Source organism: Homalodisca vitripennis, chromosome 7 (genome assembly GCF_021130785.1).
Source record: "Homalodisca vitripennis isolate AUS2020 chromosome 7, UT_GWSS_2.1, whole genome shotgun sequence".
NCBI classification, from domain to species: Eukaryota; Metazoa; Arthropoda; class Insecta; order Hemiptera; family Cicadellidae; genus Homalodisca; species Homalodisca vitripennis.
In genome coordinates this window covers 10,559,088-10,703,266 of record NC_060213.1, presented here as the reverse complement: position 1 = coordinate 10,703,266, position 144,179 = coordinate 10,559,088, and positions in this window count along the sequence as shown.

Below are 144,179 nucleotides of genomic sequence, written 5' to 3'. Positions count from 1 at the left end.
TAGTATGTACAATCGGGCTGAAGCCCTCTTCTTATCATTAGCCAAGGTTTAGTCACACTTTACAGAAGTGAAGCTTTAGATCATGACGGGTGCTGCTCTAGGAGACTTGAGCTTTCTCTTCTAATCACCTTGTCTTAACAGTACTGAGGAACCCTATGTGCTGATTCCTAAAAATATATCCCTTGGATTTTTATTTAGATTAACTCTGAGTCAGTATAAATCAGTATTTAAAATTGATTAAGGCAGAACAAGTTGAAAAATAGAACCTTTAAATTTTTTTTCTGTCGCTAAAGGATTTATTATGCTAATCGTGCAAATGTTAGATGGGTAAATTTGAAATATATCCGTCGTAAAAATTTTAAAATTGCATAACAGTATAAATAATTACCGATTATAGTATTCATTTACAAAATGACTAGCACATATTTGGATCGTAATAACTCTTCTTGAAACCATTGGTAGTCTTGTAGGTGCAGTGGATAGTATGTTAAATTAAGATTATATTTTTTAACCTTATTTTGGAGTCAATTAAAAAATTAACTACATGTACAATCGAGGAATATTTTTAAGTCCTCTGAATTATTTGTAAATCAGTCTTTTCGTCCCTATACGCATGATTTGATTGGAGCATAAAATAAATGATTATAAAAATTACAGCACATAATTCCAATGTATGTTATTTAATTAATACATGAATGAATCACTAGTCTAATAAAATTGTATCTTAAAAGATTCCTGGGAGTGAGGAAGTTTATATTTTATTTTATTATTACCTAAAATACGGATGTTTATAAAAATATTATTGTATAGAAAACGAGAAGAAAGTAAAATAATAATTTTAATCTCTAATATTATTATCGATAAGTCATAATTTAATTTTAAAGAATGAGAATGAATAAAACATAAAAATATTGTGGATAAACACTAGATATATAAGGAACCACTTGGCTGTCCACTAGGATACATATACCCTATAGCTTTTTTAAAACATTTTATGACAAACTATACAGAATATTTTTGTTAATTAATATGTTTGAACATTTTTTTATATCGAAAACGACCTATTGTGCAAAACTTTAACTAAAATATATTATCATATCCAAAAATTTATCTTATTAGTATATAAAATATAATTTTTATTAAATATTTTTACGAATATACCACATAGAACATATGTTTACAATATTTTATATTGCTATCATATACCTTTTTCCATATTTTTCTTTTTTTTTTTTTTTTTGTGTTACCTAAAGGAAACTATGCGCCAACTGGCCATAATTTACGACCTTTCTGTCGAGAGTAGTAACAGTTGCGGATGAACATCGACAAAAAAAACATCAACCTGTCTTGAAAAGGAATCTTAGGTTTTTAAGAAATATAATGACTGTCTGCTATGATAGTCGTAAACCGTTTATTGTATTTAAATTGTGTAAAAAGGGAACATAGTCACGTAAGGGAACAATGTAACAATCGTTCAAAAATAATATAAATTTTTACTATTTTATAATTTTTTCTCTATCTATTCTAGAATCTCTATCACAACGATTTTTAGGTACAAGTTATATAAAAAAAACCCACGAACATTCTTTACATAGTAACACTTTATTTAATTGAAATGTGACAAAAGCCTTACTTAATAGGTATTCTTTTTAATGCCTCTTTGTAACCGATACACCTAAAAGCGATAAAAGTCAAAGTTGAGACTGGTGTCGAGGTGGTCGGAGAAGTATCTTTTATCAAAGGTTATGAGCTCCTTTATTTACATATATACCATTAGGATCATGCATCAAGTAGATTTAGTATCACAACCTTTTGATACTCAAAACAAGGTAAGTAATAAAACCACTAAATACAACATATTTTCTTATTCAACATTTTTGTAACGTGAAAATTTTTACCAAACGGAGAGAGTAAGATTTTTAAAAATCTCATATCATTAATAAAATGTTAAAAAAATTAAAAGATTTACCCTCTTTGGCTATGAGTAAGGGAACACAAAAGAGTATATTTTAAAATCTTAGGTTTTTAGGAAATATAATAATGTCTGCTATGATAGTCGTAAACCGTTATTGTATTTAAATTGTGTAAAAAAGGAACATAGTGACGTAAGAAAGCAATGTAACAATCGTTTGAAAATAATATAAATTTTTACTATTTTAAAGTTTTTTCGCATGTTGAAACTAGGTAAACGAGAACCATTACTTAATATGAGACTCTAATGTTGATACAATTATATCAAAATAACCAGGATATTATACAAGTATAGATAGCCGAAATTGGACGGTAGCAAATTCAGTTTATTATTTAGTAAAATGTTAAAGTTCAGTGTAATAATACACCATTTGTTTAAAATATCAGCATATTATATTCGGAAAACAACGAATAATTTTCATAAAACACTTAGTCTGTTATCTTTTTAAAAGGCTGCGCTAGTAGTTCAATGTACAGCATAACTTCATGAACACAATTACTAATATTATTTCCACTCTTTACAATAACACGTTCAAATTTATACTCCCCTTCAAAACTAAAAACACAACATTTTAATACTTCTTACTTTCGGTATGGGTACCAGATTCAGATTTCTAGAGTTAATATTTAAGATAAATTAGCCTCCCCAACAGAATAAACTATTAAAATTCTCTGTATATGTCTGATTATGTTAAAATGTTAGATAAAGTAATGTGTTATAACACACATTCTTGATTTAAATCACGTTGAAGTAATTTACTAATTACAATAACTAAATAGATATAATATAACCAGCTAAAGCATACACTACACACTTTTATTTTACAGTAGACAATACAACGTAAGCCAGGTACCATACCAGTAAAGGTTTTTACTGTAAAGATGCTAACTAATATTATATATAATATATATAGCTCATAGCTATATATAAACTGATCAGGTAATTACTATATTACAAAAAGTAAAAAATAGAAATCATTTCTCAAATAGAAATTTGGAAAGAAAATTTAAAAGTAAACCCTTATTTATGGTAGATTATACTTGAGCAGAGACATGTAACAAATATATACTCTACACTTTATGTAATACATAATATTCACACTTTTAGAAATACTGTGTCATACACCTGAAATGTTTCATGTGTTTACAAATACATGACAATTTCTGTAAATATTTCTCTCGTCAATAAAAATTTTTATAAAGAACACGTTTCGCGTCGTAAGATAGCTTAGTGCTTAATTTAGTTCATTTGGTGGAATGCCTTCAACAATATTGGCGGAGTAAGGTGAGCTGACAAGACGACAGATGGAAAGTCTTTTTCGCGCTGAGCATCGGAATAAGTGAGAACAAATGATTGATGTCTTGGCAGCTAAAATCTTGATAACTGATGATGCGGATTTCTTGTTCCCATTCCTTTATATATATTCCAGGGAGCATAAAGTTTTAAAAAGTGGATTATTTTAAATCTACTAAGGATAATTATAACTATGGGTAACTTTACACATATACAATGTAGTCGTAGACTACCTAATAGTGTAGTCATAACCTGTTCTAATTTATCTTTTAATTGAGCGCTGCTACTTAATGTTCATATTAATATATGAAAATTTCGTGTAAAATAATTTAGGACTTTAATATTCCTAAAATTCAGGAATGACATAACAAACTTATTATAAGTTTATTTTCTTATACGAGTAAATGAGTGATTAGGTCAATATGATTAGAAGATAATTAAATTACGAAACAATTATCGTTTATCTATTGCTGGATAAACGGTACGTATATAATAGGCATTCTCATTTTCCCTTAACCTGTAAGCCTCTTAATTAAGAACACTGAAATAATATAAAAGGGTTGCATGCCCACATACGTTTAAAAATTTCATAGGGCTCTATCATATTTGATCGTAAATAATTTAGACTAAGAAGGCTATCTCATTTAATTTATAACTAGCTTGTGAAGGTTAGTTTAGTAATAAATTGGTACTGAAAAGAACTTTGAAGAGAGTTTATATTTACTCATTTACAATATGGAATAAAGCAAGTAAATAGTAATCATATAATGGCGGCTATTTTATGGGCCAAAATATTGTAAATTTTATTACGTTTATAGAAATATTGAGATTATTAAAATAACGAATCTGCTAGTGAGACGTACTAAAGAAATTCTTAATAGAACGTCTTTCAAAACTTCTAAAAAGAGGTAATTTTGTAGGCGTGATATAAATATAAACTATAAACTAGAGTAGTTTAAAATATACTTACATAAAACAATCAAAGTATTTTATGCATTACATAAAATAATAGCTAAGAGCTTGGAAGCCACAGCATAAAATTACTATATCGTTTATCAAAGAAAATTAGTTAAACTTCAAAAACTTCATGAATTCGCATTTCAGTATGTTTACCAGCTGCCAGAAAGCCGAACTCTAGAAGTTTATTCAGATATTTTGCCATTGTTGTCTTCCGTTTAAAATGTAGCTTTTATAAACTAGGTTACCCATTATCAACGTCTTTGCTATCAAAAATATTAAGTGTAAATTTTTAGTAGTCGCATTTTTACCACGAAGCAAAAGAATCTGTATCACAACGATTTTTAGGTACAAGTTATATAAAAAACCCACGAACATTCTTTACATAGTAACACTTTATTTAATTGAAATGTGACAAAAGCCTTACTTAATAGGTATTCTTTGTAATGCCTCTTTGTAACCGATACACCTAAAAGCGATAAAAGTCAAAGTTGAGACTGGTGTCGAGGTGGTCGGAGAAGTATCTTTTATCAAAGGTTATGAGCTCCTTTATTTACATATAATACCATTAGGATCATGCATCAAGTAGATTTAGTATCACAAACCTTTTGATGCTGAAAACAAGGTAAGTAATAAAACCACTAAATACAACATATTTTCTTATTCAACATTTTTGTAACGTGACAATTTTTACCAAACGGAGAGAGTAAGATTTAAAAATATCATATCATTAATAAAATGTTAAAAACATTAAAGGTTTACCCTCTTTGGCTATGAGTAAGGGAACACAAAAGAATATATTTTAAAATATAATAAAATAACCAATTTATTTGTACGGTATTTGTTGAATCATTGGGTGATCTTTAATACACTAACACAATACTTACCATTGTAATTTTCTAGTAACATTTTTAAAGGAAAAAAACAGCAATTTTTAAGATACATAACATCTATAACTATAAGATAATCACTTAATCTTTTTGTTACTATTTAATTAAAAAATCAAGTGAACATTAGCGTTTGCATGAGTACATGTTTTATTTATATTGAACGTAAGTGTAACTTTATTATTTGTAAAATAAAGTATTTACAAACTATAATGTATCAACTCCACATTTAAAGCGTTCCGTAAATATATGAAACTTTTTAATCATATCAATCAAACTCTGATTCAGTATATCAGAAAACAAAATATGTTGGGAGAAATAAATGGGTTATTGTTTCATGAATAATGAACTATTAATGTGCTCCACCAGTAATTTGCTAGGATGAATTTTCATGATTTTCATCTTTACCAGTCATATAAAATCAGATTTTTGTACCAGCTAGAATATAAGTGGCATTGTTTCAATTAAAAAGACAGTTTCCTGTTTTCACGGAAATTTAAGGTTTTAATTCATACTGTAGAGTATATAAATTCATACTTTGACGACGGGGAGGGCGGAATATAGATTTTTATGCTAATTTCAATTATTAAAACTACTTTTCTTTAACGAAAAATGTTAGAAGTGCGACAAAATTAGGTGTGGAAGGAATCTGGGGGTATTGTTGGACACATTTATAATACCTACGTAAGGTGATCTTAAATCAAGCAACAGGTTTGTTTGCCATTGGACTTTAAATCTTAGCTAGTTTCTTCTAAGAGGGTCCCCTTAATTTTGACGTCGGAGGTTCATGAACACCGTTACGCTTCTGAATAAGGTGGTATGTGAGAACTTTTCTAGTTATCTATGTTTCTGGTTGATGTATGCTTAATGTATAAATAAAGTATTAGATTTTCTATTCGATATATCCGGTAAATTTGTATTAGGTTTTATTTATTTGGTTTTGTTACTTATAAAATGTATGTTTCACTATACATAATAATCGTCAATACTACAATTACGTATAGTTCGTACTTTTTATATCATATTTATTGCAGTAAACAATAATTTTTACTTTAAGTTATATAATTTAACAATGCTACAATAAACTCCTAACGTATGGATTGTCCAAGAAGTTTCAGAACACTAAATGTATAGCTTTACAGTTCTGGTTACTTAGGGCAAGAGGATGAGGTAATCCCTCTTTACACTTGTTTTCATTATAAATATGGTTACAGGCTATTCTTTGAGAAGCTGTTCCCTCATGGTGGGGGGAGGGGGATAATTAAGTTCATCAGATAATATTTTTTTCCATACTGCAATATCAAAGGTCTTTTAAGAAGTGTCCAATAACAAAAATCTACTTCAAGCAGGCTAGTATTTGAAAGACTTGCAGATTCAAATTGCCACGTTTCTCAGGGAATTATAATATGCACATATACAGAGTAGTTAAGGAGGATGGACGTTCCAAAGAACATAATTCCAGGAACAAATGTTTCCGGAGGTAATTTTGAAAATTACCTCCAGAGGATAGATGCTTCAAATAAAATTAAACTTACAGATGAGGAAATTCCATAACACTAGACTATTCTACACGCCGGTAGCACTATTCGTGTTAGTAGTCCTAGACATTAAAAGATCCTTTATTGTTAGAAACCTCCAGAAGCCAAAAGTCAATAAAAAGCCTCTGTAAGACCCAAAAGCTACATAGAGATGATAGTTAAACTATCTATCTATACTGTTCGTGCAAATCATATATTTAAACGCCAGACAGTATTTTATGCTTCCAAACTTGACTTGACTTTGACTTTCAAAGGGGTCAAGCACCTACTTTGTAGAGAATCAAATCTTTAGTGTGGGAAGCTCGTAAAGTCTTTACTGAAGTAATATAGTTTATTATCAGCAATTGTAATGAGTAATTGCATTAAACAACTCTTTTCTGAATAAATGCCTTATGAGGGTTCACTTTGTACAATTTTAAAATAAAAAATAATTAATAAAAAATAAATTTTTATTGTTATTTAGTATTTAAATTATGCAATAACTTTTGTAATTTATCTTCCGGTTTGTAATGTATGGTATTCGTAAACATAAAGGAACTTTATTAAAATAAAAGCATAAAACTTGAGTTGGTCTTCAACGATATTATGCTATTCAAAATAATCTAACCTTTTTAATATCAGTGGGAACCCTCTGTGTGGTCGGTTATTGGTTTTATTCAATATCGAAGGATATATTGGAATGTTAAAGTGACAGGGGTACATCTGACCCTCAGTCTACGTTTCTCTTACTGGAATTGTTCTTGAGAAGCAATGTCGTTTTTATTCAAGCATGCACAGGCAGCTCCAAGTTCTCTGAATAATTTAAGTGCAAATAGTCCCTGTTGAATTATTGTTCGTATAACTGTTTCAAAAGCTCTACTATTATTCAAGTCATCATGATATACGTGAAATAGATGTATAAGAGCGTGTAAGATGAAAGCATCTAAAATCAACAACTAGAACTCCAAAGGGGATTAAGATTCTCGATTATTCCTCTTCTTTTTAAGTGATAATTATTTATTGAATTACGGTGCGCTTACACGATTGACTACACAAACATTAAAACTAGTGAAGAGTACTGATAGAAATTTACAACAACGTTAAATGCACTATACAACTCGTCAGTCCATAACACTATAACGATACATAAATACAGTGCCTCTTTGACTTGACGAAAGTGCTAATACTGTATGTTTAGAACACATACTTCTCTACAAGAAACGTTTGGTTTAAATCCTCCATATTTAAAAAAAATCTAGTAATGAAGTATGATGGAAGATGGCGTACGAATTATATTATGGTAGAATTATCCATAAGAGTTATCAATGCATTAAAAGGAAAATAATGGCTGCATATAGAATTGCAATGCTGTAGGTTTAAGACCTACATAGACCTCACAAGATGCTATAGATGCCGGAGTTCGCTCACATTGCAAAGCGCTGTAATAGAACCATGAGTAATAAGTAAAGTAAAGAGTAAGTAAAAGAGTACCAATGATGCACTGTAGAGGGTACAACGATTATCTTAACCGCATCAAACAACGTGCTGGTGCTTGGATGGGTGACCGCTGAGCGATCCTGTCCTTGCAAGCAGCCCTCCTGCCCGGCTGTTTGTGGTGGTTCAGAAGTCACCTTTTAGCCGTTGGCCCCCAGGTTGGATTTGAGAGTGCTTCTTCGCTTTAACTTCGCCTAGTAAAATAAGGCATTAACTTGCGTTAATTGCAAGAGATAAGGTAGTTATGACTAGCGTATAATCGCTGAATGAGGGAAATGGCTGGTCTTCAAAAGAGCTGTGTGGAGGAAAAATAAATCAATAGATAATGAATCGAGGTAAAATGAATGGAACAGCCGAAATAATGAAAAAGATTAACAACATGACAATACATTTTAAAAGTACTAATGATCCAAAGCACTAAGTGTGCTGTGAAATAATTGCAAATAAAAGATGGCCAGCTATAAAAAATCCCGGGGATATGAATGGAAGAATAGCCTCATTACATTAGAGATAGTTTACACGCAATTGCAATTCAAAATGGATTACATACAAGTTAATCAGACGATTATTAAAATTATAGGGTAGATGAAATAGTAATTAAAATAATAATGAAATAATAAGAATTACAAAAAATATTTCACTGCATTAGACATGAAAGAACCTAATAATTAACATTCATAAGTTTAAAAACTAGAACTGCCTTTATTAAGTTCAGATCATGAAAACTTAATTAACTTATTAAGTTTCGGCAGAAATATAGAAAGTATATAGGAAATTACACAATCGATTGTTTCAAAACGTTATCATGTTGAGAATAAAAACAATATATGCTCTAATAAATATTATTACGTTTCAAATTTGGGTGAAAATATACTAAAAACATCATATTACTTCAAATATATAGCGTCAATATACAAAGTAACACGATGAAACAGTTTTCTTTTTAAACCTAATAAAACGTAGAAAGATGTAATAAGTTGTATGCAGACTGGTAGTGACGGTTCGGCCCAGAAACAAGACATAAAAATATTAACAAAATGTTTGCCCCTTTTACCCGTATAAAAATGGCGTCTTTTTAAAGTTTTAAAGTAAAAGAAAATTGTATAGTTATTATAAAATACATAAGATACCAACAATTTATTAATGTTTTACTAATTCCAACGGTATTTATTTTTAAGAAATCTTCAACGCATAAACAAGTAAGATAAGTAATTTTGAAGTATGCTATACTTTATACAAGTTTTACAAGATACCAACTATTTTGAAATTTTTATGATAATTTTTCAACCTTTTCCAACGTAATCTGTCAACACGTAATAAAGCACAGCCATTTTAAAGATACCATTTTACAGGTCAGGAACAGGAAATATCTCATACATCTCAACTGGGGAAATATTTTGTTTTATAAATATTTAGTAAATAAATTTTAAATTGCCTTTGTAGAAAATTATAAATTTCTATTCCCTCCATTGTTTCAATAGTAAAGAAGATAAAAACCTTTTTTTAAATTCTTTAATAAATTCCTATATAAAAATAAAACAAATTTTCAAAACTATCCTTAACAAAGAATTATCCAAAAACTAAAATAATAAAGTGCGATTAGCTTTATTTGTATTGAAGACTGTTGACTTTTATCTGATGTTTCATTTCCACGTCCCTGCTATATACCAACTATACCTTAACCACTATTTTTTCCGGAGCGATAATAACTTGACCATTGTTCATTAGTTTTATTTCATGTATAAACCCATAAATTATGACAACTATGAAAACGACAAAAGGGTTAGCATAAATATTCCACGTTGTCCCATTGTTCATTTAGTCCATAGGTACTTTTTGTCAGATTGTTTCCTCAGGGTTGGGAAAATTTGTCTCCATAACTTGCTTTAAAAATATTTACAACATAATTTTTTCCGTAGGCTTATAAACGTATTTTCATAATTTGTTTGCTATTACATTTCAAAGACTTTATTTGAAGTCCTGAGTCATTAATATGCGCGCTAAAATTAATATTTATGAGTTTAATGGAGTGGCTCTATTTATTCATCCATTGTGTAATTCCTTTATTTAAAGCTAATTTCATAGTAGTAAATTAAGATACAACATTATTAGGTCCGTTTACTACGGGTCGATATTATAAGTTAAACCAAGTAAAAAATACAGCCTTTTATGGTTTTACTGTATTCTTACCTTCAGTCTAAGAAACCTACTGCATTTCTTTTGGTTATGTGAACTTCATTTATTTTTATAACGTGACCATATTATTTTACATTCCCTTTACGTAGCAAATATTCCATCTAACTCTTAAGTATAAGTTCTCCCTGACTAATCCTGTATGTAGTAAATTTTCATTAATAGGTATTTTTTTATAAGTCAATAAATATGGTAATTAATTATTCTCCTATATTAAATTAGGTAGTTAGCCCATCACCAATTGAGTACTTATTACATGAAATTGGAATGAATTTATTTAATAGAAAAATATAGGTTTACGTAGTACATACCTTCTGCTGTGTGTAGTGAATATTATTTCGATAAAAGAAAGAATTATAATACATGGTAATCGTATTTCTAAATATCTCCAATAGGTAAGCCAGTGTAAAAACCGTCCTGCCAAATGATTCTAGGCGGTGTTCATACCCCAGATATTAACTCACGGTCTTAATGTAGAAGAAAGAAAGGTTTTAGGAATTGAAGTTTCTATCAATTTATACAGATGACCTCCGAGATAACAAAAACTCGTTTATAACAAAATCAGGACGTTTTAAGACATTTATATTCATGTTTCTAAGTTTATTGAACTGATATTATAATGTACATGACATTGCAGCTATTTCAAATCAGTGTTGCTAATGATTTTCCTTCACGTCGTAACGGGATGAGTGAGCATGTACAGTTTGGGTGTTTTCTATAAATATTTTGTGCAAAAACTGCGATCATATAATTTTTAATGATCAGTATTATGTGTGATGAAGTCTAAAGTATTATCATCCGTTAAGTTTAGTGTTTCAATGTTCAATGTCCATAGCGAAACTCAGATATACAGAATCATATCTTGTATACCTTTTAATATTTCCAAATTACTATACAAGCTTACCATCCTAAGAGCGTAGAAGAGAAAAGCTAAGATCCGTTGTTCTGCAAAGAAAGCCGCAAGAAACATTACATGACTGATGAGTTTTTAATAATTAGCAATCGTAAAAGGGTGGATTGGTACTACTATGAAAAATGCATGTACAATAAAACCTCTGCTTTTTAATAGGGAATAATTAAGCAATACATGCAAAAAGTTTTTCACGATATTTTAAATTGCAGGAATATTGTAAATACAGTTGTTTCTCCTATTACTATATAGAATATTAAAAAATAACAGTTTGCTAACAAGTTAAGGGGAGTCGGATGACCCCCTGGGTCAAAATTTTCAATTTTTATTTTTTTGCTAAATTTAGTTTTAATATATTCCTATTTATTTTAAAACAAATTTCATGCAAATCCGTTGAGTCAAACTCAATTTACATCACTTTTTATAAAGCAATACATGGAGATTTTTACGGTGGTTTTTCTCGCAACAAGCTGTCATTGTCATGCATTTATGACATTTATGGACATTTATGATCATGATTCACATTTTCATTTACCTGATACTGTAATGTCTGAAATAAAACCTATTTTCAAAGATTTAGCGTCTCCAGAACTTCTGAAGAAATGTTTGCATGGAGGCACTCAAAATCCGAGCGAGTCGCTCAATAATATGATCTGGTCTCGCATTCCCAAAAGGACATTTGTGATGAGGAATACACTCGAGTTTGGTGTGTATGAAGCCTTGGCTTGTTTTAATTTGGGAAACATAGCCAGATGTAAAGTCTTAACAAATCTAGGCATTGTTCTGGGAGTGAACTGTGTTAGTGCCCTTAAAAAACTGGACGAAGCAAGAATCGCAAAGGCTCAGAAAGCTATAGAAGAATTAGAGAGAAAGTGTAGACAAAGCTCTACATTAGCAAAAAGGCGTTTGGAAGATGAGTATGAGGCAGAGGAAGATCCAGAAAATCCAGCATATGGGGCTGGAATGCACTGAGGTAGGTTTATGTTTTGCATTTGACTAGGCTTTAACTTTAAATGCGATTTCCCGAAAGTTTAGATTATTTCCCCCACTTATGTACCTTTTTCTCAGGAACCACTAAAGATATCTTTAAAATTGTTTTTTCACTTGATGGGAAAATTAAGGAGCACACTTTGACCCGGGCTTTAAACCAAATTTCTCATAAAAAATTTTTTATTACAGCTTTTTTACAAAAAATCTGTACTTTTTTGACAGTAATCCTAACCATACTAATTTTTTGAATAACTTAAAAACCCCGGGTCAAAATCTTAATAAAAGTTTAATAAAAGTAACTACAAAACAATCATGTTGATATCTTATATAGTTTTTGAGAAAAAGGTACACAAACTTGATCAAATTAAAAATTGGCAGCATAGGGCCATCCGACTCCACTTTAAAGTGAGAAAATAAAAAACTTAAATTTACATAGTAACCACTTGTTCTGTTGGAAAAAGCAGTGTAAATAAAGGTAGCACTAATACCTCAAGAACACGCTCATTTCCGGTCACCTCTCGACCGACCTAATAAAACTGACGAGAATTGTTATATATTCTCAGGCACAACTTTCCCTAACCCTACATCCTACAATCCTACATGCTGAAAAAACTCTTAAAGCGTTTGCACAATTTAGAGATATGATTAGTCTTTAATATATCTGAAATCAGACCGTAACCTAATGAGTTTGTAACTAGGATAAGATATATTTCTATAGAATGGCTACCTGTTTCAAAACTAATTGTAATATGTACTGTTATAAAAGTTCTTGAAGTTTTTAGTTTGAAAAGATAAATTTACCTTAATGCGTATTTGGCAGCATAATAAGTAAGGAAATTTCAGCCAGAAATGACAGGAACTGTTGGCATCCACCAATTACTTACAGCCCGTGGCTAACTTGTAATAAAGCAAATCCTAACAGAGGGCAGACATTCTACCCTAAAGGTAATTGCGGGGAGTAAACCACAGGCCCCCACACACAGGAAGTAGATAATTATGTTTCAAAGCTATTTGTGTGTTTGCTGTTCAATATGTAAAGTTAATGTGGTTAGAAAAGCTTACACTAAGTTTTCAGACTTACTATGGTAATAATATGTATACTGTACCTTATGCAAGAAATCAAAAATACATTTAAAACTTTTTTCTTATATTGCAAAAATATGGATAATCCATAATTATTTATATTTTCGGTAGTTTAATTCTTCACTCTACAGGATCGTAGTATAGAAGTGTCAATATCTATAAAATTATAAAAACCAATTAAAATGATATATTTTCCAAAAGAGATACTAGTGAGTAGCTTTATTACCTTTTCTTTTTTAAAGTTTATTTTTGAAACTTAATAACGTTTTATAAACCAAGTACTTATTCCCTGAAGCAGTTATTAGAAAGCGTTCCGAGAACAACGATTGAGAACTGAGCTCGATTTAGCATAAAGGTGTTCTTTAACTCATTAACAACAATTTAAACGCGTTTTCCTCTTTCCCCATTTATACTGACATAATAATTATGGTATGATTTATACCTATTTTAATAATTAGAGGTGAGGTTATTTTTGAAAATACAATCGTATTATTTTTGGGTTTATATATAATTTATAGAGAGAAATTGTTGAGAACTAGTGTTAAAATAAGAAATATATTCTAAACATATATACGTGAATCATCTAGATCTCTTAAGACTAGAAGAAACATAATGTTAATACAGCCTCTTATGTGATTGCAAGTGATATATGCTGATGATCTATGGAAGGATGACGTTCTGGTCTGATAAAAATATAACTGTAAAATGTAAACCTTTAGCTTGGCTTTTGTATTATATTCCTTTGTAATTACAAGGGAATATAATAGAAATGATTGTCTATGCTACACAAATAATATTCCTACTACACCTCAAAAGGTGCGTGTGTGCCATGCTTATTATTTATATTAGGTGCCAATATATATATATATATATATATATATATATATTTATATATATATATATATATTTATATATATATATATATATATATATATATATATATATATATATATATATATATATATATATATATATATATATTTATATATATATATATGTATAAAACATCTTTATGAAATTATTTTATCGTGTCGGGAAATATTTATTTTCTTTCTCCTAATATATATATATATTTTTTGGCGCTTAATATACATATTAAACGTAGCAGACACGCACCTTTTCAGATGTCGTAGGGAATAATGTTTTTGTAGCAAGAAAATAAATATTTCCCTACACGTTAATAAAATAATTTCATAAAGATGTTTAGTATATTTCAATTACCTAAAGTTTAAATACCTATAACAAGACATAATACTCTCATTTAGGTATGAATGTGGTAGAAATTACAGTCAATGTGGTCTATCCAGCACGATACCCATAATAGTACCAAATAATCTAAATATTTCAAATTTATATTTTATTTAATATTTACAGTTTTGTGTTATTTTTGTGTAACACATGTAAATATCAGCGGTAATAGCAACGCTTAATACATGTCAGCACATTTAATGATGCCAATTCCCAAACCTATCTGATGTCATTAGGTTCATCATTACAAGGCTTAAGGTTAACTTAAATCTTATATTGTATTTTCCACAGGTAAGTCAGTCTGGTGCAGCAAAGTTTAAAGTATGGACAGGCCTGAATTAAAAATGTTGCAATGTTCCATTGATACTTCTACAGTAGGAGCCATTATGTAATTAATTTAAGAAAATATCAAAATTTAATAAATTATAATTCTTAAAAATTACATAAAGCTGTGCGTAAAATGACAATAAAGTCATTAATTTTTTAATATTGAGTGTTCTATGGGGCACAAACATTTGAACGGATTAATAGGTAAATCGAGTTGCGTAAGCTTTTGAGTAGGGAACACCTTTGAATCAAGATCTCTTGAACATAAATAGTAGGCATTATATCTCAGTCATAACACCTTTGAAGATCTGGAGGTGCTTACTTTGTGTGTCTATTATAATAAATACATTTACTAATTTATTATTAAAACTTAAAATGCTTACAAATATTATGTATTGTCTAAAAAGTTATAAGCACCCTTGCATAAACAATGTTTATACATTTTGTTTTGTATTTATGTCGTACAATAGATACTATAATTTTACTTTGAAAACTTCATGTAGTCGTATTTCACTTAAGTTACCAACTGTCAAAAGGTTACCTCTTAAATTGTTACTCAGATATTTGGTTTTGTAGTGTTGTACTTTAAACATAGTTTTGATTCATTAGGTTTGCTTCTATATATCTCTAAACTATCTCAAATATAAAGAATAAATTAAAAGTAGTTTAATAATGTTTTAAATAACCATTCTGTTCAAGCTAATCACAATTTATTTAAAGGAAATAAAACACAAGGGCATTGATTAAAGGTGGTTCTCTTAAAGCCCCTTTGTAACCGATACTCCTGATGACGATAAAAGGCAAAATTAAGACTCGTGTCGAGGTGGCTAGATGTATCTTTTATCAAATGTTAAAAGCTCTTTTGTTTAGATATAATACCATTAAGGTCATGTACCAAGTAGTTTCAGTATCAGGCAGATGTTGTTGAAGACAAGTAAACTTAGTTTATAAATACATCCAAAACAACCTAGGCGTTACAATTTAGGGTATAAGAATTATTATCAAGCGTAAGATTTTCATGTCAATATTTATATTATTACTTAAATCCCATGAAATTTATATAGTTTACCCAATTTGACTATGAGAATGGAACACAAATGATTATTAGGAATGTTCATATAATATACGAGAATTAGTTAAATATGATATACAGCACTGTAATATTTTGGATCCTGATTATATTGAGGCATGTAGATTGCAGTTTTGGTAAATAGAAACTTTTAATTTTTTATTAAATTTTAAGGTTTTCATCAATATTGAGAACAAATTTGACAATGCCATATTGTGATAAATATTCAACGAAGTCAAAAAAATAAAATTAAAAAAATAAATTAGTGTAAAAAATAATTATAAAAATAGTGAGTTTAATTACTAAGATAGTAATTGTCCTTACTAAATTATATGAGTAAACGTATGATTTAAATACAAATAGATTTATCTGTGACACTCAGAAGATTTGTTTAAAATGTATGCTTCTTTCTCCTTATAATTACTTGTTATTTAATTGTCTTTCATTTCCATGGCAATTATTCAAAGAAGAGTTATTGCATATTTTTATAAGAATATTGTCAAATTTAAAATTATTATTGTTACGAATTAAAAAACTTTATAGGGAAATATTACATAAATAATCTTTTATTTTTAATACTAGAATAACTTTCTTTAAACTCGAAATACGGTGGCAAAGCGTTTTAACTAAATATATTGAAAATTATAAAATATAAATATCAATAATCCTAAAAATAATTCATCCACCAGATTACATCACCTATTGACTAAGTTTATATAGGATGATAAGGTAACCTCAATGAATTCCAAATTTTGTATTTTTCTTCTACATTTGGATTTAATTTTTAGATGCAGGATAAATAAATTCTTTTATTAAATTAACACAATTAAGTTAATAGAAATAATTTAAAGTCAGCGTATCAACTTCCTTTTAACTAATTAATTAAATACAGTTTTTAAAAATGTTATAAAATTAAAGGTTCTTGATTTTGCGTAGGAATTATATTAGATATTTTATTATTTTATATTTTAATATGCAAATAATAATATAAATAAATATTTAAAATATTAATGTATTAAAAACTTAATCAAAATTAAATTAGTAACGATATCTAATTTTGTATTGAGAATAATATTATTGTTATTCTGTAATAATGGGTTATATATGCAATATATGAGTCTAAGTAATCTTCTTGTAAGAGTATATTTAGACAAGTTTCAATGAAATCGGACAGTAATTTCCCAAATAATTTTTCCGTATAGACTTAAAATAACTAAACCTATATAAAACAACACAATGTTTATGTTTCTTTCTAGGGGTAAAGCATGTAAGGTAAAAATATTATGTTACGTTATACGTTAAGAACGTTAACGATACAGCTAGTTACAAAATTATACATATTATATTTACCTAATATATTTATTGTAATTTAAATAGTATAAAATATGAATTTTATGACAACAAAAGCTAATGTTATTTAACTTGTTTGTCATTATTACAAACAATTTCAAGTTTTACGTTTTACAGTTTAAGTTTTTAAATTAAAAGTATCATATTGGTGCTAAACAAATTTTAAATACATATAGACAAAAAATAAGGTTTATTAGACATTTTCTTTTACACATCCGTATATTAAGAATAATTTTAATTATATTTTATTAAACATTCTCAGAATAATATATTACTTTACTGTACAAGTTAACTTCATAATTTTAAACAGTTTTAATACTGCTATAAAAGGGGATCTGAGGGCTCTCTTCAGATACTGAGGGAAACTTTTCTAATAGCGCAGCGGTTTGACCTTAACTTCAGCTACAAGTTTGTTTGCCACTGAACTTAAAATCTTGGTTAACTTCCCATGAGATGGTCGTTACTTGACTCTAATGATTTACAAAACTCTTGGTGCTAGAATGAGGTACGTATGATATGTAAATGTTTTAGAAAGTCTTTGTAGATGAGTTTTGCTCTGTTATAATATATTATAAAATTATTGGATGTTACGTACATTAATGTCCGTTCATTATTATTGTGATAGTTTTCCGTTTTTTATAAGTAATTAAATTTAATTGTATGTATTTAAATTTAAGTATTTTAAGTATTGGCAATGAACTAGTATACACATAATAGGGTTTATAGAAATCTGTATTGCATAAAATCAGTATTAATTTTTCATAAAAGTTCAACAAAACTAGTGGTATCTTTGAATTCCAAAATCTTCTGATATATTTTAGTTAGATGGCGGCTCTTTGAATATACATAGCTAACCTCAGAATTACACATTAATATATCGTATTCTTTATACAATTATAATTACAGTTGTAGCCTACCATTGTAATGAATTAAAACTTAAATGTTGCGGATCTTCTCTGTTAGAAATATTGAAAGGATATTATGGTTTATCCCAGAGATATCCCACATTTGCCTGGGCTGGTGTGACGTACGGTAATGCTCTTGAATTTTTGAATTTCGCAACTTGCATAACAACCTGTTCAGTTACAACCCCCAGGGTGATTTTCTATTCTATGGTGTCCGAGGAATTTTCGGGTATGTTCGCCCCTATTCTTTGTCTTGTTTTCTTACTTTTTCCATGATTCAATTACATCGTAATCTTACGAAGAGTATAACTTTCATTCGTCGAAACGTCGAGTTAAAAATTTCGTAATATATAACTATGCAAATTTCCTAAACCCTATTATCCTTATCTGCAACAAGTTCATCGATCGATTTTAAAAAGGTGTACGATATTTAAAAAACTTTAAGTGTCTCAATAATTGTATCTGACTCGATAAACTGCTGAATTTTTTTCTGATTCTCAATGACAACATCGTAGCAATGTAGCTACATCCTAGAAACATCTCAAAACCACCCACTCTTGAAATCTGATTAATGTATAAGATATAATCTGTATACAAAGTATCATCAAGTGTATAAATATTTTGTGTAAGATATATTTGTACCCGTTTAACTCTACTTTAGTATGTATTATTTTAAAAGTTACTGTAGATTTTGTTGTAAATATCAAAGACTATCTTTATAACAATCAAGCAACATAACGAGTAAGGAAAAGTTTTGCCAGAATTGACAGGAACTGTTGGCATCCACCAATTACTTGAAGCCTGGGGCTAAGTTGTAATAAAGCAACCTTAACGGAGGCCCAGATTCTACCCTGAGGGTAAGTGTGATGGAGTAAACCCTAACCATAGCTGCCCACTCTCAGGAAGTACATATTTGTGTTTTATGAGTTTATTGTTCCATAATTAAAGTATATCGGGTTAGGAAAGCCCATATAGAGTTTTCTGTTTTATTTTAATAAAACCGATAGCTAATTTATTGCATTAACTATATTCGTAAGAACATTCCTTCAAACACACACACACGTTCTATCTTGCTTAAAGGTATTCAAGAAATCTAAAAATTAAAATATTTGTATATTAAAAAGAATTACTTGTAGTAGACATAAAAACTAAAAATTACACTTTTTACGAAAGTGTCGTTGATAAGAGACTATAAATTACCATTTCTTATTAAAATATTCGAGCAAATTTAAACCTTGTAAGAGAAAACTTAAAACTTTATTTATATATAAATAACAAAAACAGATTCTCACTTATACGTTTAAAAATATAAACATACAGACTCCAAAGTTTCTACTTTTATGAAACACTAACTAAGTAAATGATCTTTATAAGCTGTATAAATTACATAAGTATGTAATTAAGTAATGTAAAAACATGCGTGTACAATAATTGATCAGTCGTTGGTCCGAAGTAATATTAAGTATTGCCACTGTTGCCTGAAGTAGTAACAGACATTTCTCAGATTTGTTATACGAGATGGTGCTAATGATATCCCAGTCCTAGATAAAGCTAGTTAGAGAATACGTACGTATTATCACTCTAAAGATATAGCAATCCTAAAAAAATTACTATCCGTCATTATGTACAATTAAAGTTACCTATACTGTCGCTATTTGTGTTTTTACCGTATTGTAATAAAGGAAGGTTTATAACTTATAATTATCAATACTATTATGAAACCCATATCGAATTTATGTATTTTCAAAATCAGTTAATGGTGAGTAATTATCTTCTTCCTCTTACTTAAGTTTATTTTTAAAACTTAGTTAAAATGTGTAAGCCAGTTTCTTCTCCTCGGAAGCCATTATTATAAAGCGTTCTGTGAACAATATTCTAGAACTGAACAATCTTTAGCGGAGGGTGTTCGTTAACTCATTAACAAATATTCACATGCGTTTTCCTATTTCCCCAGCTCCACTGACATAACAATTTTCGTCCGATTAATACATATTTTAACTACAGGACAAATTAGGTGTAATAGTATTAGTTTTTTGCGTTGTTTTAAAGAGAAAGAAGGTTTTTTAATCTACCGTGAGAGTAAGGACTATAATCAAAATATAAAATATAACTTACGCTCATGTTAACTCTAGAAAAACCTCTTTTTTACGTACTCTTCTGGTATTAGAGAAGGGGATACTTAGTTTAATTGTATTATTTTATAATGAAATTTTTCATCATGAAAAACGATTTAATTGTATATTATAAATTATAGATTTACTAATACGCCGGTAAAAATTACTCACAATCCAGGACGTTGATTACCTATGGTATGATGCCACCCAACTCTATTAAGAAACAACTATTAAAATTTGGGTTGTTGGTTTAGATTTTGCAACGTCTTTGTTATTACTTTCTATGTTACTCAAATAATATTCCCTATTAGAAGCAAAACCTTTCCGTGCGCGGCCACGGATAGTATATATGTTTTAAATGCCAATATTTGTTAATGTGCTAATGTTTCCTTAATGGTTCAACAATTTACGTAAATGTTGTTATTTATTTGTATCTCGTACTGTGCCATAAAACCTATAATATCACTTTTTGTTGTGAATTGTTATTATTGGCTGGAAACGAGTCAAACTAATCGATTATTGCAACTAATGAAACCCATTAAACTAGAATTTTTTACACTAAGAACATGAATTTGATCATATGTTGTTACAAGTATTAGTTACTCCAACATTCATAAAAATGTTTATGGTTTTATAATTTAATTACATAATGTCTCACAAAAACAATTAAATTTATTATTACAGTTATGATAAAGTCAAAGTATAATTTGAATCCACATCAACAAGAGTTATAGTCTTTGACTATGTTTTCAAACTCCTGCAGGAAAGTTTCGGACGTGGAATCAGATATGAACTTTCAACTTTACCTCAGAGGGTGATTATTTACAAGTGATTTATTTGACGCACTAAATGTCTTTTTAAAATGTCTGATATTCCTATAAATTATTTTAAACATGTAAATGTCTTTATATATATATATATATATATATATATATATATATATATATATATATATATATAACTTTTAGTAATGTTAAAAAGGCATAGTGATAATTTTTGATGCTATATTTTAGTTCACTTTATGAAAGTCGTTTGTTTGTAGTACTCTACATATAAAGTTATACACTGTGAAAATTAACGTGTATAAGAATTGTGATATACATACATATATATATATATATATATATATATATATACAGTTATATATATATATATATATATATATATATATATATATATATATAATATATTATAATAGACAGTTTATACCTTACAGGAACAGAATTAAAGCCACTTTGCAAAACATTTCAGTTAACTCACACTATTTCAGTTACAAATTGACAATTAATTTACAAAAGTAATTATTATAATGCAATTAATTTAACATAAATAAACATAAAAATAAATTTTATTTATTGACCAAACAAATGAATCTCCTTATTTTGGCATATAATATATGTTTTATATAATGAATGATTGTTTATCATTTTACCACTTATTTTTACGGTAATTATTTGAAATTATGATTATGAAATATAGCTGTGGCCCAATGCTGCTCAAGTACACTTCAGCGTACTTCCTGGTAACCCTCCATGAAGTAAGGGTGCAGTGATGTTGATCTGACGTTGAGTTCGGTTCCGAGAGATAAACCACGACCCTATTATCGCTTTCAGTAGAGGTTCTAGCTACGATTATCAACCCTAATTTAAGGACAATATAGCAATTTTATAATAATAAAATATTAATATTTATTTGCTAAAATATATCGCCGAATTTTAAATGCATATCTGGAATGCAGTTTTACACTCAAACGGTAAGAATGTGCATTAAATATACACACAATAAATACAGTGATAAGTTTTATACCCGTACCAGGTAAATACACATAATTATGTAATGTTTATGCCACAGGTGTTATTAAAATATTTAATGACATATTACAAACAATAACATAATAATTACACAGGGTGTTTATGAACTCTCCCTCTACAAAGCCATATTTTACAGGTATTGTTTTAAATCATGTAAATTATCAATAAACTGTTAAAATGAAGAGCAGTTGAAAGTTTACATACAAATTGAGTGAAACATACTACGTGACAACTAAAGTGGCGTACCCTTATATTATATAATTTAAAACAATTACAACTATGCCATTTATAATGCTGTAACACTAAATATTTAAAATCTATACGACTTTAATGGTATATATTAAAATCATAACCATTTCCATTCACATAAATGCAAAGTTATTGTGTACAATAATAAAAAAGTACAATGGAAATAGTCCTTATGGTAAAAAAACCATGACTTATTTTTAAACCTTACGTAGGAAGTGTTTCCGTATTATGCAGAAATAAATAAATGAAGTAATAAATGCAGGTCAGGTAAACTTATACAGTTAGTTAGTCCTTTCGCAACCCTTATCTGCACGTATTAGAACCTGGTAAAATACGTGAACGGTTTGCAAATACCTTCAGGCCAGAGATTGTTTCCAGCATCCACTATATTATATACAAACTACGAAACATCATTTGAACATCAGAGTTGCTAATGATGTGATAAAAATCTATAACTCCTTTAAGTAAGGAACATGTTACTATGCAACTGTCAAAATGTCCTGTGATTGTACACAATTTATAAAAAAATTATTATACTGCAAATTTCTCATGTCCATCATAGTGATGCATAATAACTTTGTCAAAGTGTTTGTTATTTCTCAGACTGTTGTGCAATCAGTGAACTCGATGTTGCTTATATAGAGTTGAAGCAACATGGAAACTTTCAAGTCTATTAGTCTGTTGTGTGTCAAAATATTGTTGTGACACACAGACAAAAAGACGGAAATACAAGGATTATATAACTTAAAATCAATGTTTATGAAAAATAGATATGTGTCTTGGACAAAGAAGACTGTTTTATACACAAAATGAATATAGATAAAGAACATTCAATTAAATTTCAATGTAACACTAAAATAGAGTTTCATAAACCTAGTAATACTAAATTTCTTGTATGAAGAATATTAATTGATTTTGCTTTATTTTTCTTATACATTACGAATCAAGAACCTGACATTCCAGTGGAAAATCAAACATATTTAAATTATTAGAAATCATAAAATAAAAAAATAATAATTACGTTATATTACGTGTATTAGTTAAAAATATTTTTTACATTCTATTACACCCTTCGATATTCAAAGCTGATAACTCAGGGTAATTACTCGAGAATTAATAGAGATAAGCTTGATATATGTTGTATATTTGTATTATATGGCTAGATATAACTAGAAAAATATGAAATGTAAAACTTATGTGTTGAATAAAAACTTATTTTAAACAAACCGACAATATAGAGATCTTTGATGGTCCATGCTCATCCATGAGACTTTTCTCAGTGTCATGAACTGTCACCCACAGGCTCTTTCTTTTGTTTTCCGGCAAAAGTTTAAATTATGCTTGTATGTCTGTTTACAGGAAAACTCAAGAACAATCTAATTATTATCTCTTTTTAGAACGAATAGAAATAAAAACATAAAAATTATTAAAAGTTAAGAATCACTGGCTTTTCTAGTTTACAAATATCACACGAAACATTTGTCCAAGCGAGTTATTTTCTCAAATGTAAATTTTGTAATTAAGTCACGTTAATTGTAAGATTCTATAACACAAACTAATAACTTTGAAGTGAACCTCAGCACCAATTCCAGTTTGCTGAGGTGGCGGTCTGAAGGTGTTTGCATAAATTAACCTCCAAACTTGATAACCAAATTGGATTCCGTTTGAATTTCACAGAGCCTATTTGAGACTTCATAATAACATGATATTATAATTTAGACTTCTTTACTTCACGAGAGTAATATATGTATCTTAAAATATACATATATTATATTATGCCTTTTTGAAAGCAAGAATTAATTGCAAAGCCAAATAATGTTAATGCTAAAATATTAGTTGTGTATTGGTCTTATTTTTATTCGCCGACACGGGAATTAAAAAAAAAACATTATAAAATATAATGGTTTTAAAATTACAATAAATGTATTTTATTATACATGTTTTTATGCTTCGGTATAATAATGAGTAAACAATATTTTTTCCCTTATATTGACGTGCAATAACAGACACTACGATCTTATTAGAAATACTTGGTCAAGCGTTATTCAGTAATTTTATAGCATTTTTATAATGCATTCCTAATCTCTATTTTGTAGGTAATATTATGAATGCTGTAATGCATTTCAACTATATCTAAATAACAATAGTAAACATGTTATAACGTAACTGTTGTTACGTTTAAAAGGAAGATTAGTTATATCTTATATTATAATACCGAAGAATATTGCCAAATATATTTATGAATATCTAGAGGACCATTAATATTTTTATACTTATTACTAATATGTTGTAATGTCTTATCGTGCTGTACTTTTATCCGAAACTTACCCAGACTTTTCATATTCCAACAATAGTTACAAATGGTTTTAAATAAATAAATTTCATAATAATTATTAACTATTTCAAACTGTTACATACATAAATGATCGTCTTTCTAAATTAATATATACATATTATAATTTATATAAAATCACACAATATATAAATTGCTCCTGAAGCCCCTGTGAACAAGATATAGGTGTGTAGGGTTTGCTGTGTGCACAACTGTTGGGTATGTTTGTACCATTTGGCATGGCAGTCACACTGCACCATCTATTGTTTGAGGGTTATATGGTTTCATCAACAAACATTAAGCATATCAGGATAATCCTAATGTTGAATAACCCGTTACATAAACACAAACTAATATATACAACCCTATCATGGTGGTGTGTACAGAGAACAACTGTTGGGGTTTGATACAACCTCTTGGCATAGCACCAAACACTGTAGTTGCTATTGTGTGATGGTTATATGTTTTTTCGCCGCTTAACAATAATATACTACTAGGATACTGCTAATAGTTAGTGTATCTAACTTATCTATTTACTTTTTTATATTGTGAGAATTCAGGAATCATGCACATTTAGTAATAAATGCTAATGCTGGTAGGAAAGAACCACAATCAGATCCAGTTTTTTTATATTAAATTTGATATTTTTACCGTTTTATGTCGTGCAATATACAGTTTTTTTTATGTAGAACATTTTTCAACTCTATCATTGAAACACATTCTTCACTATCCATTAGATCCTTTAAACGTGTTTGGACTACTACCCTGCATAATTTTACTATTTCCATTCTTCTTGCTCTCTTTAATCCAATAATATTGTAGTACTACAAATTATAATAAACTTTGACATCTAAATATTGCGATATCAAAACTTACACACACAAATACACACACACACACACATACAAACACACACACACACACACAAACACAAACACACACACACATCATATCATATATGTCACATATATATGTCATATGACATCCTTGCATTCTCAAGGTAAAGCAAGTGTAACCTTAGACTTAATTACTGCATATACAAGCATTGACTTTAAAAAAGTTACATTTTAGGTATAAAAATATTGGTGAAAACTTATAGTAAACATGATGTCTCTTGCAAATAATTTAGATATTTTGAATAATAAACACTGTTATTAACATTTTAAAATTACTATTCGCACTCTTTTGTACCTAAATACATAACGAAAGAGAGCAAACACGTAAGGCACTTCTTAATGTGTTTATTTGAATTACTAGCGTTTCTCATATACCCACTCATACGATGAAGATAATACCCGTGGGTCTCCTGTATCTGATACTGTTCTGGAATTATATACTTACCTTCATTTCCCACAGGAGCTTCTCATAAAACTGTGGTGTTTGTTTTCTTTGTCAATTACTCATGAGGGGGTTCACTATTTTTTACGCTGCTGAAATGTGAAATTATCTCGATGAATTAAGCTTAACACTAGTAGTAAATTGTATTCTATATTTAATATTAACGCTTCAGTAATTACATGAAGTAATAACCAGAAATAACATAATTTAACTTCTGGTTTAAACCCATTAACTCTGTACGCAGGTTTCTCTTAGACAATAGATATTCCTGAGATAAACGATAATTACTTAAAGGAAAGTATCTCAATCCCCAGATCTATTTTACAATAAACTGGCTTAAGTTCAGCAGGAATATTTCAAAGCCCCGTGTGTGGATATTAAATCTAATATTTTTTATCAGTATGTAATGTTTAACTAATTTTCTATGCATCATTCCATAATATTGATTGAATAGCTTCGACAATTCTTATGATGTAACATGATGAGTTCTGTTATAGTTTCATATCTAGAATGCGTATATTTACGCTAAATAATAGTTCCAAATTATGAAAAAGTTTTATTAACAGTCATAGAGAAATATATTTTACGTGATGATAACAAAATCACTCGAACTGCAATGTTATAAAGTACTAGCAGTTACCCGCCGTTTCCTACACGATTTCGTACGTTCGCACCTGTATAAGCACTTCTGGTTCGAGTGAATTGTATTTTCGACGCAAATGTTTTGTTCGCCACGACCAAAAAATATGTTTTAAATTGCATGTTTTTAGCTGGTCTAATTTTACTCCGGTCTTAGTATAGTTTGTTCGATAGTTGATTTTGCCTTTTTTATGATAAGGAATGAATATACATACACAGCTATGAGGAACCTAATTCTGTCAAAAGACAACTTAGTTATGTTCTATAATAGCCTTTGAATGTATATATGGTAAATGTTAGACTACATTGTATTTATATCTGCACTGCTAGTAGTTTCCCGCTTTTTTCCACGCAATTGAGTAGACTTTGCTCATGTATGATCATTGCTGGTTCAAGTGAACTATATTTCCGACACCTATCTTGAGTTTGCCTTTGTACCAAGATCAACAATTATAAAATTGCGTATCCATGGCCATTGAAGTGCACTTATGTATTTTTGTTCTATAGATGATTTTGTTTACTGATTAAGAAAATACATATCATTAATCAAAGAATTCTATTAGTGACATTTTACAAGGTAGATTAGTACTTATCTAATCGCTTAAATAAAAAACTGTAAAATTACATAATTTTACTCACTATAAATGTAATGTTAGACGCTCCAGGGCATTGCTAAACGACCTTCTCTATGCACTTATCTCACCTAGACTTACCGTCCTCAAACCCTACCAACAACACACATCTTCTTTATTGCTCATTTACCTATTATCGACTTGACTCCATTAACAACCCTTCAACAAACGTACCATTCGTACTATTAAAATGTCCATATAAAAGTTTTTACAATCATTTTGGTAGTTTACACGTAAAAAGGAAACAGACACAGGTACTTTCTCATTTATAATATTACCAGGATATACGATTGTTTATGCCATAAAACTGGCAAATATATTCCGGCTTCGAGAACAACCGACTCCCTTTCTTTGTTTGTTTTTTGTTACTCGTAAGTAAAAACTATTAATATCACATCCTTTCCAATGACTCCTATGTAAATGATTCTATATCATCGGTGCAGTTGATCGATATACTACAAACACTTTGTGCCGAATACAAACACGTTAATCATTTATATATATAAAAATACTTCATTTCCAAATAGTAAGAACATAAAATAAACTGTTCTCTTCACAGAGAGAATCTGAAGCGTAAATTATTGCATTTTAATTTAGTAGGATTTATTTAGATAAAGAAATAAAAAAGTATGTTCACTTAACCAAAATAAGGTAATGTTAAATCTTTCTAATATACAGCTTTTACCTTGAAAAGACGGTCACGAGAGAAATAAAGTCTTGCAAAAAATCACCCTCTAAGTTAGAGTTGAAGTTGATATCTGATTCCACGTCTTAAACTTCCGTGCGGAAGTTTGAAAACACACGAACTCGGAAACTTTAGGTCTGCTTAATGGTATGAATGTAAAGGCCTAAACTAGAATATTGCTTTTTGCTATAGTGTTTTTGTTTACTAGCCTCAATACTGCGATGTATTATTAACAATCAACTAAGTAATTAATAACCCTGGATCTTGTTATTGACTTTCTTTTAACGCGGTGGTATTTTACCTCAAAATTTAAACCTATGTATACGGTTTATTACTGCAGAAAACTGAAGTAAATTGTAATTTATTTCAATACATGTCAAGGAATATGTATATATAGTTGGATGTTTTTTTTCAATTCCATAATTTACGGACGTTTTCAGTATTAAAAATGAAAAATATAGAAAGGTTAACAAAACTAATTCTACAGTAAAGCGGCATGAAAAAAAAGAAAAAATGTTATATACACAAAACATCCTACATAATGTTTAATACTAAAGAAATAATTATACTTTAGAAAACTATTTTATTAACTTTTTTGAAAAAGTACAATAGTTTTTAAATCAAATCGTATACTAATATAACAACTAAAAAAACTATAGTATCATACTTGTATTGGAAAACATCCATTATTATTTACCACTTTATTGGAAATTTTACGAGGAAAAGTTTGATGTCATGACATTATCAAAACTTTAATAAAATAAAAAATATAAAAATAATAGTGTCTAATTTAACATTACAGAAATGTCACTAACCGTTTTTGCAGCGTATGTGTTTCTTCTGACAAGGGAGTAATACACGGAGGTTTAAATATAACGCTCTTCTTAACGCACTGCCGTTGCCAGCCTTTTTATCTTAAATAACATACCGCATCAAAAGTGTAAGAAAAATCCCGTTTTATGATTTCTGTCGACGTGAGTGACCAGAAACGGCAAACCAAAGTTATTTGTTGGAATTTTATAGATTCGCAGGAATCTTATAATACATTAGGATTCAATAAAAACATATCATTAAAATGTAAAACACCAAATTAATCTCATATACACTATATCAAATATGATTTATATGGTACTATTAAATCCTTACGTAACACGTTTCACCGAGTTGCATACAAAATCTATACGTCATAAAATGTATGTAACACATTTCTCAGCGACTCTGTGCTTGTAAATTTAATATAATGTAATACAAATATCAATACATAATCCGAAATCTTTAAATTAAAATTATATTTAAGCACATTTACGTCCAGAAGTAGAGACATAAATACAATTCAGGAGTACGGCACACCTTTTGTCAAGTTAAAGGTGCATGCAGCATTATATACTTAACTCATTTAATTCTAAAGGTGTATTGCGACAGAATTACATGCATAACATCCGATCATACTGAAAAGAAAGTTTTACAGATATAAGCAAAATTCAATGTAAAGGTATTCAACTACAATGAAAACATCATTGCATATGTATTAGTGAAGTTTCATGCAAAGTTCAAAGTGTACAGAGAAGATCTTTCTTAAAATATCTTGCAAAATGATAGCCTATATTCACGCTCCGTTCAGTAAGTTAGGTGTTATAGCAAATGTTCGAACAAAGTAGCTAGCGTTAAGTTAGCGAATATACTACAACTTAAGACTGCAGTAAGTCAAATATTGTCACCGAATTTTAACATTGACTCCAGTATATTTAACTTTGTTCACTCTGGGAATAAGAGTTTCACTTGTTAAAATATCATATGACTGTACATAGTTTCTTTAAGAACACAATTACTTAGCTATTTTCTTGTTAAAATCATGATTACCCATTTAAGGTACGTATTAATATAAAATTGTTATTATCTGTGATGTAAAATGTAAATATATATTAATGTATTTTATAACTAATAAAATAAATTCTAAAAATGTCATAAATGTTTATTTTATTTATGTGTTTTCTATATTGTTGCCCACTAAAACTTTTGAAGCGGATGAATGATTGCCTAGCAAAGTAGTCATTCACAAACTATAATCTGATTTGCACAAACAATTTTACAACTAATGTTTGTATTATTACTGTTTTAATATTGCCTACAAATGCTTTGTAATATTTATGGTTCCAATATTCATTACAGTTATTATGTTAGGCGACCAGGTCACAGATAAGTTTAGTACGAGATCTGTGCGTATTTACCATGGTTGCTTACTCAAAAATGTGTTTAAATAGGTAGAACACATATAAAACGCAACAAAATATTTACACATATAAAACATATATAAAATTATTTAGATTTCCCAGCGACATAAAATCTTCCTGAATGGCTCTGTGGTGATAAGTTTTCGGTAATAAACATCTGATTTACAACTAAATATCACGATTTTATTACACTAACTTTTTGACAGGTTGACAGTGACAGTACGGGTTCACAGCACTTTAATCAGGATTAGATACATATAGACGCTTTTAAATTGTAGTAAAAACTGTAAAAAGAAAAAACAAAAAGGCCATGTATTGACAAAGGTGGAAACTGTAAAATAATTTATTTTAATAACAATACTGGTCCTGTTCAAACTTCATTGAAATATATAGGAACTTCAATACTTGTATTCAGCTAATGTTGTTTCCATTGAAGAAGTTACATCGCAATTTTATTTATAAGGTTTATAAACATGTATTTTAGCGACATTTGGTTTCCCAAATCCTCTAAAAACGTGTTAGGGAGATGATATAAATTGTCACCCAAGCTGTGTGTACTGCATATACAATGTTCAGACTAAAATATACAGCTGTAACATGGCTGGCGGTGTGTAGTCTGAACCACTGTTGAGGTAGGTTTACACCGCTTGGCATGGCACCAACACTGCACCTGCTGTTGTGTGATGGTTATATACTCGTAACGTAGCATACTTTATGTAGTCTGCTTTTAATGTTTTTTTATCATGTTTCAAATATAAAATACGTATTTAATTGTTAATAAACGATATATTTTTCCACAATATAAGACATATTGAAATATAATTTCCAAACTAACTTAAAATTTCCTTATAAAATGACTTCCGTATTCGCTTATTGTTCAAAAACATTTACATTATCATTGAGTGTGATATGATATATTTAACATAACACTAAAATAATATTAAACTAACACTACATGCATGGGGTATAAAGTTTCACACATTTTTTTGAATAATACGTAAAATGATGTACATACTAATAAACATTTTACTTTTTACCCATAATATGCACTATGTAAACATAACAAATGTTTGACTCATATGACTTTTTTACATAATTTTAATGAAACTCTAGAACTCTTCAGAGGACAATGCCTATAGATTCCAGGAGATAAATATGTGGCAGCATCTGATTCACTCTGCATTAATATGAAGAAGAACTGATGCATACGAAATGCTTATAGAATAATAAGTATATATTTATTTTTAAACTATCATTTACGGGCGGCATCGCACGTAAATTTGTAGGTTTCGCAACTGCATTAGTACTTCTGGTCCGAGTTCATTACTTTTAGACGACAATGTAGAGTTAGCTTTCTCTCCTCGACTATGGAAATATATTTAAAAGTGTATATTTATGGCTGTTATATTTGTTGTTTTACTTTGGTCTTGGTATATTTTGTTTCATAGCTGATTTTTCATTATTTCTGATAAGGAAAATAGAAATACATGCACAACTCTAGGAAGCCTAACTCTGTCAAAAGACAACTTAGATGGGTTCAATAAGAGTCTGGGTATTGTAAAGACTACATTGTATTTTAAATCTGCACTGGTAAAAGTATTCCGCTGTTTTGCACGCAATGTAGTGGGCACTGTACGTGCATGACCACTGCTGGTTTGAGTGAGTTACATTTCCGATTCCAATTTTGAGTTAGCCCTTTTACAACTATCAGAAGTTTCGTAAAAAGTGCAATATTTATAGCCATTAGGATTCAATTTAGCCTTAGTATTTTTAATCCCATAAATTATTTAGCCTCATTTCTCTACCAAAACATTTACAGGGTGTATAAGTCGTGTAATAAATAATGATACGCCTAATTATATTTCAAACGTGTTGAGATAATGAAGTAAACCTTTCATCAAACCTATTGTGTTGGAATTTTTGGAAGGTAAAATTATTTCACTCCCATTTTAAGGCGGGTAAAATGGGGGTGACTTTAAATTTTAAAATTTTAATCCTCAACTTGTGAAATCAAGGTTGTTGGTACCTTATTCCGTTTGAATATATCCAGGAATATCAAGACTTAATTTACGCCCTTAGATGTAAGGGGTTGTTTTTCCATAAGGATTGCCGTAGACATATTTTGTTAATTTCATTGTTTTTCTTCCGAATGTACCTTTCAAGTGACGTGTCACAAGATATGGGTTGCAATTTGAAAAATTAAATTCATCCCTGTCACCACCCTATCAAAAGGGGGAAAATACTTTTATCCTTTACAAAGTAAAAACATTATTTGAATAATAATGGTGGATATTGTACATTGATTTATAAATCCGTTTGAAATATATCCAGAAACATTAGGATTTAATTCACACTTTGTATGTCATAAATAAGACAACTCTACTCCTGTCAAAACTAAGATTGGTATTTTATAACAAATTTAAATTGACCAAGGTTTGATAGTATACCTTAGTTAGATAGTAAACCGCAAGGTTTAGATAGTACCTGGTCTTTTGTATCTAATTCATAATGTTCGATTATAATAAACAGTTCAGAACATTAACAAAGATACTATTTTCTTCTTTATTTCTTCATAAATAGAAACAAATTTTCATTATTTTAGAATTTGAATCGGTAGCTTAGTACAAACGCACAGTTTAGAAAACTTCCATCTAGCATAGTCCTTCCCGACTACTTCAGAGATATTCCTACAGAATGTATTCACTATAAATGTAAACGGATTGAAAACAATAAAACATTTTAATACAGAAAAGTTTATTAAATTTAACATATTTCACATATCTAGAGAATAAGACGGGTTTTTTGAACAATAAGTACCAGCGTGTAGTAGACTTGAATTGTTTTTGAAATAAGAATATGCCTATATTCATTCCAGGAAATGTAAGAATGCCCATGTCAAATTTCAGTACAGTGAATTGGAAACAAAGAAACAATGGCATATCAGCATATATAATATAACTAGCTGTTTCCCGCGGCCTTGCACGCTTTTCGTAAGCGTTGCCTGTATATGGACACTTTTGGTTCAAGAGAATTATATTTCCAACACCGATGTAGAGATTACCTTGTTGCCACAAACAAGAAAATCTGTCCAAAAGTGTACGTTTATAGTCATTGTACATTTAACATGTACTTTATTATAAAGTGGTCTAACAATCAAGCTTTAAGTTCAACCAGAACTTTATTGTACAGACAAATATACATAAAAACTTAGCGCCTTCAAATATTGTTTGGCTATTTAATATACGTAACTGTCAAGTAATTGCAGTTTATAATGCGCAGGTGCATTTAAAACTTTCATCTTTTTCAGCGCCGCCTCGTGACGAGTTACATTAATAGGTACAGCATATAAACTTTCTGCGTGAAGAAATACATATAAATACAAATTTTCATAATGATCGGTCAAGTAGTTTACGATTCTATAAAGGACATACACACAAACAATCATTGATATATATATATATATACTAGCGGGCCCGGCGCGCTTTGCTGCGCATTTCAATAATTTTTTGCAAAAGTTGCCCGCGGCTTCGCACGCAATTTCCCGTTGAAAACAGTACACTATATTCACTTATTCTTTTTCTATCACATTCTAAACATTGCTGAGATAATTGATAGTCGTTCCATCGTGAGCCTCTTGGGCGTATTATGAAGGTATGTACCATATTCCTGCCTCTATCTAGCTGTTACCCACGGCTTCGCACGCAAATCTTAAGAACCGAAGTCCTTATATTACTTAGTAAATTTTTTTTTTTTACTATAATAAATTTTAGATTAAATTAGTTATATCTCCGATGCCACGATTGAGCTTGCTTTGTTGTCTCGATCGAGAGAATATGTACACACGGAGTTTTGAGAACCATACTTCTGTCAAAAAAAAACAACTAAGGTTGATTTTATAACATTCTTTATATTTGTAGCCAACGTAAGATAGTAATTATGATATCTGCATTACTCTTCTGATCAAGCATGAGCATGGTTTATATTAAATAAATATTGCAGTTAAAGGTGAATTTTTACGTCAAATTTGAATTGTATTATCTGGATAGTAAAGTCTATGTTTAACAGTGATTGCAAAAACAGTTTAAACAAAATTTGTCGTTTCTCTTAAGCTTACTCTATGCTTTAAAACTATAAGTGTAATATATGTTTACAAAGAACAGCTGATTAAAAATTTGAAAAGACGTTAACATATGTTTGCTGCAATGCATTTCTTATGGGTATTTCTGTAACCAGTGGGGCGGAATCCTGAATCGGGAAAGGGATGGGCATAGCTTATAAACCTTCTCCGTGGAAAAATACATATACGTACAAATTTTCATCATGATCGGTCCAATAGTTCACGATTCCATAAAGGACAAACATACAAACATTCATTTTTATATATATATATATATATATATATATATATATATATATATATATATATAGATTATGATTAAGTATGAGGAAATTATTATAATAATAACAAAAAAATTGCTAAAGTTCATCTTGTAACATATGTTACACAGATGTTCGATATCTCACAGTTGAGTGCCTGAGGGGAATAAACACCCAGTGGTGTACATGGAGAAATTGCCTCACACATTGTATATATACAAGTCTCTGGGTGTCATGTAGTCAAATACCTCAGCTATTGTTTTACACTGAGGCTGTTGGTGTCCTATACAGTGAAGGAAGTTAAAACGTGCATTAAAGATTACTATTATGATTTATATTCGATATGTAAGTTGAATTAATATATAATTAACTAAATTTATAATACCTCAATCTACATTATTTTCTTCAGACTTTATATTCGTAAATAAAACTTTTGATCATCATGTTCCTATCAAAAATCACCAGCTTCAAGTTTAAACCGTTGCACAATTATGGTTAGTCATGTGACCCAATAAACCTTTTCGAAGATAATCGTGCTAACATTGACTAATAAATTATGTACTTTCTAGTGATTAAAACTGTGTATTATCTAAAGCACTCACTATCTGTCCTACTCCAAAATTTTATCAAATTAATGTAGTTATGGAAACCTTAAATATTAGGATTAAATATTATTTTTAAAATCATGAATCTGAACCTTCAAATTTATTAGGATGCTTGAAAAAACTCAAAGAATAAAGTGAATGGAAGCGTTCATCTTTATAATATGATCAAACAGGTTGAACAAATTAACAATGTTAACTACTCAAATTTGTCAAGTTCATCTTTTTTGAGATTCGTTAAGAAATAAGACTAATTTAACAAAACATGAAGTAAAATTTATTAAATCATTTAAAACAATAACAATATTACTGTATTGCCTGCAGATATGGGTAAAAAAGTAATTATTCAAAACATAATAATTGATCATTGCAATTGAGTAAAGAGGCAACTGGCTGATGACGAAATTTAACAATTACTGCAAACAGATCCAAATATCTTAACAAAACCATAAAAACATTATTGAAACAACGAGGAGAAGCGGAAGATTTATCACAGAGAACAATAAGCAAACTAACATAACATTTCTCTAGAACTTAAATAAAATAAAAACAAAATATTCAACAAAAAGAACATTCATAAACAAGTCAGCCCACCACTAGGACTCCTAATTTTTGCTAGTTATAGGAACCCTACTGAGAGAATATCACGTTACATTGATGACAATCGGCAGATTTCGTGAAGCTACCACCATCTTATGTTAAAAATACTAATGATTTCATTGTTAAACTCTCCGAAATTACCCAACCTTATCAAAAAGTTTAATCGTAGTCACAAATGATGTCACATCATTGTATACCAACATCCCACATGATAAAGCCACTAACACAAATAAACATTTCCTTGATACGAGATCTGCACATTCGGAGACGTCTACGTAATTCCTTTTAACACTTATAGAGTTTATACTGATACTGAACTCTTTTAAAGATAAATATTTTTGAACGTTATTTGATTAAGATTTCTTAAATTAGTAATTTAAAATGCATCAATAATGAGGCATTACATGTCAACGAAAATATTAATAGATATAATTTGAGTAGGATTGAAACTGCTCATCAACTTATCTTAAAATCAAAATTTTCTATAAGTTTAGACCTTTTTTAATTTAAAAAATATTTTAATTTTTACTCTTTGTAATTTATGATGATACATCAACTGTGAGGTATTTGTTCCCTTTATGTTATTTAATTGTAGCTATTTATTCTTGTTTCTGTGTTCTATTTAGATTATTAATTATTTTTTTGTAAATATTTATACAATGTTAAGTCTGAAGAAGTACGCTGGGGTTTTCGATCTTGATGGTGCCCAAAACACAACTCTTTATAAAAGTACTATGTTTTGATTTAACACAGTTTTCTTTGTGTATATGTTATTTCTAAACTTCTTTACGCTCCTCACCCTACCCTTAACTAGCAGGTGTTGAAACTTGTGAGTAGACCGTAGATTCTCCACACGACACACCCCTAGCGTAAACTTGTCCAACTTTGGTTCTGTTGACTTTGGTCTGATTGTTTGGTTAAACTGATGAACATCAATCTCAAAGTCAAGCTCTGCTTCCCACTGGTCTTTCCGTCCGGAACTTGTTGTTTGCTGTTGAACTACAGTATTAATGTTGTGGTTGTCATTATTGCATTTCAACATCACTGGTTATAGTTGAGATTGATAATGATGTATGGCAAATGCATCATTAAAGATATAGAATATAAATTATTTTCACAATTTTGAATACGAATATATAAATTATAATTTCCAGATATGAAATCAACTAATGTTTTTCTGAGCCATATTTTCATTGTATATTCTCTAAATAAAAATATATTAAATTCCCTACCATTATTAATTATGCAATATAGTAGTTAACAATGGTAGGAGTAATTGATTAAAACCCGTTTAAAAAAATGTTTTTTACCTTGGCTTCTGAAAGTAGAATTTAAGCATAATGAAAGAACCGCTCAGTTGTATGTCAATTTTACTTAGGTATTGTCAGTCTTATCAAATTTTTAGTATAAATTTATTTAGACTCTTGAATTATTAATTATTGGTATTTAACAATGAGAGGGCTGAAAGGTTTTCATCGCCTATCATCACTATTGTATTTGATGATGGAGGCCTCTAAAAGAAAATATCGATCTGTTAAATGTTAAGTATCATATTACAAAAACATTTATACTCGTATTAAAAACATTCCTATTAGTATATTTTATTACTTTGTGAAAGTAAATTTATTAAATTAGAGCTCAGGCAAGCATATTGAAGGCTGTAGTTATGCTTCTGTAATAGACTTAAATACTTTATTTAAGTCACTTCATGTTACGGTTAAAGGGTTCGAACTTTTTGTTTAAATTAGTTCATAAAACAAGTTGTATTATACCAAATGTGTAATATAATATTTAAGAATAAAAATGTATTTACACAAAATACTTATCGTTATTATGTTATAGTTGGAATTTTCTGTCATTTAAAATTAAATGTTCTGTGTAAATTATTTACTGAAACATTATACTGTCTAATGTTTCAAACGTTATTGGTTATAAATTATAGTTAATACCTTTGTGGCAAATTTGGAAAAGATACGATAAAATCTGCATATCTTTGGAAATTAGAATAAAGGATACTCTTAACAGCGTTACTTTGTGTTGTGCGTGATAATGTTACGGCTTATTCCATTATTACAGCGAGTTAATTCACCGATACTGTTTTCATAGAAGTCAATTTATATGCTTAATAAATATTTACATTGTCTTTTCTATCTTATTAGTTTCATTTACTAAATTATATTTTCTTTCAATATTCCTTCTTATATATGAAGCTTCGTAGTATTAACAAATATTCATTAAACCATTTATGATTATATAATAAATTTATTCAAAGTATCACTCAAATTAGCGGAGTATATTTTTATATTAGTACGAGAAATTCTACAAACTTTATAGGAAAGTAAGTGGGTCTGTCTTCTGTCATTATTTAATAACATATAAAATACTTTACATCAAATTTAACTTATTTCAAGCTTAATTTGATTTATTTCAGATTTATAGTAACAAGTGCAAATAATATTAAGAACATACTTTATTGTAACGTAACAGTTAGGTAATTGCATTATTTTAGAAATAATAAGACAGTTAAATACTGTTAGTATTATTAGTACGTTAAAAGATGCATTTGAGACATGAAAAACTATTTAATTGTAGAAAAGTACAATTTAAGTTATATTATTATTACGTCTTTCTGTTGCGCATTGAATAAATGTTTTCTTCTTAAAATGAAAGCAAATGGATTATTCACGGCCGTTAACTCTGAAGCCGTTTGGAAGGGCGCTGCATTACTGTAACTCTAAATCACGGTTGCACAAACGACTGTTCTTTTGTTGGAACTGTTACAGGCGCTGATCGTTGTCGTGAATCCTGTAGCCGAAACCACTCAAGAGTTAAGTTATTGCAATAAATTATCCTTTGAGTGGTTTTCATTTCAGGTATAAACTAAGCAAATTATTGTCAAAGATGTCACAGTATATGTAAGGAACATATCTGACGTAGCCTGAAATGAATATGGGGTTGAAATAATTTGTGTTTTTATAAAATATATTACGAATTGTATCGCTAAATTTAGCTACATTCCAGTGTTTTGAGTTACTAAAATTCCGCAGTTGATACAATAATAGTCGTATGAGTACACATGGAAAATTAGCTCTTAATTTAAAAAAAGTAAGTGACACTTTATGATATCAGCAATAATGACACAAAGTTACTCAACTGCCAGAGAGAGAGAGAGAGAGTATAAGATAGTTTTATTTTATTGCGTTAAAAGGAATACAATTTATAGAGCTCAGAAGACTATTTACAGTATGGACAATGATGGTACAAAGTTACACAACTCTCAGAGAGAGTGTGTAACGCAAGTCAACTGCTTTGAATCACTTGAACACCAAAGTGCTTGGATGACAAATTACAGGGTTTAGAATGTATCTAGCAGTACACAAGTCTCAGAGACAGTGTGTAACGCAAGTCAACTGCTTTGAATCACTTGAACACCAAAGTGCTTGGTGACAAATTACAGGGTTTAGAATGGTATCTAGCAGTACACAAGTCTCAGAGAGAGAGTGTGTAACGCAAGTCAACTGCTTTGAATCACTTGAACACCAAAGTGCTTGGTGACAAATTACAGGGGACTAGCAGTAACAAGTCTCAGAGAGAGTGTGTAACGCAAGTCAACTGCTTTGAAATCACTTGAACACCAAAGTGCTTGGATGACAAATTACAGGGTTTAGAAATAGTATCTAGCAGTACACAAGTCTCAGAGAGAGGGTGTAACGCAAGTCAACTGCTTTGAATCACTTGAACACCAAAGTGCTTGGATGACAAATTACAGGGTTTAGAATGGTGGCTAGCAGTACACAAGTCTCAGAGAGAGTTGTGTAACGCAAGTCAACTGCTTTGAATCACTTGAACACCAAAGTGCTTGGTGACAAATTACAGGGGGACTAGCGGTACACAAGTCTCAGAGAGAGTGTGTAACGCAAGTCAATTGCTTTGAATCACTTGAAACACCAAAGTGCTTGGATGACAAATTACAGGGTTAGAATGGTATCTAGCAGTACACAAGTCTCAGAGACAGTGTGTAACGCAAGTCAACTGCTTTGAATCACTTGAACACCAAAGTGCTTGGTGACAAATTACAGGGTTTAGAATGGTATCTAGCAGTACACAAGTCTCAGGAGAGAGTGTGTAACGCAAGTCAACTGCTTTGAATCACTTGAACACCAAAGTGCTTGGTGACAAATTACGGGGGACTAGCAGTAACAAGTCTCAGAGAGAGTGTGTAACGCAAGTCAACTGCTTTGAATCACTTGAACACCAAAGTGCTTGGATGACAAATTACAGGGGTTAGAATAGTATCTAGCAGTACACAAGTCTCAGAGAGAGTGTGTAACGCAAGTCAACTGCTTTGAATCACTTGAACACCAAAAGTGCTTGGATGACCAATTACAGGGTTTAGAATGGTGGCTAGCAGTACACAAGTCTCAGAGAGAGTGTGTAACGCAAGTCAACTGCTTTGAATCACTTGAACACCAAAGTGCTTGGTGACAAATTACAGGGGGACTAGCGGTACACAAGTCTCAGAGAGAGTGTGTAACGCAAGTCAATTGCTTTGAATCACTTGAACACCAAAGTGCTTGGTGACAAAATTACAGGGGGACTAGCAGTACACAAGTCTCAGAGAGAGTGTGTAACGCAAAGTCAACTGCTTTAAAATCACTTGAACACCAAAGTGCTTGGATGACAAATTACAGGGGGACTAGCAGTACACATGTCCTCAGAGAGAGTGTGTAACGCAAGTCAACTGCTTTAGAATCACTTGAACACCAAAGTGCTTGGATGACAAATTACAGGGGGACTAGCAGTACACAAGTCTCAGAGAGAGTGTGTAACGCAAGTCAACTGCTTTAAATCACTTGAACACCAAAGTGCTTGGATGACAAATTACAGGGGACCTAGCAGTACAAAAGTCTCAGAGAGAGTGTGTAACGCACGTCAACTTGCTTTAAATCACTTGAACACCAAAGTGCTTGGATGACAAATTACAGGGTTTAGAATGGTGGCTAGCAGTACACAAGTCTCAGAGAGAGTGTGTAACGCAAGTCAACTGCTTTGAATCACTTGAACACCAAAGGGCTTGGTGACAAATTACAGGGTTTAGAATGGTGGCTAGCAGTACACAAGTCTCAGAGAGAGTGTGTAACGCAAGTCAATTGCTTTGAATCACTTGAACACCAAAGTGCTTGGATGACAAATTACAGGGTTAGAATGGTGGCTAGCAGTACACAAGTCTCAGAGAGAGTGTGTAACGCAAGTCAATTGCTTTGAATCACTTGAACACCAAAGTGCTTGGATGACAAATTACAGGGTTTAGAATGGTGGCTATCAGTACACAAGTCTCAGAGAGAGTGTGTAACGCAAGTCAATTGCTTTGAATCACTTGAACACCAAAGTGCTTGGATGACCAAATTACAGGGTTTAGAATGGTGGCTAGCAGTACACAAGTCTCAGAGAGAGTGTGTAACGCAAGTCAACTGCTTTGAATCACTTGAACACCAAAGTGCTTGGATGACAAATTTAAACAGGGTTTAGAATGGTATCTAGCAGTACACAAGTCTCAGAGAGAGCTGTGTAACGCAAGTCAATTGCTGTTGAATCACTTGAACACCAAAGTTGCTTGGATGACAAATTACAGGGTTTAGAATGGAGGCTAGCAGTACACAAGTCTCAGAGAGAGTGTGTAACGCAAGTCCAACTGCTTTGAATCACTTGAACACCAAAGAATTCTTGGATGACAAATTACAGGGTTTAGAATGGTATCTAGCAGTACACAAGTCCTCAGAGAGAGTGTGTAACGCAAGTCAATTGCTTTTGAATCACTTGAACACCAAAGTGCTTGGATGATAAATTACAAGGGTTTAGAATGGAGCTTAAGCAGTACTCCAGACTCTCAGAGAGAGTGTGTAACGCCAAGTCAACTGCTTTAAATCACTAGAACACCAAAGTGGCTTGGTGACAAATTACAGGGTTTAGAATGGTATCTAGCAGGACACAAGTCTCAGAGAGAGTGGTGTAACGCAAGTCAATCTTGCTTTGAATCACTTGAACACCAAAGTGCTTGGATGACAAATTACAGGTTTAGAATGGTGGCTAGCAGTACACAAGTCTCAGAGAGAGTGTGTAACGCAAAGTCAACTGCTTTAAATCACTTGAACACCTAAAGTGCTTGGTGACAAATTACAGGGGGACTAGCAGTACACAAGTCTCAGAGAGAGTGTGTAACGCAAGTCAACTGCTTTTAAATCACTTGAACACTCAAAGTGCTTGGATGACAAATTACAGGGGGACTAGCAGTAAACAAGTCTCCGAGAGTGAGTGTGTAACGCAAGTCAACTGCTTTGAATCACTTGAACACCAAAGTGCTTGGATGACAAATTACAGGGTTTAGAATGGTATCTAGCAGGTACACAAGTTCTCTCATGAGAGAGTGTGTAAACGCAAGTACAATTGAAGCTTTTGAATCACTTGAACACCAAAGTTCTTGGATGACAAATTACAGGGTTTAGAAATGGTAGGCTACAGTACACAAGTTTCAGAGAGAGTGTAGTAACGCAAGTCAACTGCTTTGAATCACTTGAACACCAAATGCTTGGATGACAAATTACAGGGTTTAGAATGGTATCTAGCAGTACACAAGTCTCAGAGAGAGTGTGTAACGCAAGTCAATTGCTTTGAATCACTTGAACACCAAAGTGCTTGGATGACAAATTACAGGGTTTAGAATGGTTGGCTAGCATTACACAAGGTCTCAGAGAGAGTGTGTAACGCAAGTCCAACTGCTTTAAAATCACTTGAACACATATGTGCTTGTGACAAAATTACAGGGGGACTCACAGCAGTACAACAAGTTCTCAGAGAGAGTGTGTAACGCAGCGTCAACTGCTTTAAATCACTTGAAACACCAAAGTGCTTGGATGACAAATTACAGGGGGACTAGCAGTACACAAGTCTCAGATAGGAGAGTGTATACGCAAGTCAACTGAGCTTTAAATCACTTGAACACCAAAGTGCTTTGGGATGACAAAGTTAAACAGGTTTAGAATGGTGGTGCTAGCATACACAAGTCCTCAGAGAGAGTGTGTAACGCAAGTCAACTGCTTTGAATCACTTGAACACCAAAGTGCTTGGTGACAAATTACAGGGGGACTAGCAGTACACAAGTCTCAGACAGTGTGAAATTAAAATTACTACCCATGGATCACATATAAAATCGTTGTGCTGCTGAGACTAGTTTTTAATAAAGATACCACAGTATCTTCTACAAACAAACCGTTGTATGAAACTATTAAATTTGGGTACTGTTTAAAACGTATTTGGAATAATTTAAATAAGTGTCTTTTTCCATAAGTATTGTTATGTAAACACACAATATTTTTCATATTATTTATCAATAGTTTTTATAATTTCAGTTTTTCTCAGTATGTATACCGTGATATTAAACTAATTATCTACCCATGGATACTAGAGGATATTTTAGCATTTTAATTGTACAATTTATAAAGCTTAAAACCATTGTTTTATAATGATCCATTGTTTACAAGTCCAGAAGAGAGTGTGTAACGCAAGTCAACTGCTTTGAATCACTTGAACACCAAAGTGCTCTAGGATGACAAATTACAGGGTTTAGAATGGTATCTAGCAGTACACAATCTCAGAGACAGTGTGATAACGCCAAGCTCAACTGCTTTTGGAATCACTTGAACACCAAAGTGCTTGGTGACAAATTACAGGGTTAGAAATGGGTATCTAGCAGTACTACACAAGTCTCACAAGAGAGAGTGTGTAACGCAATGTCAACTTGCTTTGAATCACTTGAACACCAAAGTGCTTGGTGACAAATTACAGGGGGGAAACAAAAACCCCCCGTTTTAGCCCCCAGTAACAAGTCTCAGAGAGAGTGTGTAGACGCAAGTCAACTGCTTTGAATCACTTGAACACCAAAGTGCTTGGGATGACAAATTATACAGGGGTTGAATAGTAATGCTAGCTCCGTACACAAGTCTCAGAGCGAGTGTGTAAAGCAAGTTTCTACTGCTTTGAATCACTTTGAACACCAAAGTGCTTGGATGAGACAATTACAGGGTTTGAATGGTGGCTAGCAGTACACAATGTCCAGAGAGAGTGTGTAACGCAAGTTCAACTGCTTTGAATCACTGAACACCAAAAGTGCTTGGTGACAAATACAGGGGGACTAGCGGTACACAAGTCTCAGAGAGAGTGTGTAACGCAAGTCAATTGCTTTTGTGAATCACTTGAACGACCAAAGTGCTTGGTGACAAATTACAGGTGACTAGCAATTACACAAGTCTCAGAGAGAGTGTGTAACGCAAGTCAACTGCTTTAAATCACTTGAACACCAAAGTGCTTGATGAACAAATTACAGGGGGACTAGCAGTACACATGTCTCAGCGAGAGTGTGTAACGCAAGTCAACTGCTTAGAATCACTTGAACACCAAAGTGGCTTGGATGACAAATTACAGTGGGGACTAGCAGTACACAAGTCTCAGAGAGAGTGTGTAAACGCAAGTCAACTGCTTGAAATCACTTGAACACCAAAGTATGCTTGGATGACAAAAATTACAGGGGACCTAAGCAGTACAAAAAGTCTCAGAGTGAGTGTGTAAAACGCAACGTCAACTGCTTTAAATCACTTGAACACCAAAGTGCATGGATGACAAATTAGCAGGGTTTAGAATGGTGGCTAGCAGTACACAAGTCTCAGAGAGAGTGTGTAACGCAAGTCAACTGCTTTGAATCACTTGAACACCAAAGTGCTTGGATGACAAATTACAGGGTTTAGAATGGTGGCTAGCAGTACACAAGTCTCAGAGAGAGTGTGTAACGCAAGTCAATTGCTTTGAATCACTTGAACACCAAAGTGCTTGGATGACAAATTACAGGGTTTAGAATGGTGGCTAGCAGTACACAAGTCTCAGAGAGAGTGTGTAACGCAAGTCAATTGCTTTGAATCACTTGAACACCAAAGTGCTTGGATGACAAATTACAGGGTTTAGAATGGTATCTAGCAGTACACAAGTCTCAGAGAGAGTGTGTAACGCAAGTCAATTGCTTTGAATCACTTGAAACACCAAAGTGCTTGGATGACAAATTACAGGGTTTAGAATGGTGGCTAGCAGTACACAAGTCTCAGAGAGAGTGTGTAACGCAAGTCAACTGCTTTGAATCACTTGAACACCAAAGTGCTTGGATGACAAATTACAGGGTTTAGAATGGTATCTAGCAGTACACAAGTCTCAGAGAGAGTGTGTAACGCAAGTCAATTGCTTTGAATCACTTGAACACCAAAGTGCTTGGATGACAAATTACAGGGTTTAGAATGGAGGCTAGCAGTACACAAGTCTCAGAGAGAGTGTGTAACGCAAGTCAACTGCTTTGAATCACTTGAACACCAAAGTGCTTGGATGACAAATTACAGGGTTTAGAATGGTATCTAGCAGTACACAAGTCTCAGAGAGAGTGTGTAACGCAAGTCAATTGCTTTGAATCACTTGAACACCAAAGTGCTTGGATGATAAATTACAGGGTTTAGAATGGTGGCTAGCAGTACACCAGTCTCAGAGAGAGTGTGTAACGCAAGTCAACTGCTTTAAATCACTTGAACACCAAAGTGCTTGGTGACAAATTACAGGGTTTAGAATGGTATCTAGCAGGACACAAGTCTCAGAGAGAGTGTGTAACGCAAGTCAATTGCTTTGAATCACTTGAACACCAAAGTGCTTGGATGACAAATTACAGGGTTTAGAATGGTGGCTAGCAGTACACAAGTCTCAGAGAGAGTGTGTAACGCAAGTCAACTGCTTTAAATCACTTGAACACCAAAGTGCTTGGTGACAAATTACAGGGGGACTAGCAGTACACAAGTCTCAGAGAGAGTGTGTAACGCAAGTCAACTGCTTTAAATCACTTGAACACCAAAGTGCTTGGATGACAAATTACAGGGGGACTAGCAGTAAACAAGTCTCAGAGAGAGTGTGTAACGCAAGTCAACTGCTTTGAATCACTTGAACACCAAAGTGCTTGTATGACAAATTACAGGGTTTAGAATGGTATCTAGCAGTACACAAGTCTCAGAGAGAGTGTGTAACGCAAGTCAATTGCTTTGAATCACTTGAACACCAAAGTGCTTGGATGACAAATTACAGGGTTTAGAATGGTGGCTAGCAGTACACAAGTTTCAGAGAGAGTGTGTAACGCAAGTCAACTGCTTTGAATCACTTGAACACCAAAGTGCTTGGATGACAAATTACAGGGTTTAGAATGGTATCTAGCAGTACACAAGTCTCAGAGAGAGTGTGTAACGCAAGTCAATTGCTTTGAATCACTTGAACACCAAAGTGCTTGGATGACAAATTACAGGGTTTAGAATGGTGGCTAGCAGTACACAAGTCTCAGAGAGAGTGTGTAACGCAAGTCAACTGCTTTAAATCACTTGAACACCAAAGTGCTTGGTGACAAATTACAGGGGGACTAGCAGTACACAAGTCTCAGAGAGAGTGTGTAACGCAAGTCAACTGCTTTAAATCACTTGAACACCAAAGTGCTTGGATGACAAATTACAGGGGGACTAGCAGTACACAAGTCTCAGAGAGAGTGTATAACGCAAGTCAACTGCTTTAAATCACTTGAACACCAAAGTGCTTGGATGACAAATTACAGGGTTTAGAATGGTGGCTAGCAGTACACAAGTCTCAGAGAGAGTGTGTAACGCAAGTCAACTGCTTTGAATCACTTGAACACCAAAGTGCTTGGTGACAAATTACAGGGGGACTAGCAGTACACAAGTCTCAGACAGTGTGAATTAAAATTACTACCCATGGATCACATATAATATCGTTGTGCTCTGAGACTAGTGTTTAATAAAGATACCACAGTATCTTCTACAAACAAACCGTTGTATGAAACTTTAAAATTTGGGTACTGTTTAAAACGTATTTGGAATAATTTAAATAAGTGTCTTTTTCCATAAGTATTGTTATGTAAACACAATATTTTTCATATTATTTATCAATAGTTTTTATAATTTCAGTTTTTCTCAGTATGTATAGTGATATTAAACTAATTATCTACCCATGGATACTAGAGGGATATTTTAGCATTTTAATTGTACATTTATAAAGCTTAAAACCATTGTTTATAATGATCCTGACCTGACCCATCAGCAGTTGAGTTAAATAAAAAAATCTACAAAAAAATTAGTATTTTCAGGATTTAAAGTGAAAAGAAAATAAACTCTTCTTTAACACTCGACTTTGTTAATATTAGAGCGTAACATTCTGGAATACTAAGTCTATTAATCGACGATTTAAAAGAAAATATTTATTGGAGTTTACTAAGGTACCCTTATACTCAGATTGAATAAAATATATTCACGTGTAGAAATTAGGTAAATGAAATAGTTAATATAAAGATATATATATATATATATATTTATTTATTCAATTTATATGAATGTAAATGGCCGAATTTAAGTTCTATGATTCAATGTTTATTTAAATTATATAGAAATTTCCCAACTTTCGGACTGCAAATATGAACAAGAATTAAATAAAACTTGATTCATATTCTGCATTTTAAAAAGCCCGATTTACAATTTCATACATAATATTAATTTTAAGGTGGTTCAGTAAACACTGTCAACCAACATGGCTAGGGTAGTGGAAGTATACTTACTAGTACTACCTCCAAAAAAGTCCAAGTATTAGAAAGAAATTCTTCAGAATGTGACAACTAAAAAAAAATAGTATTTTAGTACCCCACAACAAAAGAGAGCCTTTTTGAAATAGTAGTCTCGGAATTTAAATCATCTCATGAATGATAAAAATTTGTAGGTATATTTTAGTTTTTGAGGAAAACCCCAAAATCTTTGCATGTAATACAGCGAAACCTGATTATTAAAAGTGGTATGGATTATTAGAATTACAGCTACCTTATTTAACTAATTTAACTATCGAGTTTCCCTCTCATCTGAAATTTGTACAGCACTCAGTGACTCAACTCCTATGGATAGACATGCACCTCATCGAAAATACTCTTCTAAATTTAGGAATGCATTCCAATCCCACACAAAAAGTCTAAAAGTGACTCTCAATGTATATATTGTAATAGTTCGCCCACGCAAAGGCTCAGCCAAATTCTGTCCAAAGTTATAATTTCTGCTATCGCAATCAATGAACACGAAGCTGCCTAAGGAAAAACAACGTTATAATCATTATGCCACTTTTTGTTCTTGATACAAAAAAAAGACAGACGGGCACCCAGGTAGACGATAATTTTTGCCAGACACACACTCTCTCTCTCTCTCTGTATAAATATTAAATATAACTGATGTTACGTTACAACATAAATATAAATAAATTCATATTTAATTTGCATATCGTCAATAAAACGCATTTCGTACTTATTTATGTTTGTCGTTTCAATATCAGCTTAAAGATTCCATTAAATATTTTAATCAGAAGCGAATAGATATAACTTAGACTGGATTAATAGAGTTCGGCTTAACTTATACGCATTCATTCTATCCATCAGCTGATTATGTGTAACCCAGTTTAACCGATATGTTACTGCAATATCACTGTATCTAAATACATTTATAGTGGCATTTGCTTATATTTTACTATGCCTAGTAAAATCTGAGAAATTTAAAGGTATTTACAATGTTGGTAAGTTTTCTTTGACATTCCCTACTAAATGAAGTATAATTAAAAAACAATGCATTTAGCTTTTAGCTTTTTAGTAATATGGAACCACGCATTTGTAATACTACCGAATATAGCTAACAAACAAATGGCATACAATAGTGAGAGACCAACCATTGATAGTTCACCATTTGCTTATGTCCCTTCACTACCTCTCCCATTATACAATGGACAAAGACGTCGAACATGATGTACGATATCACGTCTGGGTCTATTTTGACGCTTCATTGATGTGGAAGGAAGATGAATAGGCTTTCTTGGAACTTGTCCTATACTACACCTAGTTTCTTGAAAACTACTATTTTTTATTCTATAACGCCAGAACTCAGATGCAAAAGTAAAGTTAAAACTGTAGTTCGTAGATGTAGTTTAAAAAAAAATTAAAAAAAGATATAAAGAATAATTAACACAAGTTTATTATCTGCATAATTAATGTAGATTATTATTGATTTATAATAAATGCTCATATTTGTACTTTTTATACCTTTAGTAGAAAAACTGTCAAATGTATTCTTAATGCACAGTTCATATAATATAATTTAATATGAAATGGAATATCTGAAGTATGCATATCACCTAAAAGAAAAAAAACATTGCTTCGTTAAATAGAAGTCTCTAGTATTTATATGACATTTGGTTATGATATTAATGTTTATAATACCAGCATCCTTCACATTACAAAATGCCTTTCATCATTCCGCTCAGTTGAAAAAATCGTGTATATTGAATGTACATGAGTGGTGACTGCATTCCATGCGTCCTCACTCTGCAGCATCAGCTCCACAATGGTGTCTGCTGAAACATCGTCAACTGTGGTGGCGAGCGTTCGCCTGGCCTCGGTGAAGCGCCCGCAAGCGAAGAAAGTGTGATGAACATAATCATCTTCCTCCGGGCAGTAAGCACACCGAGGCGACCTGACTTTTTCCATCCTGTAGAGGTACTTCCTAAAGTAACCGTGCGAATTTGAACATTGTTTTTATTATAAATCAACAAATATTAGTCGTTCATATTTGGGTTGGAAATTTAGTGCTCTCAATAAAAAATCAGAAACATTATACAAACTATGATTAGATTAGTGCAAAACACTACCCAACACATTTTTAACAATTCTAAATAATATTCTGGCACAAATCATGGAATTATTAGTACATAAGTGTATTGCAAGAACAAAAATGATGAAATTTTTCTAAGTGCAGGAAATCACACTGGCACATATATTAGACGCTGCACTAAGCGGAAATTGATATGGACCTTAACACTTTATTCATGTTGAATCAACCCTACCCACCATATAAAAATTATTTGCCAAAATTGATATTATAAATATAAAATTGAATAATTATTATTACGTTTGGTATTTCGTATTATTATTAATTAAGATAGGAGTACACTAGCCTACAATTCGTATAATAAACTTATTAAACTAATAAGATATATTGTAAACATACATAGAGGAATAAAAACAGACCTAATTTTTACAACCTCTGCAAAAACAGAATAGTAATGTTTCTAACATCTTTGTACGTAAATGATTTATTGATACTCAGCCAAATTCCGTAATGGGCACTATAATCATCTAACTGAATCTTGACGGATTTCAATAGTAGAAATTGATTATCAGTCAAAATTAGTATATATTAATAATTATTATTATGTGTGACATAATTACTCCTTAATTGAATGTATTACCATTCCTGTTTTTTGTATACCTTTGGACAAATTTCAAACAGAGTAAGCTAGGGGTTACATCTTGCACGTACCTTATATTTAAAAATGCCACATTTTCATAAACTGTTAAATATTTTGAAGCATGAAGGCTTGTTGAGCTTTGTACACTTTTTTATTACTTTTTCGAGATTTAAATCCTTAAAAATTTTTTATGACAAATACTAAAGATTGAAGACAAATATATGACATGTATAACACTTTTACATGACTTTTATATACTTTACTTTTATATAACTTTTTCGTTCGCGTTACCAATAAATTATGTAGAAGCCTGTTAATAGCAAATTATTTTTGAATATTATGTAAGTAAGAATTATTATTTTGAGATGTGGTTTGGTGGTGCTGTTGAATTGTTTTTATCCTTCTAATAGTAATATGATGGTTAAGCGGTGCCTAAACTATAAAGAGATGGGTGGGTATGTGTGTGTGTGTGTGTGTGTGTGTGTGTGTGTGTGTGTGTGTGTGTGTGTGTGTTGTGTGTGTGTGTGTGTGTGCATATGTATGCGTACCATGTATGTATGTATGCATATATATATATATATATATATATATATATATATATATATATATATATATATATATATATATATATATATCAAATTTTTACAATAATGTATTTTGTACAATCAAGCCAGACTTTTGTAAACGTTAATTTAAAACTATACTACACAAATATAAATTAAGAAAAGACTGATTTATGAACTCTTCCCCTTACACAGACCTATAGTCTATATGGGGAATTATTCATTGGGATTATGGAAGTGTATTGTATATGTTATTGATTTGTGTATATGAATAAAAATATTTTGATTTGATTAGATTTGTCACGGAAACAAATACAAAATCAGTTTTTGACGATATCTAAAAATGCAAAACGACCTGCTAGTGATATTCATCGAAGAACGATATTACATGTCGTCGTTATTTACATTTTGCAACAGTGTCATATTTAAATCTTACGCTTTATTTGTAAACATTGTATGTAAGAAGTAGAGTATAGCTGTAGGGCTGAGAGAATCCAATATCGAGAGGTATAGAATACAGACAGGCAGCTTACGGGAGCTTATAGCTGATATCATACGTATCTCAGACTCTAGCTCTCTCAGGGTTTACTTGCAAAGGTTTTTCTTAACGTGGTGAAATATTTTTCTCCTTCCAAATTAGCAGCAAGTAAAAGGAACATTACGATTCATTCATTATTCAAAATATATTAATATTAAAAGTGAATGAGTTATTTATTAAATCTTTCTTCCCTAATTAACAAGGTGCTCAAAATTACGTTATAATAAGGGTGGTATTTCCTTTCATTGCGAATAAATGGCTTTGATTTTGTACTGTAAGAAACCCTGTGACACAACGAGACTTGTATCTGTACGCTGTATGAGGCAATATCTCCATACAAATCTGAGAAATTATACACCTCACGTACCTATCTGACGGATATTGATATTCTGTTTAATATTACGTTAGTTTTTAAACTTGTAAAAATCAACTTTATTACTTTACACTCACTTAATATTGTTTGCTATATAATTTAAATGATGACGCTTATGGACGAGAACTTTAATTATCTATGCCTGTTATATTATATGCATGTATACTTCTTATTAAATTCATATATACTTCCTGCTAACGTTCTGTAAAACTATTGATAATTACCGTATTTATTTTTTTGTATTCTTATTTAAAGGAATTTTTTTGTACTTCTTACAACGGTAACGTTTTTATTATATTCTGAAACACTTTTCTTTTGTTTTCGTTGTAGGTATTGTATGTCATAATTATATTGATCTATTCATTTGATGGATCTTAATACAATATTTTCATTTCATGATTATACTTCATGTTAATTGGCATGCGTTTTAAGTAAATTTTCCTTTGCTACTCAAAATTGCTTTTATTTTCATACGAGAATCCTCTGAACAAGCTTCACTTCAAAGAATTTTACTTTTATTGTCTCTTTTAATGTAGAATAGTGTTATGGTAAACATAACTTGTAAAATATTCTTTGTTAGATTTAATATGACTTACAAATTGTAATTTATCTTTATAATATGCAGTTGCATATTCCGTAATTTACAACATAGAAAAACTTATTCATATTTCATATTTTTAACAAAAGAGATTTTTGATATGCATGAAATTGTGTGAAATTCTCAAATGTACCATATTGTTTTATAAATCGATATTAATAGCAGATTATTTATTTATACGCTTACTCATGGGTACGTTATGGATAAAGATTATATTGTACATTATTTATGTTAATTACAACTGTAATTAAAGGTTTTATTACATTATTCAATTACAGATTAAAGTTTTACACATATTTAAAACTATATAAGCTGTGTGGATTAAAAGTATTTTACGTTAAACTCACTTGTAGTAATGTATTAAATTAAGTAGCTTATTATACTTTAACAGTAATAATATTAAATCTTATAGTATAAAATACTATTAAAATAATGTTATATCTGATATGTCGCTACATATTTAAGTATGTCATGATAGGAGTTTGTATTTGTATGATTTATAAAAGTCCAAATGGTAAGCTCCTGTAAGCTGCTTTCTCGAGAAACGTTGGTCCTTTGACTCCATAATTCATAAATAAGGAAATAATAATAAATAATTTAGTATCTTTGCATGAACCTTAATTAATTGTAATGCTTTTTACACTAAACACCTTTGCTGCTTTGATCAAATAAAACAATCGTGTATTTAAAAAATTTTTAAACGATTTAGCAGTCATAATTAATAGCTTTTTATAACTATATTTTCTTTTATAACTAGGTGAAAAGTACATTGTCCGTAGGATATAATAACATACTTAAATAATATTTTATTATTAACTTGATACTATGGAGAATGCAGTATTGTCAAACATGTTTTATAACAAGATATTTTATTTCGTTTAAAAAAACTGACTTTCTTCGAAAGTTAAAATTTCAAGTTGAATTTCAGCTTCAAAATGTTATATACTGTTTAGAATTGATACAAATATATCCCCTGTATTATTGGGATTTACAAAAAGACTCTTTATTATTAGACTTCAATTAATTATGTAGTCAAGCAAGATGGACTTTCAAAACCAATTTATCATAGACGACAACACTAATATTACAGATTAAAGAGATGAAAAGAGGGGTTGTATACTATAATATTCATTGTATTGCTATGACTTATTTTGTGATATATCCAAGTATATAAAAAGTATGTTGGCGTTTACCCCTGTGTTTGTATTTCTTTTAGTCAATTATGTAAAGACTAAGGGATCGATGAAATTGAATTTTTTCATTACATCTTTAGGGTCCGTGGTTAACTTGTAGGGCTATTTATGATGGATAACCTGCAGGATATTTATTTAATAATTAATTTTAGTACAATTGTATTAATTTTAGCAATAAAACATACAGTAAGCTTAAAAGAAACTGCTTCTTATTTTGAATTTCTCTAAGTAAAAAAAGTAAAGCAAAGAGTAAAAAATAGCAAGATATGATACTTAACAATTTTGACAAAACTATCTTTTTAACTGTGCGTTTTGCATTACGGTAATGAAGGTATCAAATTAAAGTTACAAACTAACTTTAAAGAAAGCTACACGACCTGTTTAGCTGTTTGAAATGTGTGCATGTCAAAGAATAGAAGAAGGTATAGAAACTCTATTGTTACTGTAATGCACGTTTCATTAGGTTTAAGCTCCTATAATCTACTTATCTCTACATCTTCATTGAGAACCATGTTGTGGTACATTGATATCCAATACCTTATTGCTTGTAACATTCTTAAATAGGTTTCTTACATTAACTTCTATTACTTTAATTTGAAAAAGTTACTACACCAAGAGACGTATATTTATTATTCTACTGTTTTAGTTACATTGCTCGTTTCTAGAATTGTTTTCTTAAAACTTAATGCATTTTAGGTTTACAAACACGTTTTATAGATAAATACTGCAACATCTACAGATTCCTAATAATTGGAAAAATATAGATGACCGTACAAAGCAAACCTTCTGCGATAACATATTCCAAAAAGAATCACTTTGCCACAGATTTTATATGCAGTTATGAATATAACAATAAAATAATTCGTTTATATTATACCTTGTGCTATATTTTTATGTATTGGGCTTAAATATTTCACCAAGTCAGGTTTTTACCGCTATCTGTATTTTGTTATACACATTTTGTGTGGATGTAAATATGTGATTAAAATCATCTGGTAGCCATTTCAGAGTTTGCTCATATACTCCTTTGGGCCTGGAAGACATTATATGTTTTATTGAAATTGTTGGTGCAATCATTCTTAGTTCAATGTTACATCTTTACACCGTTCGTGGTTATAAACAAAAAATTAACATAAAAATTACAAAAAATTACACTTTTGTGTTTTAGTCGTTGTCACTACTATAAATATTCCATAGCACAGGCATGATTTAGCGCTCGTGGGTTGGACCCCCTAGTGTTTAGACTCATTTTAATCAAACAATGTTAATAATTTTGTAGATTACAGTAAAATAGGTGGAAATTTCGTTCAGAGTCGCATTGAACAACTGAATGGTTTTTATTTTACAAAATTGCTATACAATTTAATTGTGTTCATTATTTATTATTTATCTTTAAATCATGCTCAATCACTTTTGAATTGAATACAACCATATATTAAATACTTTCAGGCATTTAAAATTACAGATAAATTGTAACTGAATCATAAATGTATATGTGAGCAACTCAAAATTATTAATGCTAGCAACACCTTATGAACCATACCGCAGTTCTTGTAACTTTAACATTTCTACGCAAAATTTCACAAAACTTTACAACACAAATGTATACTAGTCATAATAACATAATCCTCTTCTTATGAATATCCAATCCGATTAAGCAACATGTTTCGACCATATTTAATAAAATTATACAGAATTTATATGACCTTACCATCAGTGTATACTATGTTTGCTATACTGGCTCCTCATGTGTTTGCTATTGATATTTCAATGGCACAAATGCAAACAGTGCGGTGGTGAATAAATAGTGAGGTACATTGCACAAATTATCAGTTCAGGCACAAATACACAATGGTCCTGATATAATATTGATGTGCGTTTACGTAGATATGCTTGGTTCTGAATAGTTGATTACAAAGCACGATTTATGTATCAAAGTCAAGGTGCACATTTATTGATATAGTATTTATTCTGATTGAACTTGGAGTAAAAATATTGAGTATGACAATATTGTTAGAAGAATGAACTTGATTATAATTTTTCTTTATTTTATATTTATTTTTGATAGGCCTATAAAAAATATATTTAAAATATTGGATTGATTATGAAGGGTTATATTGAATTAAAATTCATTTAAATATCAACACATGGATTTCGTAGATGCCTACGATTTCTGCGTAAAATGTGCACTACATTTCCAAACCTTTCAGCATAAACTAATTATTACTAATTTTTAATTACCTTTTATTGTCTTTAAATTAAATGCCCAAAGAAAGGATAACATTTTACTATGAATCATTTTGCATACGTTCCTTATAAGATTGATATGGATACATTTTATTGCTGTACATTAAAAAAACTGTTATATACATTATAAATAAGTTGCAATTATTAATATGTTATTAAAGTTAAATATGAAAATACTATTCACTATCGTAAAGAAAGCTATTATCTCGTACAAGCTGACGATTTTTTTTTTTTTTTTTTTTTTTTTTTTTTTTTTTTTTTAAGCCTTATTCTGTCCGTTACGTGTTATAATGGGTCAAACGTAAGAAGTTGAACGTTTCAAAGGAGTTTTTGTGTTTATGTAACGAGACCCAACTCAAAGTTACCTGCTGTTGCTCAAAGTTATTAGGAAGTGGAACTCTGGTCCTACAGGTTATATTTCGAACCGAGTTTACTAATTTGGATTGAGGTATTTCAACGAACTGCTCATGTTCGTTCTTAAGTACCTTAAATAATGGTTGATATTCTCAATGAATACATTTATTATATCACTTTATATGAAACTATCCAAAAATAGCTACCTCAACACTCTAGATCACACCTCACGGAAATAAAAACTTTAGCAGTTGTAGCATTTTTAAAGCTACATTAGTTCATTTTTTTATTAAAACTTAAGTTAAATGAAATTTTTGGGAAAGAATATTGGGATTTAGTTTTAATTAGATTGTGAAAAGTTAGGATAAATACGAATATGTAATCCTTTGGCAAGGCTAGTGCTGGTAACTTTAAATTATTAGGATAGTGGCTTCCCTGCCTTGAATTGATCAGAGCTTGTCTTGTGTACTGCGGTTACGTCAGATCTGAGAGGGCTATTGTTCTCAAGTTGGATACGGCTGGGCCAATGAGAGAGAGCGCCGCGGATGTCTATTAGAAGGGGGTGGAACGGGACTATAAAGGCTGCCAGCTCATAATTTTCGCCCTTCTTTTGGTAATTATCGTAAATTTAGTTGATGACAGTGCGCGCCGTGTTTCTAAATTTTTTTTTCCGCGAGGGATTTTGAGGTAAGCACCAAATTTATTGTACGTTATATTGAAATAGTCTTCCAGATCTGATATTAATATAATTTTTATTGTCTTTTTTTATAGGAAAAAGTAAAATTTATGGAAACTTCAGAGCAATCTGCATCAATGATTCTTGATAAACAATAAAGCGCAATAGAATCAAACAAGTTACATTTGGATTCAAACTTGCAAGAAAAGTGAATTAAAAGTGAACTTTGTTAATAATTTTGATTGAATTTTGGAAATTTTGTAATTTTATTAATATTTAATTTCAAATGTTTTATTGTGAATATTATTAATTGGAAATTTATTGAACTTCAATAATTGTTTGAGAGAGTTGTATCTTAATAGCAAAGTCTTTAAATTTAAGGTACAACTAGTAGATGAGAAGTTATATTATTTATTTTTGAATATTTTTCTTTTTAATTAATTATTCGCCTGTTGTATTTGATTTTTATTTGAAAAACTATATTATTTTATTTCAAAAGAGAGCTCTGTTTATTAGTGTGGTATATTTGACTAAATTTTTTTTATTTCTTGCCAAAGGACCTTTTTAATATTACTAAACGGTTTGCGAATTCTTTTTTGGAAAATTATGAAATTCTGAAGCATACAATTACTTAATTTGACATTTTAAATAAATCCATAATTTTTTTTATTAGAGCTGTGAATTTTATTTTAGACAAACAAAATAAATGTTAATTGTTAAAAAAATTAGGAATACATTTTACTGAATATTCACTCGGAACTTACTAATCACAATTATTTTATATAGTCTTGGATGTCTGATTGATAATTTTATTCAGAATATTCCGGAATATTAATATCTACAATCCAAGTCGTTATAACGGTGTAAAGCAATCAATAGATTATAGTGCTAATGTTTTATTGGGTGGTGTGTAGAGAGAGTGTAAAAGAGATTAATTTTTTGTTTCAAAATTTAAATAATATTCATTCAGAATGCCTGTTTAGTTTGTCTGATAAACGTAGGTTCAATGATAAATATGACTGTTGCAGAAAATGATGTATGTCTTATGTATAAAGTGATTTATCGTGTTGGATTATTTCGGTATTTAATTTGATTTACTATTATTTAAAACAGCATAGTTGATTTTTCATGAATATATTTTACACATAAAACAAAAACAAATATAATGAAATATCAAAATTTGCGACAGAACTTAACCCGAGCCACCGTGCAAACCGACGTACCGTTGGATAAAGTTGTCTTTAAAATGTTAATATCAATATCAATAAAGATATTTCTTGATAAAAAACCCAAGTACCTAAATTCAAGTACATTCTGACTTTTTATCAAGAGTTATTGCACAAACTGACAGATAATTTTAAGTTAAGAGCTGTCATTCAGATTCTTAATGAATACATTAACGATTTGATAAGTTGTAAAACGAACTAATCTGACGATCTAAATTAGAGATTTTATTGGCAATAGCCTAATTTCTTTTCTACTGTATGGCCAATAGCGATAAAGTAAAAAAAGAAATTGAATAAGTATTCTAGGTGTATATATCGGCTAATCTACACGGAACAGATGCGGTGGAAAGTAATGTAATCTGCTACATCTGTACTACCTGAACTAGGGAGAATAACTTTATTATACAGGGTGACAATTAAGTCTGGAACCTCTTTTTTAATTTTTGAACCACAATAGAAAGAAATACCAAAGTTCACACGTGCTTACTGGTGATATTATCGCACACATCTGCCCAATTACCGACCAGATAATATCTTTGGGGGACGGTCCACAAGGAGTCAGACAAAATTATTAAATAACAGCATAGGTCGAGTTTGGTATAAAATTAAAGGTCTTACTTAGCAGAGTACAAAGCCGCAAACCGGGCTTCAAAAGGTGGATTCATTTAGTAGTTATATCTATTTGAATTTTAAAACAATTGAACAATGTAAATTATTAAGTATTACAAGTAAACACCAATTTTTAAGTACCTGTGATCAACGTAAGTGTTCAAGTGTTCAAAACGTTCCACTCCCATCGTCTGGCAATGTCCTAGGCGGTTGTAAAATCCACACACTGCATTTTAAAGGTAGTCACGAGGAATATGTTAAGCTTATTGGACTATGAGATTTCTTAGGTGCGCCAAATCTGGAGGCTTAGTACGATAAACTTTATCTTTGAGGTATCCCCAAAGAAAAAAAATCCAGCGGAGATAAATCAGAGGAACGAACAGGCCACTCTACTGCACCACGTCTTCCAATCCATCTGTGAAGGAATATTGTATCCACGTATTCTCTAACAAGGAGAGCAAAGTGTGGTGGGGCGCCATCTTGTTGGAAATTCTTTGAAATTGTCGACCAAGAGCAGATTGTAGTGCAGGAATTATCTCATTTTGGGAGCATTGCTAGATACGAGTCACCATTTAAATTACCATTGATAAATAATGGGCCCATAATTTGATTTCCTATAATACCTGCCCAAACGTTAAGTTTCTGTGGATGCTGTATGACTCAATCTGCCACTTTCACATTCTAACAGTAGTTATGTTATTGGTAATAATTATTGATTCCTGGCTTCGATTACTACATTGTCAGATGATGGGAAGGGAACATTTTGAACACTTAATTTGATCACAGGTACTTAAAAATTGGTGTTTACTTGTAATACTTAATAATTTACATTGTTCAATTGTTTTAAAATTCAAATAGCTATAACTACTAAATGAATCCACCTTTTGAAGCCCGGTTTGCGGCTTTGTACTCTGCTAAGTAAGACCTTTAATTTTGTAACCAAACTCGACCTATGCTGCTATTTAAGAATTTTGTCTGACTCCTTGTGGACCGTCCCCCAAAGGGATTATCTGGTCGGTAATTGGGCAGATGTGTGCGTTACTATCACCAGTAAGCACGTGTGAACTTTGGTATTTCTTTCTATCGTGGTTCAAAAATTAAAAAGGAGGGTTCCAGACTTAATTGTCACCCTGTATATTCTGATCTCGTTCAACATTAGATTTCAATATTCTGCTACGTGTATCCTAGTACTGGAAACCATTTACTGCATTTCGGTATGCCATGTTTCTTAGAATATTTTAGTGCTTTTCAAATAATTACATTACATCATTTACGATAAACGAACCATTATAAACTGGAAATTAATAAATAATAATATTAAACTATAATCTATACACGAAAAATTTCACATCCTCTGGTAGAATTAAAAAATATAGATAAACAATTTATAGCAAGTTTTTCAGATCGATAAAATTCGATGTGCTTTATTTCTCAAAAGGAAGGCGTTACTCAAAACACTCCCAGTCATTATTCTCAGACATTAAATTTCTAAATATTATTTACAGTACTGTTGAATGTCATTCCCTATCAATTACTGTACTGTCTTAAAATATTTACGCTATTTGAGAAATAAAACTATGGCTGGTAAATAAAACGAGGTGACAACCAATCATACTTAATTACGTAATTAAAAATACGTGGCTTGTATTCTACATATAAAAATATATAGAATTGTTAGAGTTATCTACTGAGTGTAAAACATTTAGAGGGTAAAGCTTACAGTCAAGATGAAGGAATTAGGAGGAGATATCTTCTGTCGCCCATGTTCTCCAATATGTTTATAAAAGAATTAGAGAAAATATCCCTGGCTTCAAGCCGAGGAACAGGTGGAGATACATGGATGAAAATTTCGTCTTCTTCCCTCCTGGAGACACTGAGTTTAACGAGTTTTTGTCCCACATAAACCGAATTTTTCAATACATTCGCTTTAATATGGATGTATACATCCAAACAACCTCCGATTTAAGGACGTGTGTGTCGTAAGAGATAGCAACGTCTCATAAAATATACTCAGGCTAAATTAAAAAAGACCATCTAAAAAGTCTCAAAGAAATAGTAGCATATTTAAACATTGACTGACAGAGCAAAACGCTTGTGCTGAGAAACAAATACCCCCAGTTTGTCATAAATAATTAAAGAAGCGTAGAACGTACCAAATTGAAAATATTTCATCCAAATTCCCAGGGACTTGAAAATAATACATACATTTTTCTGGCTGTCATTGACTCAAATGCTCCTGATGTGATTTTAAGATCATCATATGAAACAGTCTGAATGGATGCATTAATATTGATTGGGTTTCGTGGATTGTTTTCCTTCTGCCGAAGTCGACTTGAATAAGGTGGTGTTTGAATATCGTTGTAAAATACACATTAAAATATGAAGCAATCAATATTCTTTACTCCTATTTGGAGGGGAAATATGAGCTGGTGACTGAAAAAGTCCATAATTCTTATAGAGTGTTTCTTATTATCGCTGCGCATAACACCATCCCTTATTCTGCCTAATTTTTTATGATCATCTGTCAGACTTCTTTGGTAAAAGTCACATTCGAAGGCAAAGCCTTTTAAAAAAGAACCTCATCTTGAAATCCATCTTTTTCAACTCTGTAAATGCAGCATAAAAGTAAGCGACTTAATAAAGTCGTTACAGTCCAAAAAATCCTGTGATGGATAATCTGTCATTTAATATATTAAAATTTGGTTCATAAATTCTGGCCAAATATTTCGTCAATATTATCAACTCCTATTTTAAGGCTGGAGTGTGCCCGGTATCTTTAAACTTTCTATTGTAAGTCAAATACACAAATAAGGGAATTAGGAGGTGATTGACAACTATATACCAATATCAATTACATCTTATTTCTCTATGATATCTGAGAAAGCATTTCTAAAAAGAATGTCCTGCTTTGGCAGGTTAGGCTTTTTGAAACAAGTCTAGTTTCGATGAAATATTATCCCTCATAACCTTGCTTGTAATAGACTTGAACCAAAATAAATCTGAAACAGGAGTCTTCTATAATCTAAGGAAGTCTTTTGACATGGTCAAACATGATCTGATTACTCAAAGGCTTGCCATCTCAAATATTCCCCAAGACACTATCGTGGGCCCAATTTTGTTTAAATATATAATTATTAATAGTGAATGCGATCTTTATTCGCTATGGTAATTTGTGACTCTTTGCAAATGATACCTCGCTTCTTTATCACACCAGGTATGAAAGGTTTTAGAAATCTCTATTAGATTAAAGAAAATCATAAATTACGTTTAAATATAATTAGGGTTTGTTTTTAATTTCTTTAAAGGTCTGTTTTATTGACCTCTTTATTGAATCATTATACAGTAGGGTAATATATTTAAAAACGTTGTGAAATAATTTAAAATAATTTAAAAAACTTTTCTAATAGTTTTATTTTATTTCGTTTATGATGAATTATACTTTACTCGTAAGTCTAGCTTGGTAATTAACAATTAATAGATTATTAAACAGGCATGAATAAGCTGCTTTTTCCTCAAAAAACACATGATCTTTATCCACGCAGAGCTGGTTAAATTAGGCGATTGAATACTCCGGTTTTTCTTTCCTTAAATTTTGATTAGAATTTACTTTTGTATGTTCGGTTTGAATATTAATTTTTCTACATGGAATGCCACTTACTCGACAAACAGTGATTAAATCGTATTCTTCATTCATGACTGTGAGAAAATGTGTTTATTCTTAAGGTATTCCATGTACTTCTCAAGGTGAAACAGTATTCTGTTTCTGTTTAAATAAGGAACCCCTCAAAACATACTGGAAGCCTAGCAAAGTGATCTTTCCTTGATCTTGACTCATTGAATTATTATTTTGTTATAAATTGTGTTCTGACACATTAATTAATAATGTCGCCTTTATTTTAATTTCTTTTCCATTATTTAGTATAAATAATAATTGGAATAAAAATACGTTTATAAAACTAAAATGATTTCGTTTCTTATAATGTATTAGTTTTGTAATTTCGCTCTATAATATATATTGGGATAAATATTTTAAATATATATGAAACTTTGAAAATGAATGTTATGAAAGTACTTTTTGGATGGATTTAATAATGATATCTTTCTTTAGTTTTTGTAAAGAATGTTTTCTTATCAAAATGAAAAGTATTCAAGGGCGTTAAATCTGAAGCGGTTTGAAAGGGCGCTGCATTACTGTTACCCTAAATCACGGTTAATCTAACGACTGTTCTTTTGTTGGAACTGCTACAGTCACTGATCGTTGACGTGATTTGTGCAATCACTTATCTTTTGTGTGGTTTTATATTACGTGAGTACCATGCAAATCACCTTGGATATAGTCAGAGATTTATGAGTGTGTATTTAGATAGTAATTTAGTTTATTATGTACCTACAGTTTTCATAGCCTGCAATATTTAAAGTTTTAAATTATGTGCGTTTTATAAAACTTTCAAGGACAAATTTATAAATAGGGACGTACATTATTACTCGTTAATAATATGATGTATCCATCTGGGAAATCACCCAAATCCTGTATTTCATTAACCTAATTTCTACACTTGGAGGAAATGCAAGTATTACCAAACAGCCCCTATTCTACATCCCCACCGGTCGGTTGATATGTTTATTTAATGCATATAAGTATAAGGGATCAAATCCATTAGATTCCTTATCTTCCTCGATCTAATCTAAAATAACTCATCAATAATAATTGTGGTTTATAAAACAATATAATTACAGCACAAGCAATATTGTGAGTTGTAAAAAGTTTCTGTTAGACAGACTAATTGCAAAATACTATTTCCATTTCATAAATAAAGACAAAACAAGTACAAAAATACTTGTTTGCACATTGAAAATTACACCTTAAAATTTACGACTTGTATAACTCCTTGTATATCACCAAAACCAAAGTAAGTCACTCATGTTCCACGTTTACATACCAGTCCGTCCATAAATTGTAAAAACAATTATAAAGCATAGCATCTTCATATTGGAATAATCAACTATCCCTTAGAGAATTTTAAGCTCACTTTGCTGTCACCGTAGATAATATTAAAACACTTATGGTCTTTAGTGAACATTGAATCAGCACTCTGCAATCATTACCCATATGTAATTTCTCTGTGCAAAAGCATTTCTGATAGAAGAATTTAAGGGCACTCTAAGTCGCAGAAAATTTTAGAAATATTTTCAGAATTCTCCAATTTAGAGCGATATTCAACACTAAATATGGAAAAGTTGTTTATTATGTCTATGACCTCAGCTAAAAAAATAGTTTTGGAGGCAAATCATTATACAGTACATAGAAGAGTCAAATGTTCTATTTTTTGTTAAATATTTTGGTACATAACCAGAACCCTCATGATTTATTTTAAATCTATTTTAAAACCGTTAGCTGATCCAGATATACTACAGAAATGGTAAAAATAAAAGTCATAGAATCCAATTGAAATTTTGAATAATTTCCTATCTTCGAAAAATAACATTTATTGTACTCAACAACACTAGAATTTTGCATATCCGAATGTGTGCCCTCATGTTATGATAGATATATTTCCAAAATTAAAGTAATGATATGATTATGTATATATGTACAAAAATATATATAGAAACAAAATATAAAATCTAAATATTTAATATTTCGACATCATAAAACATATTTTAAATTAACATAGGTTTAAAAACATACATTACAAATCATTTCAAGATAAGTAAAAAAATATTGGTTAATTTTGTACACTTGGATTTTATTCGTGTTGACTCCACAAACTGCATTAGTAATATATATATATATATATATATATATATATATATATATATATATAATAGAGTAAATGTTATATTCAAAAATATATGACGAATTTTCGCGTACATACATTAAAATTTAATCTTATTTTTATGTTATGTATATCAGCTTAAGGATAGTATACAATCGCTTAAGAACGTATAGACAATAGTCATGTTACTAGAGTTTATACTATCAGCATTTATCTTTACAAAGGGTTGATTATGACTAAACTAAATAACAGTTTATATAAATACACATTTCTATACATGAAATAGTAAAGTTATGATTCACTTTGTTACTATTTTGTTAAGGGCATTATTATATGATTGAAGTTTTGTTATTTACCAGAAATGGTAAATATCGGACACTAAACAATCTGATAAATTTAGAAACAATTTAGATTCGATGGACTATTTACTCGATATACTAAAATTAACTATGATAAAAAACAATGCGTTTAGATTTTAAGTTGTTAGTAAATATATTCTTCTAAGTGTTCAATAACACGGTTAACAATTATTCGGGACATACAATAGATAGAGACTCACCATTGATAGTTTACCATTTGCACATGTCCCTTGACTACCTCTCCCATTATCCAAAGAACAATGACGTCACACGTGATGTACGGTATCACTCCTAGGTCTGTTGTGACACTTGATTGATTTCCCAAGAGATACAATGGACTCTATTGGAAATAAAATGTAAACGTTGACAGCTACATGTAGTTCAATTAACACTTCTTGATTTTCGGCAATATAATATTGATTCATCACTAGCGTAAAAATTGAGAACTTCAAGTTTTAATATAATACATTAAAACAAATAAGGAGTACGCCAGATCACGTATTGTGTGAAGATTTCATTTAAATTGCTAAGTTTATAGAACATGTCGTTCTCAAGATTTATTTCCGATAGACTAAATATACGTTTTCCAGAAACTAGAAAGACACGAGAGAAATTTTTCCAGCCTCCTATGTGATTTATTCATTAAAGTGCATGCAAATATTAATGATAGACATGTTACAACATCTAACTCAGGGGCATGAAAAATCGGAGGATTCAAAAACAGTTCTTTCAAACATCGATTTCTGTTCTAAGCACCCCGTTTTATTAATTTTAAAACAAGGGTGAATAGCGCACAAAACTTTTCACAAGGTTTTAAATTTAAGTATATTTTTACAAATTTAACAAAATTAGGAAGTAATAAAGGAACTGAATAGTAACTATAGAAAAGAACATTCAATAAGAAAAAATATGTAAGAAATAAAGTCATGAAACAATACGAAGTTTCTGTAGTAACCAAACATCAATCTGCGCATTTAAAGTCTACCGAATAACTCTTGTATTTGACTAATTATCTACTAACTTGGCAATGTCTTTATCTATGAAAAAGGCGGAAACATAATTCTCTCCCTCAGTAAATTTTGACAATAACCATTTTAAACTGGAGGAAGGTAATAAAAATTTCAATATTAATTGTCGAAAATACCATAGTACTGTTTTCTTGGGCATAGTTTCTGGACTTATGAATTTTTAAGGTTGTGATATTAAAATGCTTTTATTGCACCCTTTAGGGTGTAATCATATATGCAGAAAGGTTAAAAGTAGTATATCCAAATCAACTGTTCATTTATTCACTTAGATCCGTTCATCATACTTCTGTCCTGAAGACTGAGAATGCCATGATCTCCTGTATAATGAATATTTAATAGCACACTCTAGAAGTGGCAAGTTTATTGTTCTTTAGTATCACTTTCTCTTATTTTTATCCTACCTTCCTCTTTGCTCGTTACCTTTTGGTAACGAGAATCACTGTATGTTATTAGGTTATATACCAAAGAGAAAAATTTCATCGTTAAATGTTTTTATATTTTACCAGGAAATATATATAAAAAACAAATTAAACTGTTTAATTTAAAATTATTTCAAATGCGCCTTTTTGTTATGGAACAAGATAGACACCTCTAGTTTTCACCATTTGTCTTCTTTTAACAAGATTTTTCTAATGAGGTATCGCGTGATGGGGTGTGTCATATGAAATTGTGGGGTTACCCCCCATATCCCCCATTTTTTAAAAAGGGACAAAGTCCCAAAGATCATTAAAAAGCACATTTTTGTGTGTATAGTGAGCTGAGTTTGGTATTTGTAGAGAATGCAGTTCCAGCGATATATAGCCGTTTCCACACTTTTACCCATCCAGGTACATTATTAATATGCCATTTTCAAGCAAACTAGTATTAATAGGTTCATCAGAAAACACCAAATTCGCCATAATAAAGTCCCTAACCACAATAATATTTCCAAATTATGTTTTAGCTTGCTGATGTTATATACTTTTTAGAGCTATTACCAAAACTTTTGTGTGTGTTTTAAGACTTCAAAATAATACTCCCTTTGAAAATAGTCGATATTGCTATTTTGTCAAGCAACAAGAGCTTTTAAAACCAATTCACTGTAGGGATCAATGCAAGAGCACAGCCACACATACATTATACGCTCTGATTTATCGCACAATTATGAATATTAGGTACCATAACATAAAACCTTTTTTAATACAAGACATAGTTAGAAGTGTTTCACAATGGAGAATATTCGCAAAGTCATCAACGTATGTATCCGAAAGTAATTTTAAAACTTTTAATAATTATATTGAATTCATAATTTTATACCAAAATATTATTTAATTTTTAATAATAAATATTATAATTAAGAACATAAAATGTGAACATAAAAAGTACAAGCCGTGGTTAGAAAAATTTAAAATTACATCCAGTTTTCACAAAAAGTTAAAGATTTAAGGACTTTTATATTAATTTGGATATTAACTTTTAGTTTAAATTGGGCATTATAGACAGAGAGTTAAGTAAAGCCAAGCCAAACTACTACTGTAACGATGTGCTTACTGACTAGTTTCTCCTTACATACACGATTAGTGTGATTACTACACTGATGAGGGGGGGATTTATAGCCCTCAAGCTATACCACAGTCGTGTGCTATGTCTGCTCAGTACATTACAGGATCATTAGAATTTAACGTTCAGTGGTGACACATTAACACTTAGATGAGTGGGGATATTGTCTTCGCAAGTTATTAATTCAGAGTTTATTTAGTGGTATCATGAAAATTAAAAAGTTTAATTTGTAGTTTATTATTAGTTTTTAATAGCTATTTTGTCAATTAATAACACATAAAGAAGCAGCCTATAGTTTCTTACATTGAATACTGGTAGTGCGGCTTTACCGAAGCGTTCATTTAAGATATTTACAATACAGAATGTTTGCCAAGTAGGAATGTTGACAGTGTGATGTCATTATTAATTATGTCAGTCTTGGAAAACGATCTAATTAACTTTATGAAAAATATGTAGTATTATTCAACTCATGTTTTGCCAGGGAGCTATATTTTAATTAAGGTACGTATGAAGCGTGTTTGTGACTTTTCTACTCACAGAACCATCAATCGTTATTTCACACAAGCTTTTAAAAATAATGAACTCAAGAAATATTTTTTCAAAACTGGGACACGAACCATACACAAACGAGCTTTTAAAAAGATTTACCCACTTGGTATCAGAATTAAGTAAGTGTTAAAGATTAACTGAAAGTTTTCAAGTATAATACAAAAGGAAAGAATATTGTACTAGCTTTCCATTGAAGCTGGTGTCTGTAACCTCTTAATAGTTATGATCATATCTTGTAAGAAGAAAAAAAACATTCTAATAAATAGTTATAATAAGTTTTAAAATATGACGATGCACTAGCATATATCATATTAAATTCTCAAATACGTACCTATAAAAATACGTCTATATTTAAACAAAAGTGCTGAAAGTATTTAATTATTTAAACACCAAACAATTATGTTATAATTATTTCTAACTTCTTATTCTAATTGAATAATCTCCTTACCTAGAACCTTAATGGATTTAGCAAACTAGGTTTTTAAACTAGGCATTTTAGCAAGACTAGGCAGTCCTTATTACAAATGTCCTCATCAAATATTTGTTGTAATCATTTATTTGCAACAGGAGTACTCTAACTTTGTACTCCTGTTGTGACTAGAGAAACTTTATTATGAATTATTACATTTACATAAATATATATTTCCATAGACTTATCGACAAAATACAGTGAAATATGTGCTTATAGAAATGTTGTTATAGTGTACGTACATTCTTATTTTTAATTATACTATATGTTATTCCTACGTTCTACTCTTTCAAATAAAATGAAAAATCGAAAAGATTTATCTTTATAATTAATAGTAGTTTAAATTACTTTTATAAATGATATGTAAATCCGAAAACGTCCGGAAGTTATAAATACATATATTTCAAACTTTCAACCTACATGAACAATTGAAAAGATTTATCTTCCCAATTAATAGTAGTTTACATACTTTTATAAATGAAATGTAAATCCGAAAACGTTTGGACGTTATAAATAAATATATTTAAAACTTTCAAACAAAATGAACAATTGAAAAGATTTATCTTTCTAATTAATAGTAGTTTACATACTTTTATAAATGATATGTAAATCTGAAAACGTCCTGACGTTATAAAGAAATATAGGATGCTTGTAAAGGGATAACAAAGCGTACTAATATCACATTGTTACGACGTTGTGTCAAATTGATACCTGATATCATATTACTTGTAACGTTTGTACGTAATTTTCATATAATATCTTACTTCACTTAATTTTTTAAATTAGTTTACTATATTAAAAAATTACTTTAAATAATCTGCATCAAAATTATTATATAGCTTAAATAACATTTCAAGTGTTGTGGGTTTACTTTTAAAACTCAGTTTAATGTAGGTTTGCATAATCTTTATCTATAAAATAATAACAATAAGCAACAGTTTGAAATACGTCATTGTTTTACGAAACCATTTTAGTCATCTGTCCACTAACATTACAAATAATACTATAAATATTAATACAACAGTTTTCTACTAACGGACCTTATCAAGAAATTTAAAACAAATTGCGCTATTTTCCGTACTTCTTAAAGCAAAGTTTTGGAGCAAAGTACGAAGGAACCATAAGTCTAAAGGAATTTCACCATGTCAGTAATGGATAGCCTAATTATCAATTAATTTTTAACATATTTGACATAGAAATTCTTTTATAGACAATTTGGCAAAGGATTCTAGTATAGTGCTATTTTTAAAGGGATGGAGAACAGGATCCAAATGTGTTTTTTACTAAATAATCTACATGACCATTGAAGGTATGAGTTGAAATAAAAAATGTTATGGTTGCTTAGAAGGAAAGTTAAAGACAATGTATGATCTTCTTGAAATATAAAAGAAACAAAGCCGTATTCTCAAATCCATGTTATACAAAGCAATGCTGTACGTTGTTTGAGATCCATAAACGTTAAGCAAATATTAAAAACATCCTTATACAAAAAACTAACTCCAAAACATACATGCAGTCCCGTTTCAACTAAGAGTTGGTACGGTTAATATTAGGAATGCATACAGATTCTTGGATTATGAACTAGAAATAGCTAAAATATTGTGAAAGACCATTATTTTCAAGATAAGGAGTCCGAAAAGAGTCAGTTCGTTGCAGATACACCAAAGCAGCTTGAGCAAACAACGTCCGGACATTTGTAAAGATCGAAATGCGAGTGACCATCAGACACATAAATAAATATTAAACTAACATCTGGTAACTATACAAAGGCAGACTTAAAAAATGGACTTTTGCTCTATTTATTTAGTTGTCTGTTCCTGATACAACGAGTAACTATATGTCTAGAGTATAATTTAAGTGAATATAACAAAATTAATATATGCGAGAGATTTTCGTTTTATATGTTTAACCTTGTCTATTCTCACCCATTTCAATCTTCCTCAAAGCCTGCACAAGTGGACATGTATCCTTCTTCCTTAGGAATTATTTTATTTATATAAAAACAATGATAAACGCTTAATAAAACTTACCCCTAGGCTCCTGTATAGCTCAAAACTATTTCTTATTTTTAAAATCACACATATCTAATTTTAACTGCAGTATTTTTTCTTTTTTGGTACCTTCTACTCATACACGGACACGAATTAACTTTAAATCTTTTGTTCGTATTTATACAAATTGAACTTAATAACCACTGTGAAAAATGTTTCAAATGATATACTGCCTAGTTGCACAGTATTAGTCCGTCATTTCATGGATTACTTCAAAAGCAGACTTAATGATAAAATAACTGTAACGATTAGCTTCCTTTTATCATACATTTAAGAGGATTTCCACTATAATTTTTAATAAAACATACCGAAATTAGTATATAGTTTTAGTAGAGTTTATTTCGATTTATTTCCATATAATTCTAGGGAAACATTTAATTCCATTGTGCAGATTTTCCTTTCAATAAGCTATGTGATATTACCACCATAACAGCGTATGCTACGTTTGCTATGATGATCCCTCATGTGTTTGCTCTTTACACTTCTATGGCACTGGTGTAAATAGCTCGATGGTGAATAAATAGCAAGGTACATTACACACATTATCAGCTCAAACATAAATACACAACGGTACTGGTATAATATTATTTGTTCCTTTTCGTTGAAATTTTCTCTATTGGCAACAAGAGATACAATAAGAATTGTTCAGTTACATTTAAAAAGTTTCCTATTTACTTATTATTATTTCATTTCGGAATAAATGTAAGATTACTGTACCAACAAAGTTCTGTAAATTAACTGTCACATATATAGCATGAGAAGTATATATTAGAGGTATGTATTACCCAATTACAACTTGTTATTGAAAAGGATCGTCTACATGCGCCTATGTAAACAATAATCGCAATTTATCACAAGAGCAAAATAATAGCATAATAGTGTATAATATTGGGATACAAAATAAGCTGTATGAAGATATATATATATATATATATATATATATATATATATATATATAGTCAAAACTGTGCAATAAATGGAATAATGTTAGTATAGTATAATCGGCGCCCCTTAGACAATAATTTTAGATTCCCGTTATCTTCTAAAAATATAAGTTACAGGATGACTACGACTTTAGCTAGTTTCGGAGAAATCAATCTTAATCAACGTTATCTATTATACAGTAATTATTAGTAGTGCTAGTTGTTGTCATGTATTATCACGTATCAAAGTGATAATTATTTTTTACGTAATATAGCACCTAAAGTAGTTAATATTATGAATAATATTAGTTAAGTTATTTTGTATAATTTTTTTGTAAATTTGTTTACGATGGAAGGTTTGAAAGGATGAGAGAACTTTGAACGTATTCCATAGTTATATGTTACAATAGGTATAACAAAACGTTTCGAGGATTGGAATGTATCCTTTTTGTCTGGTGTGGGGGGGGAGTAACAATGCAAAAATAAAGAACAGAAATGAGGAAATAAAAGGATTGAAACATACCCAAAAATTGATTGGAGTCCAGTCCAGGCGTCGCACTACACAAATGCAAGTACCATACACAGGTCACGAATACGAGAAAAATAATCACACATCACACCAGCACAGAGTGAAGTGGGATACTAACAAGAATGTTGATGTCGGCACTACTATCCTCATTTGACAGAAGAAACTTTAGAAGGGTAGAGATTCCAATCCTCGTAACGTTGTGTTATCCCTTTTGTAACATATAACGATGGCATTGTGTATTTGTTTTTGTTGGCCCTATTGAAATAAATTTAATATATTTTAACTATATGTGTAAGGCACTGAGTTATTTTTTATGAAATTTCCAGGTCTACAGTATATGTGCGAAATATATCTCCAAGCTTCACACCTTTCAGCATTAACGGATCATTAAGGAAAAATTATTCCTTCTTAAAATGCAATTATAGGAAGATCCTTTTGTCCGTCATTAAGAAAAATATAGCTAGCAATGTTTTAGGGACGTTAAACATGCTACAACGGGTCCTATCAGCCCAAGAAAGAACACTATTGATTTTTGGAGTAAAAAGGTAGTATGAAGGTCTGCCCTACAGTGTTGCAATATGTACTATGATCATGTAGTTACGCAATGTAAGGTGCTTCGACACGTCCTTTTTCGTTCTATTAACAGTTTAATTAAAATTCCTACTATATCTTTTGTTTAAATATATTAAACTGTAATAGTTAGAAGCAATTCGGTTATTGCCAGGGGCTTTATCTGCATTGTATTATTACTTAAAAAATAAATTTCATGATACAAATAAATGCAAAGTGGATAATGAAAGAATATAAGCTACCCGTGACCAGATGTTGTAAACATGTATTTCATGTACAGGACTCGTGTTCTTGATTTCAGAGGGTGTTTATGAGATGATGTATGGTCTTTCTGATTTGATGTTTGAGTAAATAATTTCCAATTTTAATATACTTGTAACTACCCTTGAAAATTTTCGTATAAATTAAAATCTATTAAGTTTTAAATAGTTAACTTATTTTAAACATACCACGAAATGTGTCGTAAAAGGGAAAGGATGAACATGAAAGAAGTTGAAAAGTTGTAAGCGGGGTTTTTGTGTTGAGAGGTGAATAAGAAACGACACCCCCTGCTAAAAGTTAAATGTTGCTGTTGGTTATACGGGTTTTATGCCACAATCAACTGCTCTTAATACAAGATTTCCAATTGAGTTCCAAGGACAGTAGTGTCAGGCTTTTTGTAACGATTAGATCAAATTGGTTGTCCGGTTCTGTGAATTGTTATTGCTATTAGTAAACTCGTAACATCACTTTTTTCGAACTTTCTGAAAAAAAAAAACTATGTCAATCTTCAGATGAAGCAAACGGTAATAAGCGGTAGCAAAATCCTGAGTGCATTGCGAAGTAAGTAATGGTGTACCAAGATTGTGAGACATAATAAGCTTTATAAAAAGAACATATAGATATGTTGTCCAAATTGTCCAGTAGTTGGAGTAATGTATAATATATGTTATAAGGTGACTAAAAATTTTTCTAATTTAGCAGAAATAAATTTTAATCTACGTTATCTATAATGATTATTACTAGTGTTAATTGTTTTCCTATATAATCATGTATCATCAACATAATTATTTTTATGTAATGTAGCACCTAAAGTAGTTATTAATGTCTTAAATGGATACAATTAAAACACCTAAAACTTAATTGTAATTGCTGAATTATTGCAATTCATTTTAAATCAGAACCGAAATAATTAACAATATGCTATAAGAGCGTCAGGTATAATAGAAAAGGAATTGGTTTAGTATTCCAGTAGTGTATATCGTTTATCTACTCGGAACAGATGTGAAGGTAGGTAATCTCCAACAGCTGTACTTCCAGAACTATCGAGAACAACATTAGTTCATATTCTGTTCTCGTTCAACATCGGTTTTCAATATGCTTCCACGTAGATAAAGCATGGGAAACCATTTACTAGGTTTTAGTATTGTTTTATAAGCCAAAAGAGATGATCAAGTAAATATACTATCGCATATTTGAGTATAGATATGCCCAGAAAATTATAATGAAATGCATTATTGCGTATTTATACTCTATGTAGGGATTTGACTGACAAGTATTCTCTGTAGTTCATTATTGAATAACAGTTGCTAAAAGGGCCGTTAATGCTTTACCAGGTGTCTAAATTGTCTAAAAATGGCATATCTTAGCTTACCAGTCATATCATAGACAACTTAGGAAGTAACATTCGATGCTGTAATCATGTAATCAGAGGCTGGAAGTCGTATAAATAAATCCTGCAAATATCTAGATCCGGCGGTCAACAATGATTATGAGATACCACCGGCCATGGATATGAAATACTCTTAAAAACCTTTGTCGTAAATAAACGCTATAAAAAACGCGAATTTTTTTACAGGACTAAAATAGTTCCTAATCTTATAATTACAGCTCAGTTAGCCTACACAACACTCTTAATCGTGATCCTAAGTTCCCTAAGTAATTGAATGCCAGAAGCTGTACCGTATTTTAAAATTCTACCAAACTCCATCACTCACCATAAGGTACGTCCAACACATACTGCATCACATTATGAACATGTCCTCACCAATCAGAGTCTGAATGGCCAATCCAATAACACATTTTGTGATAATTCACCAATTTCAGGCTACGTGGAAAACCCAATTACAACGTTATTTCATGATTGGCCAATAAAAGCCTAGATGGCCAGTCTTATAACACTTTGTGTCAAAGATGACCCTCTAGGAGTAAAATACTGTCAAGTTTACAAATAATAATAGGCTTTTATTCAGTTGCCCTCAATCATTACAAAAATTTTATATTAGCACACTGAAATACTGAAATAATAATAATATTAATAAATATTTTATTCCAAAAGACATTTTTACAGTAAATGTATCAGAATTGTCAAATTTAGAGAGCTAAAATTTTCCATACACTACCACAAAATTCTCTTTCATACATACATTGTTTGCCGTCACACTCTCTAACTCATTCGAATTGTCCATCTCTAGTCCCTAGTCAGTCTGCCAATCAAAGGTAAGTTGTGTGTCTGTTGATTTATTAGATGACTATTATAAGGTAACGAAATAAACACTTTATGAATCAACTTTAGCAACAAAATTAGATGTTTTTGTTTAAGCGGTTTGATAAAAGACTTTTTTAAGTTTTTTTGTCATTGATATACTCGCTAAAGAGTAAATAGCTTATCAGCTAACTATTTTTATTTATATATGTTTTATATTACATTCAGAATAAACATATTTGTTATGAATCACTCTACAGTTATAATTTGGGTTTCGTATACAAAGAATATATTATTATAATAATTAATGTAATATAAAAATGCTAATAATAATAAGAGCACGAATTTCAAAATTACAGTTAAATTGCAATGGTACAAGAGCTACCTGAAGTCAGACATAAATCTTACATTACCATCTCATTCTCCTTAAGACTGATTTATGCACTAGGGGTGTTATTCTGGCTTTGTGGTCTCATTTCTCATTGGTTTTTCATTTTGGTATATATTTATCCTATCTTGTATTCGCATGTATAAGTAGAGTTGCTTCTATTCCTCATTATGTAAAATTTCAATTATTCAATTTGATTGAGTAACAACTATAAAGGTTAATCTGGATAAACTTGTTAAAGTTCTCTTTTAATGAAGCTTTTTACATTCAACTCAAGAAATTCATAAGAACTACGAATGAATCACTAAAATTCTTGTATTTCGAGGAGCAAAGGAACAAATTCAAGATCTATTATAAGGTTTAATTTTAATATAATTTGTTAAAAGTAAAGAGTTCCTACTCTAACCTTTCGTACCAATCAATACAAATATTATTTTTAAATCTAACATTGATGATGTAATTCTATTTATATATTAACGTTTTAATTAAACTAAAATCTTGCGGTCTAAGTTATATTAATTCTGTTCATAAATGACATACTATTCATGTTTGCAAAATATACTAATCATTCTAGATACCTGTTGCTAATTTTTAGATTTCAATCTAATAAGCAAGGTACTAGATCATTTTTAATTAACTTGCAAAAAAGCTCTTGCTTTATGGTAAAGACATAAGCGTTTTAATTGTTTGTGAGAGTTAAAAGTATATAATTACCTTGCTAGTAACTATTAGTAAAATAATTTGTAGTGCAGCAACGACGCAAAATAATATTTATAATAATTCAAACACAATAAAAATTTAAGGCAAAAACAACTTACTTAAACTTAAAATAATTAATATATATCTAGATTTAAACATTTATCATCTGATTATTACTTTCAAAACCTTTAACCTAACCACATTTAAGTCAATTTATAAGATATAAATTTAAATTCTATAGTTCATAAAGGTACAATAAAATGTTTTGGAAACTAATAATCTGAACATTTTACCTAGGTACCAGTAATACATATGATGCTTATATGTTCTTTTATGAACAACGATTTTTATTATATGTAGGCCCTCGTCCATGAGCATATTTCTAAAGTTATTTATATTATTTCCTAATACAGTTATTGTGATTCAAATGAAAATATCAAAATACTGTTATAGAAAAATAATATTTACATTCCCGCTGGAAATAAATTAGTTCAAAAAATATGTAATTAAAATTAAAATGAAATTTTATTATATTTATTACCTTTATATTTACACGATAAAATGATTTTCCAGTGATTATCTCATTTATTTTCTAAATAATAACCTAGAAAGATATTCTAGATAAGCTATAAATATCAATTATATTTAAATTATACAAGGTCATAAATATTACCCAACAAATTACTTCACCGATTCATTATTAAACCATTATAAACCACTAATAAACTAAATATTCATCCCTACGCTTCAACCACATTTCGTAATGAAGCAATTATGTTTTAATTTATTATAGCTTTTTTCAATATAACTACATTTGTACGTTTTAAAAGACCTCATTCTAACACAAGCCGGAAGGTGGTGAAAGTTGAGGTTGGACCGTAGATTCTCACCACGAAACACCCCAAGCGTCGACTCGCCCAACTTTGGTTCTGTTGACGTTAGTCTGATTGTTTGGTTAAACTGCTGAACATCAATCTCAAAGTCAAGCTCTGTTTCCCACAGGCCTTCCGTCCGGAACTTGTTGTTTGCTGTTTAAATATCTTCCTGATAACATAGTCTTCAACATTGACGTTTCAACTTCTGCTATTATATTTAAGTTAGATGCTAATGTACTTTATATTTCTGCGTTAAAGATGTGAAATATAACGTCGAGTACAAATAGATTAGTTATAATTACCAGATACTAAATCGAATACTTCTTTAATGAGCAATGTGTGTCTTATGTATTCTCCAAAGGAAATTTACTAGGTGTTCTAGCATTAATAATTATGCAAGTTCATAGTTTATAATGGAAGAACTAATTGACTACAATCCTTCCTTATTTTCATGACCTTGGCTTCTAAAATTTGAATTTAAATCTATTGTAAGAATCGATTACTTGCGTGTAAAATTTAAGGCCTTGATAGACAAACATATCCGTTTAGTAAACTTATCATTATAATGTATTTAGTTAAGCTTTCATAAATATAATTTAGATTCTTAAATAGTTTTCATATTGCAAGGAATACAAGCTACGAGCCTTATCAATACAATATCAAAAATACATTAAAATTTAAGTAGATAACGTACATCTGGAGATTACGCTAAACCCAAATCAAGATTTAAACGATACAAAAATTCCATTAGATGATATACGCGATGATTAAATAAATAAATTTTAAGTTACCATATGTTTTATACGTTCTTTGAAGTGTGTTGGTGACGATGAAATAATATTGAATGTAATATGATTCTGTGGACATGAATCTGTGATGCGATGGATCGGTAACATTATGTTTTAGATGAAAAATCAAGCAGAGCATTTCACACGCTTATTCAAGATTGCTGTTTACTCTTCAGTGTTATATACAGGTAGTAGTCATTTATGGTTTGTTTTATTTACTGGATGCCACGGTCTGTATAGAAGCACAAAAGTGGATTATTTCGCAAGTTTTCTTTGATTTAGTATTTAATATTTGTCACAAACATTTTAAACCATGAACTATTAATGTAAGAAAAATAATTTAAGTTTAAGATGTTACACAGCATTGTTAACAGAGTTTAAATATTTTTGGAAATATTTTTTTTTTGTTTCCACTGTGCATTCCTTGGGTTATTTGATTTTTAGAAATTATACTGCACATTTAAAAAACTGTGCTTGATAAAAATTAAGTATAAAACCCTTTACAATCATAAGTTAGTTACTTTGCATTGTAATTTAATTGAAGAATAATTGTGGTAGACTAACATCATTTAATAATATATTACTTTATGTTATAATTATTAAATTAACAACTAATCAAAACTTTTAACATGTAAAAATTGTATTTACATTTACAAAGTTATCCGGTGTTTCTTCTTTTATTTGTTTCTTTTATTTTGTTCTGTGTATGTTTTACAAGTGTACTTGACAAAGTTGTAATACAACGAAATATTGTACATTAAACAATTTCATTTTTCTTATGAAACTGCTCTAAGAGATTATATATATATATATATATATATATATATATATATATATATATATATATATATATATATATGTGTGTGTGTGTGTGTGTGTGTGTGTGTGTGTGTGTGTGTTTTACAAATAGTTTAAAATATTGTAGTCATAGCATAGCATTGGCTTATGGAGCCAATACTTTTAGTATTTAGTTTTATAAATTATTGTAAATTCCTCGTCTAGGATCTACATTAATGATTACAATTGTTAAGGTATAAGGCTACAAAAATGAAAAAATTAATTAATAATTCAAATTATTAGGGTAATATGCACCTTTATGTGCATACACATTCAGAGCTTTGATCAATAGTTTCACATCAGAATAATATTTGCAATGCGTTAATTAGTTTAAATTCGTTACTTTTATCTGTATTAAAAAAAATATAATAATTTAGTGTTTACAATATCCATAATATAACTGATCAATCACTGTTTATTTAATATTTTAAAAACTAAGAAGAAAAGCATGTTTATACTTCTCTGGTGACCTTTACAAAAATGTTTGTTGTAAAAAAACCGAAGATGTCAATAAATTTATGAATTATAAAACAATGCTGGATAAAATTTCCTAAATTTTTGTTAATCGAAACTCATCCTCTGACTTCAAATTATGAATGAAAGAAAGCTTAATTGGTCTAGCCATTCTCAATATTAGAATTTAGCAACACATTTACGCACTTATTATTATTTTTAAGTTAGAATACGTGTAAAGATCTATGAATATCGAAAACTGAATTTTATAAATGTACGAATCGAGTGATTTTTACTGATTATGACTTTCATTTCCAGATATAAGGGAATTTCTTTTGACGAAAATAAAATAAATTGACTCTTCAAAGCCATTAGCTGGAAAGCCTTTTTGAAATAGCTCTGCATTACATTAAACCTAAATCTTGGGTATTGTAACGACTGTTAATATGTTAGAACTGTTACAGTCGCTAATCTGTGACGTTATTTTTGCTATCACTCATCTTTTGTGTACTAGTAAGCTGCGTGGGTGCCACTTAAATTACGTTAATTAAAGTGAAAGGAGTTAAAATGGATGTCACTAAAACTTTATGTTTCTTTTGATGTTGCAGTACCTCGCAATGTACAACAGTTAAAGTGAGGTTAAAAAAAGAATTTTCCGAAAAATGAATAAATAGGTGCTTACGATATTTCTTTAATAATACCATGAGGCCAAGTACCCACTCAATTCCAGTACTTCAATCAGCTAGCTGATAGACATTAAGGAAGAGCAAATAATACCCGACCTCCATAGCTCCGCAGCTCTATTGGTCAGTTTATTTAACCTATAAAACCTTTGAAGGTAATTATTTAAACATTATTCACTATATTCCGGAAATCCCCACAAATGATTACTAACTAATTAGGAATTCCGCTCTCTTATTCTAACAAATCATACCTCAAACTAAATACAAACTAAATAAGACAATGATAAACGTACCTTATCTAGTTTGTTGCGTGGTGTTCAGGAAAACTGTTTTTAGAAATCCCACATATTTAAAAACAAATATATTAATTTGTATAATATTTTTTACAAACATACACAATTTGACCTTAGTATTTATGGCAAGTACGGCTTTGCTGCTAGAGTTTATTTGTAACTGGCACACAAACAATATTTAAATCAGCTTCTCTGTAACAGAAAACCTTATGCAACATATAAATCGGGTGGAAATACGTCATCGTGTTTTGGTTTCCCATCCCTTATATAGAATCTAGCTTATTTATACGCTGTCTGAGATATTTTAAAAAACACACGTATTTTTATTCTGTTTGAAAACAACCTCAGCACTCTTCTATTATACTTGTAAGTTAAGTTTTTCGTGGGAAAATTTCCGAAACAGGAGCTTTTTAATTATATTTAGAAACTACCTTAATATAATTTTTGATGCTATGTTCCACCATTAGAGATATTTTATTTTGAGCGCTACATGGTAACGAAACTTACAACAATTTTTTCAGTCATTCATTACTTTGTCTTAAATATAGAAGGTCACGGACGACACTTGTTTTAAAACAATTACAACAATTATATTGTAATGTAGTGAAAATACTAATGTAGAGTAATGTTATTACTTGTATGAACATTTACTAAAAATTTGGTATCTTATTTCTTTTCTATATACTTTAAATTAAAATTCGATCAAAATTATAGTACTAATGTAAGTCATTATAAATTTTCTTACCAATTACTAATAAAAAAAACACTTTGAATCACAACAATATTAATAAGTCACCCATTGTACCTATTACGAAAACATGTATAACATTATAACAGTATTATATTTTCAGAAAAGAAAAAAAGTTTGTATAAAGTGTCAACATCAGCTATAACTTGTCTCGAGAGCTCAATGTTCTTATTTGTCCTTCAAACCTATCAAGTTAGTGCAAGACAGAGAGAGAGTTACACAGTCTCTCTGATAGTTTTATGCCACCGCTCTGGCATCGTAAACAATCTAAATTATCTTACAAACACATTGGTATTAGTTGGGACTCAAAGCTGGGAACATTGTTAACCACGCTCTTTAACACTTGTGGAACTTGGACACATTATTTAACACTGGAAATTGTCTTCCAAGCACAATGGTGTTAGTATTGATTCAAAGCGTGCAACCTACCTACACTCGCTTTTTGATACTTGTGGAACTTTGGGCTCTAATTTTCAACACTGCAAATGTTTTTCTAAGCACATTAGTGTTAGTTGGGACTCAAAGCATTCAACTTACTTACACACGCTTTTTTACACTTGGGGAACTTTGGGCTCTATTTTCAACACTGCAAATGTTTTTCTAATCACATTAGTGTTATTTGGGACTAAAAACAGTCAACGTTGTTACACACACTCTCTGAAACTTTTTTAAAGCTATCCCCCAATTTCCAACACTGTGAATTTTCTTCCAAGCACATTGTTGACTTGTAACTCAAAGCAGTCAACGTTGTTACACACGTTCTCTGAAAGTCTTCTACTTGATCCCCCAATTGCCAACACTGTGAATTTTCTTCCGATAATATTGGTGACTTGTAACTCAAAGCAGTCAACGTTGTTACACACGCTCTCTGAAACATTTTAAAGCTATCCCCAAATTTCCAACACTGTGAATTTTCTTCCACTAACATTGGTGACTTGTAACTCAAAGCAGTCAACGTTGTTACACACGCTCTCTGAAAGTCTTCTAACTTGATCCCCCTATTGCCAACACTGTGAATTTTCTTCCAATAACATTGGTGACTTGTAACTCAAAGCAGTCAACGTTGTTACACACGCTCTCTGAAAGTCTTCTAACTTGATCCCCCAATTGCCAACACTGTGAATTTTCTTCCCCTAACATTGGTGACTTGTAACTCAAAGCAGTCAACGTTGTTACACACGCTCACTGAAAGTCTTCTAACTTGATCCCCCTATTGCCAACACTGTGAATTTTCTTCCAATAACATTGGTGACTTGTAACTCAAAGCAGTCAACGTTGTTACACACGCTCTCTGAAAGTCTTCTAACTTGATCCCCCTATTGCCAACACTGTGAATTTTCTTCCACTAACATTGGTGACTTGTAACTCAAAGCAGCCAACGTTGTTACACACGCTCTCTGAAAGTCTTCTAACTTGATCCCCCTATTGCCAAAACACTGTGAATTTTCTTCCAATAACAATGGTGACATGTAACTCAAAGCAGTCAACGTTGTTACACAAGCTCTCTGAAAGTCTTCTAACTTGATCCCCCTATTGCCAACACTGTGAATTATCTTCCAATAACATTGGTGACTTGTAACTCAAAGCAGTCAACGTTGTTACACACGCTCTCTGAAAGTCTTTTACTTGATCATTGCCAACACTGTGAATTTTCTTCCACTAACATTGGTGACTTGTAACTCCACTCACTGTGAATTTTCTTCCAATAACATTGGTGACTTGTAACTCAAAGCAGTCAACGTTGTTACACACGCTCTCTGAAAGTTTTCTAAAGCTTGATCCCCCAATTGCCAACACTGTGAATTTTCTTCCAATAACATTGGTGACTTGTAACTCAAAGCAGTCAACGTTGTTACACACGCTCTCTGAAAGTCTTCTAACTTGATCCCCCAATTGCCAACACTGTGAATTTTCTTCCAATAACATTGGTGACTTGTAACTCAAAGCAGTCAACGTTGTTACACACGTTCTCTGAAAGTCTTCTAACTTGATCCCCCAATTGCCAACACTGTGAATTTTCTTCCAATAACATTGGTGACTTGTAACTCAAAGCAGTCAACGTTGTTACACACGCTCTCTGAAAGTCTTCTAACTTGATCCCCCAATTGCCAACACTGTGAATTTTCTTCCAATAACATTGGTGACTTGTAACTCAAAGCAGTCAACGTTGTTACACACGCTCTCTGAAAGTCTTCTAACTTGATCCCCCAATTGCCAACACTGTGAATTTTCTTCCACTAACATTGGTGACTTGTAACTCAAAGCAGTCAACGTTGTTACACACGTTCTCTGAAAGTCTTCTAACTTGATCCCCCAATTGCCAACACTGTGAATTTTCTTCCGATAACATTGGTGACTTGTAACTCAAAGCAGTCAACGTTGTTACACACGTTCTCTGAAAGTCTTCTAACTTGATCCCCCAATTGCCAACACTGTGAATTTTCTTCCACTAACATTGGTGACTTGTAACTCAAAGCAGTCAACGTTGTTACACACGCTCTCTGAAAGTCTTCTAACTTGATCCCCCTATTGCCAACACTGTGAATTTTCTTCCAATAACATTGGTGACTTGTAACTCAAAGCAGTCAACGTTGTTACACACGTTCTCTGAAAGTCTTCTAACTTGATCCCCCAATTGCCAACACTGTGAATTTTCTTCCACTAACATTGGTGACTTGTAACTCAAAGCAGTCAACGTTGTTACACACGTTCTCTGAAAGTCTTCTAACTTGATCCCCCAATTGCCAAACACTGTGAATTTTTCTTCCAATAACATTGGTGACTTGTAACTCAAAGCATTCAACGTTGTTACACACGCTCTCTGAAAGTCTTCTAACTTGATCCCCCAATTGCCAAACACTGTGAATTTTCTTCCAATAACATTGGTGACTTGTAACTCAAAGCAGTCAACGTTGTTACACACGTTCTCTGAAAGTCTTCTAACTTGATCCCCCATATTGCCAACACTGTGAATTTTCTTCCACTAACATTGGTGACTTGTAACTCAAAGCAGTCAACGTTGTTACACACGCTCTCTGAAAGTCTTCTAAAGCTTGATCCCCCAATTGCCAACACTGTGAATTTTCTTCCAATAACATTGGTGACTTGTAACTCAAAGCAGTCAACGTTGTTACACACGTTCTCTGAAAGTCTTCTCTTGATCCCCCTATTGCCAACACTGTGAATTTTCTTCCACTAACATTGGTGACTTGTAACTCAAAGCAGTCAACGTTGTTACACACGCTCTCTGAAAGTCTTCTAACTTGATCCCCCAATTGCCAACACTGTGAATTTTCTTCCAATAACATTGGTGACTTGTAACTCAAAGCAGTCAACGTTGTTACACACGTTCTCTGAAAGTCTTCTAACTTGATCCCCCAATTGCCAACACTGTGAATTTTCTTCTACTAACATTGGTGACTTGTAACTCAAAGCAGTCAACGTTGTTACACACGCTCTCTGAAAGTCTTCTAACTTGATCCCCCTATTGCCAACACTGTGAATTTTCTTCCAATAACATTGGTGACTTGTAACTCAAAGCAGTCAACGTTGTTACACACGTTCTCTGAAAGTCTTCTAACTTGATCCCCCTATTGCCAACACTGTGAATTTTCTTCCAATAACATTGGTGACTTGTAACTCAAAGCAGTCAACGTTGTTACACACGTTCTCTGAAAGTCTTCTAACTTGATCCCCCTATTGCCAACACTGTGAATTTTCTTCCAATAACATTGGTGACTTGTAACTCAAAGCAGTCAACGTTGTTACACACGTTCTCTGAAAGTCTTCTAACTTGATCCCCCAATTGCCAACACTGTGAATTTTCTTCCACTAACATTGGTGACTTGTAACTCAAAGCAGTCAACGTTGTTACACACGTTCTCTGAAAGTCTTCTAACTTGATCCCCCAATTGCCAACACTGTGAATTTTCTTCCAACTAACATTGGTGACTTGTAACTCAAAGCATTCAACGTTGTTACACACGCTCTCTGAAAGTCTTCTAACTTGATACCCCTATTGCCAACACTGTGAATTTTCTTCCAATAACATTGGTGACTTGTAACTCAAAGCAGTCAACGTTGTTACACACGTTCTCTGAAAGTCTTCTAACTTGATCCCCCTATTGCCAACACTGTGAATCTTCTTCCACTAACATTGGTGACTTGTAACTCAAAGCAGTCATCGTTGTTCAACACGCTCTCTGAAAGTTTTCTAAAGCTATCCCCCAATCTCCAACACTGTGAATTTTCTTCCAATAACATTGGTGACTTGTAACTCAAAGCATTCAACGTTGTTACACACGTTCTCTGAAAGTCTTCTAACTTGATCCCCCAATTGCCAACACTGTGAATTTTCTTCCGATAATATTGGTGACTTGTAACTCAAAGCAGTCAACGTTGTTACACACGCTCTCTGAAAGTCTTCTAACTTGATCCCCCAATTGCCAACACTGTGAATTTTCTTCCAATAACATTGGTGACTTGTAACTCAAAGCAGTCAACGTTGTTACACACGCTCTCTGAAAGTCTTCTAACTTGATCCCCCTATTGCCAACACTGTGAATTTTCTTCCAATAACATTGGTGACTTGTAACTCAAAGCAGTCAACGTTGTTACACACGCTCTCTGAAAGTCTTCTAACTTGATCCCCCTATTGCCAACACTGTGAATTTTCTTCCAATAACATTGGTGACTTGTAACTCAAAGCAGTCAACGTTGTTACACACGCTCTCTGAAAGTCTTCTAACTTGATCCCCCTATTGCCAACACTGTGAATTTTCTTCCAATAACATTGGTGACTTGTAACTCAAAGCATTCAACGATGTTACACACGTTCTCTGAAAGTCTTCTAACTTGATCCCCCAATTGCCAACACTGTGAATTTTCTTCCACTAACATTGGTGACTTGTAACTCAAAGCAGTCAACGTTGTTACACACGTTCTCTGAAAGTCTTCTAACTTGATCCCCCAATTGCCAACACTGTGAATTTTCTTCTACTAACATTGGTGACTTGTAACTCAAAGCATTCAACGTTGTTACACACGCTCTCTGAAAGTCTTCTAACTTGATACCCCTATTGATAACACTGTGAATTTTCTTCCAATAACATTGGTGACTTGTAACTCAAAGCAGTCAACGTTGTTACACACGTTCTCTGAAAGTCTTCTAACTTGATCCCCCTATTGCCAACACTGTGAATCTTCTTCCACTAACATTGGTGACTTGTAACTCAAAGCAGTCATCGTTGTTCAACACTCTCTCTGAAAGTTTTCTAAAGCTATCCCCCAATCTCCAACACTGTGAATTTTCTTCCAATAACATTGGTGACTAGTAACTCAAAGCATTCAACGTTGTTACACACGTTCTCTGAAAGTCTTCTAACTTGATCCCCCAATTGCCAACACTGTGAATTTTCTTCCGATAATATTGGTGACTTGTAACTCAAAGCAGACAACGTTGTTACACACGCTCTCTGAAAGTCTTCTAACTTGATCCCCCAATTGCCAACACTGTGAATTTTCTTCCGATAATATTGGTGACTTGTAACTCAAAGCAGTCAACGTTGTTACACACGCTCTCTGAAAGTCTTCTAACTTGATCCCCCTATTGCCAACACTGTGAATTTTCTTCCAATAACATTGGTGACTTGTAACTCAAAGCAGTCAACGTTGTTACACACGTTCTCTGAAAGTCTTCTAACTTGATCCCCCTATTGCCAACACTGTGAATTTTCTTCCACTAACATTGGTGACTTGTAACTCAAAGCAGTCAACGTTGTTACACACGCTCTCTGAAAGTCTTCTAACTTGATCCCCCTATTGACAACACTGTGAATTTTCTTCCAATAACATTGGTGACATGTAACTCAAAGCAGTCAACGTTGTTACACACGCTCTCTGAAAGTCTTCTAACTTGATCCCCCCATTGCCAACACTGTGAATTTTCTTCCAATAACATTGGTGATTTGTAACTCAAAGCAGTCAACGTTGTTACACAAGCTCTCTGAAAGTCTTCTAACTTGATCCCCCTATTGCCAACACTGTGAATTATCTTCCAATAACATTGGTGACTTGTAACTCAAAGCAGTCAACGTTGTTACACACGCTCTCTGAAAGTCTTTTAACTTGATCCCCCTATTGCCAACACTGTGAATTTTCTTCCACTAACATTGGTGACTTGTAACTCAAAGCAGTCATCGTTGTTCAACACGCTCTCTGAAAGTTTTCTAAAGCTATCCCCCAATCTCCAACACTGTGAATTTTCTTCCAAAAACATTGGTGACTTGTAACTCAAAGCATTCAACGTTGTTACACACGTTCTCTGAAAGCCTTCTAACTTGATCCCCCAATTGCCAACACTGTGAATTTTCTTCCGATAATATTGGTGACTTGTAACTCAAAGCAGTCAACGTTTTTACACACGCTCTCTGAATGTCTTCTAACTTGATCCCCCAATTGCCAACACTGTGAATTTTCTTCCAATAACATTGGTGACTTGTAACTCAAAGCAGTCAACGTTGTTACACACGCTCTCTGAAACTTTTTAAAGCTATCCCCCTATTTCCAACACTGTGAATTTTCTTCCACTAACATTGGTGACTTGTAATTCAAAGCAGTCAACGTTGTTACACACGCTCTCTGAAAGTCTTCTAACTTGATCCCCCAATTGCCAACACTGTGAATTTTCTTCCAATAACATTAGTGACATGTAACTCAAAGCAGTCAACGTTGTTACACACGCTCTCTGAAAGTCTTCTAACTTGATCCCCCAATTGCCAACACTGTGAATTTTCTTCTACTAACATTGGTGACTTGTAACTCAAAGCATTCAACGTTGTTACACACGCTCTCTGAAAGTCTTCTAACTTGATCCCCCTATTGCCAACACTGTGAATTTTCTTCCAATAACATTGGTGACTTGTAACTCAAAGCAGTCAACGTTGTTACACACGTTCTCTGAAAGTCTTCTAACTTGATCCCCCTATTGCCAACACTGTGAATTTTCTTCCACTAACATTGGTGACTTGTAACTCAAAGCAGTCAACGTTGTTACACACGTTCTCTGAAAGTCTTCTAACTTGATCCCCCAATTGCCAACACTGTGAATTTTCTTCCAATAACATTGGTGACTTGTAACTCAAAGCAGTCAACGTTGTTACACACGTTCTCTGAAAGTCTTCTAACTTGATCCCCCTATTGCCAACACTGTGAATTTTCTTCTACTAACATTGGTGACTTGTAACTCAAAGCAGTCAACGTTGTTACACACGCTCTCTGAAAGTCTTCTAACTTGATCCCCCTATTGCCAACACTGTGAATTTTCTTCCAATAACATTGGTGACTTGTAACTCAAAGCAGTCAACGTTGTTACACACGCTCTCTGAAAGTCTTCTAACTTGATCCCCCAATTGCCAACACTGTGAATTTTCTTCCAATAACATTGGTGACTTGTAACTCAAAGCAGTCAACGTTGTTACACACGCTCTCTGAAAGTCTTCTAACTTGATCCCCCAATTGCCAACACTGTGAATTTTCTTCCACTAACATTGGTGACTTGTAACTCAAAGCAGTCAACGTTGTTACACACGCTCTCTGAAAGTCTTCTAACTTGATCCCCCTATTGCCAACACTGTGAATTTTCTTCCAATAACATTGGTGACTTGTAACTCAAAGCAGTCAACGTTGTTACACACGTTCTCTGAAAGTCTTCTAACTTGATCCCCCTATTGCCAACACTGTGAATTTTCTTCCACTAACATTGGTGACTTGTAACTCAAAGCAGTCAACGTTGTTACACACGTTCTCTGAAAGTCTTCTAACTTGATCCCCCTATTGCTAACACTGTGAATTTTCTTCCAATAACATTGGTGACTTGTAACTCAAAGCATTCAACGTTGTTACACACGTTCTCTGAAAGTCTTCTAACTTGATCCCCCAATTGCCAACACTGTGAATTTTCTTCCACTAACATTGGTGACTTGTAACTCAAAGCAGTCAACGTTGTTACACACGTTCTCTGAAAGTCTTCTAACTTGATCCCCCAATTGCCAACACTGTGAATTTTCTTCTACTAACATTGGTGACTTGTAACTCAAAGCATTCAACGTTGTTACACACGCTCTCTGAAAGTCTTCTAACTTGATACCCCTATTGCCAACACTGTGAATTTTCTTCCAATAACATTGGTGACTTGTAACTCAAAGCAGTCAACGTTGTTACACACGTTCTCTGAAAGTCTTCTAACTTGATCCCCCTATTGCCAACACTGTGAATCTTCTTCCACTAACATTGGTGACTTGTAACTCAAAGCAGTCATCGTTGTTCAACACGCTCTCTGAAAGTTTTCTAAAGCTATCCCCCAATCTCCAACACTGTGAATTTTCTTCCAATAACATTGGTGACTTGTAACTCAAAGCATTCAACGTTGTTACACACGTTCTCTGAAAGTCTTCTAACTTGATCCCCCAATTGCCAACACTGTGAATTTTCTTCCGATAATATTGGTGACTTGTAACTCAAAGCAGTCAACGTTGTTACACACGCTCTCTGAAACTTTTTAAAGCTTGATCCCCCAATTGCCAACACTGTGAATTTTCTTCCACTAACATTGGTGACTTGTAACTCAAAGCAGTCAACGTTGTTACACACGCTCTCTGAAAGTCTTCTAACTTGATCCCCCAATTGCCAACACTGTGAATTTTCTTCCAATAACATTGGTGACTTGTAACTCAAAGCAGTCAACGTTGTTACACACGCTCTCTGAAAGTCTTCTAACTTGATCCCCCAATTGCCAACACTGTGAATTTTCTTCCAATAACATTGGTGACTTGTAACTCAAAGCAGTCAACGTTGTTACACACGCTCTCTGAAACTTTTTAAAGCTTGATCCCCCAATTTCCAACACTGTGAATTTTCTTCCACTAACATTGGTGACTTGTAACTCAAAGCAGTCAACGTTGTTACACACGCTCTCTGAAAGTCTTCTAACTTGATCCCCCAATTGCCAACACTGTGAATTTTCTTCCAATAACATTGGTGACTTGTAACTCAAAGCAGTCAACGTTGTTACACACGCTCTCTGAAAGTCTTCTAACTTGATCCCCCAATTGCCAACACTGTGAATTTTCTTCCACTAACATTGGTGACTTGTAACTCAAAGCAGTCAACGTTGTTACACACGCTCTCTGAAAGTCTTCTAACTTGATCCCCCTATTGCCAACACTGTGAATTTTCTTCCACTAACATTGGTGACTTGTAACTCAAAGCAGTCAACGTTGTTACACACGCTCTCTGAAAGTCTTCTAACTTGATCCCCCTATTGCCAACACTGTGAATTTTCTTCCACTAACATTGGTGACTTGTAACTCAAAGCAGTCAACGTTGTTACACACGCTCTCTGAAAGTTTTCTAACTTGATCCCCCAATTGCCAACACTGTGAATTTTCTTCCAATAACATTGGTGACTTGTAACTCAAAGCAGTCAACGTTGTTACACACGCTCTCTGAAAGTCTTCTAACTTGATCCCCCTATTGCCAACACTGTGAATTTTCTTCCAATAACATTGGTGACTTGTAACTCAAAGCAGTCAACGTTGTTACACACGTTCTCTGAAAGTCTTCTAACTTGATCCCCCTATTGCCAACACTGTGAATTTTCTTCCAATAACATTGGTGACTTGTAACTCAAAGCAGTCAACGTTGTTACACACGTTCTCTGAAAGTCTTCTAACTTGATCCCCCTATTGCTAACACTGTGAATTTTCTTCTAATAACATTGGTGACTTGTAACTCAAAGCATTCAACGTTGTTACACACGTTCTCTGAAAGTCTTCTAACTTGATCCCCCAATTGCCAACACTGTGAATTTGCTTCCACTAACATTGGTGACTTGTAACTCAAAGCAGTCAACGTTGTTACACACGTTCTCTGAAAGTCTTCTAACTTGATCTCCCAATTGCCAACACTGTGAATTTTCTTCTACTAACATTGGTGACTTGTAACTCAAAGCATTCAACGTTGTTACACACGCTCTCTGAAAGTCTTCTAACTTGATACCCCTATTGCCAACACTGTGAATTTTCTTCCAATAACATTGGTGACTTGTAACTCAAAGCAGTCAACGTTGTTACACACGTTCTCTGAAAGTCTTCTAACTTGATCCCCCTATTGCCAACACTGTGAATCTTCTTCCACTAACATTGGTGACTTGTAACTCAAAGCAGTCATCGTTGTTCAACACGCTCTCTGAAAGTTTTCTAAAGCTATCCCCCAATCTCCAACACTGTGAATTTTCTTCCAATAACATTGGTGACTTGTAACTCAAAGCATTCAACGTTGTTACACACGTTCTCTGAAAGTCTTCTAACTTGATCCCCCAATTGCCAACACTGTGAATTTTCTTCCGATAATATTGGTGACTTGTAACTGAAAGCAGTCAACGTTGTTACACACGCCCTCTGAAACTTTTTAAAGCTATCCCCTAATTTCCAACACTGTGAATTTTCTTCCACTAACATTGGTGACTTGTAACTCAAAGCAGTCAACGTTGTTACACACGCTCTCTGAAAGTCTTCTAACTTGATCCCCCAATTGCCAACACTGTGAATTTTCTTCCAATAACATTGGTGACTTGTAACTCAAAGCAGTCAACGTTTTTACACACGCTCTCTGAAAGTCTTCTAACTTGAGCCCCCAATTGCCAACACTGTGAATATTCTTCCAATAACATTGGTGACTTGTAACTCAAAGCAGTCAACGTTGTTACACACGCTCTCTGAAACTTTTTAAAGCTATCCCCCAATTTCCAACACTGTGAATTTTCTTCCACTAACATTGGAGACTTGTAACTCAAAGCAGTCAACGTTGTTACACACGCTCTCTGAAAGTCTTCTAACTTGATCCCCCAATTGCCAACACTGAGTTTTTTTTCCAATAACATTGGTGACATGTAACTCAAAGCAGTCAACATTGTTACACACGCTCTCTGAAAGACTTCTAACTTGATCCCCCAATTGCCAACACTGTGAATTTTTTTCCACTAACATTGGTAACTTGTAACTCAAAGCATTAAACTTTTTTACACACGCTCTCTGAAAGTCTTCTAACTTGATCCCCCAATTGCCAACACTGTGAATTTTCTTCCAATAACATTAATGACTTGTAACTCAAAGCAGTCAACGTTGTTACACACGTTCTCTTAAAGTCTTCTGACTTGATCCCCCTATTGCCAACACTGTGAATTTTTTTCTACTAACATTGGTGACTTGTAACTCAAAGCAGTCAACGTTGTTACACACGCTCTCTGAAAGTCTTCTAACTTGATCCCCCAATTGCCAACACTGTGAATTTTCTTCCAATAACATTGGTGACTTGTAACAAAAAGCAGTCAACGTTGTTACACACGCTCTCTGAAAGTCTTCTAACTTGATTCCCCTATTGCCAACACTGTGAATTTTCTTCCACTAACATTGGTGACTTGTAACTCAAAGCAGTCAACGTTGTTACACACGCTCTCTCAAAGTCTTCTAACTTGATCCCCCTATTGCCAACACTGTGAATTTTCTTCCACTAACATTGGTGACTTGTAACTCAAAGCAGTCAACGTTGTTACACACGCTCTCTGAAAGTCTTCTAACTTGATCCCCCTATTGCCAACACTGTGAATTTTCTTCCAATAACATTGGTGACTTGTAACTCAAAGCAGTCAACGTTGTTACACACGCTCTCTGAAAGTCTTCTAACTTGATCCCCCTATTGCCAACACTGTGAATTTTCTTCCAATAACATTGGTGACTTGTAACTCAAAGCAGTCAACGTTGTTACACACGCTCTCTGAAAGTCTTCTAACTTGATCCCCCAATTGCCAACACTGTGAATTTTCTTCCAATAACATTGGTGACTTGTAACTAAAAGCAGTCAACGTTGTTACACACGCTCTCTGAAAGTCTTCTAACTTGATCCCCCTATTTCCAACACTGTGAATTATCTTCCAATAACATTGGTGACTTGTAACTTAAAGCAGTCAACGTTGTTACACACGCTCTCTGAAAGTCTTCTAACTTGATCCCCCTATTGCCAACACTGTGAATTTTCTTCCAATAACATTGGTGACTTGTAACTCAAAGCAGTCAACGTTGTTACACACGCTCTCTGAAAGTCTTCTAACTTGATCCCCCTATTGCCAACACTGTGAATTTTCTTCCAATAACATTGGTGACTTGTAACTCAAAGCAGTCAACGTTGTTACACACGCTCTCTGAAAATTTTTAAAGCTATCCCCCAATTCCAAACACTGTGAATTTTCTTCCAAAAACATTGGTGACTTTTAACACAAAGCAGTCATCGTTGTTCAACACGCTCTCTGAAAGTTTTCTAAAGCTATCCCCCAATCTCCAACACTGTGAATTTTCTTCCAAGCACATTTGTGACTTGTACCTCAAAGCAGTCATCGTAACAACGCTATCTAACAGTTACGTAACTTTGTGTCACTATTTCAGACATCGTAAACTGCATATAGTAATCTAGGAACCAAGAACATATTCTTAATTTATGCACTGAGGCTTTGAAGGTTAGTAGCCAGTTTCCCATGATATTGAAATGACTACGTTTATGGTAAGGTATGTATGGTTTGCGGGGGAAAACCTTTGGTTTTATACGTCATAATACGTCAAGGGACGTATCATCACGCATGATCCTCCTCTGTAGTCGATAGGGGCGTGACTATCGCAGCCTTTTTGGTGTCTGCGTTTCTCCTTTCATTGGCTATTCAGGCATGCTAGTGAAAGGTTACTGCCTCTCCTTGTTATTATTTAGATTTATAGGTAGTAAATGTATGTTTATTTATTTTTTTCAACCAATATAATTCTAAAAGAAAATTGTTGTTTTTTTTTGTGTGCCTATTAACTGAAGTCGAAGGATTCTTCAGAAATTGTAATCCGTAGAGTTAATTTTAATAGCGTACATGTTTTAACTAAAGAAAATTACCAATATTCTTACTTTATAATAAAAATACAAGTGAAGTAATGTTGTTATGTATATTGGGATTTACAACATTAAATATATTTTTAATTTTAAGAAATTTTTTATCGCAGTAGGTAATACATTTTAATTTAATTTTATAAACTTTAGGGCAACAGTATGATAAAATTTTATATTTTATACTCATATTATTACTTATTTTTTTTTTTTTAGAAAAATATTATATTTGTAAGATACAGGGTTACGGAGTAAGTACACTATATTTTTCGGAAAAAACCCAAATATTCTAAATCACGAATTAATCGAAATGTTATGGTGGTATGTGTGAATAACTACTGTTAATGGTTTGTATAATTGAACATTACACCATAAATGTATTGAAACGTGTTAAACAATATTTTTTGCAATAGTGAAATTTTAATTTTCTCAGTTTTTTAATTCCTGCAGATATGTTAAATTGCCTTTTATATATAACGAAGTGAATCTACATACCAAATGAAATTTTCAATAAACTAGATATCTATAAGGAAATGTATACAAAGTATATTCGTGTTCTATTTTTAAAGGTGATCGTAAATATATCATATAGGTTGAGGTGACCTGATATAATGTGTTGTTAATGTAACATATAGTTATTAATTTCTGTGTTCAGAAATACTTAAAAGTGATTGATGTCGGCAATAAATTGTATTTTATCGGCCAGACAAAGCCGAGTAAGTGAATACGATTAAACGTAAAAGAAATCCCCCCTTGCTGTTTTATCGTTATTACCATATGTAAAACGAAAATTACAAGCATTGTTTATTTTAAATACAAAAATAATAATCGGCCAACGGTCTCCATATTTCTCAAGACATTTTGGCACATTAAACTATTATATTTTATTACCAACACCTGTGGTTTCATATCAGTGTTTGAATAAAAAAAATGTTGACGCTAAGAAACGGTGCTGTATACATCATTGAATAATTAGAACAATCGCCTACATGTATTATTGTGTCACATGCTAAAATATTATTTTGGAAGTCTGATTTTGTACACTAATTTATTTAATATGAAGACTTTCCCTTACGATCGTGATTACCCGTAGAACCAATGTAAAATGTTCACAAACTTTCAGAAAAAGACGAAGAACTGACACGCACCATATTTGAACTTAGTTTTCCTCATATAAATGCTTTTTTATGAAGATTTTGCAAAAATACAAGTATACTATGTCAGATCATTTTCGAGATATCGTGCTAATGTAATATACTGAACGTAGTGATATTTTTCCAACCCCCTTATGATAAGCTTTGCAAAATCTTAACCGGTAAACCCAAATTTACGTAGGCGTTTACCAAATAAATTAAAATTACAAATTTAAATATTAAATACACTATATATGATAAAGGTAGAAAATAACTCCTTAAAATAACCTATTAGCCGCTATAGGAGGAAGCTATCTTTACGAGAATTTTTTTTTTCTATCATAAAAAAAATAAACATGATAAGTGATACATCTTTGTATTTTCATATCAAAATCAGGTGTTGGATTAGTTTACAAGTTTGATATTTGCGCACTATAATACTAAAGTTGTATGGCTAAGGATTATCAAAATCACTATTATAAGGTAGCTAAAACAATCACTTCACTATCCAACTTAAGTAATAAAATCGTGTATGATGAATTTTCCAGTAGATGAGAAATATATTTCAACTCTAATGTTGTTAAGTTATTAGTGGAGACGCTGTATAATATGTTTGCAGCATTCTTGAATTTTTCACTTACATTTTCACAGTATAAACTTTTAACTTTTTAAATTGACTTAAGATTACTGGAAAATCATTATAATAGAGTGTGACTCAAAATATGTAAAATGTGTGAAGTTAAAATGCCCATGTAATTCATGTAACAGCTAACAGTAGACTCTAAACATAATAAAACTGCATTCTTGAAGCTCTTTTCTTATTGGAAATTATATAATAATTTAAACATATGTCCAATAATATAAGTTATATTAAATTATTGGACAGTTTGTTTAAATTAATATATTAAAACTGTTATAACGAAAATACGCGTATAATTGTAACGACAAATTTAAATTAACCGAATAAATAGTACATTTATACATAGCAATTTAAACAACAACTAATCTAGGACAAACAAAAATGAGAAAAATATGATAACATTTAAAAAAAATACCTTAATAAGATCCAACAACTCAATCAAACTTATGTCTCCTACCATAGGCTATAACCAACACTGCATTGGCGAATATGCTTCATTTCTATGCACTTATAATTTGTTTTAAAATAATGTAAGAGATTTCAAGCGTTATTAAATTATTATAATATTGGAATACCAGTAATGCTATGTACATAGTTATAAAGAACTAATAAAGGAAATATTATAATTATCCCCTAGGAAACCGAACATTTTTCTTCCAATTAAATTATATTAAAATGATTCTCAAGTAATTTGTAGTCGTCTGTCACTAAGACTAATTTATGTACTGGGGGCGTTATCGTTGGCTTTGTCGTATAATTTCTCATCGGCCTTGCATTAGTAAATCAATTCATCACGTCTACTATTTATATGTATGCTTAGAATGATTTTTTGTGTTGTTTAAACAAATATAATTGAAATGGGTTCATTTACTTCATTTAAAAATTATACAATTAAATCTGGATCAAAACGTGAAGGCTTTAACATAGTGTTTTACGCTCTACTGAACAAAATGCATTTTATAACCTATAACACTGCCTTGAATTTTACTTCATGTATTGATTAGTTTTGTAGATATATCATGAAATTTCATGTTTTATCAGACCACATACATTTTTATAGTACATGACAGAAACCCGTTAGAAATACACAACACTCACTTGTTCGCAACGAACTCCTTGTTCAATTCAACATGGAGCTAGTCTGGTCTCTTCACATTAACCCAGTTTATTCTAGATAGATTAGGTTGTAGATTAATGTAGATCTAGATTTGCTTTTCCAAATGACCAGAAAGTATGAACAACTCTTCTCAATTAATTTTAAAAATGACAATTTCATATAAATCTTTTTCAGAATATTGAAACTCTAGTCCAATAAATCACATTATTATACAAAAAATTTACCATCAAGATGAAATTGATTGAAGATTTTTAATCTGCTTACCTTGAGATTTATAATTGAAAGGACCAATCTATGAAACGCAAGACCAATAACTATAGATGGTTTAGCAAACTATATCACTTGGAGTGTCTTACTTAGGAAAGTTACGTAACAAGTTTAATCTGAGATTCAAAAGCAGTTTAAAGTCAACGATAAAGTTTGTCAACACTTAATATAACTTCTTAGTTAATGATTGATACTGTAACTCCAGTTTCAACACTTGAATGAATTAATTGCAGAGGACGATTTACTGACATTCACAATAATGTAAGCACTAGATATTCTTTCCCAATTATCCTAGTTTTCTTAAACCAGTTTAAATACTTTATCATTGTAAGTAATGTAACATTAGCTTTAATGTACTATAATCTCACTTTTGCTATGTTAAAAATTATCAATCGTAATCTATATCATATCTGACAATATGAGAGTGTTGTGAATTCTACTGATTTAAATTACTAAGGTTCGACTGTTTTTAGTTTTAACCGTACGATTATAGGTTACACATTATAATTACAACAAGGATTACTAAGGATTGAAGTGGCTTTGACACATTATTTAGTTATAGTAACCAATTACGATTCTTTATATTTAGTTATATTAGGAATTTAATTGTGTTTTTTTACTATCAGAACACCCGACGTCGATTTTAAAAACTATAATTGGGACCTATCACTTCCTTTGCATTGTCATCTGTATTCCACAATTTAAGTGTAGACTTCCATAAACAAATGCCACAACAGATCAACTGTATAAGATTTAAAATAAAAGTCTGAAACGAAAATAAAATATCCTGGAATAGAGTAATTTGATATAAGAGTCATAATATCTGTTATAGGTAGTGTATGATTAATTTAGGTTTATGAAATGTTCTAAATATTGTCCACTACAAAACAGTTTAATGTAATTGTAACACATTTATGATGAGATTATCCAATGTACAATTTAAGTTAAATTATATTTTATTTATAGGTGTTTTATAGTAGCAATAAGTTTTATGGAATTAAATATGTATTTTTAACATTTTAATGTCCCTCGTATCTTCATATTACAAATCAATGTACATACCAAGGTAATTATAGGGTTGCAAAATTTTATCATTTTACAATACTAACGTTATTATGGGCTCATAAATTTTAGTTTCTTTCGAGATAAATTTAAATTACTGAGAAATTGAAATATTTCTTTTTAATACAAGAACTTATAAAGTATGAAAGCCTTTAATTTGTTTTATTTAAACACTAGCCTACTTGCTTACTAAAGCTAGAAACCCTGATTAGATCGCACATAAGCATATATGTTTCAATAAAGATATTACAATGTTTCATCTTTTAACCTCTCAGCACTATATATTCGTGAAAGGGTATGCGATGGAACAAGAATATACCAATAATGACTAATTGTTCACTACTATGTATCCTTGAAGTGTTTCAACTCATCAGGGAACTACATACTGATTAAGTAAATGCCAATTTACTACACCCTCAGTTAAAAACTAGTCACTATGAATTAATTATACCAAGCAACATTTTCATGCAACATATTTTTACAAATTTTAGTCATATTGTAATATAAATACTACAGTGTGACTGGTATTTTTGAAAGAGGTGAAGTAATTGGTTCAGTTCATCTTGATTCAGTTTCATAAACAATTTTATTTTGTATGTAAAACAAATAAAATTCTTAAGGTCACTAAAAAACATAAAATAATATCCGGATTTACTAGTTGACTGACTGCAAGTGCTTAACTGTATAGTTACAACTGTGTTAAGAATTGGTCACAAAATTTAACTTTCACACGTACTAAACAAAGAGTTCACTCTATTCGTGATTTGGACACGAAAACGTTAAATGCATAGCAGGATTTATAAAACTCAACTACAAATTAATCGACACAAAAAGTAATACAACGATATTATTTATAAACTATTTATATGAAATAATTATAGCGAACAAAATTTAAATACAAACTATGTTTAAAAAATACATATTGATTTTGTAAAAGAAGCAGTATCCAATATTTGGGAAAAGTATTATTTCGGAAATTAGCTCGGAAATAACCAATATACTAGTCTACCAGGAGATAATTTGTGTAAGTGTGCAGTACTCAATAGTATGCAGGTCTATTAGCTCGGAAGTAACCAATATACTAGTCTACCAGGAGATAATTTGTGTAATTGTGCAGTACTCAATAGTATGCAGGTCTATCAGCTCGGAAATAACCAATATACTAGTCTACCAGAGGATAATTTGTGTAAGTGTGCAGTACTCAATAGTTTGCAGGTCTATTAGCTTGGAAATAACCAATATACTAGTCTACCAGGGGATAATTTGTGTAAGTGTGCAGTATTCAATAGTTTCCAGGTCTATTAGCTTGGAAATAACTAATATACTAGTCTACCAGGGTATAATTTGTGTAAGTGTGCAGTACTCAATAGTTTGCAGGTCTATTAGCTTGGTAATAACCAATATACTAGTCTACCAGGAGATAATTTGTGGAAGTGTGCAGTACTCAATAGTTTGCAGGACTATTAGCTCGGAAATAACCAATATAATAGTCTACCAGGAGATAATTTGTGTAAGTGTGCAGTACTCAATAGTTTGCAGGTCTGTTAGCTTGGAAATAACCAATATACTAGTCTACCAGGAGATAATTTGTGTAAGTGTGCAGTACTCAATAGTTTGCAGGTATATTAGCTCGGAAATAACCAATATACTAGTATAACAGGAGATAATTTGTGTAAGTGTGCAGTACTCAATAATTTGCAGGACTTTTAGCTCGGAAATAACCAATATACTAGTCTACCAGGAGACAATTTCAGTAATTGCAGTACTCAATAATTTGCAGGACTTTTAGCTCGGAAATAACATATATATCAGACTATTACGATATAATTTGACTACATGTCTACTATCAGGGTAATATTCACAACATCATATACACTAGCTTCGTTTCTTCATTATTAAGGAACGATAGTGACCAATAAATTATTAGAACTACTAAACATGCTTCTTTAAAAGATGACAGGATAACATGCACATTTTGGAATAGATATGATACTTAAAAGATTCCAATGCTTTTTTTAACTACCAAAAGTTAATTTCTACTCGATTAGGTCTAGAAAAATTATACTTATTTTCTGGTAAAGAATTTATGGCTCTAGTACTACTGGACTGTAAATTAAGAACATGATATAATCATAACTATGTATCACCTGATGATCTTTCTGTTCAAATAACAATGAGAAACAATAATAACTTACAAAAAACACGTGTGATTAGTTATATGTACAATATAAAGTAAAACAATAGTATATTAATTATATAAAAAAGGTGGTATTATTTTACAACATTTATTTACTGGTTTCCTTGGTACATGTAAGTGTTTGATATTTGGCAATCTCTAAACCAATATCGAAGGACGAACACACACATATCTTGAAAGAAATTTATTTATTTATTGGAATTGAAAAATAAGGGCTTGTTCTAAACTATATTTTTTCTGTGACTACCTTTTAAATTTATCCAATGTATGGAACCTAGCTGAAATGAATGGTGAATAATTATAAGGTGTATCAAGTTATCCAAGCTCAGAGAAAAATACGTAGTCATGGGCGAGTTTGAAAGCCTCTTCGCTTGACGAATCCGGCTTTTATAACTTATATAAAATTCATGTTAGAAACAGAGAGGGCTGAGTGGATGTTTAAAGTGTTTCGAAATGCTTTCGTTTTGACGGATATTTAACATTTGTAATAGTGCAGTATGTGAACAACAAGAGGTTACGCTGAGATTAAATGATAAAAATGATTTATAAAAGTAATTTCAATATTGATAGATGGAATGACAGACTATCATACGGAGAAGAAATTTGTACGCCTCCTGTCAAAAAAACGTGTCAGCCCACTGAGTGAACACAGTAAAAGTCTACAAACGTACCATTTGAACCATACTTGAGATAAATCATCGCATGATATATTTAAATTTTCCTCGTTAAATTGGGTTTCATATCAGTTTTTGGGTAACACGTCATCATAATTGAGTTGGGGTAGTTTGGCTAACTGTTTGATTACGGTAGATGTTAAAATCTCTTATGAGAGTGCTGAATTAATTTTTTAATTTATTTATTCAGCCATTTTCTTGTTTCCATCGTTACTCATAATACAAATGAAAAATATTCGTTAAGGCCCATCCATATTCAATCTGAGTTGCCGCAGTAACTCAGTAGCAGTGGGTTATATTGGCAGTGAGATTTCGAGTTAACGTGCAGACATTTCGTCCGAACAAACGGAAGTTAAATTTGTACAGCCCCTCAATTTATAGGCTATACTTATGTATATTGGGATTTTTATATAAAAATTCACATAGAAGGAGTTTTTTACGATAAGTTCCCAACCTTGTTTATCTTGCAAACATGTCATATAGTGTTGATAATCTGGTTGTATATCAACGCATATGCTCAACTCTGGTTGTGGCTTCATTTGTATAACTATCTGCATACATTACTCAGTGTACACATTTGCAAACTCTCCTAATCATCCTAGATCCCTGTTGAAGATCTTTCGGGCGCTTTCATTTACATGCAAGAATTTAATGAAGAGTTTCATCACTTTAAAACAGATTTTGATTTAATGTTGTCACAATATGTTTATAGACTGTGATTGTTAAAAAATGTTCTCATATTTTTTTCAACCAAATGTATTAACATGTTGTGATTTCTACGTCATATACCATATGTATATTTAATTTCCTTTGACAATATTTGTTACAGCCATACACTCCAAAAACTTATATAAACACACAAAGTATATGTACCGTCTTTTTAGTTGTGAACTATATTTTGATCACAATGAATTTTTTTAACTTTCTTAAAGCTTCATATTGACGGCAATTTGAAATACATATATTTCAATTTGTATTTCTAATTCGTGGTAATCACGATACGAAATTTTGACTAATCTAAATCACAACTCATCAATAAATTAGATTTTTATTAGTTTAGAATTACGTTACAGTGATAATGTCACTGCAAGTATTTTCTTTTTATATTTTCTATTTAACAAATTCCAAACATTCTTGCCAGATAATATCAACTGGGAAACGAGTTGTGAAATTAAACCAACTCAACTTTATCAACACCGACCTGAATTTGGATTTGTTTGCTTTTGAAGTGGAAAAAAACCTTTTGCCTCGTTTATGATTATACTGTTTAAAGAGGTAGTTTAATAAATGATATAAATAGACAAACACAAAATACCTACTTTTATATTAGGCATAGCAATAGTCAGAAGTCAGGAAATTTCTTTTCCCCCGATGGGAAGAACATGTAGTATGCGGCGGACACCATCTTCACGGAGGTAAAAAGGTTGAAAGACGTTCTTCTTCTCGACATGCGAGCAGCTACGTCGAGACAGAAGAGCCTAAGCACGGCAGTCAGGAACGGCATGATCTCTCTGGAGTCGTCTCTAGATCTGATCGATACATTTTGGCAGGTCTAGAATATAGAATATAGTCGGTGTAGAGACTGAAGAGAGAAAGCCGCGAAAATGAGACTCAGGCCCCACCACCATCTATGGTGGCAGCAGCCTCTACCACGGCTGGGAAACGAACGCCCGTAAGACCCCCTGAACTTCCAAGGGACATCGTGGTACGCTACATAAGGAAGACTGTCACTGGAGGAGTATTACTGGAACTCGCAAAATGCGACGACAGAAGGAAACTTCAGAAGGCGATACAGAAGGCGGTGGGTGACAGGGGCGATGTTCGCTCCATTGTTCCTAAGGCAAGGCTAGAGATTCTAGATCTGGACGCCTTGACCACCGAAGCCGACATCTCGGACGCCCTAAGCAGAGAGTTTCCTGTCCTTGGCGGCGTAATTAGGGTTTCCATCTTCAAGCCTAACCGGCAAGAACAGAGGAAGTCCGTGATTGAGCTGCTCGAGAGTGACTCCTTGACAGTACTCCGAAAGGGGAAGATCAAGGTCGGGTGGGTCGTCTGCCGGATTCGGGGCCATGAGGTGGTAGACAGATGCTTCCGCTGTCTCGGCTACGGTCACACCAGGAGGAACTGTTCCGGACCCGATAGGAGCAGTAACTGCTGGAAATGCGGCAGCGTCGAACACAAGGCGGCGGTTTGCACGGGGGCTCCTTCTTGCGTCTTATGTACCGGAAAACCTGGAGCAAAGACGGATCATGTTCCAGGATCAGGTGCCTGCAGGGTTTTCAAGAAAGCCCTGGACGACAGGAAGGCCCGTGCTAGGCCACGAAAATCATCCGGTTTATCTAGGCCAATCTGTAGAGATGTCACGCTGTCCTTGAACAGCTGGCCTGTGAGACCAACGCCCAGATAGTGATCGTCAGTGAACCCGTCCGAACCAAAACCAGCTCATCTTGGTTTTACGATGGACTGGTCAATGTGGCTGTTTGGATCTCAGACTGTCATGGGGTCCGTGTATTAAGTTATGGTTCTGGTGAAGGTTATGCCTGGGTTAAGCTGAACAGAGTTACCATTTACAGTGTATACCTCTCCCCCAATTACTCCGCGCGAGAGTATCTGGAAATGTTAGAAGCGCTGGAAGACAGTCTCCGAAACGTCCCTGGGCTGTTGCAGTGGCGGGTGACTTCAACGCCCATGCGGTCGAATGGGGTATGCCCGTGACTAACGTGAGGGGAAGACATATTTTAGAGATGGTCTCGAGACTCGATTGTTGTGAATAGAGGGACAAGGCCGACCTTCCGAAGCACTCTTGGTGAGTCAATACCAGACATTACGATGGTATCGGCCGATTTGTTCCCTTTAGTAGCGGAATGGCGAGTGATGGACGTCTACACTGCTAGTGACCACGAGTTCATCGCTTTCCATCTTATCGATAATCGGCTGCCGCGGCGAGCGAATACCCGAAACATTCTTGGCTAGAATCTGGCTAAGATGGACAGGGGAAAACTCGTCGGGCAGCTAGATCGTAGTATCGAGGCTGGTGTTCCGGGGTTTCCCGAGTCCACTGTAACAGTTGGGTTGAGGCTTATATCGACTCTTCCATGAAACTGATAGAACACGCTTGCAATTCGTCAATGCCTAGGAAACGATCCTACCGGGGCCGTCGCCAAGCCTTTTGGTGGACGGACGAAATCGGTGAGCTCAGGAGAACTGCTCTAATATGCAGACGTAGAGCGCAGCGAACTCGAAACCGGCCTGAAGCTATAATTAGGTCGGCAGAGCATAAGGCTGCTAAGAAAGCTCTGAGTGCAGCAATTCGTCCGAGCAAGGCGCGATGTTGGCGTGAACTCTGCCAGGAGGTGGACTCAGGCCCTTGGGGAAGAGGATACAAACTCGTGAGAAAAAAGTTCGGAGGAATACGGAACAGCACGGAAATGCCTGCTGGAATGATTTCGGCGATCGTGGAAGCTATCTTCCCAAGCCACCCTGTTAGGCGGGAGGAGAGAGTAGCGAGACCGGTTCCAGACGTTCCCATTGTTATGCAGCAGGGAAAACAAAAACCTCTAACAATTACCACAAGCTAAAAAAATTAACAACATTAATTGTTATACTTTAAATAGTCAATTTATTCCTCACTTACACCCAATATTATGTCATATAAAATTTTATAAATGGAAGTGGTTTTCTTTTTTAAACACTAAAATTGATTCAACAATACAAATTTTTAAAATTATAATTCATCGTTTTTATATTATATTTTGCGCAGTTATAGAATTGAAGGTATTTGTTAGGTAATACTAATCTTTAGACACTTTGTAATGGTAATGACATAAGATGAATAATTTATATGTTATTCAAGTCTTTATAAAGTACCTTATTAAAAAACTATATGATAATCCTTTATTAAAATTTGGTTTTTTAATAAAAAATAGCAATATATAGCCCTCAATTTTAAAATTAAAACTTTTCTCATTCAACTTCTAAAAGGTAAGGGCTTTCTAAAAGCTAAAGGTGAAAGGTAAAGGATTTTATGTATCAAACATTATATTGTCCAATTAGCCCTATAGTTTCACAATAATTTTAGTGGAATGTTTAGAATCTAAACTGTAGCTGAACTTAACAGCCAAATTGTATTAATAATTATTCCCACCGCAGCTATATTTTTAATTAATTTGCACCTTTAAGGAGAAATCTCTATCTGTAAATATATCTTTGGGTATAAGGTTGTGTTAAATATATTATTTAATTACTTATGCGTATTTTTCATATTTAGTGTTATACAAATTCAAACACGTAAAATAAACACTGTGTGGTAAAGTATTTAAACCAGCAATCTATAAACGACCTATAAAAATAATTGTTTTATATCTCATGACATTTGAGTAAATAGTTATAGGATAGTATGAATATTAACTAAATATGAATGTGTACACCAAGATTTATTGATTGAACATCTTTACATTCATGATTAATTTTATGTTATGAAACAAATTTTCAATGCTAGTTATAAAAATATTTGTATTGTGCCTTACACCATGAGACCCTGTTCACAACTGAAATCTATGTAAACATTAGATTTGTCGTCATAAATATTTGTCAAGAACGTGCAGTATTATGCCTTGTGGGATAATTTCTTTAGTTAGGCATTAATGACTATGGCATACAGATTTCCATCACAAAACAGTTGACTGTGAGTAGCTGGTTATGCTTGAATTTGTTCATGCTCTTTGCAACAGTTCATATTATATTTATGCTCCATCATATTACATTTCTTGAGGTTTGCATAATTTTTAAACGCCTGATTAAAAGCAAATAATGGTGTTTAAAATTTACATCACCACGAATTCCATATAAATAACAAATACATTAAATACCACTCATTGTGTTATGAATATGTACTAAGGTTTCTATAGAAATACTATAAATGCTTGCATGAGTAATTCTAAGAACTAGCTTATTCAAACAAGGCAACTACCATCTCACATTTAAACTTCTAACCTGTGTATGGATGGACATACACATCCAGTAAAACTGAACAGGACAGGACGTGTAAGGGAACATGTTTGGCATGTAAAGGGATAACAGAGGGTAGTGAAACTCTATTGTTACTGCAATACATGTTACATCAGTTCTAAGCTCCTATAAGCTACTTATCTCAACATTGTCATTGGGTACCATGTTGTGTTAAATTTATATCTACAACGTTATTACTTGTAACATTAGCGCACGGTGTCCTAAAATACCTCTTTATACTCCAGCTTTGTAAGTAATTCTCTATGAAAATTATTATTAGCCTAAGGTTATCATTCCGTTGGAATGGGATTGTTTGTTAAAAGATTGTAATCTTACACATCAGTATAAAGTATATTTACAAAAAATTTTATACCAAAGTACTTATCGTCTAATAAAACAACGATAAGTAAATGTTTTTTACCTGGGTCGTAGCAAGAGTAGCACAATCTACGAAAACATTTAACGAAATCAGTCATCAGTAATCAGATCATCGAGTATACACGTAAGCCCATGTTTAATTATATAACCACTGCAGTGGGGATGGTATATTAGAAAATAAATAACCGATTTAACCTGTAGTTGTCCTTTAAATTTAAATGGAATAAAATAATTGTATTATTTTTACGAAAAAATAGTTAACGTATAATTTTTAACAAGCAATGACCAAGAAGGATTCCCTGCGATAGCAATAATTTTTACTACTAATCTGGAGAAAATGTGCTTAAATGGAATTTAATCTAACAGAATACACACTGTTTGGTTCAAAGGATAGTACAACTATAACTCAGTATCGTCTTGTATAACGAATTAAAGTAGCGTAAATGTATTTAAAATGGGTAAAGAAGTAATACAAAATTACAGAATTAAAATAGTTCTCTAAAAATAAAGCTGAATTCCTGTACGGAACTAGTGGAGTAGTCAGCCGATAAATGTCATACTTAAGAAATTCTTAAGTATCTTTATTACTTTTAACAAGCAAACATTTTATAAATGTATTTTGCAAAGTTACTTAAATTTTACTCTGAGACAATTCAGCTAAATGTATGAGAAAAATATATATATATATATATATATATATATATATATATATATATATATATATATATATATTTGACAGTATTACTTATATCTTTCTTCGTAATATTAACAGAAATCTCAACTCAATTGCACATTAATAGTATACGAGTACTACTTTATATTTATGTATGACCTGAAAATTGTGTAATGTACCGCGGTATTTATGCAGGACCGCACAATTTCCACCATTGTAATGGAAATATTATTAGTAAAGATATGATTGTTTTTTATTATACATTGTTGGAGCCATAATATCTCAGACTATATTGCATGAAAAACATTGTCAGAAATTAAACGTATCTCTTCATATATTTAAATTATTGTAAGGGGAATATCCATAGACATGTGTCTTATACTACTGGAGAGGTAATTTTATAGTTTTTGTTGTAGATTTAATTTCTCAAAAATTTATTTTACAAAATCTATGTTCAAAATCGCTAATTAAAAATATTCCGGATAATGATAAAAGTCTCAAAGTATATATAATTCTATTGTTTAATACTTTTCGTAAAACTCAAAGATAATAGGTCAGGTATGAAGAAGTGAAATTTTGGTTCTACTGGCTTAATTCTGCTCTAATATTATTCATTTGAGGCCTTGAAAAAGTGGTTTCTTTCTAGCATCCATACGACTATATAACTAGGATTTGGTAATCAGTAGCCCATATTCGTTCCAAAGTTATCAAATTTATTATTGTTATTCCTTCTTTGTTATTAATTAGTAGGTTTATTATAGTACTTCTATCTGAACTGTATTGGAAGTGCCACTTGAAATATAAGCAACAAGCAAACGATAATACCTCCGATGAAGACTGCAAGATATAATGCATGTACATATATATATATATATATATATATATATATATATATATATATATATATATATAAATGATTATCTTCAAAGATTGTGATATAAAACTACTTGTAAAAGGAAAGTTATACTGTTGTTCTAGACTTACACATTTATTTAAATACAGTCTGCATAAGTGCAAGCGGCGCCCATTTAAATAAATTAAACAGGATAAATAGAGGTATACTTAAGTAGAGATTTCAATTTTGTGTTTGAATTGTGACTTTTTTCTCTTTTGTGTGAATAAAAATCAAATCATGTTCTTTTTACAAAAAGTCTGTGTTCAGTTTCTAATTTCTTATAATAACTTTAAAAATTGTAATTGTAACATAACTTTAAGTTAATTACAATTAGTTATCTAAAAGGTAATTACACCATAGTGGGATTAAGAAAATTTATATTCAGCGGTCCATGGTTTTGGAATTTCATCCTGATCCATAATCATGGACAAAACAACTAAAAAAAGTTGAAAAAACCTAAAATCTAGTTTAAATGAGCTATTGATTAAAAAGACATTTAAGCCATACCTATGTTGAATAGAATAAGTTATGAATAGTCTGCTCCAATAGAAACCGAATTTGATTAGTATTCAAGTGGCGTATATCGGCTAATCTACACAGAGCAGATGCGGTGGGAGGTAATGTAATCTCCTACATCTGTACTACTTGACCTAGCGAGAATAGCGTTATTCTATATTCTGCTCTTGTTCAAAAATAGTGATACTATCTGTACACCTTCTCGTACAACCAGGTATTATTAACCACTTTTCATTTTTATAATTCAAGTTTTTAGCATAGCAGAGCTGGAAAAAATATGTTTACGTGGTGATATAAACGAATAAGAAATATATTATATTTGTACACACTGTTGGTAATACAACACTCTATGGTGTGATCTAACTATCATATGCTACGTTTTCTGATGTCAATAAATTCCATGCACCCCCTCAAAAGTTATGGAGTTTAAAAAAATGCTCTCTGTATTTTAAGCCTTACCATTCAGAATGAACCCATGCAATTTCACACCACAGGATGTAAAATTCATTTAGATTTGGCTGAAAAATCTATATACACAGTAGTATTTCAGATATAGAATCTAATCTTTGACAGTTTTTTTTCGGTGAATGTCATCTTGTAACTTGAAGAGACTTTGTATCAATTGAGTCGAACAAAGTTGCTTGACTTTGTTAATGTATTTTTAACATTTTTCTATTAAGTTCAGTCTAATTTCTTTTGCGTGTAGTGGCAATGTTTTGTTACACGTGAGTAAATGCAATTACTCATTTTTGAAATTTTCATAATCACATTTCATTCTAAATAATTAAGAAATAAATTAGAGATATCTCATTTTGTTATAGAGATATCCTTAGGGCTCTTAAATTCTTATTACAAATAGTTGTCTTGTACTTTTAAGTAACAAATAATTTGAACGATAAAAATCTCCTAATTTTTAACAACTAAATATTTTAAGTATGTCAATAAATTGCATATTATAGTGAAATGAATAACTCTCATATTCACAACAGAGTTCGCTCTTTTGCACAATTGTGCACCTGATGAGATAATGAGAATGTCTATTTACCTAAATTACACTACTTTTTGTAGTCTGGATGTCTCTAATATGGAAATGATGCGAAGGGTTTCGTTTTTACTTTCTTCGTTCTTCGTTGCCGACTGTTTTTGGATTCCTTCAGACGCACATGACTTCAGATTTCATGATTCAAGTCTGTGACAGTATCAGATTTCAGATGCTGGTTTTAAAAGGAAAGTGAACATGAGCTGAACTCAACATTTGCTTTAAATTAAATATTCCTACTATAGCTGCTTTATGTGTTGAAGACTCAGCTGCTTGACTTACGCAGTGTTCATCATAACCGCCAGCAAAGATAGGGAAACATACATACAACCCTTCAAATAACAATTAAATCCATTTTAGTTTGTGATTTTTATAATTTTAAATTATTAACTAGCAAACAAGTTAATAATGCAAAGTAAAATAAATCAGACCATTAAGACTTGGAATTAAGAATCTACTTTCCACCTTTAATAAGGCATACTCATCAACTAAAATTTACATAGTTATTTTATTTCTCAACCGTTGAAAAAAAATTTATTATTTTTAGTTTTGTAATTAAGTTTTAAATAAAAATCCATTATCTATATGAGCAGTTTGAGAAAGTGTTAGTTAGTTTTAATAAATTTAGTCACAGGTAAAGCTATCCTTTGTGCTTGGCAAACAATTTAAATCTTCTAATATAACAGTGCAAAGAGGTACACTGTCAGAGGATCACTTTCAAAGTCACTTAATGATAATGGAAGTATTGAGAATTGTGTTACAAAGGTTATAACTGTTAGAGGGAATGTGATTTAAGTTAACTATTTTGAGTTACATGTGAGGCCACTAGGCCTCGAAGATAACTTACAGCGTTGGCTATGCTGGTATTAAGTTTACAACCTGTTAGAGAGATATGAAATTGAAGTTGACTAATTATAGTCACGATTAAGGCCACTGTGTCGAGAAGACAATTTATGGTGTTGACTATGCTGGTATAAATTTAAGAATCTGTTACAGAGAGTTGAAATTCAAGTTGACTAATTATAGTCACGATTAAGGCCACTGTGTTGAGAAAACAATTTATGGTGTTGACAATGCTGGTATTAAGTTAAGAATCTGTTAGAGAGATTTGAAATTGAAGTTGACTAAGTATGGTCACGATTAAGGCCAATGAGGTGGGAAGAAAATTTACGGTGTTGACAATGGTGACACAACATTACTCAACTATCTGAGAGAAAGTGTCTTACATAGTTGAATTATTAGAATCACAGGGAAAACCATTGTGATTTGAAGACTTGTTATGACTAAAGTTAACGCATTAACTTATACAAAACTTCGCATTGGAACCATCAATGTTTTTGAATATAATTTTTTTCCGAATAGTTTTAATGAGTACTTTAAACTAACACTGTTATTAACCAAAAACAATTCTCGGGACATGCAACTAATTATTACATATCACTGTAACTCGGTGTTATAAAAAATGTGATTTTAGCGATGAGGTACATAAAGGTGAGCTATGTAAACTTACATAAACAAGTGGAGTTCGTTTAAAATAACATAAGTGTATTTGGAAAAATGTGGAAAACAGTTTTTAAATTTCTGTGAACACGTATTTTACGTGAATATTTATGAAAAAATAAACAAGTTGCCTTAAATAACTTTTTTTAGTTTTAAAATTTAGTTCAATTAATGTTATAGACAGTCTATTGTAAGCTTTTCACGTGCCATTTTTAATTCTGGCAATTGAGGTGTACATTTCATAAACACTAAGGTCAAACTGTCCGAGCACATTGAAAATAAATAAATGTACTTTATTTACTTAGGAAATGTTCATATATAGTTATCAGGATCAATACGGCAATAAGGTTTATCCTTATCATTATACAAAATCACCCTTGGTGACTGATTTGCTAGTCTAATAACACGGAATTGTTTCCTACAATTTCTTTAAAAATAATCAACATTTCAATCTTACAACATTGCAAGCTAGGTCAGCTGTACAAAATACATTAAGTAATTAAGTAAATTCATTTTGCTGTCGCCGATTATAATAAAAGTAATTTAAATTATAAGTAAACGAAAAACACACAAAAGGTAAGTATAGCTTTAAATTGTATCAACAAAATAGCAGTCGTTACAGTATCCGTGATATAGGGTTACTGTAATCTTATCAAATATGATGTAGCCAAATATGAAAACAATCATTTCATCAATGTTTGATGTAATTAAATAGCATCGACTCAAAATGGGATTGTGAAGGAAAACATAAACGAGGAAATCGTTTTGATGTAATAGGCAAAGAGTAACCGGTTTGGAATATTTAATATAGTAAAGTCAACCACTTTATGGGTGATGAGTAGTAACTTCAAATCTACTAGTTTTGTAATTTCGTATCCCTTATTTTCCTATCTAATCCTATTAGGAAGTCATAAATCATTGTATATATAAAAAGTGATAATTACCTTAACGTAGCTGCGGTGGGAAGTTTTAATTCAGAGGAAATGTTGAGTTTAGTTTCAGTTCACATTCCTCTTAATGCAGCGACTGGAAATTGAGGGTGTCCTTTTACGAATATTTAAAAAAATATTGGCTGTTTGTGTGTTGAAAATTATTTAGTACTTTATATAGCATAATATCCTCCAATATTTTTGTCTCTCTGTATTATCAGAGACATATCATTCTCAGTATAGGAGCTCAAATTATTACCAATTGGCAGAATAATTATGAAATAGCATTATATTCGTACTTTTACATATTAAACTTACTTTTTACTATGTAAAACATGTAGCAATATCAAAAAATATAATAAATTTACAATTGGTGTTTAATGTGTTAGTTTAATAAAGGTCTTATATTATTTTGATGTACACCTAAGTAATCCCTACATAATGATTCAATCCTATTCCAATATCCACCACCAAGACGTAATATATTTTGTAGTCGTGAATTAAGCTCTTACATTGTTACATACCATCCTTGCATGGTTATTATTGATAAAGAATTAATTTAATTTGTTATCTAGAATAGATAATACAGGTTGTCGTAATGAATGAAGTACGTAACCTATGATCAGAAAGTTTAACGGATGTATTATTATTCGTTGTTATAATTTTAATTAGTAGTATAAGATATTATATTTTATATTTTTAACATACTGTATCATTACATAATTATTATCTAACTCAATTGGAAATAGTCTAAGATGAACCGTAAATGACAACTACATCCAAATGTAAATATATAAACACTAAACAAGTTCCGGACGGGAAGGTCTGTGGGTAGCAGAGCTTGACTTTGAGATTGATGTTCAGCAGTTTAACCAAACAATCAGACTAACGTCAACAGAACCAAAGTTGGACGAGTCGCCGCTCGGGGTGTTTCGTGTTGAGAACCTAAGATCCATCCACAAGTCTCACCACACTGGTGGCTAATGAAAAGTTTACAAATGTAAGCTTGATGAACAAAGGATGCTAAGTTACAATAAAATAATAAGTTATTATTATTAAGAAGTGTGTTTCCATCCTAAGCAATGGTATATCATTGATCATCGGTTTAGGAACTTTTGCCAACACTTTAATCTTATGTTGGTGTAGATTAAAATTGACGTAAGATTGTTTAAGAAACATATTTGGATATGTTTGTGATTTATACCATTATAGCATTTCTAACATATTATTCTACGACTATATTTAATAATTAAAAAAAAGCAAATACGCTTGGTACAATATAGAAAAAACAAAAAAACGCTTGTGAAGCTTGGAATTAGTTCAAGATCGCCTCGCTCTTATTGCAGTATCTAGAATCTGACAATTCCACGTATCCGGATTCCAGAATTCGGAGTAATGCTCGTCGCAAAGAGCAAAATGCCGGCAAATTCAAAACGTAATATAAACCATTTAAATCGACTCGATATAAGAGACACTTGCTACACAATGTATGTAATCTTAGTTATATATAATCTCATTTTTAAGTGGACGGTGTTATAGACACAAATGTTTAGAAAATTGATTGCTCCACTATGATTATAGATCGTGTCTAAATCACGTAATGCACTTAATTGTCTTAATATATCAAAAACAACGATTGATATAATGGCTAACAACGAGTAGACTGTATTAACTTCTTTCTAAAAAATAAGATTATTACACGTAATAAGCACTTAACCATATTTATACCATTAAAATGTTATCCTGTTAAACAAATTTATGACTTTGTAATCCAATGTAAGACGTTTGTATGTGTGGAATGTTACTTAACTACTTTATTTTGAAGTACGAGATTTTTATTATTTCTTCAAGCCTTATATATAACATAATATAGTGGTATGAATAATTTTCTCGTGTTGATTGTGTAGCAGAAAGTAGCCTTACAACAATTTTATTATTTAAACGACAATAAGCTTAAAAATTACAACTAATAAAAAAACACGTTTTAACACTAGGCATTTTGCTTCAATCGCTTTTTGTTCAAGTAATTCAAGAACACAAATTCCCAACACGACTTACACAAGTTCGCACATCCATTTGACAACGGCGCCGACAACTTTTACAGCAACTGTGAATTGCTTGCAGGAACTTTGCCACATGAATTACAACTCTCTGTATTGTTATGCTTTGCTGGAATCAGGGAAAGTTCAAAGTTAACATTTTCTGTTTTAAAGTTAAAAGTCTGTACATAAAAGGGGTTATTATTTAAATTTGAGGTTTTGATAAGTCTAAAGAATATATTCTTATGTGAAATATATAACTGTCACAAAATAATTCGTATTCACTTATTATCAGTTGCTAGGATCTCTTGCTCGATAAATAGTTATGGTTTTTAGTTACGAAACTGATAAAAAGATTTTAATACTTCCTTGTACATCGTTTTGGTTTTATCATTTTACATCAAATAGCTATGAAGTTACTGTATATTTTTATTTATATCGTATCCTCCACGGAATTCGTACTTATACCATATGTAAGTCTACGATATTTTATTGCACATTCAATGTAGGTAAGTTAACTATAATAATGATGAATGTTGCAAGGGATTTCAGTATGAAACGAGATGTTTAATCACTACATAGTTATGAAATGCTAAATCTATATACTTTTAAGTATCTCAAACCAAAATAAATATAAATATACAAAAATTAAGATTTCAAAATTATTCGTGACATAATATACAACCAATTTGTTTCACGTATCTGATAAAAAAACCATCTTATAATTATACAATAGGCCAGGTTTAACTGGAATTCCAAAAATCTAATCCGAAGTATTTTAAATGTTGTTCTATTTTAATTATAACTATTGAAATTTATTCTTAAAATAATATAGTCAGGTGTGTTAATAGTGTTTATATAATCGATTTTATTTATTTAAATAATAAAACTGTAAGACTTAAAGCGCTTTTAATCCAGTTAGTAGGTTTTACAAATTTAAAATATAACATAATCATAGCATAGATAATAAATGCAATTCAAAAATATAATTAATTTATATTAAAACGTAACCTATGAATCCGATTATTTTAGGACAATGATCTATTTCGTCACCTAAGACATCGTCAGTTGTAAATTAATGTAGTTGTTACCTATTCCAACGTAATCCGTCCGCCATGTATAAAATAAGTAAAATTTCGCTTTTTAAAGTTATTTTAAATGTGTAGAAAGTTGAGTCGGTTCAATACCTATATCTCCCCGGCTCATGTGTGTTTTATATAGTGTATGTGTGTGTGGTTTATTGGCTGCAGAGGCCACTGATCATTTGAAGGCGTTTTGGCCTTTCCGGGAGGGTGGCGTCAAGAGTCCGAAACCGTGGTGTACAAGTTAGGAGTAGCTCCAGATTGAAAATTTTGTTTATTTAAGTTGTTTTGTTAGTTTTACTGAGCTGTTTTCCTTCTGACATGTGCGGCTAAGTTTACGGCCCCTCACTGATGAGGTCCAAGAGATGAGTTGATTTTCTCCTGTCATCTCTCCATCATGCGTGGTCCCAGAGAACCTTCGCTTTTGCGCTCTGCTGAAGGACGGCCACCATGATGGACAATATCATTCTAGTCAACATCTGTGATACCCTGCTCATATTCTTAATTTATTTGTTATTGTTATTGTTGCCATTTATATAGTTTAATATTTTGTTATTTAATTTTAAGTTAGTTTTAGATATTATTTAGTTTATTTCTTGGATTTCATTAGGAGCCCGCCCTTAGCCGAAGGATACCGGGTGGAATTGGCATTTCTTGTTTCAAATTATGGCTTTTCTAATTTTTGTATGCAGGTGCACCTGACAAGGATTGTTTGAGGTATATACTACTGCAGGCACCCTTTTTTATTATTTTTTTTATTTTTATTTTATAGCTATAATTTTATATTGACAGGAAAGGTTCATTTTGGTGTGAAATTTGTTTGAAAAATTTTGTTTTTCTCTCGCTGGATAGGCCTATGTTATGTCATTAGTAAATGAACCTGAGTATACTGACCACGGTGTTCTTTATTTTACCTAGTTTAGTTTTGATCCGGCTTCCCGTTCGCCACCATGGGGGCGCGCTTCCCTGATGGTTTGCTGTGGGTGTGCGAGCGGCGATGTACGGTTTCAATGGTAGCAGAGCGTGGTTAGCTGCTCTCTCAGCTGTCTCTCAGTTGTTGTTTTGTATTGTTGGTGTAGGTTAGTGTATTTTTGCAGGGTATCCTTCTATTAGGTAGCAGGTATTAAGTTCTTCACTTTGGACCTCGTCAGTGTAAGCCCTTTGTGAGTTGAGTCCACTTAGGTTACTAAGTAATTGTTGCGTAACGCTTTGTTGTTTTATTGTTGTATTTATTTTGTCTTAATTGTTTGGTATGGCGTTTTCCCTTGGTGCCTGAACATCTACGCAAGCCCGAGTTGGTTTTTTGAGGTCCTGGCGAGAGGACAGAAGCCCGAGGGAGATGTGAGGGCATTAAGAGCTCAATTACGGGCTTGTATAGCGTTGGACCGCAGCTGGAATGCAGAGTTCCAAATTAATACAGAATTTGAGTTTTGTAAAACCCGAATGGAAGAATTAGAAGACGATATTAATTTTGAGTCACTTCCCATGTCCGGGGTCAGCAAAGGCTAGATTGGCATCTCAGCTTTTACATTGGCGTGACAGAATAGTTTTTACTTATGTCAGCTCCTAGTTTGGACTCTGATATTAAAAGTTGGGCTTTTTTTTCGGCCAGTAACAAATTAAAACAAGCCTTAGATGGTTTGAGTGAGGTGCGCTCGGTGAAAGAGAAGGGGGGTACTATTTACCGCTGTCACTCCAACGGAGGTTCCCACTACTATTACTCTTGCTAACCATCCACCGGCTCTTTCTTTCGAGCCTCCCAGAGTTACTATGTCTCCGATGGTTAGTGGCCCTCCTGAAGCGGCTGGTGAGGCATCATCTATAGTTGTGCCTTCCTTTTCTAGCTTTGGCAAACTGCCCCATCCTTTGGGGAGTGTTTTACAACACTTCCTTTAGAGTTGATGGGCTTGACACTAACTTACTTATCCATTTCCTTCTGGAAGTTTTTAAGCTAAGAGAATTTCCTGGTATGACAGATGCCATGCTTAGCAGATTTTAGCGCAGTTTTCCTTAAGGCCGCTTTTTGATCGCCTTCTAGACTGCCTTAAGAGAGGTGCCACTTTTGACCAGTTTCCACGCCGAGAATTCTTGGAGTTCTTTGTACCTGCTCGGGTTAGGGAGCGTTTTGCGGGTGGAACGCGTTTTACCGTCCTCAGGTACCAGACGAGACGTTGAGCCATTTTTGTCCGGGAGATACGGGATGTAGCCCGGGTGGTTGCGCTTGAGCTTGAGCGAAACGGAGTTGGTGAGCCTTATTTTGGAGGGCATTAAACCTGAAGAACGCTCCCGTTTGATTTTTATGTAGCCGTCCCGCATCTTTTGCGGATTTGGAACCGCCTCTCCATCATCTCTAGAGGGGTTCAGGATGCGGATGATCAAAGGGAGGGCCATGTTGAGGCATCTTCCTCACTTGCCTCCGGGCCGGTCCATGCTCCGTGCAAGTCTGAGCCAGCGGCTGCTCCTTCCCCGTAGGCAGCCTCCTACCTGTTATGGCTGCAAGCAAGTGGGACATATTAGACACGTTTTTGTCCACTAAATAAAAAAAATAGTAAGCTTGCGGACGAGTAAGCCCGACTCGTGCCGTAAAGGTAATTTTGAGGGCAAATATGTACCTAATTTTGATGGTGTTAAAAAGGTAGCTGGTTTAATATAGAACAGAAAGATAACAGAAAGAAATAGACTTGGGGACAGTTATCATCGTTGGCCGAGAGGGGAGGTTGCTGCTCTGGCTGCGCAGGGAGTAAGGGCTGGCCCGCTCAACCTGCCCACAACTGGATGTGCTTGTGGGGAATGTGGTGCAGAAGGCCCTGGTTGATTCTGGGTCAGCACGCAGCCTGATTTCTTTGTCGTTTTTTGAAGATCTAAAATCCTCTGGGCTAATACGGCAGGATTGAGCCTAGTTCACTTATCTGCTGGACTGCTTCACGCACACCTTTACCTATTATCTGTAGTGCCCAGATTCACATCAAAATTAATTATTTCTCTTGGGATTGGAGCTTTTTGGTGGCTAAGGACCTGACTTTTCCTTTCATCTTGGGAGCAGATTTTATCGGAAAAACTGGCATGATTTTGGATTTGGCCTCCAGTCATGTTTTCTTTGCTTTCGCCAGGCGGGTGCTCGTTCCCCTTTCAGATGTCGAGTCTCGTGGGACTGCTGCCTTAGAGATGGAAGATAAGAGCTTGACTCCTCCTTACCAACTAGGACATCTTACGCCGAAAGAGGCTGAGGACATAAGGCAGATTTGTTCCAGTTTTTCCTGAAGTCCTAACTGACAAACTGGGCACGACCAATCTCTTGGAATACGAGATTCGTCTTACAGACACCCGTCCTGTACGTTCCCATCCATATAAGCTTGCTCCGCCCAAGATGGAAATTCTGAGAAATATGATTGATGATTTACTTAAGAGTGGGGTAATCGAGCCGTCTTGCTCAAATTTTTTCCAGTCCAGCGTTTCTAGTGCCGAAACCTAATGGGAAGTTCAGATTGGTCCTGGATTATCGAAAGTCAATGCTCAGATAGAAATTGACTCCGTGCCTCTCCCCGATTTGCATTCTGCTTTCGACTGGTTTGGTAAGGCCAAGTATTTCTCCATTTTTGATCTTAATCAGCATACCAATCAGATTCCTCTAAATCACGAGTCTCGACCTATCACTGCCTTTTGTGTGCCTTGGAATTTGTACCAGTTCACCCGAGTGCCAATTGGCTTGGCTGTGGGGGCCCAAACACTCACCAGACTCCTGGATTCTATCTTTCATGATGTCAAATTTAAGTTCGTGTTCAACTATCTGGATGACCAGCTTGTGTAAAGTGAGAGTTATGAGGAGCACTTGGCTCATCTAGAGGAAGTTCTAACTAGGCTGCGAGAGTCTGGCCTTACCGTCAATCCTGAAAAGGTGAGTTTTACTCAGCCTGAAATATCGTTTTCTGGGTCATCTTGTCTCTTCTCGAGGTGTTGGTATTGATCCAGAGAGAACCCAGGCAATCAGGGAGTTTCCTCCTCTAAGGATGCCAAGAGGATTGCCCGTTTTGTGGGAATGATAAATTTTTTATCGTCGTTTTTATCCCCAATGTTGCTGAGGTGGCGGCCCCTCTGAACTCTCTTAGGAAAAAGGGTGCCAAGTTTGAGTGGGGTGAAGCGCAACAGACTGCTTTTGAGCAGCTGAAAGAAGCAGTGATGCAGCCTCCAGTCTTGGCTATGCCTGATTTCAGTCGTAAGTTCGTCTTTCAAAACTGATGCTTCCTCCTTAGCCGTTGCTGCTGTTTTATCGCAAGAAGTAGATGGTATCCGGCAGCCCATATTCTTATGCTTCACGCACGTTAACCCCCTTGTGAGAAGAAGAGTTGTTCTGTTTATATGAGCTGGAATGTTTGGCTGTCGTGTTTGGAATTAACAAGTTCAGGCGTTACCTAGAACATAAAGAATTTTTTGTTGGAAACCGACAACCAGGCACTTTCTTGGCTCCTTGCCCACCCCCCGTCAGCTCGGGAAGATTGGTCGCTGGGTAGTCCAAATTTCTGCCCTTAGGTTCACAGGGCAGGACGTGCGAGGCACCCCAAAATATCATAGCGGACACTCTGTCACGCATGTATCACTTACCCAACGACCAACCAGAATTTATCAGAGCCGCCATGTTGTGGCGTGCTCCTAGACTTTCCTCTGGCATTTTCGGACATTGTTCCACACCAACTTAAGGATCCCGAGCTGACTGCTATCATCAATGAGCTTAAAAACGGAGGTGCCCACCCTCCTTTATTTTCTGTACCGAGGTGCTCTATGCTGCCGTGACAAGCAGCGGAGAAAACCTAAGTTAGTGCCTTAGCCAAGCTTTCTTGTACCCGATGGTCTTTCAGTATTTTCATTCTTCTCCTGTGGGCGGACATCTAGGATTTCATAAGACCATCGCGAAGATTAGGGATCAGTTCATCTGGGAAAGGTATGGACCGGGATATTGCAGCTCGAGTACGTTCTTGTGAACTGTTGCTCGCTAAGCAAACCCGCTCAAAATACCAAGTTGGGGTCTTTTGTCATCTGAGATGGCGGAAAAACCTTTGGAGAAGGTTTTCATTGAATATGTTGGGCCTCTCCCGCGTAGCAAGTCCGGAAATAAGTTCCTACTTGTTTGTGTGGATGCCTTCTCCAAGTTTGTTTGGTTGTTCCCATTGCAGAGTGCTACCGCGCAGCTCACGGTGCAAGCACTTCGTAATCTTTTTCAACACTTTGGAATCCCCGCCACCTTATTTTCCGATAATGGTTTCACAGTTTGTCTCCAATATCTTTAAAAGAATGTGCTTTGGGCACGGAATCCGCCATGTGACTACTTCCCCTTTCTATCCTCAGCCTTCTCACGCCGAACGGTTTTAATCGCAATCTTCGATCTGCTCTCATTGCCTTTTCATGCGGAAAATCAGACCACCTGGGATCAACAACTACCTTGGATCCAATTTGCCTTTAATACGGCCCAGCATGAAAGTCACAAGGCGGTACCTTTCGAGTTATTATTTGGCTTTCCGCCAAACAAACCCTTTGGCGAACCTTTGGAAAATTAGCGATCTTCTGCCACCTCATGGTACTCCCAATGTGAAAGCCACTTGGGAGGCAGCCAGGCGGAATCTCATTCGGGCTAGGGAGTTAGTAAGGAGGAAGTACAACCCGAGGTCGTATTGCCAATCCCTTCCAGGTGGGGGATCTAGTTTACTGCAAGGCTCACCCAGTCAGTTTGGCTGTGGATAAAAGAGCTGCTAAACTTTGCTACAGGTGGACTGGTCCCCACTGCATCTTGAAGTTTCTGACTCCGGTGACTGCCCGACTGGGAGATCCTCAGTCCGGGAAGATTTTCAGAAAGGCGCACATATCCCATCTGAAGCCTTGCCGGAGTCATCCGTGATTTCTCTTTAGTCGGTGCGGGAGGGTTTTTAGGTCCAGAGGCCTGATCTACCTCTGCTCCTTCTTCCTGATCAAGGTTTCTGTTTTCTTCTTTTGTACCCAAGCAACTCTTGGAGGGATTTCTTGCCTTCAACTGGATTTTTCTTGGTTTTCCCTTCTGCAGACTTCAGGGTTTCCGGTTTAATAATTCTTCAACCATTGGGGGGAGAGGCATTTCGTTTGGTTCTTCATTTTGAAGAAATTAACAGAGGGGAGTTCCTCCTTTTGGGGGGGGAGTCTGAGCCGGTTCAATACCTATATCTCCCCGGCTCATGTGTGTTTTATATAGTGTATGTGTGTATGGTTTATTGGCTGCAGAGGCCACTGACCAATTTGAAGGCGTTTGGCCTTTCCGGGAGGGTGGCGTCAAGAGTCCGAACCGTGGTGTAACAAGTTAGGAGTAGCTCCAGATTGAAAATTTTGTTTATTTAAGTTGTTTTGTTAGTTTTACTGAGCTGTTTTCCTTCTGACATGTGCGGATAAGTTTACGGCCCCCTCACTGATGAGGTCCAAGAGATGAGTTGATTTTCTCCTGTCATCTCTCCATCATGCGTGGTCCCAGAGAACCTTCGCTTTTGCGCTCTGCTGAAGGACGGCCACCATGATGGACAATATCTTCTAGTCAACATCTGTGATACCCTGCTCATATTCTTTATTTATTTGTTATTGTTATTGTTGCCATTTATATAGTTTATATTTTGTTATTTAATTTTAAGTTAGTTTTAGATATTATTTAGTTATTTCTTGGATTTCATTAGGAGCCCGCCCTTATCCGAAGGATACCGGGTGGAATTGGCATTTCTTGTTTCAAATTATGGCTTTTCTAATTTTTTGTATGCAGGTGCAACCTGACAAGGATTGTTTGAGGTATATACTACTGCAGGCACCCTTTTTTTATTATTTTTTTTATTTTTATTTTATAGCCTATAATTTTATATTGACAGGAAGGTTCTTTTGGTGTGAAATTTGTTGAAAAATTTTGTTTTTTTCTCTCGCTGGATAGGCCTATGTTATGTCATAGTAAATGAACCTGAGTATACTGACCACGGTGTTCTTTATTTTTACCTAGTTTAGTTTTGATCCGGCTTCCCGTTCGCCATCATGGGGGCGCGCTTCCCTGATGGTTTGCTGTGGGTGTGCGAGCGGCGATGTACGGTTTCAAAGTTTGTACCATGAAAATTAGTCACTGTATAATATTGTTATAAAATAGCTCAACGTACACCTAAGATGTTTAAAAACACTAAGGCAAATCTTTTCTTTTTTTAATGTTAAGTTGGCCTTCCAGTTTAAAAAGTGTATTTTGAGGCTCTGGAGTCAGAGTAAAATACAATTTATGCAATAAATATTGAAATCACTCGAAGCTCTGTGTAAAATTCATAATTGCTTTTAAATCACCCAACCGATGTTAGTAATAGTAAATCTAGTTATGCAAGTCTGGATAAACTTAATAACACCTTAACTATACGTAATATGATAAGACTCCGTGCAATTTAAAATTAAATTAGTCCCTATTTACAAGATTGTGGACTAAAGATGTCCCTAAGATACTGTTTAAGTGTTTATAGTTTGAAAAAATATGTAAATAAGTATGTGTAAAATGCATAATTCGATAGAAAAACAACTTACTTGCTGCCCTTGTTATCCACTTCCAGTATAAGGTAGTTCAAGTACTATAATTGAGTTTGCTTTATTTTTTAAATAAAAAAAACTGTCTGCATACTTATTTCAGTGAAGTTTACTGTCAAAATATGTGTATTTATAGATTTAATAATCTACTTCCTTTATAAGATTAAAATTGAAAATCTCTACTTAAATAATGCAATATCGCAATTCAAAATAATTTGGTATACTTTAATTTATGTATTTAGATGTCTGGTGAAAAATGGATCGATAATATGAGGCACTTTAGTGTCCTTCCTCAGTTTAAGCAGCTGTCAAAATGCCAAATCATCAATATGAAGGAAGCTAAAAGTTTCCAGTTCCATACGTGGCAGCATTTGCAGCTGTTTTCTTCAAGGGGATTTTTAAAAAAGTGTTTAAAGAGTATTTTCAATGAACTGTATGGTATAAACTTGTCTCTGCCGAAAAATAAATAAAGAGTTTCATAATAAATAAATCTTTGTTCTTACTATTGCGATACCGATCAAGGACTGTATAGTTAGTATTAGTACTTTTACAGTAAAAAATATTTTTTTAAACGGACATTTAGTAATTTTGTTTCTGGAAACATTAAAAAAAAATATTATTTGTTTTTAAAAATATGAATGAATTAAACACTTTTTTGGATTATGTTAATTAATTATGAAACCTTTTCTGTCACAAGAAAATTCCTACAGTACTATGTAATGTATAATATATATATATATATATATATATATATATAGATATATTTATATATATATATATATATATATGTTTATTTATTTATATAGCTTGAGATGGGCAGTGCAAATGAGGTTAACGAAGAAAAAGTAATTTATTTCAACTCGAACAAGATAAATAATGATGCCGTTAATTTTAACTTCCATGCAGTCACTGACAAGGACGTGAAATCAGCAATGAATGAAATAAAAAACCAGAGCAGCGGGCAGCGATGAAATTACTATTCAGATGATTAAAGCCGTGAGTCCATATGCACTAGGTGCCATCACACATTTGATAAATGAGTCCTTGTCTGAAGGCATGTTTCCACAAAGATGGAAAGAAAGTATAGTTCATCCCTTACCTAAGGTACCCACCCCTCATAGTGTTAATCAAACTTAGGCCAATATCGATTTTACTAGCGATGTCCCAAAATATTGGAGAAAATTGTTACTATGCAATTGATGAAGCACATGGATGATAGGAACATTTTTCCTAAAACTCAATCTGGCTTCAGACATAATCATAGTACTTGCACTGCCCTGATGAACTTATTTTCAGATTTTATTGACTCTAAAGACAGTGGAAAATACAACTCCATTGTTATGTTGGATTATTCGCAGGCATTTGACTCAATTAGTCACAAAATGTTGTTGGCCAAGATGCACTATTACAGCTTTGGAGAAAAACGCTATTAAGTGGGTGAAGTCTTATCTTGAAGGAAGAAGCCAGGTGACAAGGGTTGAGGGCGAGACATCTGCTCTCTAAGTAGGTGTGAGGTGTTCCTCAGGGAAGTTGTCTTGGTCCTGTACTATTTAACCTGTACACCTCTGACTTCCCAAAGTGTATTAAACACTGTACGGCTCATATGTATGCTGATGACTGCCAGTTGCATTTGTCCTATGACCCTAGCTCAGTTCAGGTGGCTTTTGCCCATATAAACTCTGATCTTGAATAACATCAGTAAATGATCTGTAGACAATGGGTTAAAAGCTCAATGTAGGCAAGTGCACCGTCCTTCATACTATACCACACAACATAATACAGGCCTTGACAGACAGTGGTGTAGGGGTTGCTCTTGATGGGCAGTTTTTTGACCTTGTGTGACAGGGTGAAAAACGCTCGGCAGCATGCTTGATAGCGATCTAACATTCCTCTGAACACGTCACTTATGTCACACAACGTGCACTTGGCAGATTAAGAGGTCTATACAGATTCAGATCTCTACTGCCGGAATTTGCGAAGCTTTAGGCTTATGCAGTCGATGGTTTTTTTTTTTCCGTCATTTATTACTGCTATCCAGCCTATGGTAACAGCATCTCGCGGGGGGACGTAGAACGTATTCAGAGACTTCAAACTCTGCGGTGCGTTTCATTTCCAACTTGAAAACGTTTTGATCACGTGTCCCCCTTTCGAGATTGCTGCCAGCCTGCTACCAGTGGAGTCCGTCTGCAGGATGTTGACTTGCTCATTGGTCCACAAGGTCCTATCACACCAGGAACCGCAGTACCTTAGCGAGCGGTTGTTGTTCCGGGAGGGGGTCTCTCGCAGCGCAGTACCCGCCATGGCTACCTTCTTGACTTTCGAAAAGACAGGCATGAAGTCGGGAGGAAAAAGTTTTTCGTATTTCGGCCCTTAAAACCGTACAATGACCTCCCCTTAGCCTTAAGCAATACAGTTGCAATTCTTTTAAATTAAAACTTAAGGACTTACATATGTGTTGATAAATAACGTATTTAAGTTGTTAGTGTATAAGTTTAGTATTTAGTTTAATCCAATGTTGTTCCTTTTAGTTTTAATCACATGTCTTTATTATTTAGTATTTAAGGCCATTAAATGACTTGAGTTGTTCTGCAAAACAGTGTATGTACTGAGAAACGCTTGTAAATAAAGGCATTTTGATTTGATTTGATAAATATATTAATATACAAATCAAACAGGAAGACAAATTGGTTTCCCAACAAAAATTAGGCCCTCAAGAAAAATGTTTAACAATGTTATCCATTGAAAGGTATTTCCAAAGTACCCGAAGGTGGAAACAAAATTTACTTACAAAATCTAGAACAGGCACATCAAAATAATAATAAAATCAAAAGTACCCTTTTGTCTGAATAAAAGATGAATTGATAAATTGTTGTTATTATGTCTTATTTTGTTCTAAATCCTTTCTGTGTTCATGATATTTCCCTTAGCTGTTAATCACGTGTTCAAAAATTTCTGTTTATTTATTTATTTATGTACATTTTGACTTATTTACGTATGTTAATTTGGTTTGTTTGTTGTGTTATTTTGTAATATACCTGTTTGAAAACGGTAAATGCCGAAATATTAAACGAAATGTTACACCGAGAAGTCTGTTATAATAGAGCAATTTTGCATTTATACACCCGAAGTGAATATATATATATATATTTATTTCTATATATTTGTTCTTTTATATATATTAAAAATTTATTGATCAAGCTATTCAGACTTTTGCTATTAAAACATTGGTTGATTGATTTATTTTTAAACAAGATAATTTTATTTATGTAATTGATCATATAAGAAATATTTTTGAATGATTAGCAAAGGAGCAGCTAACCTATTTTGGGCGTCGTGACCTATTTTCCAAAGTAGAAAACTCGCTAGGTACAAATTTCGAAAAAAACGATTCTAAAATTAATCACAAACTAGCTGATAATTTGTGCACTTACCACATAGATTGTGGTTGTTATTGACTGTGCTGTAAACAAATCCCATATAACCCGTTATACTTTCACACGGAAAAACGATACAGGCACATATATCAATGTACTGTACTTGATGATATCAGTATACTTGCATTATATAATGATACTTGTACTCAGATGAAATTGATAAAGATGATTCTGAGAGCAATCTTTCGATGACATAGGAGCAATATTCATCCGAATCCAGTTAGTAATGAGCAGTTGTCTTGCTAGGGTATCTATACAATTCAGTAACTTGTTTCTCGTAGCACAAGAAATAGTACATGACTTAAATATCATGTTAATTATGGTCTAGAACATAATAAACTGCAGCCATGTTTCATATTCATAAATTTACATTGTACTGAATCCATACTCACTTTGTCTCTTTCTAGTAAATAATCAATGTAAAACATTATTAGAACGTGATCATCTACATTTAACATAAAAGTCGGCATAAAATTGCTGTTTATATTCAAAATTATTATCTTGGAAAGTATTGTGGGTACATCAACGAAACCTGGTAAAATATTCGAATACTTGTTATAAATTTTAAACCTTCCAATTAATAAAACTCAATTGTATTCGAATTTTTATATTATTAGTACTGTATTCCAAATATGTAGCTTGCTTAGATTTTCTTAATTGCACTACTATAATACTGAAAAGATTATACCAGACTTTCTTCTACAACAAAACTAAAGTTTCTAATTTCACGGCAGGGAGTGATTGTGAAATAAATATAAAAGTTTAAGTCTAAAATGTTCACATCAATCTAACAATGGTGACGGCAAGTTTTACACCAACTGTGAATTGCTGATGCAAACTTTGCCACATGAATCACTACTCTAGAGTTTGCATTGTTTAGGATGCAATCAGGGGAAAATTTAAAATAACATTCTTGGTAAATATTAAAAAAATCGTCTTCAACATGGATATAACTTACGAAAAGGTCTAGAATATACTGAGTCTTTGAAAAATATACAAGTTGAAGAGTGTCCCATAAATTTAACATTTCGCATAAAGGTTTTTTCTACTTTAATTTTAAAATTTTATCCAGGGAGCAGTCACATTTAGAAGTATAAACTTCAATTAAAGTGTTAAATATGATTATATCTCAAGGAAATCCTTTTGAAAAAGGTCATAATTTACGATACTCATAAATCAAGCCTTTAACTTAATTGTAATCTTACTTAATTTACATGTTAGAAGTACGCAAACAATTACGACACTTATCTAGTAGCTTCATTGATGTTAAGTGCAATCTTTCAAACTCTTCAATTCTTTTCGTTCTCGAGAGACTCTATGGACAAATATAAAATAGGCTAATCATAACAAAATTATTACTTCCAAAAGAGAAACTGTACTAGCCTATTGAATCGTAGCCTTCAATGAGACACAGTCAATCTCAATATCTGAACATTTATTATCATGGAACACGTAGTTGTCTACAAAACGACAGAGAATTATCGCTTTTCTATTGGCATTACATTGATTCCTTCATTATACAGCATACAGTGTGTACACAATAAATATAAAATTCTAAGATTTGTACTACAAGCTTCAATCATGCAGCAAATCTTGAGCCCTAAGAGGATTTCACTGAAAAGGGCAGCTTAGTACATGGCTTACTTACTTTACCAGACGTACGTACTTTAGGTACTTTTTGCGAATAAGACTTAATTTATAATTAATTATGCTTTAGTAATTATTTATACTTATTTTATAAATATTAACATTCATTTGGAAGGCACATATATGGTCTTACGATCGTATTATTTAATTTGTTACTCACAAAAGGGACTAAAGCAATATAAAAATGCGTTAAAAATAATTTATTCACTTAAAGTGAGGACGTTTGTGGTGTGATAAGTTCTGCAAGCCAGCGTCCGAGTGCAAGTGACAGCAGAACAAGTTCTTTTTGAAAAACCATCTTGAATCAAGCTATATAATTGTTTTAATTTCTCCATCTAAAATAGCTATTCAATAAGCTGAATATAATTAGTAAGGCTATTAGGAAAGTAAGACTTTGTGGGTTAGCAAATCGAAACGTATTAAACTTAAAATAATCACTATTAGATAATTATTATTTATTTATGTAGTACATCTATTTGAAATATAACATTTATTCATTGGGATATTTCCTGATATTTTATCACTGTACATATACAACGAAAGAATAAAAAATAAACTTGTACAACTAATTCCCAATAAATAAGTTAAAGCAGAAACACGCTCAAATATTTCTCTACTTCGATGTTTGTTGTACCGAAGAAGCCGTAGAAACTCTGCCAAGTTCCACTTTACAGGAAATCACTAATGGATCCTTATAGATCCCTTGGCGTGTTTCGTTAGAAAATGTGACTTTATACTTACAACTTTAGTTACGTGTTATGTTATTGCCGTGTTTGTTAGATATTATGTCTATAATTTAATGTCAGTGATCGTCCTCACTCTATAAACATACAAATGACGTATAAAGCATTTGCTATAGTAAAATAATTAAATATGTCTACTCTACATTATAATTCATAATAATCATAACACATTTCTGTACATATATATCAGTATAAAATAATCATATAGGTTCTAAATTGGAACACTAATGGAATGTGCTTTTTGGATACTTCAGTGGATTAAGTGAAGGACGTGTTTGGATTGCAGCTCTTCTCTCTTCAAAAGAGGTTCCTCGACCTTGTGTTTATGAGGAAGGGTTTGAGTGGTGTGCAGCACTGCACGCTGATCTTGAGTTATATCGACATTTCCATTCCAAGAGTTACAAGTTTGAGGACAATTTTCCAGGGAAGATCCATGGCCTCTTACTGTGCCTAGAACTCGACAGTCACAAGACTCCTCCGCAATGGAAGTGACATGGCCCCCAATGTTGACTTTTCGTGAAGCCTACTGAATTCATAAGAGAAATCCTTAAAATTGTTTATAAAAACCCTAGTTTTTACTGTGGGAGCAGCATGAAAATATAACATATTCTGATGTGAGTAAATTTCTACACTGTGCAGTTAAAGTTTTAAAACTATTTTGTTACACTTTGCTTGTCAAATTTTATTCACAGCTATCGTCTTAAGAAGTTTGTTCCTAGGTCTATCATCTAATTGTTGTTGAATTTTTATTCTCTTTATTTCGTTACTGTCATTGTTATATTATTTATCAAGTTATCTACTGTTATTGCTCTTAAACATTTCACTATTGTAATAGTTTTCCAAACTGTATTCAATTTTTTTCTTCTTATCTGTTGGCTGGACTTCTTTCACTTGTTTTTCTCACTATGCATGGCTATATTTGTCTATTGTCCATATACCCAATGCATGTATTATATTGTATTACTTATAGAAATTGATATATTTGTTATTGTATGAATTGTGAATACCGCTGATGAATAAAAAAATGAATAAATAAATAGTAATTGTGTATATATTATATGATTACATTATAGTATTTCATTTAAATAGTAATATAAGGCGAACTACACCTCCCCTTTTACCACTCACCAGACATACAGACAGGTTAACTGGTACTAGACCTGCATCGTCCTGAATGATGAGACAACATTAATTTGAGGATAAATAAATTGGACTCTATCTAAATAGTATCTTCATAGATGTGTCTCAATAAATCAGAATAATGACCAGTGCCAATCTACAGAGCACCGCCCTGTACAGGCTAGCCAGTCAATCAGCACGAGCCATTTGCCCTGCAAAATGGCTGCGCTGTGATTTATATATCTTCCATAAACATAAAGTTTATTTCTATGCTCATCTATTATATAAATTAAAAACATTCTTTTTTCTATAAAAACCATGATGTATGTAAATTCAGTGTACAAAAATTCCCTTCTTCATAAGTTACAACGTATGTAGTTCCCCAAATTTCTTTATTTATACTAGCAATAATGAAACCGAGCTTGTGATGTACAATCATGGCACCCGCAGTTAATTAACCAATTATTGAGAAAACTAAAAGTTTAAAAATCCTTAGCAGTAATATTTTTTATGGCAAAATCATTTTGCGAATCATCATTTGATGTTAGATTGTTAAGATCACTAATTAAGTATAAAAGTAACATAAACAGTGTCTTTTTGAGCACATATCACAACTGATGCATATCCTGAGGTTAGATATTTAAGAATTTTTATTGATTGAAAGTAAGTTTATTATGTTTTTTTATTACTATTAGAAGTATGCATCATATGATTTAGGCGATTATATCTTGTTCTTATTGTTTATATTTTCAGGTATTTATTAAAAACCTGAAAAATACATTCGTTTATTTAATTTTTATATCATCAATTTGTTAAATATAATTTAATTTTATATATTATATACAATATATATATATATATATATATATATATATATATATATATATAAAACTGTTCCATGTAGTACTTATTATTCTGTAGCATGTTGTGTTTTGACTTATGCGACTTACATATTCTTTTGGTTAAAATGCTGGTCGCACTATTTTGTCTGCTATTAAGGTACACTCTAAGCTCCGTATCTTTTCTATATTGGTAAACCACCGTAAATAGTTACAAAAAGTTTAGTATTTTCCGTTAGGTAGTTTCTCATTTTATTATAAATTATTATTGAAAAATTAATCAATATTTTTTATTATAACTTTACGGTTATTAACATTAAATATTTAAAAGCTAATTATACAATAATAGGATTACGTAATAAGTGACTGATTAAAAAGATATTTATAGCAAACCAATATGGATATTATACGGAGTAAGGTATGAACAGTCTTCTCCAATAGAAACGTAATTAGATTAGTATTCCAGTGGTGTACTAATCTACACGGAATGGATGCGATTTGAATGTAATCTTCTTCATCTTTACTACCTGTACTAGCGAGAATAGCGTTATTCTATATTCTGCTTTTGTTCGAGAACAAATTTTAGTATGCTTAACTTTACATACAGGTATTGGGAACTATTTAACAAATTTAAAAATTGAGCTTTTAAACCTTTTAAAACCATTTAAATATATGGTGGTATAAGTGAACAAACAATTAACTTAATAATAACACTCAAGCGTAATATGACTATGTATGCTACGTTTTCTACTGAATAAAATTCTATCCCCCCATCTCAAAATGTATTGCGTTCCAAAAATGATTTGCTATAAATATCCCTAGCCAATCAAAATGACCCCACGCGATGTCACAGCATGGGAGCTAATAGTCATTTGGTTTTGCCTGGAAAATCAAGATACACAATAGTGTTGCAGGTATCTTAAACCATTCTTTGATAGTTTTTGTCCATGAATTAAATCTTGTATAACTTTTGGAGTCAGGATAGAAATAGAATTGCTAGTATTAGAGTAAGTGGCTTGACTTTGTAACGCATTTTACTAATTTCCCCATTAAATTAATGTTCCATCTCATTGCGTCCCTAAATCATATTTTTCAACACCTTGTAAATGCTATTATTTAATACTGATATTTTTTTAAACCACACATTATAAATAATTTAAATTTAAAGTAATTAAATGTTCTTTTATTAAAGATACGTTCCTAAAGTATATCATTTACACTCTAAATACCATTAAGTGTAATTATAATTATATACCTCTTCAAACATAGGAAGGACGGGGTTTTTTAACGTATAAATAATTGTGTATGCATGGCCAGAACAGGACAGGACATTGTAAGGGAACATGTTTGGCATGTGAAGGGATAACAGAGGGTAGTGAAACTCTATTGTTACTGCTATACATGTTACATCAGTTCTAAGCTCCTATAAGCTACTTATCTCAACATTGTCATTGGGGACCATGCAGTGTTAAATTTATATCTATTAGGTTATTACATGCAACGTTCGTAATTATTATTTTTAATTCTAATATTCTAATTTGATAATTATATGTTCTAACTTCTAACTCTTAAAATATCACAAACAAATTTATATAATGCAAACCTCTTTAGCTTTCTTGTAGATACGATTTTCGATAAATAAATTGTCTTGAAAACTACGCATAATATATAATAATCACCTAGATAAATAGATATAGAGACATACAGGCAGCCTGACAAATAATCAGAAGAAAAGACTGATCCTGAAAAAAAACAATGATAGTTTGTAAATACTAAAAGGAGTCATAATTTCCAAAGAATATAGTGGACCTTAAAAGATAGTGCATTATAGTGGACGCTAACTCATTATCGACCTACGTAACAAGTTACAATATTATAACGTATTTAAAAATGATAAAAAAAACAAGAGGCTAAAAGAATATTATGATATTACGTTAAAACGTTAAATTATTTTCAAATTTGATGGAACAGGCAGACGATAACTTTTAATTAGAGGTTTATGAATTGTTGTACTGTAATTCACATGATATATTTATCTTAAAAAGCAACTTAAAACGTATTTCAAGTCCAACTAGCAGACATTTATCAGGTAACTTGTGTATAGATAGTTACCATAATATTACACTTTGAATATTCCTAATATATCTATGAGATCGCATATAACCATTACACCACAATCATTATGTATTTATATTTAAGTAGTTTTATTTACAGAGGAATTTATTTAACATAACATTGTTTTCACTAGTGCTAGTGGCACTATAACGGCAAACAATAAGGGATTTTTATAGAATATATAGTATAGACTGGGGGCATTAAGATTATAAATTCCATAGCAAAAATGAATTTCTAAGTAAATTATTAATTTAGTGTCATTGAATTATCTATATCAAACGATCATCTACTATTAGGTTAGTAATACCACTTGTTATATTCATTTTATAGATATAATTTATCAAAACTTTAATCAATCAATTTTCGTATTAGTAATTGCTTCTTAAATACATTCAGGACAATAATGGATGTTTTATAACATACAATTCTATTGAGTAATCATTTGAGTTTTGTGTAAAAACCGAATATAACAGGTCAGGTATTTAATTTGGAGAGAAGTGTTTTTGTGCTTAGAGGTAAAGAATTAACGATAAATCGCTTAATGTTAACTGTGGTTGTTGCTCATTAATATGTGGATTTCTGGTTCTACAAGTTTTATTTCGCTATAAAATTAATCATGTTAATTAGATACTTGGTACCATATTTCTCATAGTACCCATATTCGTTTAGAATTATCCAACATCCTATATACGTTATTATAGTTAGTAGAATAATTATAGGACTTATATTCGAACTGCCTTAAATGGACCATCTGAAAAGTAAGTTAGATATAAACAATGTAAACCTACGAAGATTCTGGGTTTAAAACAACCTATAACTCATTACGTACGAATATTGTGGTATAAACCGGATAGTTAGTTAGCATAAAACATTATTGGTTTATAATTAAAACCTTTGTACATACAGATTTAATAAATGAAAGCAGAAACAATCTAAATTCAATTAAATATTGATCAATATTACTGTACCGTTTTACTGGCACATGAGAGGTTAGCTTTGAAAATTAAATTTTTGTGAAGATTCAAAAATGAAAAGAAAATCTTCTGAAATAACTAAACTTCAAATTAAAATAAAACTTCTTCCTGAAAATAATTACTGGATTTAAAATTAAAATAAAACATCTTGATAACTTTTAAATTCAAACTTGCAATATATTCGTCACTCCAAAATGTACAAAGTTCTTACAGCTTGTCTTTTATTCAATTTTCAAAATTCAAAACTTTCACACTCTAATCTGATCTGGCAATTTTTCAGTTTAATTTATCATCAAAATTAAATTTTTTTTTATTAATTTTCTTTACTTTATTTTAATTATTACTTATTCTCAGTGTTAGAATTTATTTTAAATTATTCAGTGGTAGTGAATTAAAAATATTGCTGAAAGCATCTGTAACAACCACAAAACTCTTTTAGTATTTTTACATAAAATTTTATATACATGTTCTCACTGCACTAACAAGTTTTATGTTGCACAGATCAAAAGGACAAGTTCCTAAATTCCCATTTAATTTAATTTTTACAATATTTCTTTCTCCAAAATTATTCAAAATAACTAAGAATGAATATTGACTGGACTCCAGTTCAAAGGTTCACTTACCCGCAGGTTCGATGACGATTAGCATAAAGATTAACTCTAAGCACTAATAAATTCTACTCGTTACTATAACTTCCGAACAACTTCCTGAACTGTATGGCACGTCTACCTCACCCCACCTCTCAATTTCGTTATCAAACACTGCCATCTGCGATGCGCGCCTCGCTGATAGCAGCCTCTTTTGTACTGTCCAGTCCTTATCATTCTTCTGGGCCTACTCCTTCCACCGGTAATCCAGTTACCCCAGAATTATTATTTAATACAATCGAAAAAATAAATACATCCATATTTTTATTTAATATAAAAATAAATTCAATTGAAAATTATAGTATGATTTAGTAAAAAATTACTTATTTACATGGTTGGTATTTTTGTTACTCGAATTCATGTGACAGACGTTGCATACGCTTGATTTATTTTCATGTTTTATTATAAATATAATAATAACAAAGTAATTCAGCGAGGAAACTAAAGTTAGACAGAACAGAACAAAAGAGCTATCATAAAACAGCAAGACAGGTGGGCGGAACTCCATTTTAACTCTTTACGCCAATATAGATATAATTATATCTTGCATCAAGAGGAAAACATGTAAATTCTCAATTATCTGCATTTTAAGAGTTATCACATAGATCTATGAAAAATGCGTGGTCTGTAAACAAAAATTACAGCAATAAATGGATTAATATTAAAACAACCTAAGATCCAATTAATATTACTGGTTAACTAAAAGACACTTAAAGCAAACCGATGCTGATATTAGGTGGAAACATTACGGTACGAGTGTAGTACAGTAGGAAAGGAATTGTATTTATTATTCCAGTGGTGCATATCGGCTAATGTACATGGAGCAGATGCGGTGAGATGTAATTTTATCTCCTAAATCTGTACTACCTGAACTAGCTATAATAGTTTTATTATATATTCTGATCTCGTGTAACATTAGTGTCCAAATGGTTTCTTGTATACCCAAGTATTGGAAAACATTTACCACATTTCACAATTATGGTTTTTTATTTCAATAGAGTGAGTCAAATAATTATTCGCGTATATTTAAACGATTAAACGTAGTAAGTTTTATTTAAATGGAATGCTAGTAATAAAATATTAGATAATGATTTGTCTTCTATATAATACTACACAAAATGCAGAGCCCTCATTTACACTTATTCGAGTGTATCATGAGTATCACTAATTAAAAAAAATCATAATATCACATAAAGTTATATTTGGTACACATAAGCCTCATGATATGAACAACAAAGGTAACGCATGTTTATAAATATAACATGTCCATTGGAGTTGGAAAATGGAATTAAAACCCCTATAGGATATACGTTTTATTTTACGTGTTGTCGATTTCTAAGAAAGTTTAAATTTTAAAAGCTCATGCTCTCAAAACCAATAAAGCATCTTTATTAATGTTATAAATAAATGTTTGTGAAAGCAATTGTGTTATGTAGTTTTTTTATTTGAACCCATATCGTTCATATTATATACCCTTAAAAATATATTTTAGTTATAATAAATAATGATGAACAATATTGTTCCTACGTTATTAAGATATCTCTTAAGTTTCAAAATGGCGACTACTCAAAGTTTGGAAACAATACACTTACATTATATCACATAATATAAAAAAATTCTTAGAATTCTTAGGTTATTTAGAATAATGTTTGTAAACACTTGTTTTCTGATAACCCAAAAAATGGATCACACAGATTTTTTATTAGTATATTTTATTAGTATGTTAGATAGGTTTACTGTAAACAAGATAACTACATTAGTTTTGTATACATTAAGATAGGCACTGGTACATTTACACTAGTTATACATAGCATAGACGAATTCGTTAGCCAGTTCTAACCGATAAATACATTATCGATATATATATATATATATATATATATATATCACTTTTATTAATTTCATTTTTTAATATGACTTGAGAAGTAGGCGTCTGTGGAGAAGAAGATTGGAAAAGGAATGGTGATATACAGGTTTTTTATACTAGCAGTCCGCAATCTCCTGTAGTTGAACCATTCAAAGTGATACAATGTACTTCAACGTTCATAAATCTGATACGGTGAACACTACAAAATTGCTTTTGTATAAATAAAAATACAGGGTGTGCCCAAAATCAGGGTCACATGTTTAAAACTCATAAAACTCCAAATAGCAAGAGAAGTAAAGTGTTACATAATTTAAAAACCTTTGAACGTTCAAAAACGTTTAATTTTTTTCACTTAAAGTTATTTTAAATTTGAAAAGATTGTTTAGATATGTTTTTACTGTCATTATATTATAATCAAATTAGTGAGTGTAACTTTGTATGATCGATAAGGCACAATATACTCTTTTCAATCGTATATCATTGATGCCGTTCGTTGATGTTCTATAGCACTAATGTGTTTTAGAACGACATAGCCTTAAACATTTTATTAAGCATGTTTCTAAATGCAAGTTCCGTATTGGAAAGGTTCCTGTGTGGAGAATGTATATTGTGACTATGGTGGTACAAATCTAATTTACACCCGGGACTAGGAGGACCGGTGTTTTAAGAATCTCTACGTCTGCAGGACAGTGAGAAAAAATGTTTAAGGGTTGTGAGACAGGTCAACGATTCTTATCGTCAGTTTTATTTGTTGAATAACTTTTGTCTGTTATTGACCGCCTGGTGTAAAATCGTGCCGTGTGCTAGTAACTTTGTGATTCTAGCAGCATAGTTAAACATATCTTAAATAATAAGGTCAAATTGTCCATCCATATAAGAATGAATACATTTATGTAATTTATTTATGAAATCATTGTATATAGGCGTCCAAAGCATCACTCTACCAAGTATTATCGTCTTGTGTTCTTATTCGTAAGTATAGGAATATGGAATTATTGATCATCTGGAAAGATAAGAAAAATAGTATTGATGTTCTAAAAAGTACTTTTATAATAACATTTTTTGAATAAACACACCAACAGACATCCAAGGCTGTAGATATTTGCGTAATACTTGCACATCCTCATCTCGTAAAGGTTAGGTGCATGAGTACTAGAAAAAATATGATGTCCTGATTGTGGGTACTAGTGAATCGTGAACTATCACTCATTTATATTTGTAAATTTTTTCTTCTACTTCATTATAGCACACATTATTTCCACCTTAATACATTACGAGCTACGGCAACTGTACAATATACATAGCATAATTACGTATTTACATTAGATTGTACTGTTGCATCACCTGTTGTAATCAACTCAATTATATGATACTCACGTAATCGAAAAAAAACACAAAAGGTAAGTTACCTGTAAGAGTTCCAACACAAGAACAGTCGTTATAGTAACCGTGATATACAGTTGCAGTAATGCAGCGCCGTTCCAAACGGCTTCATCGTTAACGGACTTGAATAATTAATGTGATTTCATTTTGGTCAGGAAACTTTTGTTATATCCATAAAACCAAGAAATAATTATTAAAATCTTCCAAATTCTATTAAATGCAGTTATATGTTATATATATATATATATATATATATATATATATATATATATTAACATAGTTAAATGGTATGGAATTAGAAAACTATTACGGTACAAGAGACGTAGAGAAATGTTTCAGAATAGCTTTCTACCTCAAATTAATGTATATTTGAAATAAGGAAAGAGAAATTGTGGCACTCACCATATGGGTAGTTTGTACCTAATGCAAAGTAAGATAAAAAAAAGAATAATTTTAAAGAATAATGCCTAAACATGGTGATATATCGAGCTTGCAGTCTCGATTCAATGGATTTATTTGATCTTTTGAACTTTCCAAACATGTATAGACTGTTTAGTGTCTAAAAAATTATGAATTTATTTATAAAACAATATCCACCAGTATTTTTAGATTCTTTGCAGTATATTATTAGAAATATTTTATTCTAAATATTGTTATTCAAATTATTGCCAAGATGCAAACTGTTTAAAAACTAACATTATATTCGTAATTTTATGTGAAAAACGTACTTTGTACAATTTAAAACATGTAGCAATATCTGTACTAATAACACATTTCCAATTGATCTTTAATACGTTAGTTTATTAGAGGTCTTATATTCAATACACAACTAAGCGATCACTACTTTCAATCCTATTTCCAGTAGCCATCTTCACAATATGCAATAAAGGTTGTAGTCAATTAAGCCCTTCCATTGTTAAATACCATCCTTGCATGGTTATTAATGCTAAGCCACTAATTACATTATTGTTATCTTAAATAGGTGTGATAGGTTTGACTTACTTAAAGAATATGTAAAGTTCTAATTTATTTATTTTTATTACTTATGATTAGTTTCATCAGTAGTAGTCCATTAAACTCGTATCATTAACTTAACGTATATTATTGCCTACTCAATTATAGCTATCAGATAATATAACTTCAATGACAACTACAACATTTAAATGTGGATATTTTAAACATCAAACAAAAAGTTCAGGACGGAAAGGCCTATGAGCAGCAGAACTTGACTTTGAGATTGAAGTTCAGCAGTTAACTAAACAATCAGACTAAAGTTAACAGAACCAAAGTTGTTGACAAAATAACGCTTTGGGTATGTCATGGTGAGGATCTACGGTCCATCAAGTTTCACTACGTACAGACTTCATTTCACCTTTAACATAGCGTAAATTATCGCTCAACTCAATTATAATAGGCCTAACATAAAAGTTCAGCGAGAACACCACGGTTAATATATTATTATTTAAACAGCGAACAACAAGTTTCAGACGGAATGCCTGTGGGAAGCAGAGATTGACTTAGAGATTGAAGTTCAGCAGTTTAACTAAACAATCAGACTAAAGTCAACAGAACCAAAGTTGAGTGAGTCAACTCTTGGGCTCTGTCGTAGTAGGAACCCAAGGTCCACCAAGTTTCGCCACACACAATCTGGTGGCTAATAGCAAATTTAGGCATGCACGCTTACTAAGCAAAAAAAAAAACTCTCGATTTAAAAAAAAGTTTACCATTTTGTTAGGGACGCCTAAAAACCTAATAAATAATACATCGTTGAATATAGATTTATAAAACTTTGCTATCAACGTCTTAATATAATGTTGGGTACTATTTACAAGTGGCAAAAGGCTTAATGGGATTCAAATGTGCATATGCTCGTGATTTATGCTATCTATGCTAGCATTTATAGAATATCTGTTTTACGTTCATATTCAGTAGTTTTTGTATAATAAAAAATTCCGTTTAGCATTTGAATGTTGGGTTTGGCTCTTAGTCTAACGTTTAGAATCTCACAGTGTCACATACCCATATATAGGTATCCGGAATCATGCTCATTTGAAGAGAACTAAATAGTCCAAGAAGATGCTCAAAATAATATTTTACATCTTTTCGACAACAGAGACACCTAGATATCAATATATAGCGAAACCTAAGTGGAACTAATTTCATTTTTGAGTACACTATGATGTTTTAGATACATGTGTAGAAAGCTAAGGTTCTCCACCATGCTTAGAGGTCGTTTCTAATATATATTAGTGCCCCTTAAACGTCTCTATACCTAGATTAGACTATAATTTACTATACTAGTAAAGGTAACTCTGATTTCAAAACGATCTGATGAGTATATGGCGAACCTCTTCTTCATCGCCATTTTTGTTTCTTTTCTTACGAACATGAATCCAGATTCCTAGATTTAAGTCTTTAACATCGTCAGCTTTCAGACGATGCACAAAGAGTAAGGTGATCTGGAGCTAAACTCTACATTTACATTAAATGAACTCTTCTCATCATAAATACGTTATGTTTAAAATAACGCATCATTAAATAAACAAGAAGGAAACGCTTTAGTACAATGGTGTATGTCTCTATTCAAAGAACTTTAATTACGAATGTGGTAAACGAACTGTAAATTTCCATATATTTTAAACCTACTTATATTTATCTAACATAATTTTGTGATGATTGCGTTTTAGAAATATATTTATGGGTAAAGCTTTCGCTTGTAACGCATTTTCCAGTATGCTCCTAATTTATGCACATATGCGTGTAGACATGTATCCATGTGCTTACTAATAAACGTCTATTACTTCTTCCATGATCATTGACCAATTTAATATTTATTTAACTGCACTGATGTTGTTGTGATTATTTTTCTTATAATATTAGGAGGGTATAAACAATATCAAGCGATAATGCTCATAAATTGTTTCACTTAATACATAAAATATCCTAAAAATACGGTGTCATAAATTTTTATGGCGGATAATAGTATTGCTTTGTTTTATTGTGAAATAATAGGTCCAGGAATATGTCGTATTACTGATAGATACTATTTTCCATGAAAATATTATTATCTTTAGATCTAGTACATGTAAATGTATTAAAATTTGTATATAATTAATGACAAATAACAGAAGAGCTGTTTTGCTTTAATACTAACGCAATGGCGTTAATTGAAAACGTTTATGATAAAACAAAGAAAACACCCGTGTACAAAAAAAGTAACACTACTTTTTGAAATCTGCAATCTCTTCCTCAGGTAAATAACTATACTAACACGTAACTATAAACTGGGTTAAATACACTAATAATACCAGTGCGTTCTGACACGCATAAGTCAACGCTCTGGTACAATTACAATCTAAACTGTAATAATGTGGTAGGTTAGTTATTTACGTGAAGGGGAGATTACATTGCAGCTCTCAAAACGTAGTGTTACTGATACTTTGTATCAATGAAGTATGGGGAATGTCCTGTTTCATTCACAATCCTTCCATCTTCAAACACAAACTTCAAAAAAAGAACCAGTATAGTTATAAAAATGTATCACAAAAAAAGTTTAGCAATATATATTTCAGGTAGTTTAACGAAATCCGTCAACGCTTAAACGAGTATTACCAATATAATATTTTGCTCTACAAGCTGAGTTCAACACACCAGTTGGGAGACATCAACTGATTTGTCATGTTTGTTTATTATTTATTTATGCTGTTTAAACACCTTTATCAGTTTAAAAAATAATGAGAACTATGAGGCGTTTGTGTATGTGCTACTTTTATTCTGAAATGTGAATCTGTATATATATATATATATATATATATATATATATATATATATATATATATATATATATATATTTCTTGTGTTCGTGTGTATGTGACTGAACTCCTCCTAAACGACTGGACCGATTTTAATGAAATTTTTTGTTTTTGTTGACAGCGATTCGAGAATGGTGTGGATTCATGATTTGGTACGATTTAAATAGTTTATTTAATGATATTTGTAATTATAATTTATCGTTTATGTTGGAATGTTTTATATTGGATCCGACAAATTGCGGTACGACACGTAATACAAAGCGAACTGATACTTAACCGCTGTTAATAATTTCAGATGAAGTTCATAAAAGAGGCAGAAACATTTGTTTACATTTAAAATTTAGAAAATTGTTATTGTAAAGTGCTTGATCAGTAGTGTAATGCTGGTTGCATAGAAGACGTCATTGCCTAATTTTAAATTTAGATTGCACCAATGATCAATTAACTATCTAATGCAATGAAAATAGTATTAAACGCTATTATGAAAACAACCTAATTGTACAAATCCGTGAATGTTTGCACATAAGGTAATCGAATTTGGTTAGATCGAAGGTAAATGAAAAGAGCCGAAAGAAGACGCTTTATGATCGAAATTTGTTTTCGTTAATACATTTCTTGATCGGAGCACAAAGCAAACTCCAAAATAATACTGGAAATATTTTAGACAGAAAATTAATTTTAACAGACAGAATTTGATTGTTTATAACCTAATTAGTTTATCGAGATTTATCTATATAAATTAATTGTACTAAATAACTTATCAACACTTAGCAAAAACCACGAAAGATAGAGGCATGAAATATGGTACATACCTTCATAATATACGCAAGAGGCTTACGAAGAAACGACTATCAATTATCTCAGGAGTGTTTAGAATGTGACAGAAAAAGAATACGTAAATATAGTGTACTGTTTTTGAACAGGAAATTGCGTGCGAAGTCGCGAGCAACTGCTAGTTTATTTGTAAGTACGAAATTCATTTAGATTATCACACATCTCTTATTACCTTGTATCTAAAATAAATAGTGCTATGAATACTTTTAACGTGGTGACTTTAAAAAGAAAGTAGCAATATAAGAAATATTGAATTTCAGTTACAATGAGAATGCATAATTTGTAAAAGAAAGCGTTTTAACAGTAGACATTTTATTTGCACAGTTTTTTGTTCGAGTAATTCAAGAACACAAATTTCTAACTCGACTTACACAAGTTCGCACATCCATTCGACAATGGCGACGACAACTTTTACAGCGACTGTAAATTGCTTGCAGGAACTTTGCCACATGAATTACAACTCTCTGTATTGTTATGCTTTGCTGGAATCAAGGAAACTTCAAAGTTTACTTTCCCTTTTGAAAGTTGAAAGTCTGTGCAAAACAGAGGGATATTAATTTAATTGGATGTTTTGATTACTCTTAAGATTATGTTCTTGGTTGAAATATATAATCTGTCATGTGATGTCCTAACTATTAACGTACAAAGTAGTTAGGACAAATTGCTCGATAAATAGTGATGTTTTTTTTTTTAATTATGAAATATACTAACAATTAATATTATTTCTTATTTATCGCAACATTTTACATACATTAACTTTGTAGTAATAGCATTCATAGTATTTTACGTCCTCCACCAAGTTTCATTCAGCTTGAGATGTAGTATTTCATGTTCAATGTAGAGGTATTAAATATAATCATGATCAATAGTGCATCAGGTTTCTGTTTTATAGAGTTTTTCACTCATAATTCTTTTTATAGAGTACTAAATATATTTAAGTATTAAAATCTAAGTATAATTACATTATATAATACATTAATTTTTCAAACTTATTGCTGATATAATACAATAAATTTTTGTAAAACTTTTTTAAATGTAGATTATATAATAGCTGTATAATAATCATTAAGAGGCCGGTTTTTTTACTGAAATTACAAAACTATAATACTTAGCAGTAAAACATTATGTTAAATTACAATTTGCAATGTTGAAACAAATTTTGACAAGTGACGGTCAAATGAAACGTGACGTTTTAAATTATAGAAAATTTTTATTTACAAAATAATAATAATAAAACAATAGGCTTTGTATAAAGTTAATTATTGTTATTTACAATGTAAGGTTTAACACATTAATAGCAATATTGATGTATTAATACATACCTCCACCTCCGGACGAAGAGGACAGTTTCCAATCCTCCACAAGTTGTATTATAGCTTTTATAAACTATAAAGATGGCAAATCTACGAAATCCTGTCATCCTCTCAAAACCATATGTTTTTAAACCCAGTTCGTTATTTTACAATATAAAGGACGCCTTAATTTTTACATAGTTAATTTATACGTCTGAACAACATAAATAATTTATATTACAACATTTTCTAATAATCATAATAATTTAAACTAATTTAAATTTTATTCATGAGGTAATTCAATTAGTGAAATTAAATAAGACAAACATTTAAGTGTTTAGAAATTGTCCTGCTAACGCTAAGCCACCCATTTTGCAAAATAAGAAAATGTTTTTGGATATCACTTTTAACTAAACGATTATCCAATTAAACACGAACTAGCTGATGAAATTGTGTGCAGTAACCCCATATAATTTTCTATCAAGAGTAAATAATTACCTCATACGTCATGGCACCTTTAAATCTAGTAAACGATAGAAGTACAGATAACATGATTGTAGATACGATAATAGCGATATATAATTACGTCATATAATAATACTTATACTCAGATGAAATTAGTAGGGATGACTCTGAGAGCAATTTCACGACATCAGAAAAGCAATGTCCATCTGAATCCCATTGCTAATTAACAGTTTTCTTGCTCGGGACTCTATACTGAGCAGTACGATGTTTATACAGAAATATATCACAAGAAAATACAAGCTCATTTCATCATTGTGCAGATTAATTTATGGCATAACATAATCTAACGTACATAGTACTAATAATACTCACTTTGTTTTTTTCCGGTAAAGAATCAATATTTAAATCATTAGAATGAGATCCTCTACATTTAAAGCCAAAATTTAAATAAGATTTCTGTTGAGATTCGAAATTACAAACTTTTAAAGTTTCTTAGATACATAAACGAGACCTGATAAAATATTCGAATCATCCAATATTTATTCCTTATTTAAGATTTTCACTGAATCACATAATATTGCATTTGAAATTTAGTATTATTTTACAAATACAAAAACATACAGATACGAGACTTCCTAGTTCAACAAAACAAAATGTTATAATTTTACGGAAGGAATTGATTGTGGAACAGAATAAATATTAAAGTTAAAAAAAATTTAAAAAA